This window comes from Mixophyes fleayi, chromosome 8 (genome assembly GCF_038048845.1).
Source record: "Mixophyes fleayi isolate aMixFle1 chromosome 8, aMixFle1.hap1, whole genome shotgun sequence".
Lineage (NCBI taxonomy): Eukaryota > Metazoa > Chordata > Amphibia > Anura > Limnodynastidae > Mixophyes > Mixophyes fleayi.
The window spans coordinates 55,399,234-55,543,412 of record NC_134409.1 but is presented as its reverse complement, the minus strand read 5'-3'; the positions used below and the strand labels follow the sequence as shown (position 1 = coordinate 55,543,412).

The window sequence follows — 144,179 nt, the reverse complement described above, 5'->3', positions numbered from 1 at the left end:
TGTATCGATGTTGGGGTGGTGCAATGATCTTCTCCAAGCTGCATGACATGCTGACAAACGCACGGCACACACATCACATGACTGGTACCCTGATAGCGCTGCCATGATGGATGAGGCTTTGGGTCTTCGGGAGCAGAATTTTTTTAATGCCAGCAACATCCTTGAATTCTTCTGAGCCTCAATAGATTAGTTACACTATTGGCAGTGAGACCTTGTAATGGGTCCCCCTGACATGACTGTCCCCCCAACATGTGTCCCTCACATGGGCAGATGCAGGAGAGCCGAAGCTATGGGACCAGAGGTGTGGAGGTCCCAGAGATGCCAGTCCATTTACTACTGAGTGCACAGTGGGTGCATCAGAAGGATTGGCCAATATCACCAACCCCCTCAAAGTTTGCTATAGGGCCCAGGGAATGTTATGCCCTTGCATGTGATAAATTAATATTTAATGTAAATTTCAAATAGTTTTGAAACGTCAACTGTTTAGGAGCTGCAGTGATGAGCTCTATAAACATATGTGGTTCAGTTCCTTATATAACACTAATATTTCTTTGTTATAATTGCTATATAAATATGTGATATATAAATGAGTAAAGATTTTAAAAAAGTCTGCGAGGTCTGTACAATGTTTAAATTCAGTGACTAGGGATAGGGGGTGGATTTTCACAGAAACGTGTAAGTACGCAACAATTAACTTCTGAATAAGTTTCTGATTAACCAGTGCTGTTCTGCTATTAAAGGAAATATTCTGTCAAAATATATATCATTTGCTTGCATCATTAGTTCAACTTGAATCACTAGACAAAAATCTCTTCTGCTGTTATGCTCAGATAAAAAGCTGAAAAACTAGAAGATTGGAGCCAATGAAACTTAAAAGAAAATGGAACAAAGTTCTTATTTCAACTAACTGTGGTATATCCTCTACATTTTATGTCATTTACATATTGGAACAAGGTCATGAATTGAGCTTTTGATTAGTAAACAAATGACACAGTATATATATATTTTTTATTTATTTATTTATTTTCAGTATACATCCGTTGCGCCTGATGCTGTCTGCTTGTACTTGTCCATCTTATATTAAATGTAATGGAAATGGATGACTATATATAACTAAAAAGTAAAATTCCTATAAAAATGTGTTTCGTCTTTCTTTCCAGTGCAGAATCAAACCGGTCTTGTAGTGCCCCATCCAGTTCCACAGGTAGCCTCTCATATGTTATGACAGCAAACAGCAGAGAGATGGGTGTATAAAAGGACTAGCATATTAGCAAGAGCAGTGGTCAGAGATCAGGACATCAGCAGTGAAGAATGGCCAGCCAGTCCCAGGGCATCCAGCAACTCCTCCAGGCAGAGAAAAGAGCAAAGGACAAACTTGAAGAAGCCAAAAAAAGTGAGTTTATTAGTAGTGTTAGTAAATGTATAATAGTTCATTATTTATTCATTTATCATGTTCATTAATACTATGATATTTGACTTTGTATTTTTGTGATTAATATAATCGTTGGTGTTACTAGTATTTAAAGTTTGTTGTTTACATTGCCTTTCTTAACTGAAAAATTGTTGTCATATCTGACACTGTATACTCCCTGTTCTGCAGAGTATGCATTTTTAATGTAACAATTTGCAAATAATTAGATTACTAATCAGTTACAAAATCTGCAGGATACTGTCTAGTTAAATTCAACACTTAACATATGAGAAAATATGCAAAAAAATGATTTATGCATGATTATATCTTATCCCTAACATCTGCAAATTTTGTTCCAGTAAATTATTTAATACTACTCATTTCATTTACTTGCTCAACCAGTGACACAGGGCTGCTGCACAAACGACCCACTGCCCTGAGGTGCGTTCAATTACTATTAGGTATAACTACTTTTCATTAGAAATGGCTATTCTGCAAACATAAGTAATAAAGCAGCACAGACCATGAAAACATGAACATCATTGTTTTGGTTGTGTTTCTGGTGACTGCCGTGTGTATTGTATACTGAATAGGGATCAGCAATCCCTATTTTTAGATTTCGTTTTATATGATAAAAATGAAAAAATAATCCTGCAAGCTGATTAGAGTGTAACTGAAAACTCTTCTCCTTGTGCAACACTTATTGCTTTCAATATATTACAATAAAATTAATTGTAAAAAGCTTGCACTGCGGCCGCCATATCCTGTGTACAACGCCATAGCGGGAAAGACCTTGAACTGCAGATTTCTGTTATTATGGCCTCCCTTGATGGTAAGAATACGTCTCCTTACCTATAGGAGACCTATCATTCTGTTAGTCCAATACACTACATAGATATCAACAATTACATCTCAGTATCCCTGGAGCAGTTTAATTCCAGACATGTGTTTCTACATTTCTATCCCCTTTTTCAGAAATACTTAGCTTGCAGCATCACAAACCCCCTTTTATCCACTCTTCCACTCTCACAAATATGTTAAGATAAATGCATCTGGAAATGATACACTAACAAAGGGAGGTAAAATCAAAGAGACCCAGCAATGATCACTGGCTTTGATCAAAATCTCACTTAAACTTTATAGGGTTTTCTGTAGGATCATAAACTCACTACAGCAAACAATATGTTCACCGCCTAACCCCAAAACAGATTTATTTCCAAGACTATTGCATAGACAGAAAACCTATGTGTCTATTCACAAATATATCTATGTATTTCTCCATTGTGTGAGGACACGTCTATTGCTCTTCACCCAGTTGTCTTTGAAGTCAAGGGTAAATCAAGGGCACTTTTTTCTATTTTTTCTTTCTTGTTTTTTTGTAACATCCGGTGCTTAAGCTTTAACAGTAAAATACAAAATATTATTTTACTTCCCTTACACATTGCACTACACCCTCTATTGGCAATGCAGAGGACAAATGCAAGTCGTTGACCTTTGCATACACCCTCTATAGTCAGGGACTGTCCTTGCTGTCCCAGTTTGATCAGGGTCCAGCTTGCTAACTCTGACAGGCTCTGTGTCACTACCACAAACATTCACTGCTATGAATGTACTATACACAGAAGCAGACTGGTACAGAACTCCTCCTCTGTTTACACACTCCACACAGCCAATGCATACTGAGGCAATTAACCCATTGTGGTTTATGTACAGTGTACACCAACACTTGTGTATACTTGTTTTCTTTAGTTGGACACTGCTTTAAAGAAATGATCATCTAAAATATCTATTTCACAATGTGCCAAATTCTAAAAGTGTTGTTATTATGCTCCCTGTCCTGTTGTAGCAACACAGCTCCCCAGTCGTAAGATCATTTTAACTTCCTGCTTGAGGTTTTAATACGTGTGTTCTGTTACAGTAAATGTGAGATGGTAAAGTAGCTAGATGTTTACAGAGGAAATACTTCATTTTTTAAAGTGTAATTTGTGTCTTTTTCTATTTTAATCCGCTTATTTGCATTTACTGATTAAGTGATATGATTTTTTTTATGTTCGTTCTTCCTAGTTACATTTGGATATACACAGTAGAATGACCATTGCTCAAACTGTGCTGAAAATATGTATAATGCTTGGCTACAATTAATAGACAGCAACCAGACATGGGAGTAAACTGCCTTTGTGCAAACTGTAGAAATCCTAACAAAATAATAATTGTTTTTAAAGATTTTTTCTTTATGTTCCCATCCTGCTTTTAATCTTGTGTTAGTTTAAAATGCACGTGTCACCTACACACAGTGGAGGCAGCCATTTTGTGGCTTGATCCAGCAGTACGTAGGAGATTGCACCCTATTCTATTTGAATCTTTGACATTATTGAAATGGTCCATGACCAAATATTCATGAGACACGGTGTCATGGTAAATTAATAGGCTACATTCTCACAAAATGGCTGCATCCACCGTCTATAGTTGACAACTTTAGTCCAAAATATTTAGTGATCCATCTTTCTTCAGAACTCATACATTCTTCTTTTTAAAATGTGTCATATAATGCATCTTTTCTGATCAATACAAGAATCTATTTGTTCTAAATTGTACTACAATAATGAACATAACATAGATTTAGGACCTCATTTAGAGTCAGAAGCAAAGTCCATTTTAGGTGCATTGAACAAAAAAAACACTACCACGCATGTGCAGCAAGCTTCATATCCACCTGCATCTTTGACGCAATTAACACTTGCGATAGCTTGCGGCTCGCTACGAGCGAAAGGGCGGAACGCGGAATTGTGAAGACGTAACCATGTAAGTAAATCCTAGACGCAGTGAGGCACAGACGCAACACACGTCAAAAAAGGGCTAAAACTGTGCGACAGGAATTAGGTGGCGCAAGCGTTAGCTAGCTGCAGGAACTGCTCACAGCTCGGTAGGGTATTACAAGTGGGACGTGACTGGGGTTGCTTGCCACTCCTAATACCCTACCAAACAGCGGCACACTCCCATTCCTACACTTCTTAGACAGACTTTGCGTCCGACTCTAAATGAGGTCCTTAATGTTCAAATGCCACCTGATTCAATTCATCTGATATATTATCAAAATCCAATTGTGTGCCAATTGCACGATAAAAATTATCCCCCAATAGGGGTTATTCCTTACTAGTGCACAATCGCATGGCTCAATTAGTAAGTGTCATGAGGTGAGCATTAAAACTATAGTGAACAAATGTAAATGTTTTAATCCCGAGAGTAATGTAACATTATAAATTGTTAGTTTTTACCTAAACATTTGTCTTATAACTGTAATGTGTATTTTTATAAATAAATAAGGATCTGTCTTCGTGTGTTACAGTAAATAAGCTCTGGAAATCTAATAACTAATTGTTATTTTACCATCAGAGTTCAGTGGCAAAGTCAATTCAAAGAAAAAAAATATTTTTTAAAATAGTATATTTTGGGATTTAGTAGTAAATGTGTGGATATGCAATAATGAACCGTTGATATATGTGTGATAGATCTTTGTTGCAAGTTTTTGGTCATAATTATGCGCTACTATTACACTGATTTTCTGCTCCTATTTAGCCATTTGAATTTTTTTGTTGTTTTTTTTGTTTAGGGAAAAATAAACGCTTAAGGCAAGCAAAAGAAGAGGCAATAGCAGAGATTGACCAGTACAAGCTTAAAAGAGAGAGTGACTTTCGGCGTATCCAGACCTCTGTGAGTGACATTACATAGCATTAGGCCGTTGGCTTTCCCATTTAAATATATTATAAAAGTCTGTATGGGGTTCACTACAAGGCACCATAAGTGTTAGCCCAGGGCACAAAGTTATTTGTGGGCCTTCAACCTATGTTCATGCCAATTCTTATTTAGCATGTTAACCAGGCTCCTGAAATTGAATTGTAAAAAACAATAGTTGTACATTTCCTTTTTAAAACAAAGGGTAAATGTGATAAAGTTTATTGTCCAAAAAAAGTTAAAGTGCGACTCATGCTACAAAGTAAATTAACTAAGTAACTAAGTTGCCTCCACTTCACAACTTGCATATAAATGGGCATCTAAAACCAGGGACCAGTCCAGTGCAGGAGATTCTGACCCCCACCAGCCTGCAATGCTTTTTGTCCAGGACTTGTCAATCAGGAGATTGGGAGGTTTATGCAAAGCTGTGCGAGTTTCTATGACATTCACTGAGTGAGCAGGGTTACGCCTGTTTGGATTTCAACTGTTTCCAATTGTCAGCTCCTGGGAAAGAAATGAAGCCTCATAAGTGGGACTGCAATGCTCCCTGGCATGATAAACTCACTTTCACCTAGAGTTACCCTTAAAAGTTAACATGGGATATATATTAGCCAATATTTCCATTTGTGGATCCTTGGGAATATCTTTACAAATGTCCATGTGTATGTACCTTATTTTATGTCACTTGCATATGTAATATTTTTATAGAGACTTTTTTTTGTACTATTTGTTTAATTACACATGTATGTGAGATTATACTTTATAGAAACTATTTAAGACAGGGAAAAAAAGCCTATCTCCAGCAAAAACTGATGTTTTCACCAGAGATATGGCTTCACCTTATACATCAGGGTCTCACCGCCAGCGGTAGCTATGCCGGTGGTGAGATTCACCAGGTCTCGTCACCAACAGCTTCCCCATCCATTACATGGGGAAGCCTGTCTAACAAGGATGATGGTGGTACAAGTACAGCTGCAAACTTTCTTCTTTTATCCAAATGAATGAAAACATGATTTATTCTTACAATACTTTTTAAATATTTTATTCTATCTTTTACCAATTAATGGTTTTTTTTGTAATTAGTGGAACTGAAAGTCCAAATCTGGGTGTTCCTGCGTATATCCCCAAAGACTGGCCCGGTGAAGCGGAAAGTTAACCCTTACTGCTCCGGGCCAGTCATACAGAGCTTGCTGAGAATCTTTGATTTAATAAATAGAATAATTAGAATCTCTAATTTTATATTTTTTTAATAATGTTTTATGGTGATAGAAAATCAGCTCTATCACCATATATTAATAACTAGACTGCTAAATTATTGATCACACTGTTTTATTTCCCCAGATAATGGGATCACAGGGTAATCTTGCAGTGAAGATTGAGGATCAGACCGGTGAGAAGATTCAAACGTATAATTCCAACTATCAGAAATACAAGGAGAAAGTGTTACAGGAACTCCTGAATATGGCATATGATGTTAAACCAGATCTTCATGCAAATTTTAAGTACACTTTGTAAATACATTCCTGGTTATCACTGTCTACAGCAAGCTGATAGAGAGCATTTATTTATCGTCAGTCATTGAAAAACCTTAATGGCACATTAACAATTGGACTAAAACAGTGTTTTGTCAGGACTATGCGTTGGAATATTAAATCAAATAATCTTAGCTATTTGAGAGTTGCTCTTTCTGTATGAATGATAGCAATGCATTACTCCATTATGATGTTTAAATGTAAACTGTATGCTGTAAATGGTTTATCCACTCACCATGTATAGTATTTAACCCTTCCAGAAGATCATTTTTCTCCTTAAATAATTAGGATATTAAATTAAAAAATTGTAATATCACTTATGTATTTAGAAATTTTAACTCCGCTTTTCCTAAAGTGCATTTTCCTTAGAACAGCATTGTGATATATGACTTTGTAAGTTAAAATATCCACTTAATATGTCACTATTTTTCATATACTGATATTAAATTACCTTGCACTGCAATATATGTCTGTAACATGTACAGTATAACTGTATCATAAACATTTTAGATTTAGAAGATTGGGAGGTTTATGCAAAGCTGTGTGTGTGATAGTATTTATCATTAGTATCTGACAGTCTCCTCCGGTAATGAGCGGGTTAAGTAAGATAAGCGGCTCAATTATTTTCCTGGCTCGTATCACCCACAATCATTTCCATATTCTCGTTAGATCCCTAACGAAGACGATACAAGTTGACACTGACCTGTTTTGCATATTCCTTCTCTGCTTGCTTTGATACTCTGCCACTAATTGCTCCATATGCCCATAAAAATTTTTGCATTCCGCTTGAAATAGCAAAAGGCTTTTAACTATGTCGGTATATACAGAGGATTTAAGTCTGCTAATTAACAACTGAGATTAATTGATAAATCAGGGCACACTTAGTTTTATGTTGACCAATCAGATCTCTGCATTGAAGGCATTGCTGAGAGGCACAGCCTATGAGGAACCAAACAATATAAAGGGGTATATTTACTAAACTGTGGGTTTGAAAAAGGGGAGATTTTGCCTATAGCAACCAATCAGATTCTAACTGTCATTTTGTAGAATGTACTAAATAAATGATAACTAGAATCTGATTGGCTGCCGTAGGCAAAATCTCCACTGTTTCAAATCCGCAGTTTAGTAAATATATATGTATGATTCATAAATAATGTGGCCTCTTAGTGGGCGTTAGGTTATTTCTAGAACTTACATATCAATCAGAACGCAAAGGTATACAGTACAAACTCGATCGGTTAATTAGTAATCTTGAAAAATAACAAACCAATTTATATAAAAATATATTACGGAAGAAACTACAATTTAATATATACTTAATATTAATGAAAAGTGCGCGGATGTGTGTAAATATATATATGGGCAGCACTATGGTACAGTGGTTAGCATTGTTGCTTCATAATACTGGGGCCATGGGTTCAGTTCCAACTATGGCCCTATATTTGTGGAGTTTGTATGTTCTCTCCATGTTTGCATGGGTTTGCTTCAGTTTGTTCCCACAATCCAAAAACAAGTGGTAGAATAATTGGTTCATTGGCTGCTGACAAAATAAACGTGTGTGTTTGTGGCAATGCATAATATGGTGACACAATATAAATAAATAGCAGTATTGTTCACTGTGCTTGTGACTTGGAAGTAATAGCTTAATAAATCCCAAAGGTGTACAAAAAGGTTCTAGGATCCAGGTGCTCACCCTCTTGTAGAGTTTCCATAGGAATGAATATCAGTTAAAATAATTAAGAGGAACACACTAGAGGTATTCTGGGTGTCGGTAGTAGTCAGCATATCGATGCTGACTACCCTGACAATGCTTACCCCGACGCGGCGACCCCGAACGGCTACTTCACGACCTGGCTCCAGGATGACTTCTGCGACCGGCGACTGCCAGGGATCGCGACCAATGAACAATCCGACCACTCTGCATGACGTCACTGCCAACCGTGACGTTCCTCTCCTTGCTGTTAAGGTGGAGATGTAAGTATGCGACCATAGACAATGTACAACGCTAAGCAAAGTACATTGTCTATCATCATCATTTATTTATATAGCGCCAATAATTCCACAGCGCTGTACAGAGAACTCACTTACATCAGTCCCTGTCCCCACTTGGGTTTACGGTCTAAATTCCTTAACACAAACACACACAGACAGGCACACAGACTAGGGTCAATTTGAAAGGAGCCAATTAACCTACTAGTATGTTTTTTGGAGTGTGGGAGGAAACCGGAGCACCCGGAGGAAACCCACGCAAACACAGAGAGAACATAAAAACTCCTCACAGATAAGGCCATGATTGGGAATTGAACTCATGACCCCAGGTGCTGTTAGGCAGAAGTGCTAACCACTTAGCCACCGTGCTGCCCACGACCTGGCTCCAGGACGACCGCCGACTGCCAGGGATCGCAATCAATGAACAATCCGGCCACTCAACGTCACTGCCGACCGCGATGCTCTTCTCCTTGCTGTTAAGGTGGAAATGTAAGTATGCGGATATAGACAATGTACAATGCTAAGCAAAGTACATGGATCCTTTTGCATCTATTTGAGATCCAATAGATCAAACCAACATTCAGATCTTTTTGCATCCATGAATAGTCACTAAAACAACTTCATACATGGCACTCTCAGCACTGTTTTCTTCTCCATATATTGAAAAGGAAGTCATGTGCAATACGCAATGCATCCAGATAATCTTACAGCCCAAAATATGCACTCAGGACACACAAAAAACTGGGATTCATCATGATACCTGTAGACAAGGGTGGGAGAATTGTCATTTTGAACTGGGAATATTACCTATCTAAGGCTCTAAGAATCTTTGGGGATAATATCACCTACAAGAAATTAAAAAAGAAACTCACCAACTCTTTTAAATTAGAGCTTGGGGAATTCCTTAGAAAAACATGAACAATGAACATCCTTGTATAGCCTGAATGTGATATTTTAGACACCACCCACCCTATTATGGCACTATTTTATTCTCTAGCCAACATACATAAAAATGTATTGAAGCCACCTGGCAGACCGATTATTTCTGAAATTGGCTCCCTAGCAATGAATCGTTCAGAATAAATAGATTTTCAGCTAAAACACCTTGTACTGAGACTCCCATCATACATAAGAGATCCAATACAATTGCTAGATAATCCTTACAGGATGAGGAATATATTCTAGTAGACAGTAATTGTAAGAGCCATTTACACTTGTATCAAAACACCAAAAAGAAGTGGAAACAATCAAAAATCATATAGAAAAATACAGTGGAATACTTGCAGTTCAGTCCGTGAAAGCGTCCTTTTCCTTTTAGCCCAGCATTAATTTTATTAATCTGTTTTATATCAAGCAGTGCAGGGCTATTATGGGGACTAAAGTTGCCCCTAGTTTTGCAAATACTTTAATGCGTGATTGGGAAGTAGATTACATCTATACCCAGCATTGGTGCCATAGCAATATCATCATATGGGGCTGCTTTATACATATTATATTCAATTAGAAATGCCTATAACTAATTCTAGACAAGTTTCTAGTTTACCAACAACAATCAGATGGGCCTGGTGTTCACACATCAAGCAAGCTCAGTATCTGTCCTGTTTTTCAATATAGAAATATATAAGGACTACAACAAATTCATAACCCACCTTTGCACACTTCGAACAGACTATAATGGGTAACTTCAAGCAAAATATGTCCACTACCCTATTTGTATTCAGACCATTTGTTGGACAATATCAGACACTGAGGAGCAACTATTCTACCCTTGAAGATTTTGAAAGTACTTTAGAAACTCTAAAACAACAGTTTATAGATACAAATATTGAAAACAACTTAATTTCATAAATACAGACAGTGAAGGAATTAAAATAAAGAAAATGTTACCCATAACTGTATTTATCAACAAATACAACACCACAGCCCCTTTAGTTAAACAAGTTCTATCAAGGCATTGGTACACAATGATCCATGGCTCTAAAACATTATTCCAGACTAAAGGGTCTATTTATGAAAGGAGATAAGATATAAATCCTGTGAAAGGGGATTTTTCACAGAATTTAGGGCTTCTCCCTATTTACCATAGACACCAGATGCTAAAGACTATCGCAGGGGGGTAGCCATTGCTGGGGCCTCCTGTGATGTTTTCCCATACGAAGAATGTGGAAGCCTTTTTACCAAGAACAACAGCGGGGATGCCCACATAAAAAATGTTTTAATTGTTTGTTTTTTATTAAAAAATTTTATTATTATTATTTTATTTTATTTTTTGCTTTTAAACTTTAATATCTATTTTTGTAGAATCTGGAACTGGAAGCCCAAGTCAAAGCTTTCATTCCCAGTTTGCATAACTAAGCCGGTATGCTGGCTCAAGCATGTGCACATGTTCCCAGGACTAGCTTGGCAAGCAGTAAAAGGTGTCTTAATGCTGTATTATTGGGGAGCTGAGCCTCGCTCGACTGCCCTGGTGACATTTTTAGAATAAATTGCATGTTGAAAGATTTTCTATGTCTTTTAAATATTTTTTTTTAAACCATGTGCAAGGTCCGTGCTGATGATTATTTGCACCATGTATTTACTGTACTTGGCCTACGTTGGAACGCCCCTTCTCTCCCCACTGCACCTAAGAGAAGAGAGTAGTAAGTGTAAGATGCGTCTGCATAGGTGCTTGTGCATTTTTGTGCACGTGCGCAGTAGGAAAATATGTCTTTAACGCAAATAAAACAAATCTTGCATCCAACTCTACATGAGGCCATCTATATTTACAAGGTGTGCAGGGAATATGACACCTGACAGGGCCCAAAACCCCCCAAAAGTCCAAACATGTAACTCCTTCCCTTCTTGTGCCATTATGCGCTGCTTTATACCATTGGACGCTTCTTAGGTGATTTCTAAGGGATTCACGCGATTTCATAGGTAATCATTGATGAAGTAATACTACCTTTCTTATCAAGTTCACTCCTTACCCTACTGTGATCTCCTATGTCATTATAATACTCTAAGTGATTGCAAGCGTTGAGTTGTCTGTTAGTTGTTTTACACCCCTGTGGTCCCTTACAAAGTGGAGGCCTGACAATTTTTGCCCTAAAGGTTTAGAACTAAGTGACTCATGGTACATAAATAGTTACATGTTTACAGTAACAGATGGGGAAGAAGTGTCATCTTGCAGGGTCATTTTCGAAAGCCTAATAGTAAACTCTATATATATATTATATATATATATATATATATACATATATATATATATACACACATGGCCCAGTGACATCCATTTATCAGTCACAAACCCACTCCTGTTGCTATAACTGTCACTGTGCATTCCTGAGTGGCAGTACTGAGGGAAGGCCCGTCACCCTCTTTGTGCCAGGCCTCATGTCTGAGGATACATGTCTGTCTGCCCCTCTTGTAAGCCATTTCCTGAACTGCATGTTGAAAATTTTGCACGGAGTCCCTGAAAAAAATAATTACATTAGTAGTAGATTAGGAGAAAATCTGATTCATCCTTTGTATTAGACTATAATTTGCAGAGTCATAGACTTTTTCCTGATGTAAGGCAACAAACATTTTGAAGAGTGGCAAATGGTTAAGTGTTTTGGGACAAGTTATTGCCAGGCCAAGGGAGGATAATGGTTTGAGCAGTTTCATAAAAATGTTCAAATAAATCTTAGATGTGAACACAAGATGGCGTTGTGTATACACTTTACACTTTGTATTTCCTCTGACATGTGATATGTGTATAATATATTATACATAATGTCAGAAATGTATACAATGTCAACATTATCTAGCTACACTTCAATAATCTATAATAAAAATAAAGCATGAATGTATTTCCAGGGATCTGTAAGAGATATACATCAGAGACAAGGGTTAAGGCTGTGGCTGATGGTAGTGAACACTTTCAATTTAAATCCCCCTGTTTAAGGGGGTTTATAGAAACCAAAAGAATAGCTACAGTTTAAAGTCAAGTAGTCTATACCCATCCCTCAACCCTGGCATGTTTCCCTGCTAAGATCCATTACTAGTATTATAAGCACGTACAGAATAACATTGGCATTGACCCAGATCAGCTAAAAAAGGTATTATCTATAACATATCTCTGCTGTGGATGATGTCAGATATATGAATAATGTTAACTGAGAAACTTAAATCAAGGTGCACATAGAGAAATAAAATGAATCCTAGACAATGTGCGAGTCCATTACTAGTATTGGGAACCTATGCAGTAGGTTAATGTTCATTGCTTCTGTGGTTTTACAGAAACTCAGAGTGAAGTGTACAGGATAAAGTAACCTGCACCCAGTTTCATACTGGTATATGTAGCAATTAATCTGGGATTAAAATACAAAAATTGCAAAAAAAAAAAAAAAAAAAAGGGTTAATCTCATGTGATAGGCTTTAAAATACAAAAAGAAGAAGTTTACTTGGACATCCACCAAACAACCTTATTTTCAGCTGCCAATGAAGGGGTTAATGCCCTGCACCATCACTTTGCTGCTAGCCTGAATGAACTAATTAGTATTCCGCCAGCATGTTTTGGGTGAGTGACGGCAGAGACACAGCCCTGTAGGTTGCCAGCGAGGGGTCGACTTGGCTGGCTTATTAATTAAGAATATCCAAATGCCTTGAATAAAAGATTGCTCTCTCTCTCTCGCTATATATATATATATATATATATATATATATATATATATATATATATATATAGCATGTGAATGACTCTCTTTTGCATTGTGCAACAGTGTCTTTTCTTCCTAAGGGTCTGCCCTCTGTCGCTCTGCACAGAGCAAAGGTTGCTCTTTAATATTACAAGATCTTTCATTAAACAAGCCTTATTCTGAAGCAAGCTATTTTTTTTCAAGAAAGATTAGCCATATTCCAGAACTGCCCCACTTTACTGGCACAATGAAAATAATGAGCATCTACTCCTTGATCAAAGCACCTAGTAGCCTCCTAACTCCTCCTATTCCCCAATTAACTGGCAAAGGCCTAGCAATTAATTCTTAATACCAAATAATGACTGGAATAAAGTGGAGTACATCCACATAAATGAAAATGAATACACTTTATTCTATATTTGCTTCTGTCTACAAGACACCTAATTTGCATATTTCTATTGGAGCAGCAATAGTGCTGGATGTGCAGCATTGACATAAAATATCATCCATAGATTCCAGTAGAACCTTCACCATATTATTGAGGGAATTTGTAAAATTATGTCAAAGTAACACTAACAGGCATATTCAATTGTTCCGAATCCCCGTGGCATTAAAACTATTACCGTTATGACGGTAATAGTAAGCTGGATTCCAGCTCGCGGCTCAGGGTGCTGCGAGCTGAAATCCAGCGAGAAAACTACCATAATAACGGTATTTACGTGCACTATCACTATTACCGTAATTACGGTAATCACTATTACCGTAATAAGGGTAATAGTGTGCGGAGCGCAAGATTTTTGGCGTTTCCCCCAACAATTGAATATGCCTCTAAGACCGAAATATAGGTTGGCCTATATGTTAAAACTACTAACAACATTTACAAATATAAGTATATATTTATATGTTTTAGGAGAGCCATTATTAAAAATATTTCAGATAAATTTGTGGGAGATATTTTACAACACACCAAAGACTTCTTGTCCAATGATCCCATTGAAAGACATTACAGTCAGCCTCTCCTCAGCCTGAAATAGCTGATAAAATAAAACAATAGATACACAGAAAATGTTAATATAATGTGAAATCGTCTAAGTACTATTACTTTTATTTATTCAGGAATTCTTACCACTGGTCAACACAAAATACTCTGTCATATCAATTTATTCAAATAAATTAATCAACTACTATACAGTTAAAAATATAAATATTCACCCCTCTTGCTAAGATACACTTAAACAAACCCGGATCTGTTGTCTCAAGGGTTAAATAATTGATTGGAGTCCACCTTTGTACCATTAACGTGTTTTACCTGATTTAACAATAAATATGCCTGTTTGGGAAAGGTTCCCTAGTTGGTTAGTTAATTTCCAAACAAGAGCTTCATCATGATCATCATCAGTAAATTTGAGAATAAGTTATTAAAAGCACAAATCAGGTGGAGAATATATGATTTAGATTATCCACCATAGCACTGACAGATATATCATATAGATATGGAAAGAATAAGGCACATATTAGCATCTAACCAAGAAAAGAACTTGATAGAAAGTACTATAGCAACTCTGACAGCCTTCCCTGGCGAAGATGGGAGAAACTGTCCATGTGACACCAATAGTACTTCACAAATCTGCACTTTATGGAAGGCTGTCAAAAAGAAAACTATTGTTGAGGAAAACTCAAGTGAAATCTCACCTAGAGGTTATCGTAAAGCTTGTGGATGACCGACATTTCAAGTGGAGGAAGATTCTTTGATTTGATAATGACATTGAACTTTTTTTGCTTTCAACACTGAGTGCTATGCTTTGCAAAAGCCTAACACCCGTGCATCACCCGAAAAACACTATCCCCCACCATGAGTCATGGTGGTGGGAAGTTATTGCTATGGTGATACCTAGCTTCAGGGACTTGCTAACTTCTCAAAATGACCCAAATAGACTCACAGTTCTCATTGCAACTTGGTGCTGCTACCAAGAAGAAGGTGAAAACGTCTGTAAATTAATTATTGTCTATATAATTAATTAAGAGAAAATATTAATGTGTTGTTGTGTCATAGAATATTTTGGGTTAATCATTGGTATGAAATAGCAAAAAAAAAATTGATTCCATGATGTAAGAAAATAAAATGTGAACAATTCCAGGGGAGTGGTTACTTTCCATATACATAATGGGCCTGATTAATTAAGGAAAGTAAGGTAAAAAAAATAGTAACTTTGAATCTTGGCAAAACCATATTGTATTGGAGGGGTAAGTACATTTAAAATGTGAGGACAGATATATAATTGGGGTACAGCATGTCCTAGTCCAATTTTTACTGTCAGTGTAAAAATAAAGCTATGAAGTATTTGCGTCCTTCATGAAAAAACAGCCAGTATTTTCCTTATGTGCAAAGTAATAACCTCAATTGCACCCCTTGCATTGCAACATGGTTTTGTCAAGGTTCAAAGTTACATATTGTTTTGCTTTCCCTTCCTTAATGAATCAGGCCCAGTTTGTCTGTGAATGCTATTAGTGGCTTCTGTATGTAAGTCAACTAGTGTTTTAACTTTAGTCCTTCAAAAGAAATCTGTTTTGTTGCAGTAGAAATTAAAAAACATTTTTTTAAAAATCATAGCTATTGTAGATCTTTAGTCTGAAATTGAACTAATATCTGACAGCTTTTTAAACATGACTAAACATCTGTCTCACTGACTAGCACAATGAAATTACTTCATAAGCAAGCACAAAATAACCACGTTCTGTTATATGCATAATAACAGTATCAACCTTAGATATCATTAAATGCAAATTATTGTTCAAAATTGTTGTATTTTTTTCCTTTTTGCCCTAATAATTAATATTTTATATATATATATATATATATATATATATATCAGACTTCCTTTGCTGCCTCTGGTCTGGTAAGAGAGCAGAAGTGGATCTTGTCTTCTCCACTTCAGCAAACGCAAGGTGTCTTTTGAGGCAGAAAGTTCTGCTTTGAGTATGTTCTATTCTTATTAATGCTTGGGGAAAAGAAATATCCATTCATTATTCATAACCATCCAGGGAAAGGACAGTGTATGACCAGATAAATCCTCACCTAGGTGACAGCAGGTGACAGAGGCTTCAGTTTTATGGCTTGTGTCCTGTCTCTTCATTGTGCTGTGGGCCAAGCTAGAAGAAAAGGATGCTCACTAATGACCATTGTGATATACGTGTAACTGCTGATTCTGTGACATGAAGAGGCCTCTGCTGAACATTGCGTTCTTTGGGAAGTATCATAAAAAGGGACATCGCATATGGCAGGAGCAGGATGACAACGGGAAAATTACATCACATTGGGATCTTCCTTAGATTGCTATAGGGACAAGTCCCAAGAACTTGCAGTCCATGTAGGGTGGATAAGGAGACGTTGTCATGGAGAGGTGCATTGGCTTACATAAAGTTAGAATAAAACAATGTGACTTACTCAATTTCTCTGTAGTAAAACTTGTAGAAAAGCAAGCAGTTGAGTTCACATAAGGTAAGTGTGAATATATTAACACTTATTATCAGTTAGAATTTTCTGTGCAAAAACATCTACATATAGATGGGACATGATTCTTTCATAGAAACATTGTTATCAAGCCATTCAACTCTAATTGCAACATGCATTCATCATCATACAATGGAATGAACAGAGTTGGCAGTCTAATTACCATTTATCAGGGCTTCTGAGCAACTTAACAATATTTGGATGCTAGGACAGGGCTGTCGAAAACAGGCTGTCCTGGTGAAGGACTTTCCTTCGAGTAAAATCTTTCACTGCTAGCTTAGTGCAGCGGTTAATTACTTCACTTCCTACTTAACCCTGCAGGTATCTGTTGCACATGCCCAGACGCAAGTCTGTACATGCACATATTGTATAGCTAATTTTCACTGCAGCTTTACCAATGGGCAATAGCTGCTAACGGTATCTGACATTGGAGGGCAAGCTCTGTAAAGCTAAGATTTTTGGAGTTTTATAACTTGGGTCATAACAATGTCTCATAGAGATCTCTGGGGATGGCCGTATTCTACGTTAACTATGTTAACATTGGAGAAATCAGTCATTTCTCTGGCCTTAATAAATAGTACATTTCTAATCGAATTAATGTTTGATCAATGATGGGCAACATGCAGCCCAAGGGCCGCATTAGGCCCTCCGAGCCTTGATTTGTGGCCCCCAGCTCCTTCCTGCTTTATTGTCAGATTTGATCGTCATATCTTGTAACACTTGTTTAAAATGCCTGCTTTTATTTTATTACAGAGACACGTCTCTTTCTTTGATTAAATGTATTGTTTTAACTTATTGCTGAGAATAAAGGTAATGTGCAGCCCTTTTCAATTTTAACGTGCTGCACTATGTGGCCCCCCAGAAGTGTATTGGGTTACACATCACTGGTTTAGATGTTTGTCTACAAATGAATACAGAAGAATTGGCTGAATTACATATTTGCCAACTGTCCCCTATTTCCAAGGACAGGCGCAAGTTTCAAAGATTTGTCCGTAAAAATTTGGCATGTCCCTGTTTTTCAGTATCAACCAAGCCCACAATAAAATATTATCTAGATGCAATTCTTACCATCTCTTCTTACTCTAAGATTGCCGGGTAACCAGATGCAAAGCTGGACAAGGAAGCAGGCAGCTGTCCCCGTGAGAGCGAAGAGGGACGGCACCTTACACAATGTAACGGTTTGACTGACAACAGGCAGTGGTGACTTATAACAGTGGTCTTGTGGGTGGTACCTTGGGGTCCAAAACTTTAAGGAGGCTCTTTCCTTTCCCATTCAAATTCATCTGTGCTAATATGACCTTCACAAGCGATACAGTACGCTTGGGATGAAAGAACTCCTGTATAGCCCAATGAAGATTTTTGTTTATTACAAAATTAATTTAACTGCTGTATAAAATCAAGTGCTCCTTGTTTTGTGGAGTGGCATATGCTCTAGAAAATTAGCATGGTGAAAACAGTAAAATGTCAAATCCAGCCTATCTCCACTTTAAGACCAGTCCTAGTCATTTATACTTGTGTTTTACTCCTAATTTTTTGGGCTTAAATTACATTTTTTAAGGCCTAAATTAATCATGAAGTGACGTCAGGATTGTATTTATTTCATGCATCACTTTTTGTTTGAAAGTTTTAATTAGATTGATCTTAAAGTGTGCCCAGAAATCCTGTGGTAGTCAGCATATGGATGCTGACTACCACGACACTACTTACCCCGACGTGGAGTGACCGAAGGGCACCTTCCCCGACCAGCATGCAGGACGATTTGTGTGGAAACCGGCTCTCCACGTTGGGGTAAGTAGTGTCGGAATACTGAGGATCATTATTTCGTATCCAACCGCAGAAATCTGCCCCTGGAACTGGAATGTGCGCAAAGCATCCCATTATAAATATGGGGATGAGACTTGATTTCCACCACCTCAGAGGTGCTGGAGAATGCATTCCCTCATTTAAAGCAGGAAAAACCCATGTTAATGCACTCTCTTCACCCCTTTAATCATAAAAAATGTGGAGTGAGGACCTATGTCTAGAACACCACCCAGGGTACATGGTAGTCTTGCTCCACCACTGGGTACAGGTTGGTTTAACACTGCCCCCTTCAGCTACTGCACATCTGCAATACAGTTTTAAATAATGCATAACAAAATAAGTCAAACAGAATTACAAAAGCAATATATAATATAATCCTATTAAAATGCAATGATTTTACAAGACAGCACATGATCATGTCTAGCATTTACACAGCAAAAATATATTAAATGCAATTAAACTTAATACTACTTTCAATAGCTAAACTTTTTTCCAGACCTTTATATTGTCTAACCTGACATCTTCATATTGCTGTCTGGTACATGTTGATGCTGTGTACAAAGTTATCATTGTGTCAAAAGGATATAACCGTACAGGACAATGTCTGAGATCATCATTGCTACCTATGTGAGAATCATCAAATCTACCCTCCAGCAAAAGTAGTTCTCACTAGTAGCTTGGGGCCAGGTCACAATACCTGTCTTTATTTTGTACAAGATAAAACATTTTGCTTGAGAAGAGTTAATTAAACACTTGTGGACTGTAACGATGCTGATGGTACAGTAACCCTTTGCAGCCAGCTCTATTTCAGCGGCCTTTTATCTAGTACAGTTGAGAAAATGAAAGCGCTTGGGTGAGCTGCTTGCAATGTATGTATGCATATAGTTATATATATATATATATATATATATATGTACATATGATGCTAGTGATGGCTGCTTTTCTACTTGCTAGTAATGCTATATAAATAATTAAAAATGTCATTGTTGGCTACTATCCTCCAAGCTACAGTAGCTGCCATGGAATTATTAGAGGCTCGGATTTCTGTAGTCCATAAAGAAGGCAAGGATAGGCACAGAGAAAGTTTTCGACAGGATCTCTTGGAGTTTTATGTCCCAAACTTTATTGGTATATCTGGAAGCTTTCTTACTGGTGTTAAAGTCCTCTACTCCCACCCCCCAATGAGTGTCATAATCAATGGTTTCTCCTTCTGATCCTATCTGCATCACTGATGGTACGCGCCAAGGTTTTCCTCTCTCATCTTTGCCCTCAACATAGAGCCCCTAGCTGCAACCATTGGAGCCTGCCTTGAAATAAAAAGAATGGGAATCTTGAAAGCAAGTAATCTCTTTTTGCTGATGACATCCTCTTAACCTTCAAAACAGCCAAGAACATCTCTCTCCCACCTCTTACGAATTCTGCATTAGTACTGTGGTCTCTTAGACTACAAAATTAACATTACCAAGTAAGAAACTATGCTACTTAATCTCCCCAGTCTGGATGGTCAAACCCTCACCTCCCAATTTACCTTTCCATGACAAAAAAAGAAAATTGCATATCTTGCTGTTTTTATTAAAAGTACTTATGAGTCCCTGTACCAGGAGAAATACCCAGGTCTTTTTACAAAAATCAAGCCAGAGCTCTTCTCGTGGAGCCCCTTAATTATCTTGTGGCTGGGAAGGGTCAATGCTGTAAGATGGATACCCCAAAACACCTTAGATCTCCCCTCTCCACCAAACTATGTCCCACCCTGGCATTTTTGACTAAGATCTGGGAGACCTGTCGGGCCAATCTATATAACCAGCTGTCCTCCCCTTCCATTTCACCTCTCAGGGGCAACTCTGACTTTCCTTCGAGTCTCTCCACTGCTTTTTCTAATGCTTGGCTTGCTTCTGGCATTCTATTTGTTGGTGACCTTTTACACGAAGGCACCTTTCTGTAACAATCAATCTCAGAACGTTTGGATTCCTAGTGTTCGCCAAGATTTATGCTGACTGGCCAAAAGCATGGAGTCTAAAAAGCCCCTGAGTGTCAGGAACTGGTACACAATATGGTGCAATACTGAATCTGAGTCCAAACGAAGGTCAGAAGTCAAGCTGGGGACTGTTAAACAAGGGGTTAGTATGTTTATATCCCAAAACACAGGAAAGGTTGCTGTGACATTGCTACAGTGTCAAAGCAAAGTTTAAATAGAGCCAGCAATTGAATTACCTGCCCCATGGCCCAGTCATGTGACCAGCCAAAACCTGGAAGTATCGGGCACCCGCTGTCACCGCAATACTTAAACTGGTAGAAGGTAAGGATTGTGACACATTATCTCCTGGGATGGTCTGTGATTCAAATTCTCATATCTTTGTCCAAAATTCTTTGAGTGCTTCCAATCTAGGCACTTTGTGGGGTGTCGCCAGATGGGTATCCGTCCCCTCCCACCTGTTTGAAACTCTGTGCCTCTCCTCACCCCACAAAGGCATGATCTCCTGCATCTACAGAATAGCCCTTGGCACCACATTACCTCCTGGATGCAGAAGCGAGTGGGAGGGCAAAAGAGATCTGGGCCCCTTCCTGAGGAGGACTATTGAGAAATTATTAGAGACGTGGTCACCAGTTCCATCTCCACACTGATTAATTGCCATGGATGGTAAAAAATGACTTGTAACTTACATGATAAGGAAGACAAGTTCCACCAAATCTGGGCTCCCTGGGTCTACCTGTAGCCTCCACTTTTACCCATGTTTCTCTTAGCCCCCACCTCACAGCTGGACCTTATCTGCCATACTTTACGAGTTGAGCACATTCCCGAGACTTTGCCCTCTATCTCTCTATATAGCATTGTCACTTATATACGACAACTGGACCCCCCCCCCCCTGCATTTTCCAAGTTCCTCTTCCATTTAAACCCTAAAACTACTGTGTCAATGCATGTATAAACTTTGAAATATTGTTGCTTTTTTTGTAGGTTTAGGCTCATATGTTTCGTATACTGTATTCTTATTCTGCCAATGTGATATTCCACATTTTGCTCATTGTTTATGTTTGTTACAATATTCCAAAATATTTTTTTTGTTTTAAAAAGTGTTATTGTTGTTTTTACTATGTTTAGATTTATCACTTCATTGGATTTTCATCTATTTCCAATATGGCAGGCAAAACAAGGAACACTTAGCATGTTTAAATCAAGAAGCTTTTAATATGTATAATATGCATAATAACAACCTTAAATTGTTTTTAGTTATATATGAAAATATTCAGACATATACAATTGAGTCAAGTCATCATAAGCAGTGCCTACAGCGAAGTATCTTCCTGTATAATTCAGAGAGTGATCAACAATTAATAAACTGAAGCAAATAATACAATACAATAATCCTGTAAATGGTGCTGCCTCTGTAAACAGAAAAAAATACATCAAAACAGGCCAAAAGATCTCTAGTAATGATCTTTTTCCTGTCCGTTCATAACCAGTTCCCTTTCACATTTATAATATTTCTTCTATGCTGCTCCCCTTCCGTGGAACTCTTCAGCTGGCCGGGTAGGGGTGAGTACATTGGTGGGTCTTTAGGGAAATACCATGGTTAATAATGAGGGGGGCAATACTATACATAATGAAATGGGGGTCTTTACTGTGTATACTTGCATGGTGGCAATGCAGTGTAATGTGTGATCTGGCATTTAGGTATAATGCATCCTGGCATTGGCAATATGTGTATGCTGCTGGGATAGGGTTATATTATAAAAACACATGGCATACTAGCATGGGGGGGTGACTATATATGGGAATTCTACTGTATATTGACCTGTACTAGATTAGATTTTCTAACACTTTTAATTAACAACACTTGACTGCTTTACTTAACTTATCAGTCTAATTTTCAGCTTATTTTCTTCTTTGTTTAAACGCCAATAAATACAGGCAGCTTTCAATATCCAATCAATTTGTTAAAGGACTCTGGGGTGCATTGTGACCACAATCATGTGACCATGATTTGAAGCACAATCATGTGACCATGGCTCCCTGCATTTCTACAGCCAGTTTACTGCTGGGGGATTCATGATGGCTAATGATACCAACAAACAGCAGTGAGCAGCTATGGGAGTCATAAAGAGAGAAGAGGCTACTCCAGGATGGGCCCTTGCCTCCCACTTAGGACAGATATTGGTAATATGATCCTGAGCGAAAATATCAATAAACAACAATGTATATTTGTTATGAATAATTCTCTCTGATACAGAAAGGGTGGAATTTAATTGGCTGTGTTACTGTAAAAAGTAACGTGGCCTGCGCACTATTAGCGACGTTATGGTAACAGAGCACGTAATTACCATTAATACAGTATTTTCAATGCCAACTCAGGGAGCCGTGAGCAGAAAGCAAGCTTAAAATTACTGTATTAACGGTAATCGATTTAGCGCCACATTGCTCGCGACAGAATTGAATTCCCAGCAAAGATTGAGAGATTGTCAACAAACCACAATAGAAAGAGGAAGTAAAGCAGTGAAACATAGTTTAACCTGAAGCAGTCTGAAAAAGACAGACACATTAAGTACTTGATTTAGTTATATTTTGTGTTATTTACAAGACGAATAAATAGATACGTAATAGACAGTCATTTAGGTTTCTACATGACAAATGTGCCTCCTCTAAGCTATTCCTACCAACATTACCACTACAGCCTTTCATCCACCAGAGGCATAACTTGATATTGCTCGGCAAACTAGAATTTTTTTTAATATGTTTGGATTGTTTGCTTCAGGTCATGTCACAACGTTTCAGCCACTCCAAAGTGCAATATTTCCTCTGCTTCATCCACTCTGTTTTAGAACTACTTGTTTGTTTCGATCTGTTGCTGCACTGCATGAGATACAGTCTTTTATGTGTTGGCTCACGGATAGTTACACTAACATCCTGCTGTACAATGTATTGGTACAATACAGAATTCATGATTAACTCAATGATTTCAAAAATTCAGGTATATTAAATTGGGAAGTAGCATTAACCCATGATATTATCACTGCCATACTTCCCAGTTGAGGTAATTTTATTTGGATGGAATGCAGCATTTTATTTTAATCATGAACCATCTTACTTATGCCAAAAAGTTTTATTTCTGTCTAATCTGTCCACAAAGTATTCTTACAATATTATTCAGCATCATACGGTTTTTTTGTTGATTGAAAACACAGGTTTCTTACCGGATTTCCCATGCACACTTACTACTCTTCTTCCGTGTTTATATATGATGGACTAATGTGCATTGATATTTAACTACATAAGAAAGGCCTTCAGATCATTAACCATGACCCTATGGATCTCTGTGACCTCACAGAGCAATATATACTTTTCTATTGAAGGGATCTTTACAGGATTAATTCTGTTGGAAAACTACAGTAAAATAGTGCTGACTTTTCTTCATCTGTTTAATGTTTGCTTTTTTTCATTATTATTATTAACACTTATGTATGTAGCGTTAGCATATTCCATAGCGCTTTATAATTGGCAACAAACTCAGTAATAAAACAAGACTGGGTAATACAAACAAAGAGGAGAGAGGACCCTACTCACAGGCTTACAATCTATAGGACAATGGGAGATACATGAGGTCAAGTGCTACATATTAAATATTGGTCCAGCCAGATAGCAAAGGCAAAAGTGTTTAGAAGTTGCAGCCCGAAAAAGTCCGGTAACTTGGAAAGGGAGCAGGTAATGAGTGTGGATGTCAGACGCAGATCTAGTGCCGAATGGAGGTGCGATATTTTAAGACAAGTAAAGAGATGTTTTTTGGTACAGTGTTGTTCATGGTCTTGTATGTTAGAAGACGAGATTCAGTAACGTTGGCCAACACAAACGGTGAGAGACCCGGAGAGGATGTATAAATCAACATCTGCATAGAGATAATGCTGTAATCCAAAGGAGCCTATTAGTTTTCCAAAAGAATTGTTATAGATAGAGAAGAGCAGAGGACCAGGAACTGAGTCTTGTAGTACTCCAAGTGATAGGAAGCTTAGAGGAGGTGGATCCAGAGAAACTAACACTGAAAGAGCGATTAGATAGGTAGGATAAGAACTAGGGGCCTGATTCATTAAGGATCTTAACTTAAGAAACTTCTTATTTCAGTCTCCTGGACAAAACCATGTTACAATGCAAGGGGTGCAAATTAGTATTCTGTTTTGCACATAAGTTAAATACTTTTGTATATTTCATGTAACACACAAATACTTGATAGCTTATTTGTACACTGAAATTTAAAGTTGATATTTGTGTGCTACATGAAAAAACAGTCAGTATTTAAATTATGTTAAATCAGCTGGAAATAAAGCTGGGTATACACTACAGAAAATTTATTTTGCTGCAATATCTTTAACGACTTAACCAACAACCGATCTGCATGCTGATTAATATGTACACACGGACACGATTTTACACAATTTACCTTCAGATCTCTGCTCTTCTTCTGTCATAAGTTCACAACTATCTGCCAAAAAGATTGTGTCTCTGTAAACTCTATGGAGATATACCTACACTGCTGGTCATAAGTGCATACACACTTCAGAATTTGTCTGACATCGTTCCATCGTTTATAGAGATTTTTAGTCCGGTTATAATGTCAAATAAAATGATACAATGTGCTTTGGTACAATAAAACATGATTGTAGGAGTGTACACACTAATGCAATATCGGACCTAACAGTCATTTACCGTATTATTGACACGATAATCAGATGAAAAACTTGTAGTATGTACCCAGCTACAGAAATGCTCAAACCTGATAATAATGATCTCTTAAGGAAACCTGATACTGTAGATTAGGAAAAGATCTGTAAGATAACAATTGTGTATTGTGACGTAACAGGCTTGCATGGTGGTACACACAGATCTTACATCATGCAATCTTTTAGCTTTACATTAAATTGTAAAGAAGTCTTTACTTGTGTAAGTCACGCAAATCAATTTTATTATAAATATAAGTCTGGATAATTGATGGAATTGCATCTGCTTATAAAACCAGAGATAAAACAAGCCTGCATTCAGTAAATCCCACATTATATATGGTACCAGCTGCTTGGCTAGAAGCCCGCGCTGGGTATATCTCATATGTATGTGGTACCTGCTGCATGCCAATATAAATGCCCATATATGTCTACAAAACAAAAAGACAGTTGTCAGCGCTTATCGTTTACACTGCATATCTGTGTGTGTCTAGTAAAATGAAAACATGAGGTATCATGTTCAAATTTTGATCAAAACATTTAAGCCTGCATCCCAGCGTCAAGGGCACCTCATTATATGCAGGTCCTACACTGACCTATATGCTTTAACCATTACGTTTGAAAATCTTACCCTTATTTACGCATTTCTACAAAATTCTTCAGCACATTCAGTAAACCTGTGCAATCAAAATGTTAATGTGCATTGAGGTAATTGTATGATCTTTAAGTTGGGATCCAATTAACTTTGTCACATTTTGGGAAAAAAAAATGTAACAATGGAAGATGACTTGATTGAAAACATACAGATTGTAGTGTGTGTGGGACCCTAATGTCTTAAGACGAAAGTGTGGCTCCAACATTTTACATAGTGGTATCAGTATATAAACTTTTTGCAATGCTACTAATGCAGAATCAGTTTCTTCAGATGCACAATGCTAACTCACAATATACAGATGGGATAGAAGATGTAGTTTTTAGGTGCATTTGTTAACATTAGGTTTATTGTAGTCAGTCTTTATCTCCTGTCATCCTGGATGTCTTCAGTTTTGAAGGGGGCAGGAATAGAATAACATGCAGCCAATGGAAGAACTTAGCGGCTGCTCTGGGGACCAGGTGATGCTGGTCCATCTGCTATGGGGGTCCCTGCTATGCTCTTCTGAGCATGTGGAGGGCTTGGCACATGCACAGTGGAGCCCTGCTCCAGAACTGAAAGCCCAAATGGGAATTCACTGCGTATGCCCAGGCTGTCCTGTGTATGCTCGGGACAGCAAAGCGTTGGCTTCCAAAGCAGATAGACCAGCATTGCAAGGTCCCACAAAATTTTGTAGCCAAATTAGATTTTCAAAATATTCCCAGTAGCAGGGAATGAATGTGATCTTGTGGGAGCCAGCACAGTGACTCTTCCAGGCAAGTGGGATGTCACAAACTGAGAAAGGGTAAGAAACAGGGTTCCCAACAGCACACAGTAATGACCTATGGGTCCTTTCCAAGTGGTGCAGGAAAACTGTAAAACACACTTCTGAAATGAAACTTCAATCAGAACCATACAAATAAAGCATTGTACAGCTAGTTGGACATCCCTTTCTACATGAAAGACTATCTTGTAACTTTGTATATTGTACTTGCTCAGTATTTGAAGTCTATGCCATTTGTAAAACAATGTGTGGTACAATTTAATTATGCATTCTGCACAAAGTATGATGAAACAGTTGCATTTGCTATGTGTGTGTGTGTGTGTGTGTGTGTGTGTGTAAAACATGTAATGTCATGCTTGTGTAATATAATAAATGTATATATGCAGAAAAGGCATATTCCATGTTTACAAAGACCTACAAAATATTTTAATTAACTTATTAAAATGAAGAGATATTGGAGGCCAGTAAAAATGCAGCACTGCAGCACATACCTTTATGCACAAATGTGCTAAACGACCTGGCGCATCTATTGAACCACGATCCCCTTACACTTTTAGATGTTCATCAAGGCAGACGCATAGCGCAATATTTTGAAGGCTTGTGGTCTGTGGCAGAAATTTGCATATGGACAGATTTAAAGTCCAGCCTTTGACCACTGCCATTTTTCTCCTAAAATACAGCGCACTGACGTCTCACATGTGTCTTAGATAAGGAAACATTGATGCTTCCTTTATTTGAAGCTAAGTTTAGTTATTTTATTTACATGTGTGTGAACATTAGTGCATTGCCATGATACCTTGAAAGTAATGCCTGAGGCCTGAATACATCTTGCACAACTAAAAAGGTCTTGTCTACTGTAACAGAAACACACCTAAAGTGTTCACTCTCCAGCGATTATATTTTGTTTTTCAAAATCTATTTCTTGCACTCTCCCCATGTGCATATAAGGAACAGAAATGTGTCAACCTCACAATCGATACCATACTGCAGTGCTAAATTAACATGACCCCCATTGTTCAATAGGTCTTCTCTAGAATATAAATTTAAATGCACTTTTCACTATATAAGGCATTATTAATCGCTCTCATCTTATAGCTGTCTTTTTCTGTTACAGAAATTTTAAAATTCCTAACACATACAAGTATTTTTCCCTAAAACCCTTCTGCTCAAACTTCTCTCTTATTGTAGTCCGGAATCAGCTCCTTGCAGCCTCTTCTCTCTGCAGGGACCTCTGAAAGCGATATTACCAGTTCTCGTGTATTTTTATTAGCCTGGTGGAACAATAAAGGCTCAAATCTTGGTAAATATGCATTGCGTGAATGGATTATGCTGACACTGTGCTTCCCTGGCCTTCGTGAAATGAATAACTTTACGGCATGAATAAATCGTAGTGCAAGGTCCAGTCCTCTCATTAAACCAGCCCCAGTGGGGAACACAACAGGCCGCAGTATATTGCTTCTTTGTTTATAGTATATATACTGGTTCCGCTGCAAGTCGCTCTCAAGTTAGCTAAATCCCACAACATTAAAACACATACATTTATGTGTTAATAGGTGTAAGCTGAATTGTAAATGTTAATAAGTGAACTGGTAACAAGGTTGTACAAAGATCTCACACAAGACACAACGTAACAGAAAAAAAAAATAAATAATATATATATATATATATATATATATATATATATATATATATATACACACATACACACACACACACACATACATACATACACGTTTTAATTTAAAAAAAATTTCATTACTCAGTAACTGATGATTATTTCCTATTTTCACTGGAGAACAATGCAATATACAAAAATGCTAAATAAATGTAGCATTTTGAAGTCATAGTTGGGCGTATGTTGGGTGTAATTTATGCTCAAAAACGTCACCCGTATAAATAGCATACTTACGCCCATATGCTGAGTCGTAGGCATCTCAAGATGTCCAATTCTGCACCAGTAGCATTGGTGCTAGATTTACATCGAACATACATACATGCATTCACCTACGTATGTATACATAGAACCACATCATAAACATTAGTTTTTTTTTATTAGGTTTGATATAATACAGCGTAATTTTTTTTTTAGCAGGTGCAAGAAAATACAGCATGCACAAGCGTGTCAGTGCTGGTCTGCCTCAGCCACATTTGCGTGAACATCCCTTTACTGTTTTCGACCGACATTAGACAGCCCCTACCCACCTCTCCAGTTGTAAGGAGGCACAAATATCAGATGTATGTATTGCATGTGCTCTATTTGTCCACATGTGAAATGCAAAGATTTCAAATTTATGCTACACAAACAGAAACAGGTATACATCAAACTCAGCAGCAGTTCCTTAATGTGTGGAGCATGATCTCTATCTTCTTGATGAATTAACTAAGACTTTGAATCTGTAAAAGGAGCAGCTTATCAAGTGAACGGATTATTGATCTTTAGTTCATCTCACTATTGTGTATAGTTTCATATATTAGCTAAACCGATGGTGGAGCACACAGCAATTGTTTTTGTTCATAAGATATAGGATGGATAGATAAAATAATTGCTAGTTGATAATCGGGCAACATGTAAGTATATTATAAGTTATATTAGTTACCCTGCTTTGGCCTATTTTGGTTGCGCAGTTTTAAGAAACCCATTATACCATGGCACTCTTACAACATATAAAGTGTACATCATTTGCCTCCTTGTGTTAAACTGTGCTATTTAATGATAAAGATATCACTTTATATTTTCCCTGCTTCTACAGTACAACCCTTGCTTCTCCACCAGGGCCATCTTCCATAAAGACCTATTGAACCTTGGTTTTGTAAAACCAATGATTATCCTTCCATACTGTTCAGATTTCTGCTTGCAGCCAGGGATCAGCATAGATCTTTCTTATCACTTGTGTGGCAGAAAGTATGTGTATGTGTTACACTGCAATCCTTCACTTTGCCTCTCATGTGTCTTTGCTGGAGTTGAAAGGACTAGTAACACAACCATAATGTCACAGAGTAGCATTATATATGAAATAGGCAACCTTGACGTCTTCAGTAATTTGTACCTAGTATCTACATTACACACAAAGCTAGAAGCACTGGGTCTGTCCGCCTGCCTTTATCTATTGTTGCCCTAACCTTGGATGTTTGTGGCATCTATCCAAATATTGCTAGAGCAAATACATCTCTACGAAACATAAAACAAATAAAGTAATTGTATGAAAATGATGGAATTCATTAGGTACATAATGCATCTACACAAGTCATTCTAGTTCCCAACTCTAATTTGTTTTCACAAGTAGCACATTTGAATAAGACACATTTTCAGGGGCAGAACTCTGCATCTCTCGGGTCACATAACTAAGTTTATGTAGTGGCCCAGCAACGCAGCTGTAAGCTCTTGGGCACCCTGCACTGAAAAGAGCAGAGGGCCCCTTTTGGGTATTCACAGCCAGTGTATGTGCCCACTGCCTATGAGCCGCTCAGGACTATGCTCTTTTCAGAGCAGAACGGTAGCCTCAGGGGGTATTATGTGGGGCCCCGGAGGTGCAGGGAATGTCACCAGCAGGGGGGCTCACAGGCATTGCAAGACCTCCCTTACCCTCAGGCCCCATTGCAGCCAGACCTCCTGAACCCATGGTAGTTCCATTGCTACATAGTCTCAAAATTTACCCAATTTAGCACATTAAATAATTTGTGTTAAATCATTGAACACTATACTGTCACTTATTCTAGCCTAAGAGAGATGGGACTGTGAGTGGGGCAGCACATCAACCAATAGGACATATACACAAGTTTGATGGGTAGTATCTCTAGATAGTCTCTCCTCCTGTTTCCACCACTTCTAACTCTGCTCTCCAGCTACTTAGCCCTCCTCCTCGAGGGTCCTCCACCCCACGTCCACTCTCGCTCCCTCCTCCCCCCTGGGGGTCTCCCTGTCTTCCGCGCCCTCCTTCTTGGGCCCCATCGTTTGCGGATCCTCCCTCCCCCTTCCCCGCCCTCTCTAGCTGTGCATTGAGCATACTGAGTTGCTGTGTTTACTGTACTGTGCTGTCTCCCATTGTATTGTGATTTTGTTTGTCTCTGTACGGCACTGCGGATGCCTTGTGGCGCCTTATAAATAAATATTAATAATAATAATAATAATAATAATAATAGTAAGTTCTATATGGTAGGACGTATATTGCATTCTTCTCAACATTGTAAAAGCACAATTGGGACAAATAAGCCCCCTATCATCTAGCCAAACCACAGCCCCAATTCATCCATACCCCCTACCAGAATTAACAAGCTACATCCACAATCTATCAAAAACTCACCCACTTTCTGCTATGTCATGTTGCCTTTGGGTTACAAGCAGTGAGAAAGGGGAAGTATTGAGTGGTAATTATGCATGCTGGTTTGACAAGCAATAAAATTAAAATAAACCACAATTTCACATTTGTGTTGAACTCATTTTGATATAATACACAACCTCCCTCTGGATCAATAAATCACTCTCAGGCTAGCTCAGGTCAGGCTCTGGTGGGCTTTAAAAATACTTAAATGTTTAAACCATCATAATTTGTTCAAGCATATTGGCATCCTAGCTACAGCTAGTGGGTAGGTGTGGCAAGATTTTTTTTAATATTACCACAAGACAGGTTTTAGTGAAAAAGGTAAAGAATCTCAATTAATCCTGCATGTAATCACCGAGCGCCTGCTCTATCAGGCATGTCTGTTGACATCTGCTCCTGCATAGGGGTGGGCATGTGCCCAAGTGATAGGTTGTAATTCTGGCCTAGAACAGGGGCATATAAGAAGTTTCCTAAAACCAAGCTTGGCAAAAATAAATTTCACACATTTACTCTTGGTTACATTAACATACCTAATAAATATTCAGAGAACAGTACTGACCATGAAACAAGATTCCATAAATGTTTTTGAAAGGTGAACAGGCAGTGTGGAGCCCAATGAAACTACAAGTAACAGAGAAGCCTTGAAGGGGCGTATTATTATGCAACACCAACTAATAATTAAATTAGCTGTGTCCTATCCTTTTTGGGAATAACTTACCCATCCTAGAAAACAAAGACCAACATTAGAAGTCATTTTCAGAAGTCCTATTAACTATAATGGAAGGATAGGGATGGCTGATATTTGCAAAATTCTGTTTTATTCTCCCAGGGGCTTGCCACTTACCAACAGCTGGTGGTAGTTTATGAAGATCAGCTGGTCTCCAATAATGTTTAACAAAAGATCAAAGGAAAAGACCAACATACTGCTTGCATGACCGAAGCTAAGGGAATTTCTACTGCTGCAGGTATCCTGGTTATAGTACTGCTAATGAAATGTCCATTGAATGGAGACATATCAATGGTAGGTCCAGAAAACTGCTGCTGTCTATATCCACCTTGTCCTAACTTGAATTGTCCTTTGGAGTTGCAGGTGTACCCTATGGCTGAAAAGGAGCACCCGACTTGTGAAAAGGGCATTTTGGAAGGCCCATTATGCCTTTTGATGGGATTTCACTTTCAGAATGAATTTAGCACCAACAGGTCTGAGTTCTGTAATATAGGGAAGTCTTAACTTAAGGGCTATGTCAACCAAACAAGATTTTGAGAGACATCTTTGCCTTCGGTTATTTTACACTATTTAATTGCTGACCAATAATAAAGAAATATCTAAGAGGGTAATATTAGAAGCTACTAGCTAGCTGAGAAAGGACAGGTACTTCCTTCTTTTTCTGCTGTATCTAGGACTTATAACAGAGGGCCAACTGCATCTACTACTTTATATTTGACTTCAAGTAAAATTCCAATTGGCATTGCTACTATATAGAGAAGAAAGTGCTAGATCAACCGCTGGAGTAAATAAACGTGAAATATCTGATAAACCTTTGTGGTTTATTAAAACCAGGTAAGGTGGAATGGAAGGATAGCTGGGCAAAATGAAAGCCCTCAATCATGGTTTAGCACTCAATGCAAACTGTTTAGCTTATTGGTGGAATGGCTACCTATAAGGCCTACTCTGATGACTCTACTTGCTTTTTTAAAGGGGCTGAGGACCTGGTAACTTTCTGAGCCCCAATCACCTCCTGAGATGGCTAGAACCATGTCCCCATTCGAGTGGAATCTGTGATTGCCACATAAAAAGGTATAGGTCAGTGGTCTTTGTGAGCCTTATTGACTTGTCCACGATGGACTGATGTCACAGTAGGAATTCTCAATATACCTGCTGTGGGTATCAAATGACTGCCAGCTCTTGGTAGAACCAGGGAAGTGTCAGCTATGGCTTGCACAAGTCTCTCTGCTGTGAGGAGATAGACTCGCCTTTTTTCCTGAACAGGGAGAACAAAGGGAATCCCTGTGACTGATGAAATTCTTGTCAGATAATGAAGAGGAAGAATTTAAGAGTCTTCTTGTGTTTACAATGAAAACATATTGGTGTTCCTTGTGTAACACTGACAAATCAGTCACTGTTAAAGAAGGGGGATAATCTGGCAACTGAGTGCACTGACTTTTTCCATCCCTGATATATTTACACACACCAATAGTTTCCAAGTATACTTAATTTTACAGATTTGTCCCTGAAAATGTCCCCATTTTTCAATATAAAAGCAATTCATCTTATTCTGCCAATTAACATAATTCTTACCATCTACTTAAGTATTCCTTATATTTCTAAGTTCTTTAAATACATATATTAAAAAATAAAGTTTGATAATACACATTATTATGGGGATTTTGGTGCATGAAGTGCAGAGATTAATAAAACAGAAATGCTAATGTGAGGAGTATATATTGGATCTATAAAGAGAATGGAGAAAAATGTTTTAAGCACATACATATCCTGCAGTACAACTAATACATTATATCAGTGCTCCAGAGAGTCTAGAGGATTGTAGATCAGTACTGAAAAATTGCATCTGTACCGGTAGTATCCATTTATATGCTGGGTATTTTACTTTACGTGTATGATTTACCCTAATCTAGCACAATATTTTATGTTGAGCATCTTGGAAACACACACATACAGCATTGACATAAGGGACATACAATGAATGTCTGCTTATTTCCTACACAGAAAATTCTTATTAAGTTTGCTTTTTTGCTAGCATTGGTCATAGGAAAATAAGGTGAGGGTTAACATTTGTAGGTGCTGCAAATAAGAAAATTACAAATAGTATAATTAAAGCAATCGCCTGTGAGAGTGGCATACCTCCCGACACTTCAAAATAATTTCAACACCATAAATAGGGATTTAATATCCGCCCATGTTCAACCCCCTCATGGCCACGTTGATTTTCCAATTCCAAAATGCACAACCAATGAGGGGTTGTGATTCATAGGAAATGTTATTTTCTCCTTCACAGCAAAAAGCCAACAGTGGTGAATGCAGATATCGTATTAATGGAGGTGGGGCTGGGGCTGGCTGACCCCATCATCCATCAATACACTGGTACCGTAAGAATGGTGGAAAAACCATCAAGCATTCAATAATGCTGTCCGCCAAAGGGCAGTGTGATAATAACGATCAAGGAGGATGTGTGGATCTCAAAAAATGTAAAGTCCTGGAATAAAAGAGGCTGAGAATCACTGCTCTAGTTTATATAAAAGCATTGGTGAAAAGGAGAGGCAGGAGTCAAAAAGATTTAATTTTTTAGGAACCTGCAGTATAAAATTTAGTATTGAATAAAAATTTGTATAAAAGGTGGAAAACCCCTTTATATCCCCAGACTGTTCTCTTGCTACTTGTTCTGCATATTGTTTCTGAAGCCCTGTTCCTTTGAGAGGGAGAGCAAACAGAGAGCAAACTAGGGTAAGGGGCAGATAAATTGCCCAGGCTGGGCCACTCCACACCAAATTTGCAGCGGAATGGGGGGGGGGGGGGGGGGGTTGGGGAGACAGGTGTCATATTAGTCAAGTAAATAATCTACTTCCCTCCCACATCCCATGTCAAACAATTGGCCGGATTTCAAGAGAGAAAGAAAATGTTTTTAACCTTAATAGAGGAGGAGGGGAGGGCTGGGACAGTTACCATTCTGAGTTTATTTTTCCACTCCTACTCTTTCGCCATGTTAAGCTTTGTATGTTACAAGTATTTTAAGCTGCAGACAAGCCACAATGGCTTGCGCATTAGCATCTAAAGGGATACTCACAATGCGACTGCAGCGCATGATACAACCTCTCATGGGTAGTACTATTCACAGCCATGAGTGGGCGAGTTGAAATCTATGTGGGTGGAAGGACACCCCCATTAATCCTGGGGCTGACATCTTGAGTGGCAATTTATGTAAATACTAACAGGGTCACCAGGTGTTGCGTGGGTACAATTTGTAATGTGTAGCAGTTTTTATACATTAGCAAATTATTTGGAAAAATAGTCAAAAATGCTATTTAGAAAATACGATTTGTTGCTTTGTCAATTGGCATTATGTCGTGTTGTGGCAAGATGACATTCTACTACTTTGTTCTTTATAGTGGAGAATGATGCTCTGGCTTTAGCACTTAAGACATGAATGCTATCTTAAGCAGGGCCATACACTGACCTAGCCTTGATAGCGAGAAAGGATTCCCAAAATGTCTGACACTTAAGGGTTAATATTTTGCAATAAAGACCTGAACTAGATGGATGTAGGGGAGCAGTACACATATCTAAAAATGTTTGGGTAGATCCTATAAACTGATATACGTAATAAAATTTAAAATGAGCATATGGAAACGAATTTAATTTCCGGCTGAGGAAACTAAAATGGTTAAAGAAAGGAATGATTGTTATTTAATATTAGTTCTCCTGTAACACTAAGGGTTAATTGTGACAGCTGAAACTAATTAAGCAATTTTGAATGACCAAGATTTCATATCTGTAGTTCACCAATAAACTGCAGAGCGCCTGTTGGCTAGATTTTAGCTTAAAGAGTTCAGTTATTATATTTTGCACAAGAAATATATTGACAAGGGCATGTAAGCATTGTATATGACAGGTACCCCATTGATCTCATATGAAAAGAATATGCATATATTTTTAAAAATATATGCATAGTTTTAATATTTCAAATACAATAAAATAATGGACAAACACACACACACACACACACACACACACACACACACACACACACACACACACACACACACACACTCTAGCCTCTGAACATCAACGATCTTTAAATCGGTTTCCTTTCCCATGTGTTTATTGTACACAGGAAAGAGCACCCCCTACTGTGAATTAAGGATATAGGACCACATAAAAGCACAAGGTTATAGACTTCTATTATCCTTATATTTCAAAGTAGGGGTTGAATTATTCCTTATAACATACCTCCCAACTTTGCAGTAGTTCAGATATACAGCAAATGGCATGACCACATCATGATGGTGGCATGTCTAGCACTTCAAAAGCACTAGGCTGCCCCTTACCTCCCTTCTCCCATAGAAAAAATAAAAACAATGTAATTGATGCATGTACCAGTGGCAAGAACCCACAGTACCTGTTTACCACTGTTCTGCTATAGAGAGCAGTAGTAGACAGGACATACAGTGCCACCCAACCTTCTGACCCATGGGAACAATGTGTATGTGTGTGGGACAGCAGGACAGAGCCCTAAATTGGAAAAATTGGGAGGTATGCTGTTATCCATGAGTAGTAGTTTTTGACAAATAATGAAACCAGTTTAATTACCATTCCATTAAATAATGTTTTGGATACTTTTTAATGTAAGATCTATAATGTACTTTTTATTAATGAGAAAAATAGAATGGTGTCTTGTGAGAATATTTTGTTTCTGGTAGGTTGAGAAAGAGGTGCAATGGGACCATGGACAAGTGATGCAGAAAAGGTTACATATTGTTTAAAAACAGTAGCACTCATTTACCAACATTGCATTTAGGGTGCAGCACTTGCACTGAATCACAGCAACAAATGGGCAATTACATTTTCTGTCTAGTGCAGGGGTCGGCAACCCTGGGCACGTGTGCCAGACATGGCATGCAGTGCCCTGTAGCCTAGCACACCGACTGGCTGTCAATGCTTCACATTGCTGAAACTGAACTGCTGTGCATGCACATCATTCCCCCCCCCCCTGGGATCCACTGTTGAACGCATCATTCCTATGTCGGAAAGAGGTAAGTCACTTACACAGGTGGCCAATGTGGTATCAAATTAATCGAGGGCACTTACGTGAGGCACAACATTAATTGGGGGCATTTAGGTCAAGCATAATATATATTGGGGGCATTACTGTGGCATAATAGGAACTATGGCAATAATGTGTGGCATAAAATGAACTGGGGGCACAACTATGTGGTATGTTATGAACTGGGGGCACAACTATCTGGCATAATATTAACTGGTGCTCTACAATGAGGCATAATATGAACTGGGGGCTCTACTGTATGGCATAATACAAATTGATTGGGGGCACTTGTGTGGCAGAACATGAATTGAGGGTACCATTATGTGGCATAATTTAAATGGCAGGCACTACTCTGTGGCATAATTCGTGTGTATATATATAATATATATATATATATATATATATATATATATATATATATACACATACATACATACATACATATACACAACTGGCACACCTAGGCTTGACTAGATTTTAGCCAACACAGATGGAAAAAGGTTGCCGACCCCTGGTCTAGTGCATGTTAGATATGGAAGCAATTGTCTAATATAGTGCGAATGTTGCACCTAAATGCAATGTAGAAAGGAAAAAAAAAAAGCCTAGTATATGAATAATTGAATTGTAAGTCACTCTCGGACTTGGATGAGGTATATCCAAAAATGGCCACAGTAATTAAAGACCTTATAGTCTTTGGTGTTTAGTGATGACAATGACCAGCAATATGTTTCACTGCCATTTACACCACTCATAGTAAATAAAGGGACAGCAGAAAATATGTTAACATATATGTTGACAACAACACTTGAATAAGCTCACATAATTCTGTTTCTTAAAATAATTAGGTCACAAACACAGGTAATATACATGGGTGAACTTAAAATAATGCAGAATGCTGCACTAAAATAAAATGGTGATAACTCCAGCTTTTAAGAAAGAAAACACAAAACAAACACAGACACACAAATGTAATAGGGTTTCCTGGAACATATCCTTTTTTTAATAGAACCCAAAAAAACCTGCAGCATCATGCAGTGGGTAAGTGGAGTATATAACAGACAGAGACGCCAATGGTAAATCATCTCTGAACAAGCTTGGCAAGAACCTTGCATGTTTCCATTAATATTGTGCTTCCTAAATTGTTCTCATGACTGACAGGCTATGTATAATCACACCTAATCACACATTAGTGTGTGTGCTATGAGAAATAATTTACTAACTTCTTTGTGCTGTTGTATGTGCCACGCATATATGGTATATACAGTGTTTTCCCTTATTTGAGATAGATATTGGTTAAACATACTGGCATTACCACCGAGTGATTATGTAGCAGATGATTATTAGTAGTTCCTCATTGAATTTCATAGGTCAGTGAGTGTGTATATGTATGTAAACGAATTGATTTTAATTCATACCTTTTTATGGATGTTTATGTTCTAAAAGTAAAAAATATGTAATGATCTTTTTTATATTTGCAGTGCCTGTTTTTACTCATAAGTTGGCTCCGATATAGACATGTTGAGCTTTAGATAATGTTGGGACATCGATGAGGAGATACTGAAGAACATTAAATATTTTCACACAGGCAATTGCTTAAACAAGCAAATATGACACACGGAAACCAGACCACTGAGCAAGCACACACTTGTCTACTTTTTCAATTTGTTTTTCAGGAGCAGATGGGTGTGTGGCTCAGAGAATCGCGCCACTAAGCCACACCCCCTAAGTGATCATCACCATTTTGCCTTATACAAGCGTGGGGCGGGGCTATAATGATGCATGAATCACATCACTAAGACCTGCCACCTCCATGTAACTTTTCAAACTGGACGGGACCTGGCAGGTTGCCCTAATCTTCCGGGAGGACTCCCAGAAATTCGGGAGTCTCCCGGACATTCCAGGAGAGTAGGCAACTATGAGTAAACAATGACTGCCAAGTCATGGTATGTCAGTAAAGTTTTTTTTCTTGGTCTGCAAGTTGAATTAATAAATCTGATATACACAAACACAGCATATCCATTAAGCCATCGTAGCTACTAAGTTTATCTATAGCTAAGATGGTAGTCAGTATAACAAAGTGGATACTGGTTCTAAAACTGAAGCTTTCATTGTATGTGAGCACACTTTCCACCACTAGATAGAAAAGCAGACTAAAGGGCAAAGGAAATGGGGTGGTCACAAACGGCTTAAAAAAAGGCATGAGTGGCCTCCAATGTACCTCCCACGTGCAAGTGTTCATTACATGTTTACCACAACACCAGTCTCTAAGGGACATTATAGAGGAACACTACACTAAAGGGTGTTGGCAATTTATGTTCAGTTATATAATGGTTACAAACAAACATTGTCACAGGGATTTCAGATCCATTTGATGTGGCAATTACCATCTATTGAGTATCTTGATAATCTTTGCAAAGTGGCATAACAAGTTTTTTTTTTTTTTTAATCTCTTTTACCTTTCCCTTTGCTGTTAATGCATTGTGTATTGCTCTAGGGTTTCTTATTTTAGTCTTAAAATAGTTACAACACTTTGGGTGTGATTTAGCAAATGGTGTTGTCCTAGTGATAGGGCTTTTAGTTCCTTTCTCCCTAAACAGCAATGTATTACGACCAGTGATAATCCTGCTAGCTCTAACGGTAACTCCCACACGCCTCACCATGCATTTACAGGCTTAAAACAAGTAATGCTGCAATACTTGTACATCCGCAATGACACCCCTTCCCCATCCCCATAACAGATGATTACCATAAAAAATATACTTTACTTGAATCTGAGGTTTTAGCTTTAATATCTGCACACTGTCCGACAATAAATTAATCCTTACCACTCTGGGTCAGTATCGCCAGGGCAGCCGATTATCACTCAAGGGCCCCAACAATATGTTTTGATAAGCGACTTCTCAGTGATATTAAAAATCAGTCTTATTCCCAGAGAAACAGGACAATTAATAAATAGACCCCTCTATTTGTAAAACAATACTAGTTATTTGCTTTTTATAAATATAAATAAAATTAATTACTACATTCTATATTCTGACAACCTAATATAATCAAATTGTGGGGTACAACATTAACTTTGTGAGAAATGCTTGAGACATTCATTAGCCAGGCTTGTACTATAACAGACTTCAAAATAATAATAATAGTGCAAAGAGATATTAGTGTTTTTCTGTTAAAAAACTTGGCATGGTCGCAGCATTTCTTAAACTTTAAATATAGACAGTTATTTCTACTAGATATTACAGCCATGGTAAGGTTGCACAGTATTTACAACATGTGTTGTTTACAATTTCAACAAGTTGTGCTTCAGAAACCCTCCGAGTCATTTATGAACAAGTAGCACATTCTGACCAGTTCTCTACTCTTTATGTATTCGCTGAAAACAAATTGTTATCATACTTAATCTTCAACAGTTTATATTTACATAGTTTTCCACCTTTATAAAAGTTACATTTGTATTTTGCAATTTCTGGAAGTGTAACTACTTGTAACCACACAATTAAATATTTCTATAACTCATTGTTACTGCTCCTTTTGCATTGTCTTCTTATCGGCTAGTCACAATTTTCTGTCTCAATATATATCCTTTCTCACATAATATAATACTTCTCTATAATGTCCTTATATAAAGCTCTATAATGTACAATCTAGCACTGCTCCTCCTATGGCTTCATTCAACACGCCTTATAGCAATTGTAACACACAATTCTACCTTTATAATGTTCAACTATCCCCTCCTCTCAGTGTAAATAAAATCAACAAGTTCTAGAATTGCCAGTTCAGCCTCACTTTGACTATTTGTTTTAAAATAACAGAACGGTTTTATTACAAAGATTAGGGTTGTTCAACTTGTAGCCCACCATCCCTGACAACTGCTACTGGACTACGACTTTATTTGTAAAGTATTTGGCAGTTTTAACATATGTGTGGCGCTCTTTATGTAAATGCTTGGACAGCATTGACATAGATGAAACGCTCTTTTGACCAAAAGCCATTGCAGATGTACTGCATCGACAGTGCTAGCTAGTATGTTAAAGATCATACAAATACAAAAAAACTGTCTTTAATCAAGCAAATCTCAGCAAATGTACGATTACAACAGCAATGCTTGCAGTCCAACAAAATGTATTTTGCAGATCACTGGAAGATTTCAAATTGACAAGTGCAGAAAACAGCAGGAACAAAAATATATATGTATATACACAGACACTGGTTCAGCAGCGTTATTTAGATGTTCGGAAGATACCAGAGATCCATTGCATGTAACATCAAAAGAGCAACATGAATAGTAATTGTTAGTGTGAAGAGAAGATTTAAATTCTATCAAACACACTTCCTGAGGTTGACCGCAGGGAAAAGCAAGATCTTCGAATCTTTGTCCTCTGAAGATCTTGTATTTTTATTCTGAAAACTGCTTGCAAATGAAATAACTCTGCAGTACGTAGAAAAAAAAAAAAAAAAATCAACTTTTCTCTTTTTTATAATCTGGCCTTTTATCCCTGGAGGAAAATAGAGAGCAGAGATAGAAGATATTGTGTCCAGCAGAACCTACGCAAGGTTTTGGATCAGTAGCTGTATCAGCGGGATTCCGCTTAATGAAGGTTTTTTCAACAGAGAGGCTTTTTTGCTAATAACAGTAGGTATTATGGATGGCCGTATGGAGCAAAACATCTGTAGGAAAGACAAAATAATTGCTTCGTTTTGCTTTAGAAAGGATTAGGAAGAATCTAAACCCACAGCAAACCGTTTTACTTTGAGGAAGTTTAAAGACAGCTTTTCACCATCCCCCCCCAATGTGTTTGTATTGAGGAAGATAAATCATTAATATCTCACCACCGGGTGAAGAGTCTACACAATGAGCTGTAGCTTCAGGTCAATGACACACAGTGCAGGGAGAGGTGTACAACAAGGATGTGTGACATGTGTTTTTGGTGTACAGATCAGTATTTTGTGCATAAATACATTATTACACACACATATACATACATACATTATATATATATATATATATATATATATATATATATATATATATATATATATATATATATATATATATATATATATATATATATATATATATATATATACACACACACACACACATATATACACACACAATGTTTGTGTGTGTATACACACACATATATATTATATATATATATATATATACACACACATACACACATGAAATATTATATATACATACATGAAATATTATATATACATGTACACCAGGGGTGGGCAAACCTGTCCTCAAGGGCCATATCCAGTTCATGTTTTTAGGATTTCTTTAATCATGTACAGCTGAGTTAATCTATTTGGCTGGGTCAGTAATTATCCCACCTGTTTCAACAGACAGAAATCCTAAAAACATGAACTGGATATGGCCCTTGAGGACAGGTTTGCCCACCCCTGATGTACACACACTAAACTACAGTTTATCGGTGAGAAAATTAACCACGGCACCATAACATAAAATTTAGGGTTATGGATAAACGTTGGGCTAAACTCATTCTGCATTTAACCTAAAAAAATGGGCTAAATTTCACAGTCAAAATGTATACCAGTCCCATGCTAACACCACACAGCACAATAAACCTACCAGCTCTATTTATAGACTATACATTCAGTGAAATGTGAATTTACAAATAATGTGTGGAATGCCAATGAAAAAGTGAAACTCAAGAATCACCGAAACTTCCCACCTCTGCAAAGCTGTCTGTTCTGCCCTAAAAAGTCGGTATGTTCTACATTTAGCTGCAACTTCGCTCAATGTTCATGGAGCAACTTACAGATGAAATAAAATTACATCAGCCCTGCAGTGCCCAAATGTGCCAACCAGGTCACCATTTCGAATTGTGCCAAACACATAAGAAAGCTATGAAATGGGCTGGGTGCGATGCTGGCGGCGAATGTCTACAATGTAGGTTAATACTGCTCTATATGTTCAATATTAAGATGTTAGAGAATCTTGGTTAAAATTATTTATTGATAATCACTTCGATTACTCCCAAAGCCATTTCTAATGTTCTGAGCAACTATTCTCTACAATTCCCCCTAATATTTTATTTTGAAACTCCTCCTATAGCTCTCCTAAAACTCTGCCTATACCAAATGTAGCCTGCTGTAAATAATTTGTATATGCATGGTTTAACATTTATTAGTCCTATTGGATATAGAGAAATTTGACTACAACCACATAAAACTTTTACTTTAGAAACTGATATTTTTTATTTATATGGATGTAAGATTGCAGAACACATTAAGCGATTATTCTCTCTTTAAGGCTGTATAACTGGACACAAGTTGGAAAAAAGTTTACAGTATGATTTAAACAGAAAGCACAAAAAGCAATTGCTGTACTATGCAGTGTTATAATCTCAGGATATTCATTGTACAAAGGAAGCACGGAATACAATAGTAAAAATAAATATGTGAGCAGTGATGTCCTTATTACTACTGTATGTACATACCAGTATTCGACCTTTATGCAATCAGTGTGGGACGGAGAAATGCTGCAGGTTCTTCTAGCAGTGAAACAGATAAGTATAGTACAAGCCCTCATCAAATACTATCTATATATAGGGGACGGGAGAGGGCTAGAACACACAAAATAATCTTAAATCCACACAATCTAGTTTTTAGTAAAATAATAAAGTTTGCATTTAGGGCCATGATCCATTTGCATTTTGAATTGTTACAATATTCAAGTTTAATAAAATTATACATAATAAGTAAATGGTGTGCAGACGGAGTACATTAGCACAGGAAAGCTTGTTCAGAAATAAATATTAGATGTACAAAAAGGTACATTGTCTCTACAATAGGGATAATAAAGAAAAAAAAGATTGTTCAGTCGAGCAGTGATAGAAATATTTCAGAATATTGCGGTGAAGTGGCATTACATGCCACTGACGTATGAGTATTTATCAGGAACATGAGTCCATGTATGGGTGCAACCATCACCATAAAGAGATTGTAACAAAAGGTTTACAAAATAAAACCCCTAAAATATCTTTGTTGCTAAAGGGTGATAAAAACAATGTGTTAAAATAAACATCAGAAGCATGCTGGATTCATTTGAAAGCCACCACTTTAAAGCAATGAATTAGTCTAATAGTATGAAAATAAATAAAATAGCTTTGTTTAACAGATTAAAAAATAAAATCAGTTAATCACATCTTTTAACACTTTAAAATGTCTTATTATTTCCACAAACGTCTAGGAATAATTTAAATTGCCAATTTTATAATGTATATGTTAAAAATATATATATATATATATATATATATATATATATATATATATTTTTTTTTTTTTTTTTTTAAAAAAAAAGGCACTTTGTGAAATTGCATATATGTTTTGTCTCAGGAACAAAACGCTGTATTTATGGCATTATGAAGGTACCTGTAAATGCTAAGCATAATGAAATATGTTCATCTATAGACGTTTGACAACCCCTGAAAGTTATTGCATACGTTATTTTGCAACAAGGTGACTTTACTGGCCAAATACACAATTACATGTGTTTTGAAGGCATGTTATGGTATTCCAGGCAACTTAATTTTGGTCCTATGTGCAATTTTATCTAAAAGTAAAATAAATTCTTAAGTTACAAAAGGTGAAGCAGGTATCCAGCATACATATGCGGAGTAGGGTAATTGTGTCACTTAAGAGATGTTGAAGACAGAACAGTTGGTACACAATACACAGGTGAATTGATATTATAGAAATCTGACTTTTGAAGAAATATTTTACTTTTACGGTAGAATACACCAAAATAATAATTTGATTATTTTACACACACACAAAAAGCAGAAAATACCTCTTCATTACCCTGAAGAGCCACAAATGAGCAGCCTAGCAATAATGAAAGGGATAAAGTGAAAGGCGCCATTAGCCCACCCAGGATTAAGTGACCAGTCCTGTTTCCAGGCAACATAAAGCTGTGATTTATGTGACTTGCCATAGCTTGCATTTTGAGAATGTAAATATACCTAGACTTTGCTGGTGTTCATAGCAATAACCTTCTCTAGTCTCAGGTGCTGAGGCAGCACTTTTAATCTCTGATCTTTAGGGCTATTTCCTGGTTGATTTGGTTATCCCCTTTCTCATACAGAACTTTCATTTGCTAATCTACATCAGGAGAAAAATAGACCAACTTCTCTCATTACATTTCTGAAAGCATGAGAGACAGGTTTTGTAAATGGATTAGAGATGCCCACCACTGGTCCACTGCAATCATATCGCTGACACCAAATATCGATTGCAGAATAAGTCTTGCAGTACAAGTACAAATGGTGCATTTAATCAGAGTTCTCCCCCAGTAGGCGACTTGAAAAGATCTGCATCCCATCCAAGACCTGATGGGGTCGTAAATGTACCACAGACCCTCTGAGCAGCTGAGGAGTGCCGAAAACTTGCCCACTTCTATTGGGTATACTGTAATAATTCTTGAAAATGATGGACGTGGGGTGGGAGAGTCCCGGAGCGACTTCTAATCTAGCTGGTGGCAGTCAAGGCATGCATACGCTTTGCAACCTCATACACATAGGTTACATCTGGTCTCTTCTCTGGGTCTGGATTTATGCAGGTATTCACCAACATACGTAGCTTTGTTGAAAAAGAGAGAGAAAAAGTTACTTTTTGGTATAAAGTTAACAAAAAAAATATAAAATAAATTACTCTTAATGCCAAATCACACAAATATATCTAACATCTAATTGCAATACTCTGTTATATTGCCATCTTTACTTCAGCTATTCTGATCACATTCTATACTAAATATACCAATATACTAAACATATTATGTTTAGTATATTGGCTATACCCAATATACTACACATGTGATGACCAGGGAGGAATTTCAAAGACTTACTTGACCTTTCATTTCTATTTTCTGCAGACTCTAGCCACCTCTGGTCCACTGCCTACCATAAATACATTTCCCATCATAATCTAAATAATTTAAATGGTGCTAAAGTATAAACCTGCACTCTAGGTATTAGCAGTGAAGGAGTTAACTAAGGTAAGTATTTTATCTAGTTTGGCTTTAAAAGTGAAAACTCTAAATGTTACAAAAAAGATATAACCCTCGCTATCTAACTGGGAGATCCTCTATAGGTCATTGTGTGTTTTTTTTGTTTTTTTTTATTTGTGCCCTTGGGCTGTGACTCTGGATTCACACTTAGCAGCAGAATCGCAGCCCTGCAGGCAGGACCGGCACAGCCGCTCCGCTGAGTGGTACCCTCATTATAATCCCCCTGCAGGTCGTCATAGCAACTGCCATCCTGGAGCATCCCTGTACCGTCCTAATAAGCTAGCATGTGAAATGCAAATGCGGACAGTCTGAAAATTAGTCAAGGAGAATAGGCGATGAGGATGCAGATATGTGAAATATTCATGTGCAAGGTAGGGGGGTAGAGAGAGAAAGAGAGAGAGAGAGAAGGGAAGGAGGAGACAATATGAGTGTCAGAACAAAAGGCTACCCCTGACATACCATTACTGTACAATAGTGCATAAGGAGAGACTGGAGCAAAATATTTTCTGTGTGCATGGCCACTATGTTTAGATGCTGGCAGCCCATGAGGTTTTAAAAGCGTGCAAAATAAATTGTATTCAGATGTTAGTGCATTTTTGTTTCTCAAGTAGAGGTGAAAAATAGTTAGACCAGTCTTTATACAAACAAGGGATTTTACAAATAGGTATGTGATCTACTGTCCAGGAGCCAATCATTCAGAAAGCAAGAAAGTAAGAAAGGACAGTAAATAATTGCTGCTGCTCTGTGAAAATGTCAGACTCCGACATCATGTGACTCCCCGTTGACAGTCACTGTACGGAGCACTGCCACTGTAATAAGAATATTTATCTATATTTATCTATAGCATAATTCAATCCTTTAACCAGTAGGGGTCTGTGGAAAAACTGTACCTCACCATACCTGTTTTCAAGACATGGGCATTATACTGAACAAAAACAAAGGATTCTGGGGGTTTTAAAGCAACTTTTCGTGGTTTGTCACTTAGTTGAAGTTATTTGAAGCTACAGATAAATTCCTAAAACTACTCTCTATTCACCTTATAAAGATTCTGTTAGAAAAACAAAACAAAACAAAAAAAACAAACAAACCTGAAAGCCTACGAGTGTTTTTCTTTAGGAAATGCCATATACAGACAAATAAGTTTTGCCTCATTTTCATACACCTAGATGTTGTGTGGTGAAAAAAAATGCCCAAAACATCCATCTGGTATAGCCTTAGCCAAAATAAAAACTGCATTTGGGCAAAATTAACCACCCCTCATGCAGACTCTTAAGGAGACAACTTTTGATCACGTCAACTCACATTTGACCAACATCAAATATGGGTTCCTGTGCATTAGAGAATGCTTTTTACAGAGCCCTGGAAAAAAATATAGCACATTTGCATTACACATTCCTCTATACATACCATATGTGAGAGTAATAACCTCTATTAGAAGTTCACCACACCAAATGCAATTTCATATTCTAGAATTTGCCTCCAAATCCTGCACTAGGGAGCATACCACAGGGCATTTATTCACACAACACAACGCTCCACCCACTTAAGAAACACACAGCAATCTGGTATCTCACAGGTAGTTCCACCAGAGAATTGTGTCTAAATCTCATATGTAAAGTATCTACATCTGTAAACCAGTGCTTGTCCTTATGTCACCACATTTATAGTTAAGACTTTACCACACTGCAGTGAACACAAATATCAAAAAACGTTATAAATATTTTGAAGTAAGCTCCCCTTGTGCCTCACCACCTTTACTGTGTAAAGCAGGATGTTCACTATTTGGCTTCTATAAAGTTACCTTCCAGCAGCAGCAAGCTGGTTGTGCATTTTCTTTAAATGTGACACGGAGAAAGGTACAGAGGGGGTTTTCATACTAAAGGGTTAAAGGGAAAAACTGACTGAAGATGTTACGTGACAATACAGACCTAAGAAAACCTTGGAGAAATATATTAAAATCTTAGTGGGTCATACAGGGAATCAACCAATAAAAAGTCACTCGGGAACAACCAAAGGAGAGAGCAAGACATTCATTGTTAGTGAATAACTGCTTGGCATACATGAGGATTAGCATTATAAAGAAGGACAAGTAGTAACATACCTCCTCTGAATAGTGGTCAGATGGCAGAGGAGGATAGTCACATTGCTCTATCTTCTTACACAAAGAGTACAGGTTCATTTTGTCTCCATAAAATGGACTTTGCAATGCCGCCATCTGAAATGAAACACACACATAATGTTAACCAATCTAAAAATGTGCAAACTGTCATTTTGCTTCCACAAGGTAAGAAAAACCATACTATACAAATAACAGCAACAATGTAAAATTATAATGATCATACAAGGACAGTAATTTATATTGATGTCCCTTTGCATCCACATGTGACAGCATTAACACTGCAATATTAAGTAACATGAATGCCAGTATGTAAAAGTTACAATATTATCAACTGAACCTTTGCTATGTAGTTTCAAACTTAATGGAGATTACATTAACCCAATTCAGGTATTTTTAAAACCAGGGATATTGGTAATTTACTGCATCGAATGTAAAAGCCTGCCATAGTGTAGTGTTCCCTTCGGTCTGTGGACATGTCACTTAATGTTATATACAGAACAATATAAAAGCATGTGTAGGTGTCCAACAGCACCTTTTCATATGGGTATTTGCTGTGAATTCACCAACCAACCAAAATAAATCCCCACCTTTGATGTAGTAATCTGAAATAAATGTTACTCTGGTGAAACACCAAGATGTAAGGGATTCAATTTCTTTAAAGATTATTTCTACCCTCTAACATTATAAAAAGAATATCAATTGGTCTACATAAGTAGATTTGTATTTGTTTCTTAAATCTCCCTGGATGCTCAAATTGCTGGGCAGGAAGCAGATAGACTGAGAACCAGACTCACCATGCTGCCAGTCTGCACTCAAACCAGTTCATATATAAGCTTACATAGAAACAACCGACCGGCTTTGACAATTTAGTGTGGCCCTTAAGGCTAGGTACACACTGAAGAATTTTAAAACCGACGTGTTATCTACAACGATTTTACTAAAGACTGAAGGTCCGAATGCTCAGGTGATTCATGCATACACGCGATTCACATTCAGATCTATGCTCAATATTCACTCATACATTCATTTGTCACACTGATTAAAACTGCCATGGTATAGCTATCCACATGTCCTTATGAATCTTGTTAGCTTCTGAAACAAAATTTTCAGTCTCAGAACAAACAAATTATTCCATCTAAAGCACTCTCCACATTTAAGTCACCAGGACATGTCCATTGCCGGCATCGGCTGAAAAGACCATGACTGTGTAAACCCTATGGAGATCGTGACTGTGAGTGCATACACACTACATAAACAGAAGGTGATTGGAACCAGATTATTAAACAGTTCGACCAATCAAATGAAACGACAATCGGCACTTTGAAACAATTGCCGCTCATTGTGTGATTATACACACTAAAGCGATATGTGGCCAAGCGGTCGTTTATCGGGTGATTGGCCCGATAACTGTCTGAAAAACCTGTAGTGTGTACCTAGCCTTAAATACCAACTCTGCATTTGTTTATTTAAAGGGGAAACACCTTACTAAATAATCTATCACCTTGTTTGTTTGATCTTTGCTTCCTACTATGAAAGCTTCCACGCATGACTACAAATATAGGGACCAAGTATGTTCTGTTTGTGCAGTTGTATTTCTTTGGTAGTAGAATATTCTGCAAGGAGGGTTTAATGTTTCCTAGCAGGTCAAATTAAATGTATTTCAGAAGGAAAGTTCCTCCATAAGGTCTTAAAACTTGATATGTGATACAGTTCACAAAGAATGCCAAAACATCAAGGGGTGCAGAGGGTATTTATCTTTCTTTAGCATCCATGCACTTTATTTGCTGAAGGTAAGCCAAGAACAACACTTACGTAATACAGAGGACTGGACATAGCTTTACTTCTATACAGTAGATGATTACTTCTATTAGCGGTGGATAAAAAGGTACATGGGGAACATGTACATTTAGTGGTGTTAAGTAAAGATCAGTTTTAACAATGTGTTACTAATGTATTAATGAGATTTATAAAGTGTCTTACACAATTTTATACATGTGGTTAGAGATTAAAAGTTTAGCATTCTTTTGTTCCTGATGCCTTTTAAAACACATCACAGTAGGCTGCATGGAAAACTTTATACTTGCTTCATGCCACTTGTTCTAGTTTAAATTTATAAGACTTTACAAAGTGGCAGATGTCACAGCATAAAATACCAACAAGACATTTTATTTAAATAAAAGCAGAAGTTGGAGGAAGACTAAAAGAAAAACAGAAAACCAGTCTGGTGCCTAAGTAGTTAGCACTTCTGCCTCACAGCGCTGGGGTCATGAGTTCAATTCCCGACCATGGCCTTATCTGTGTGGAGTTTGTATGTTCTCCCTGTGTTTGCGTGGGTTTCCTCCCACACTCCAAAAACACACTGGTAGGTAATTGGCTGCTATCAAAATTGACCCTAGAGACTGTGTGTGTATGTTAGGGATCTTAGACTGTAAGCTCCAATGGGGCAGGGACTGATGTGAGTGAGTTCTCTGTACAGCGCTGCGGAACCAGTGCGCTATATAAATAAATGGTGCTGATGAAACCAATTTTAACACTGAAAAACCATAAAAAATATCAAGACAACAAAAATGACATAGGAATTAAGGGATTCATTAATTTCACTTTAAATGCACTGGAAGTTTCCATAATTTACTTTGGCCCTTCTTTTTAATGTTAATATACTGTACACATAAGGACTTTCAAAGGAATTTAGTTAGAGGTCACAATAATGCTGTTGGAGGATTAAGATTAAATGTTACTAGAAAGCATACCATTTAGTGCCTATTCAAACCAGCATCTTTGGCATTGCTGTAGATGCATTTGCTTTTACTGGGATGCAAGATTGCGACCAAATTTAATGCAAGATTACCAATATAAATAAAACAACTAGTGCTGTGCATAAATATAAGCGATTCCCCCCCATTTTTGTTATTGTGATGTGAGGTGGCACTTATCTTCCTAGTCACTGTAAGCAGTTGGGATAGCTCAGCACTAGAGTGCATAGTAAATATCTAAGTTTTAATCTGTTTAATTGCGGCTGATCCTTAAATCTTAAAATTTTAAATATGTGATATTTGATGTATAGGATTGTTTTCTAATTTATACATACGCTGAAATGAAACTATCCAACAAAGTCATTTATCTACATTATGCTACAATGTACAAAAATAGAGAAACACTATACTTCACAGTATGAAAATCCCAATGACTGTCTACTGCGATTCCAGAGACTAAATATAATGTTCAGGTCACACAATGCGCAGACAAGCATCAGACTTAAGACAGTCATGCATTAGAGGAAATCCAAACAAGGGCCATAAAGGGTGTGCATATGCTGGTTCTGGCTAGGAAAGCAGTGGAATCTGCATAGCACAAGTTTACTAACAAATAATGCAAAGAAAAAAAAACTACTTTACAAATAATGTGGTTAAAAAAAAAAAAAAAGTTCCCTGTGTAGCTTGTCATACAGCCGGAAAGAAAACGAAATAACCAGGCAATCTTGAGTTGTGGTGTGGTCAAGAAAGGACAACTGCCCGATTCTTTATTGAAGGGTTAGTTTTAACTACAACTGTAAAAGATCAACCATACAAAACTAGCTTGAATCTGTTATCCCTGTATTATAGAAAAATCAACTTTAAATTAAAAAGAGACTCATTTCGCTGGCTATCTATTAGTACACTTTAAACTGCAGTCTTCTGGTAGCACTTCTTGAAATTCCTGAAATCCCTCTGCCAAGTAATGCCTCACAGGGCGCTTCTGTCAGTGAACAGGTTAATGTCACACGTTGTAGGTGGGAAGGGGAAAAAAATAAAAAATAAAATAACACGCAGAACGTCCCCTGGAGGAGCCAACCGCGACTAGTATATTTTCATGCATCTCCTGCTTTGACAGATGAAAAATGTCAACTGTCCTGTTTTTATTTTGAAGCTTTATGCACTATTCATCTGCTTCATTAGTGTATCTTCCCGACTTCTCTCTGACAGCTGCTCTCTCCCTCTATCTGCCCCCCTCCCTCCTCTCCACCTCATCCCCCCCCTTTTATTTCTCCTCTCGGCAGCTGAATTTTTCAGGCTAATTTGATCTTGCACACTGAGCCGATCTTGGGGAATGATTGACTTGCTCTCCTGACCTCGCGGCCTGATTAGTATTCCTGGGGTGTCTTGGAAGGACAGGATCCCACTGTCTTTAAGGCTGGTGGCAGTCTTTCTCCCTCTCTTTTCCTTTCTCTCCCCATGCTGTGTTGAAAAGCCACCAACTTACAACCTTGTCAAGAATCCAGTTGCTGTGCTTAACAATAAGACAAAGGGAAAAAATAGCATGTAATACCTATTTTGGCATGTAAAGGTCTGTGTATTAAGCGACTCTTCTTCATATTAATTGAGCTTACCTTGTCTGCATATCAATTAAAAACAAAGAATGACTAGGCCTAATTTATCCGCAAAGAAATCTCTTTGCAATTTCCATTCTGCGTTTTGATCCTCATTAATTCTATCTTTGCATGAAGTGAAAAATAAAAAACTGATTTTATTATATTTTAAGATGTATCATAATTTGCCAGAGTGCAAAGTGCAATTTTGGAAATTGTGACCTGGTTTGTACATTGAGTATTATGAATTATTAAATGAGAAGTAAAAAGATCAGGCATAGTGCGAATATGTTGTAATCTTAGCAAAACAATAACCTAAACTGCACTGAAGCCCTAATGCAAGAACAGGCAATTAAAGAAGATTAAAGTAAGCTTAAAAGCTGAGGCACTCCAGTACACAGGTCAATTATAGTACAATTGGGAAGTTAAATATTACCACGTTTGTAGATGGAATCACTTTTTAAGTGACCAGAAATGCATAAAAAGACCTCTCCATATCTCTATAGCAGGGCTGACTAACAGGTGCTCTAGGGACAGATACTGTCCTACAATGCTCCCAACCACCATACCTATCACCACAAACTTTAATGAGCAATATTCTTCAAAAGGTATCCAGAACGCAAATATGTGCATACACTATACATCAGCCATGAAATGTCTGACAATACGGATTGCTCATTGTAGGTCCAATGCTCTTTTCGCTCTGGGTAATTATAAGCTGATAATTAATTTGTTCATGAAGACTAAAAGGCCTAACTAATATACGGATACAGAAAGTACTTTGGAACTTATGGCACAGATCTGGGAGTAGTGTTTAGAACAATTCAGAATATTTGCTTAGCCTTATGTTAAACATCTAATGTGTTGGGGACAGATTTGTGTGTTAAAGTATCAGGCTGGGATTGTCATGAGAATTTAGAGGAAAATATATTGAAAAAGTAGAAGGATCATATTGCTACTAACTACAATTTGCTATTGTATAAATACACTTATACTTGCTCATGATCTTACAACAATGTTAAATCTTTCATTGTAGTATCACAATAAAACAAGAATCATATGGCAAGTTAGGTGGTAGGGTTGTCACAACACCGTGATGTTTGAGTAGAAGGCTATACCCCACCTATATTAAGCTCAGATGGCTTTGACAATTTCATGGAAACTGCACATATAGGGCCTGATTAAGGACCGTAAATGGCGATATACTGAATTTTTTGTGTATAAATACTCCATGCATGCCCAGAACCAGACCAAACGCCAGAAAACGCAGCAATTTCAAATTCAACTTCGAGTACAAAGGACCCTTACTACAGCCTACGATTTCAGGGGTGAAACGGGCAGGGGAATGGGCGTATGCACAAATTTAATGTACTATAAGGGCGTGCCGAGCTCAAGCGCACACAACAGCACCCGATTGAAGCTATGGGCATCAGTTATTACCAGCAAACCAGTCACATCACAAAGATATAGAAATGGATAGTTCTTGTATACACACTTAATAGGGTAACTTATAACAGTAAAGAAAGCAAACTCAATACGTTGTGTTATCTTCTAAAGTATATAAACAACAAATATTATGTATCACTAATATAGGTTCTGCAACCCAAAAACCTGCTATTCTGAAAGTTCCAAAAACCAGAAAGAATAAAAAATAGTGGCTTTTGATTATAAGTGTTGAATACACAAAAAATCTCCAGGAAATTTCTCTGACAGTCACTGTGAGCAGCACATTAAAATAATTTAACCTTAAAGAAACGGCAGGAGCTTTGTGGGGGAAAAAGAGAGTAATAAGTATATTTAGCAATATAATATATTTTAGGCTTGGCGCTCCAAATCATGTAAACACCCCTTATCTGGAAGGTCCAAGCATTACAATAGATACCGTATATGTATATTATACATAGCTGGCTCATTAATTAGATGCTAAGGTCAAACTGTTGCACTACATACTTTTACAATGTGTGCCCCAAGTAGTGACCTGCATTGTCCTTCCACAGGACTGATGTATGTCAAATATCTTTAGGTGAAACAAGTTACTAGACCTTTTGCCTTTACTGTATTATCAGGTGGAGAACTACAAGGCTTATTCTTTCCACAGGGCAATAGAACTGTCTACCAGACATCTCTATTTCTGTTGACCACAATAAACTCTACCGCTCAAACCCACTATATAAATGTCATCCTTGACCTAGACCTGTTCTAGACATTCAATCTTACATACATCTAAAGCAGTGGTTCCCAAACTTTTGCAGTTCGCGGCACCCTTAGAGTTTCCATAATTTTTTCAAGGCACCCCTCCAATATAATTACTGAGCAGTCCTGTTTTAGAAGTAGTTGGGTCAAAAAACTGTATTAAGTATTTAGGTCAGCACAGAAATACTTATTTAGTTGTATGCAAAAATGCCCCCTCTGCATCCAGACACTCTGCCCTCTCTCACGCTGTCCCCCTCCTCTGCCCTCTCTCACGCTGCCCCCCTCCTCTGTCACGCTGTCCCCCTCCACTGCCCCTCTCACGCTGTCCCCCTCCTCTGCCACGCTGTCCCCCTCCTCTGCCACGCTCCTCTGCCCTCTCTCACGCTGTCCCCCTCCACTGCCCCTCTCACGCTGTCCCCCTCCTCTCTCACACTGTCCTCCTCCTCTGCCCTCTCTCAAGCTGTCCTCCTCTGCCCCCTCTCACGCTGACCCCCTCTTCTGCCTTCTGTCACGCTGTCCCCCTCCTCGCTCACGCTGCCCCCCTCCTCTGCCCTCTCTCACGCTGTCCCCCCTCACGCTGTCCTCCTCCTCTGCCCCCTCTCACGCTGACCCCCTCTTCTGCCTTCTGTCACGCTGTCCCCCTCCTCTGCCCTCTCTCACGCTGTCCCCCCTCACGCTGTCCTCCTCCTCTGCCCTCTCTCACACTGTCCCCCTCCTCTGTCACACTGTCCCCCTCCACTGCCCCTCTCACGCTGTCCCCCTCCTCTGCTCTCTCTCACGCTGTCCCCCTCCTCTGCTCTCTCTCACGCTTTCCCCCTCCATTGCCCCTCTCACGCTGTCGTCCTTCTCTGCCCCTCTGTCACGCTGCCCACCTCCACTGCCCCTCTCCCTCCACTGCCCCCCTCCTCTCTCAAGCTGTCCCACTCCACTGCCCTCCTCCTCCTCGGTCACGCTGTCCCCCTCTGCCGTGCTCCAGCCATAGAAAAAACAAACAACACAGAAACTTGCCAATCCGTGCGGCGCCGTGACCCAGCATTCTGCTCTCTCACGCAGTGACAGCTGCGTGAGAGAGGAGGATGCTGGGTCCCGGCGCCGCGCGGATTAGTAAGTTTTTGTGTTGCTTGTTTTTTCTATGGCTGGCGCGCGGCACCCCTGTGACAGCGCTGCGGCACCCCTGGAAGCCGCAAAGCACACTTTGGGAACCGACAATCTAAAGTATACCTCAACAACTTCCATGAATCTCACGAGTTAAAATTCATGCATTTATTACCTTCCCATTGACTATTGGAATTCCTCTTTTTACTTATCATCCCTGACCCTGCATATGAATCTGCCAATCCACACACTGCAATTTTGCAGAGCAAGCATGTAAGCATGTTAGTCACAGTTTTACTGTTCAGTTAAAACAGTACTTTCAAAGTATTTACAAGGAGGCTGAATTATAAAAATATATTATCTACAAAAAAAAATAAAAAAATGGCTTTGCAGTTTGCTAGTTGGACAGAACAGAGTCACAGAAATCCCTTCCCTGGAATACTGTATCCTACTGTGGAAAGGTGAAAGAGCATAACAGACATATTTAGTTAAAAGTGTTGTCAGGTGGCTATTTTGACAAACTTCATTAAAAGATCATCAGCTCAGTTATTTCATATATTATTCAGCTCAGTACTACACAACCTTTGATATCTATTATTATACACAAATAGTGACTAGACTTTCTGTCTAGGGTTAATTACTTTTACAGTCATTAATAATAGAAAGGAAAAAGGACACAAAGAAATGAACAGTGTGAAACATTAAGTCACCCAATGGGCAAATTAGCATAGAACTAAACCCAAAAAGCTAAAATTGCATGAAAGCCACAAAACATGTAATAAAATAAGGTACCCATTGAAGATGCAAAGTCCGCACATGCTCAACTCTCACATGTGAAATAACTGTCTTTTTATTCCATTAACATTTTCCCATCTGTGTTTTAAAAGGTATTATGTGAATACTGGAGCTGTATGAAGGTAATAGCAACCCTTGAAGTATTCATATTTTTTTGTATAAATCGTCCATGTACAAATGAGTCAAAGCCTTGCAATATCAGCTGCGAGCACAAAATACCCTTGCACCAGGAATGGGATAACTTTTGTACAAATTAAAATAGAATGTAATTGTGCTACCAGTTCGTTTGCCCTCAACAGATTAAGACATAGTAATTAAATACTTAACAGTACTGACTAAAGTCTATCATTAGTGCTGCATGAAATTTTATCACAAAATACATTACTCTCATTTTAAAGCAACATTTTTCATTTAATTAAAAAAATGAACTCAATTTAAATAAGCAGAATACTTAACATTTTTTTTTTTACTGTATTTAAATGAATAAAAATCTTATTCTCATTAAAAAGTTAAAATAGAGAAACTGCATACATTGAATCTTGCACACAGACGTCATGAAAAACTCCTATGTTGCATACTTCTAAACCGTGTTAGCTACCTAGAAACATACAGTCATTTCTATTAGACAAACAACAATGTACAAGATAACTTAAGCTGGGCACAGGACTGGTATACCAAACCCACAGTAGCTCAGAAATAATGATAGTGTACTTCAGGGCAATTTACTTTTAAAATTAATTACATTGCTTAAACAAATTGAGAAAAAAAACAAAACTATCCAAACACTTGTGTTCAGCCATTTGCTTTAAAGCAACATAAAAAATAAGAAAAGTAGAATAAGAAGGCAGATGCAAGAACATGATGGATAAAAAAAAATTACAATAAAACATTGTTTTGGGACTACAGTTTTAGTAGAGCAAACCTTGGTGCCATCACCTCAGATTAGTGACCATTTCAGAACCAGCTGTAAAACAATAGGACTGCATGCAAGTTTATTTCATCCTGTTACCTCATAAAGTAGACATCCTAATGACCAAATATCAGACTTGAAGTTGTACCCGTTCTCATGTATCCTCTCTGGTGACATATAATAAGGGGTACCCACTGTAAACAAGAAATTAAATTAATTAATTAAAATATATTTTCTTTCAAACTTTCATTGCATTTATTTTGAAATGTAAACATAGTCAATGCACTGTATTATCCAAGATTTACCAACATTGTTTGAACTTGTACGATTTTTGAAAACCATTTCATTAGACCAAAAAAAAAAAAACAAACAAAAAAAAAAAAACAATTAAAATTTTCTTTTTCAAATCAATGAGTTTAAATGTATACTGAGAAATAATGACTAATGCTTTCAAAACAAGGTACCCAAAGTGTATTATTTTCTTGATCTTACAGTCACATTTAATCAATCTTGGTTATTGCTGCAGTGAAGTTTACGTCATTTTGATGCCACTAGGATACACTGTGCATTCAAATTCCTGTACAACAGATACTACATAGAAATCAATAATGGGTCTATGCTCCCTACATACATGTTTTTTGGATTAAAAATGTTTTAATTAGTGTATGGCAAGAAGATATCTTACAGGACTTTTTCTACTCACTCTCAAGGTCAGAGCACATGTGCTATATGAGAGGACATCACACAATATAAACTGTACTAGATTCTTAACAGTGCCTATATTATTATTAATATTTATTTATGTAGCACAACTTGACTGGGTATTAACAGACAGACAAAAGTGGTAAAAAGGGTCCAGCTCGCAAGTTTACAATCCATAATGTCAAAGCCAGTCATCTTTTTCATGGGTCTGTTCAGGGCTATTTCTGAATTGATTCAGGTCAATGCTCCGCCCATCACTTTGTTTGGATGCAGTTTGCATGATATCCGAGTGGTGGGTCAGAGCATCATGACACAAATTATGTCATTAAGCGCCACACGCCCCCAACTTCACAGATCTCCCATCTGCAAAAGCTGCCAGCTATACTTGGCATCACTAAAATGAAAAATATATTTAAAATATTGGTGGCTGAATAGCCATTCTTGAAAGTTTAAGACTATATTGTGGCCCAACTTCATTGAGAGTCACTGCAAAAAACTGGGCTCACTGATAAGGATGCTAAGCATCACTACAAATGGCTGTACTGTTTATTCGGGAGGACTGGATCCAGCCAGAACAATTTCATATTCATAGTATTGATTGCAGGAACAGGGTTTTTGTTTACTGGTGAATATGTTTAGTATGATTTACCAGTTAAATAGAGTCTACTAGTCAAATGTTGCAGCGTGAAAAAAAATCTAGGTAAGACTATTTATGTGGTTGTGGTCCTAGATGGGAATGAAAGAAATAAAAAATCATGACCTAATGAACCCACAGGTCTCCAGCTGACCCACTTGAACCCACCTCATCATTGCAAGGTGTTTTTTTTTTTTTTTGAGCAATAGTATGGGTATTCCCATTCGATAGAAATCATGTCTTTGATTGCCTGATGTACAAAAAATGTTCTCTCCTTCTTGAACCTTCAAATATTATTATTATTATCGTTTATTTGTAAGGCGCCACATGGTTTCCGCAGCGCCGTACACAGTACAAACAGTAGACCATATAGGGCAAAACAGTACAGAACATTAAACATAAAATACCAATACTTCATAAACTCCAGGCAGGCAAATACAGTAGAGACGGAGTGGAAGAACAGGTATGGAGACAGGAGGAAAGAGGGCCCTGCTCATACGAGCTTACATCCTAAGGGAGGGTGGACAGAATCAGGCACAGAAGGGAGCCAGTGAGGCAAAGGGGAGAACCGAAGAGATGAGAGGTTAAGTGGATGGTTGGTACGCCTTAAGAAACAGGTGAGTTTTAAGTGCCCGTTTGAAGGAGCACAGGTTGGGCGAGAGACGGATGGAGCGAGGGAGGTCGTTCCAGTGAAGGGGGGCAGCGCGGGAGAAGTCTTGGATTCTAGAGTGGGAAGAGATGATCAGAGTGGAGGAGAGTCGGCGATCATTGGCTGAGCGCAGGGAGCGGGCAGGAGTGTGAATGGAGAGGAGGTTAGAGATATAAGGGGCAGTAGACTGTGAGAGAGCCTTGTAAGTGGTGGTAAGGAGTTTGAAAAGGATTCTAAAGGGGAAGGGGAGCCAGTGTAAGGCAAGACAGAGAGGGGAGGCAGAGGAGGAGCGGCGTGAGAGGAAGATAAGTCTCGCAGCCGCATTGAGTATAGAGCGGAGGGGGGCGAGGTGGGAGCAGGGGAGGCCAGTTAGGAGGAGGTTGCAGTAGTCGAGGCGGGAGATGATGAGAGCATGGATGATAGTTTTGGTGGCCTCTTGAGAGAGGAAAGGACGGATGCGGGCATTGTTACGGAGTTGGAAGCGACAGGCTTGGGCGAGGGATTGGATGTGGGGGGCAAAAGAGAGAGAGGAGTCAAGAGTGACTCCCAGGCAGCGGAGTTGGGTGACAGAGGAGATAGTGGAGTTGTTAACAACAATGGAGAGGTCGTGGTGGGAAGGGAATCTGGGTGGGGGAAAGACAATGAGTTCAGTTTTGGAGATGTTAACTTTAAGAAAGTGTGAGAACATCCAGGAGGAGATGGCTGAGAGGCAGTCAGTTACACGAGAGAGGAGGGAGGAGGAAAGATTAGGAGAAGAGATGTATAGTTGAATATCATCAGCATATAGGTGATACTGAAGACCGAATGAGGAGATGAGAGCCCCAAGGGAGGAAGTATACAGTGAAAAGAGTAAAGGGCCAAGAACAGAGCCCTGAGGGACTCCTACAGGGAGAGGGGAGGGGGTGGAGGAAGAACCAGACGTGGATACAGAGAAGGAGCGGTTAGCAAGATATGAGGTGAACCAGGCATGGACAGGACCAGAGAGGCAGAGAGAGAGAAGAGTTTGCAGCAGGAGGGGGTGGTCCACAGTTTCGAAGGCCGCGGAGAGGTCAAGGAGGATAAGTATAGAGAAGTGACCCTTGGATTTGGCTGATAGGAGATCATTAGTGACTTTAGCCAGGGCTGTTTCAGTGGAGTGGAGGGGGCGGTAGCCGGATTGGAGAGGGTCAAGGAGGGAGTTGTCAGAGAGGTGCCTGGTGAGGTGGCAGCAGACAATCCGCTCAAGTAGTTTGGAGGCATATGGGAGAAGAGAGATAGGGCGGTAGTTTGCAAGAGAGGTGGGGTCAAGATTGGGTTTCTTGAGGATAGGGGAGATAAGAGCGTGTTTGAATGAGGATGGGACAACACCAGAGGAGAGTGATAGGTTGAAGAGGTGTGTGCGAGGTAAGAGCAGGCAGTAGGAGAGAGAGAGCGAAGGAGGTGGGAGGGGATGGGATCAAGAGGATAGGTAGAGGGTGGAGAGGAAAGAATAAGGGAGCGAACTTCTTCACCTGATGTAGGGATGAAGGAGCACCAGAGCCGGTTGATAGGGGGAGGTGAAGCGGTGAGGGTGGCGGGAGAGGGATGGGAGGAGGAGATGTTCTGTCTGATGGCTTCAATTTTGGAAGAGAAAAAGGAGGCGAAGTCAGACGCAGAGAAGGAAGGCGTGACAGTGGGAGGGGGGGGAGAGGAGGGAGTTGAATGTGGCAAAGAGGCGGCGGGGATTGGAGGACTGAGAAGAGATAAGGGACTTAAAGAAGGATTGTTTAGCAAGGGACAGGGCAGAGCAGAAGGAGGAGAGAATAAATTTGAAGTGAAGGAAGTCGGCTAGGGAACGAGATTTCCTCCAGAGGCGTTCGGCTGTGCGAGAGCACTTTTGGAGGGAGCGGGTGAGTCTGGAGTGCCAGGGTTGGGGAATAAGGCGACGACGGTGGATAGAAAAGGCCGGGGCAACGGTGTCCAGGGCAGTAGTGAGAGATTGGTTATAAAGAGAGGACGCCTGGTCAGGGCAGGCCAGAGAGGGGAGGGGTGGTAGGAGAGTTTCAAGAGAGGAGGAGAAGGAGATGGGGTCGATGGCATCAAGATTGCGCCTGGTGAGGGTGGCTTTAGGCAAGGTGGGAGCAGGGTAGGAGGACATAGTGAAGGAGAGGAGATGGTGGTCGGAGAGTGGGAAGGGAGAGTTGGAGAAGTCAGAGAGATCACAGAGGTGAGAGAAGACAAGGTCGAGGGAGTGACCAAGACAGTGGGTGGGGGAGGAGGTCCACTGAGTGAGGCCAAGGGAGGAGGAAAGGGTGAGAAGTTTGATGGTGGCAGGGTCAGAACAGTTGTCAATAGGGATGTTGAAGTCGCCCAGTATAATGGAGGGCAAGTCAGAGGAAAGATAGTGGGGGAGCCAGGCGGCAAAGTTGTCAAGAAAAATAGAGGTGGGGCCAGGGGGACGGTAGATGACAGAGACACGGAGGTGGATGGGGGAGAAGAGCCGAATGGAGTGGACTTCAAAAGAGGAGAAGGAGAGTGAAGGTAAAGTGGGTATGACCCGAAAAGTGCAGTTAGGGGATAGGAGGAGGCCCACTCCACCTCCTGGACGCTTGTCTGGTCTGGTGGAGTGGGTGAAAGAAAGGCCCCCATAGGAGAGAGCAGCAGGGGAGGCAGTATCAGAAGAAGTGAGCCAGGTTTCGGTTATGGCAAGGAGATTAAGAGAGTTGGAGATGAAGAGGTCATGGATGGAGGACCGTTTATTACGGACAGACCTGGAGTTCCAGAGGGCACACGAAAAAGGAAGGGAAGGAACAGGGGAGATATGGATGAGATTGTCAGGGTTGATGGAGCGTGGGGGGGGGGGGGTTAGAGCTGGGACAGAGAGATTTGGGCCCTTGACGGGGGCTGGGGGAGAGGATAGGTATAGGAAAGGAGCAAGGCGGCATGATGAGAGACAGGGGAAAAAGAAAACAGCCAGAGGAAGCAGGGGAGGTGTGAGGGCGTAACACAGAGGAGAGGGCAGCAATAGGGAGTCCGAAGTGGAGCAGAGCAAATTAGAAGTTAGGTTCTATACGGACTGTCGAACAGAGTGAAACAGTGAGTGGGACGGAAGAAGCTATAGGACCGAGTAGAACAGAAAGGCAGTGATAGAGACAGTATGGAGTCCAGTAGACATTCAAATAAAATTGAAGTAAAATAAAATAAAACACAATAAGATAAAATACAATAGAATAAGCTATTCAGGCAAGAATAAGCTATTCAGGCACGATGTGAGATCCGGAGAGACACAGAGAAAATGTAGGTCCCGAGTCCAGGAGACCAAAGGTCAGTGAGGCCAGAGGTGAGGAAGGTCCAGGGAGGAGAGCCAAGAGTTCAGGAGGGCCAAAAGGACAAAGGCGGGTCCAGATTTCAGGAGGGCCTGACGGACTAGGTGGGTCCAGAGTTCAGGAGAGCCAAAAGGACTAGGTGGGTCCAGAGTTCAGGAGGGCCAAAAAGGACTAGGTGGGTCTAGCGTTCAGGTGGGCCAGAGTACCGGTGGGCCAAAAAGGACTAGGTGGGTCAGAGAGCAGGTGGGCCAGAAGGATCAGAAGGATCCAGAGTACAGGTGGGGCCGAGTGGACTAGGTAGGGGCCTTACGTTTGGGAAACTAGTGGCGGCATGAGTGTCTATGTGTGGACCAAAGCCAGGGGGAAAGGGGTTGTGTACAGATGAAACCAGGGAGGGAGGGGTGGGAGGCTGTGAGAGGGCTAGTAGTGGGGGCAATGAGCAGAGTCCCAGTGGGAGAATGAGAGGAGACCCAGCAGAGGCTGACTAACTACCGACTAACCAGGGGAGAGAAGGCAACGTGGAGGCATCAGATCTGCAGCTGGAGATGGCCGCAGGGCAGGAGCAGAGCAGCGAGGAGAGCGGCTTCCATGGGGCGGCAGGAGACAGCAGGAGATGGCAGGAGACGGCAACTGGAGGTGCAGGCCACAGGCGGTGAGGGATGGCAGCATGGAGGCTGGAGACATCATCTGGAGCAGGAGGACACGCGCGGTGAGCGATGGCCGCATGGAGGCTGGAGACAGCGTGGAGACCAGAGACGGCGTCAGGACTGTAGCAGCGGGAGACAGCAGACGGGAGCAGTGGGACCACAGGCAGACCGGAGAGGAGACCAGACGGGGCAGCGTGGAGGTTACAGGCAGCATCAGCGCCAGGACCTGAGCCGGAGTCGCATGTGGGATCAGCAGCGTGTATGATGACGTCTGCAGGGAGAGACCATACTATAGTGCTGCTGCATGACGTCTGCAGGGAGAGACCATACTATAGTGCTGCTGCATCTGCATCGCCCTCAATTTCCATGTATTTTTTTTTTTTCCGGGAAGATGGGGAGAGGGTCAATGGGGAATACAAAATTTACATTTTGGAAGACAAAACATTTATTTACAAGACCAAAATGTAGATCTGACATACCTGTGAGCCATAAAAATAAATAAAAAAATATGTATTTCATGTCTGGTGGGCCAGAATTATTGCTCAGTCTTCGCCCTAATAAATTAATGATATTCTGAGGGGAAAAAGGTTGGGCTGCTCATTAAAAAGGTAAATGTAATTGATAAAGTGGCTACAATGAAACCGAGCACATTTCTGTTGACAATAGGTATACTATTGGCAGTAGTGACTTACTCATGATCTGTAGCGGTTGTAGAGAAAGTAGCTGCTGCTATACATTCTGAATTCAATATCTGTGAATTTAGCACAATGTAGCTCTACTCAACAAGCATGGGAAAGTGCACATGTTCCTTACAGGAGTTGTCATGAGGTGGGCATTTTATTATAAGAAAAAGAAAATTGCTGGGAATTCTGGTTGTTATTGACAACCAGTGTCTGGGTATGACGGGATCCTGATCCCCCTCCCTCTATCTCTAGAATGAAGATGTTAACTGTCCGTCCATGTCATGCTGCAAGAATTGAGGCCTTTAACTGGTAGCATGGTGTTGGTGGTTAAGTACATATAATACAGACAACATATAAATTACTTTGAATTTAATAGGGGTAGCTCTGTTTGCTGAATAAAATTAAGATACCAACACATCTGACAGATGCCTTGTACAAAAGTACTACAGATGAAGCACTTTGTTTTACTTGGTACTTATTTATTAGTATTGGTGCTTGATCTGGCACGTTCAATGCATTTCTAGGGGAGCTGGATCGTGCCATGTATTTAAAAGAAACTTGCTTGATTTACACTCATTTTAAAATCACATCCTAAGAATTTTGTGGTACCATCAGCAGAGCAAGTCATTTAGGCACCTACCACTGAAAAATAAAATGTGCCATATAACCTTTGAAAAATTAATTTACTACATATACAGATGTAGCAAGCATTAAACTAACATTTAACATGGCACAACGTAACTCATGCAACAGGCATTGACACTTTAAGGAAACACATTGCACATAGTGTTTCTCAAAGCGTAACATTGAAATTCCCTGCAATATATTTTGCTGCCACCAGATGACACCTTGACAATCATTTTACATGTCAGATGAAGGAAAAATATGCAGCACATGCGTATTGTTACTCAAATTACTATAACGTTTCAACTAAAATTAATGAATTGGCAGCAACTCTGCCTGAACGGAAGTAATGTAAAAAAATAAATAAACAAAAAAAATGAAAATACATGCAGCAGAGAACTACAGGTGATGTATAAGAAAAAATAAAATTAAGTTATGGGCATCATGTCTCGTCACAGCATTAGACAGCCTGGGCTGGTGTGCAATATACCCAGAAGAGTGTGGGTCCCCCTGCTATAGTAAAAACTAGTCAGTGCACCAAGTGGCAAGCACTGTGCATAGATAAGCTAAAGCTAAGCAGTACTGTATACACCAATATTGTCAACCTGTGGATGTGCAGCTGCTGTACATTACAAGTTATATCATGTCTGGCACAACAGTTAGACATTCAGTGTCAAATGAAACTGTAAGAGTGTTTTATTTGGCCAATTACTTGTTTGCTTTAGTTTCGTCTCATGAAGAACAGGTCATCCTATGTAGGTAAGGCCAATACTGGTAATAAAAATAAACTTATTTGGAGGTTCAGAACAAGCATATCTCCCGTGCGCTAAGGCTCTTCCAGAACTCCTCACTTTGGGGTTGGGGTAAGGAATAGGCAAAGGGTAGTAGAAAAGCAGAGTGAAGGTAATCCAGCTGAAGTATGGATAACATATTAGTGTACCAGCATACAAAAGAGATTCCTTTCTCCTGAATGAGATTATTGTAAAATAGTGGAGAGGATACAATTTCAGGGGTGATCTTGTTGTGTAGAGGGGCGTACGACCATTTAAACTCAATAGGACTTGCACTTTCCAATATTACTCTAAGCTAGTGGAGATGGTGTCTAGTTTTTATATTTTAAATGAAACAAAAACAAGCAGGTGCACTGTGTAATACAATGAATAAGGATTGTGCCTGCCCCATCTAGCCCTAAACAGCCTAGGCTGTTTTCCATTATAAAATAAAGTCGACAAACGTGGGGTCACTCTGCAATATTGAAAATGAGCCCCAAGCTGGTCAGTAAAGGGCTGGTGGCACTATGGGGGAGAAGGTGGAGGGGGAAAAAAGCCACACCTGCACTGAAAAGTGCTGGGGCTCTTCAACATTCCTGGGCTGTGGAGGCTCAGGTAATAAACAACAATGGGACACCTCTGGAGTGGCAACGTTGTTATCCTAGAAAGTCCAAACAGAACAAACTGGGGTCATCAAGACCCTTGCCCATTACACCTAAACAGGCTGATTTACACTATAGCATGGAAGCTCATATGCATTGTTTCCCTATTACAGTGGAACATTAGCTTTCGGGCTGGTTTATGATTTGGAGAGGGGCATGCTTCCATTTTTTTTCTTTGTATTACACAGTCTAGCATCTGGAAGCAACTATCAATCACTGGCAACTTATGATAGGATTGTTGTTTAATGTCAACACATGAAGAATTCACCATGTGAGTGGTGTGGTCTCTCTTTAAAGAGATTATGCACTGCAAGACAACACCCACATTTAGAAATAATTTTTCCTAACAAGAAGCAATTTCAATAAAAGAGGAGTACAGATTTCTCACAGTGTCCAGTTCCATGCCACTATAACTTCCACATTACATACAAAATTTAACATCTCTGCCTTGTTCCACAGTTCTGAAATCTGATTTCCATGTTGGGAAAAAAAGCAACTTCTGATCAGTTAACAGTGGTTGCCCTAGAAAAGGGAACAACTACATCACTAAGGGCTAGATTTACTAAGCTGCGGGTTTGAAAAAGTGAGGATGTTACCTATAGCAAACAATCAGATTCTAGCTTTCATTTATTTAGTATCTTCTACAAAATGATAGCTAGAATCTGATTGGTTGCTATAGGCAACATCCCCACTTTTGCAAACCCGCAGCTTAGTAAATCTAGCCCTAAGTAGTTGATTAAGAGCATTCCCCTCCCCCCAAAGTTGACAACCCGATAACGCTATTTTTTATTTTTTTTTAAGTTAAATCACGAGATTGCATTCCTATGAAAAAAGTTGGTAAAATCATGTCAAGTCAGGTATGACTTTTTACTTTTCGTAATGTTACCAAATTGAGAAGAGGTAAAAAAACACAAATAACTTTACATTAACTCAACATACAAGTTCAACGTGACTGCTATCTCAGAAGTGTGCACTTCCAATGCTCTATTTAATTAACCAAATTTTAAATAAGGGGATAACTTCCCCATAAAAGAACAACTACAACGTTCAAGACATAGGACAAGTTGAAAAAAAATATATAACTAGTCTGATTACTGCTGTCACATAGTTTGTGACCATATAAAAAGGTTGCTTTTATGAAGCACTTGTAATTCTTTTAGTGTAATGCTGGTAAAATGTTCTTCCTCCGTAGGCTAGTCCCATGAATTTCTTTCTCCTCTTTAAATTTTAACAACGCAGCCATAAAATAAATAATCGGTGGTTATTGTGGCAGCGGGTTCTTTTAATGTCAGTGGCAGGGTCAAAGGTCATCATAACAGGAAACTCCTGAAAGCTACGTGAAATTAATAGTGTGTGCCCCGACGCAGGTTAATAAGGCTTTCCGGAGGGGGCTGTGGGTTTCACAGCTGACACATGGCATCAGATGGGGCAGTAAAACACCCGCTCAGTACCTGTGCCTCTCAGGACGGCTTACCTAAAGAATGTGCAGCTGTGGTTTTTGAGCTGAAGAAGCGTCCCAAACCTAAATCTCCCAGCTTCACCACGCCTGTGGCTGTTATAAACACATTGGCCGGCTTAATATCTGGGGGACAAAAAAATTAAGAAGAGCGAGTTTAAAAAGTAAACTGCTTCAGTATACCACACTGTTAAATTCGTATTGCCATACTACAAATATAAATAATACATTGTTACACACCATGACTATGCACTGCTCAAATACAAATACTAATATTGTGTTCTGTACAAAACATGCACATTTTACATGTACAATTAAGAATGTTTGTTCATAATTTATAAAACTTGCCATTACTTATGTGAAATAGGACTATTTATCCACCATGTAAACAGCTTTTTATGCATTTTGTTTGGTTTTATTAAGTCTACATTTTTTAAACCACATTTTATATTAAGTATATCTTGATTACCTTTATCCTGTAATTAGTATGCAATAGGTCTCATGTTTCTTAAAAACAAAGACAACCTCTGAGGAAGTGGTCAAAGGACCATGAGACATTGGGACAGCTGCAGTGCGGGAAAGTAACTCCACCTGCTGCGTTGCATTATGGATTGATTTCAGCTCTCAATGCTAGTTTGATTACTCATTTTAAATATTGTTTTACATTATTACCACAGTATTAGCATTATATCCAGAGAAAAAGATTGGTTTAGCAGTTACCTCTGTGCATAACACGGCGGGAATGCATATGTTCCAGTGCACTGCAAAGCTGCACAAAATATTTCCAAACTGTCCTTTCAGGGATTAGCCGTTTTTGCTTCTTAAAGTGCTGAAAACAAAACAGAAACAGGTTTGTGTTAAGCAGTACTGTATGTGCATTTCATTTATTAGAGACATTACGGGGGAAATTCAATTGGCTGCGTTACTGTTAAAAGTAACGCGGCCTGCGCATTATTACAGTTATTACGGTAATAGGGTGCGTAATTACAGTTATTACGGCAGTCTCAACGCTGGCTTTTTGCTTGCAGCTGCCTGAGCTGCGAGCAGAAAACCGGGTTAATATTACTGTAATAACGGTAATATCTTTAACGCGGCGGTACTTCGGGGGGAATGGAATTCACCCCTGCATGTTTACAGTGACAATGTGGCAACACACATGATCAACAGTGATATACTTTTTCTTTGTATAGGTTGATGTGCTCTTTCCATCTTTTTAACAAAAACAAAACCCTCAATAAACAGGTTCATGTAAATCAATTCATGTGAAAGCTGTTTTGGGAGTGGCAGAGCAAAAGAAACAGAGTTCAGTAGCCACATTCAACACATTCTCCCAGATGCCTTTTTTGTTTTTGGAGAAAGTACAGTACAATGCTTAAAAACGACTCTGGTTCATCAATGACATGCCCACAATAATCTTTGTGTGTGCAATATGGCTTAATCACCTAAAACACATGTGCACTACTGGCAGTAGCAATAACGCATTTATACATGCAGAAAACTTTAAAACATGGACCTAATCCAGCCCAGTTCTATATATGATAAATGAGTTAAGGAGATCCTCTGTTGAAGCTCTTGACTGGTCCCAGCTCTAGGGGTAGACATATATCCTTTAGACTGTAAGCTTTAGCCTACAGACACAAGCTGCCTGCAGCGTGATAGAGCACATCAGCACTAGGGGTGATGAGGCCTCAGCTTTTACACTGCCAGCTATGTGCTGGCAAATACATTATGATAGTTGCAGGATCCCAGAGGTAAAATATGTGAGCACTCAAAGTGCCCATAACAAGCAGTGTACTCGCTCCTTTTGTTCCAATGTATTGGTCTATACTTTTTTCACGATATCTCTTTTTTCTTAGTTTTGATTCATATACTGCCAACATTAAGACAACTTATACAAGATAAAGAACATCTCAAAACAGAGATGTTCCATTCACCTTTCGCATATAGCACATGGTAATTATGATATATTAGAAAGCATAGTACACTTCTAATATAGGGAATCATGTATTGCACATTACAGGAACATCATAAGGAGATCCTTCGCCAAATAAATTACGAGATTACAGACCGAGTGTCATCTACCAGCAACAGGAACTGTGTGTGGACTTCGAACATTCTTTTAAACAGTATAATTTGCCATTATATAATACTAATACTTTGATTTACTATGTTGTGTATTTCAAAAATAAAGGCAACTGAATGTAGTATTAGTACAAAACAAAAAGACAGTTGTTGTCAGCGCTTATCCTTAACACTGCATATTTGTGTGTATCTAGCAAAATGGAAACATGAGGTATTAGTCCTTATTTTGATCAAAACATTTAAGCCTGCATCCCAGCATTAAGGGCACCTTATTATATGCAGGCTCTACAGTGACCTAAATGATTTAAAACACCATTAAAAGGCAGCTAAAATCAGATGCACTCACCTCCCAGGTATAGGGGCTTACATCTAGCAAGGGCTGGCTTGTAAGCCACACGCAAATGAGCTTTAAATATGTTTAATGGATTGTTGAATTAGTTACAATAAAGTTATTTAAAAAAATTGTAACTGCAAAGTATGAGAAAGTCATGTGAGGTGAAGAAGGAAGTATTGTGGGTAATACATTCTCAGTAAATGAGCCCTAGTGAATTCATAAACTAACATTGAAAGCATACATTTCATCTTTATTTTTTTGTATAATTCTAGCATTGATTTAATTAAATTAATTTTATTAAAGATTGCCTTTCATTTACAATTCTCCAACTACAATAAGCACCACCATATTAGATCTCATGTCAACCCCCCCCTTCCTGTTTATGCTCTGCCACCAACCTCCCTTGTAAGTCACCACTTTAAATGTATACCTGCTGTGTGCGCATAAATGATTGTTTTTCAAGCTCACAAAACTCACTCCCTCTCCCTAATCCCCCCACTAGCTAAACTTAAGGCATGTTCATTGTTCTTGTGAACATGGAGCAAGTTATTGTTCTCTTCTACCTTCCAACAAAGGCTACATCCAAGTAGCAGTAATCTGCTGAGTTTGCATTTGTATTAAAGAACTGTGAAATGTAATATTATATATTGAGGTATCGGCCTCATATTCTTCCTGTCCTCACAAGCTGGAATTAATTCTACTGCACTGTGCTGTAATCAATTCATTTGTAATGACCACAAAGCGTATTTACATGTATTTCATATTACTAAACACCCATTTCCTTAGCTCTAAATGTCCAGCACAGTTTTGCTTCGTTTTTTGTCTCCTATGTCTCTAATGTTTCCGATGCTGGTATATGAATCAAAGAATAAAGAGATACTATACGCACTTCTTGTTACAGTTTTACATAGCTTATAACTACTGGAACTAACATATAAATAGGATATGAACCAACAGTGAAAGTACCGACAATGACGATACTGGGTAAGTGTGGTTTGCATGTGAAAAAGAATAAAATAAGTTGTGTATTTTTTTCCAGTTGAGGACAAATAAATTTGACAAAAACAGAGTAATTTGTCAACGTCCCTTTCTTTTTTGTTTATTTTTGTGATATCTCTTGATATTTGCGGTCCTAATGGCCATGACATGTTGGTGTAAGTGAAGATCTTGGTTATGTAACACTATCATGAGTTAGCATCTTGAGTGAGGTGGGGTAAAGAGTGTGTAGGGTCACCTGGCTAGTACGTAGTGGAAATGAAAAAAAAAAAAATATATATATATTTTAAAAAAATAAAAATCACAGAACAGGTTATCTTAAAATAACTTCTACAGTTTTGAAGACAGACAGAAGGGTGGTGAATTCCATAAGCTGCAAAGTGTCTCGTGACAATCTGGAGACACTTCGTGTCATTTTTCCCTCAAACCTCTATGGGGTTCGAGTAAAAATGAGTGAGAATTCTACCACAGTAACTGAAAGAGTGCACAGCCATAATGTTGTGAGAAACATTGCAGCTATTTGAATCTGCCCATGAAATGTCAACCAAAATAAAAGTAGTGTCTGTGAGTCCCCATAATCTATACTAGCGATTCCCAAATACCATTAGGGTATATACCATATGGGACATAATGAAACAAGTTTTATAAAGGGAAGTACCAAAAAAGGTAATATCAACACAAATGTAAACTGTACTTTAACTGTAAATTAAAACAACTAGGTAAAACAATGGACAGCACAGTGGTTAGCACTGCTGCCCCATAGTGCTAGGACAAAGGCCCAATCTGTGTGGAGTTTGTGCATTCTCTCCAGATGACCTGGATTTCTCCCAGACTCCAAAAAACACAACGGCAGTTTAACTGGCTTCTGACATGTGCTTGTGTGGTAGGGAATATAAATTGTAAGCTCCACTGGAACAGGAACTAATGTAAATTATTGAAAATTACATGTAAAGCACTGTGTAATACGTAGTGTCATATAAAGGTTACTAAACAAATAGCTAAGCTCCTCAATGTATATATTTTTCCATTTTTGTCAGGCCAGCTCTGTTAGTAGTGCAATATAGAACAAAGATGTTGTTTTACTTTTCCTAACATATCTAGAATAACCCTCCCATATAGTTATTTATACAGGCTGTGATTTTTATTAAGCTCCATTTTGGAGATAGGATTTATAAAAAGTTTGGTTCAAAATAAGCTGGCGACAGGGCAAGGTAAAAATATATTCTATAGGTGATCGCTACCAGTCTAACTGCACAAACAGGCTGCTAGAAGCTTGGCCCGAGTGCTGAATAACTGGATCTATTTGGCACCATGATTGCCTGCATGTGTGGTCACTTTTAGTGACCCAGAGATGGAACTTATGGGGGGGCTGGGGGTTTCAATTTAACGCAAACCCGCATCTGAGGCTCAAGGGAAGTACGCCTGTGTGCACTTCTGGGTATTAAGGCTAGTAAAACATTGCAGATTTTAGCTTGCACCTCTATGAGATGAGCAAAAATCAGCAATATTTTACTGCCCTAACATCCCACAGAGCCTCATCATGCGAGGCTCCTAAGGGGCATTGCTAGGAACTGAATACCCCCCTCATAGTCGAATGAATACACAATTTGAGAGCAGAACCTGGAGCAAACAGCTGCATGTCATGTGAGGGAAAAAGTCTGAAGGACATTTTTATCTTTGTTCAAACAAAATGTCAACTAACAAATCAAAGCACTCATTGGTTGATATAAATTTCTTTTCATGTGCAAACTATCTGCTCCATGCTTTTCTACTAGTAAGTCAGAAAAACATGCCTGAAAGACATTTAAAAGTTGACCATCACTCATCTCTAGGAGAATAATTTTAAAGTTAGAACTACAAGGCTTAGCAAAGAAAAATGTTGATTGGGGTATAATTATAAAGGAGACCAAAATAAAAAATACATAGAAAGTCTCAGAAATTAAATCTTTCAAAGACTTCTGAGCCAAAATATATTCCTAGAAAATCTATGTGGTTCTATGCCGTGAATTATACCAACTTGTATTCCAGGCAAAATGTTTCTGTGCATGACATGAAAATGAAATAGATACATAACTTGTATTCTCTACATCATGGCCGCACAAGCCTGACTTTTTAAACCAGATTTACACATCAGAGGGTGTTTGATATCAATAAGATGGAGATCAGCTTGTTAACATATGCATGTATGAGAAATCAGCTCATTATAAAACCAGTCGATCACCTATAGAAGCACACATGCACAACAAGCATATACTTTTAAATACATATACAAATCCATTTCTTTTATTTTGTACCACATAAAGAAATGTATCTCTCCCTCAGAGAGATAGGGAATTTATAGAGGAAATTTACAACAACAAAAAGTTGTTTTGTCTTTTTTTTTTTTTTTTTAATTCGACAGCTTTATAAATTATCCTAAACGTGTTATAAACATTGTATAGAGGAGACGTTTCCATTTTAAAAGCCTTTTGTCTCCTAGCTGTCTATGACATGCTAACGTTATTTTTTTTCCAAGAATGTCCCCAGAAGAAGGTAAAAATGAAATATACAGTGCCCATAGGCAGTACATACAAAATAACAGTATTTGCCTCTGGCTCCTCCATAGTCCATTGAAACACCAATACCTCAGCATTCCTCCCTGTACCCTCACTGAGCTGAAGCAAGGAACAGTTTGAAATACAATTTGTTGCCCTGCTCTCTGTATAAAATGGGAGTAGTAACATTGTTTTTTTAAAAAAATGTTTTCCAATTAATGCCATCAAAATTTGCTTTCCTGCAATTAGAACAATGCAAGTACTTTTCTTGAGTATAGTTATATCATACATGGATATTATAGAACAGGCCTGTCCAACCTGCGGCCCTCCAGGTGTGTGAAACTACAAGTCCCAGCATGCTTTGCCAGTAGACAACCTGTTGATAGCTGGAAGGGCATGCTGGGACTTGTAGTTTCACAAACATCTGGAGGGCCGCAGGTTGGACAGGCCTGTTATAGAAGATCTAATGCAGATTGCATGATAAATAGATCTCTATCTATCATATTTAACCAAGGAACACCTTGAAGAGTCGCAGGACATGGACCCAGCTGCATTATATAGTAGACATTTAGAAGTGTCCCAAAAGTAACAAGAACCAGAAATCAGAAAAGGTGAAGCAGGATATGGCGGCAAGATTTGACATGTTCTCTAGTCCAGCATTAACAAATGTTGCATATATAATAAAACATTTGAGACTAAACATATTTACATTAAAACTAGCATTAAAAAATACTATATAAAACAGGTTTTGAAAACTATTATTGACAATTTTCTTGCCACACACCTTTATCATTCTAGATAGGTCCCCAGCATCTGCCAGTTCCAAGACTATGTTCAATTCGTTATCCTCAATGAACGAAGCATAATATTTAATAACATTTGGATGATTCAGTTGCTGGGGAGAAAAGAAAGAGAAAGTTATTCCTGCAAACCTAGAGTGGCATTGGTAATGGGATATTACAACAAAATAAGTAAAAAAAAAAAGGCTAAACTTAATTTCATTTTGCTTCTGAAGAGTAGCTGCTATAGTACATAGTGAACACATTACCTAGTAAGGTGGGTACACAGTAATATAAGCATCGCTGTACCTACTAATTTATGAGGGTATCACTTTTTAATGATAACAACTCCCACAATACCTTGCAGTGCACATAAAGATGTTCAATACATCAACTTACAATTAGCAATACTCTTCTCTACAAATGACAAATATTCAAGATTAAAATTGGACAAGTCCAGAAAAGTCAAATCTAAAACAAAATACAAATAACGCCAGCTTTTGTAAGATTCAAATAAAAGTTTACAGCAACAGATATTTCCCTCCATTATTTCCTGTGTATTTAGGCATTTCTTTAACGAAATTAAATTATGCAGCACAAAAATAAAAGAGGAGTATTCTTCCTGAATTGCACCTACTTTATCACCTGTATTTATGGTGCCTTTCCTAAAAATATACTGTAGTTATATAGTTATAATGACTTGAGGTCTAGTAAGTAAAAAAAGGGAAATTGAGTGCATGAGAAAGTTTATATATAAATCAACTAATTTCTTATATTATTACAATCCATATCAAACCAAATGTAAAAGAAACAAGCTATTGAAACTTTGAAAAATTACAGACAAATATCGTTCCCACCAATAAAGACAGCCGAACATTTATATTGGATGCAAAAAAAACAACCCAATACAATATGGCATAGAATAAAGGATTATATTAATGATCATCTCAAAACACATAACAATGGACTGTAAACCACTTTTAGTATAAGCCAAACTAAGATAAATTTACTTATATATATTTTTTTGTTTTTACATCAGAACCTAAGGTAGCAAGCCACACGCTAATTCCCAAAGCGGGGGTCAGAGAGCGTCAGCTCTGCGTGGATTCTAATGAATCCCAGAAGGGAAAGCACCACAGTCTCTGAAAGCAACACGTGACACCAGACTCCAGGGACAAAGAAGTTAGCTTGCATGGGAGACTTAAAGACAAAATCTCTCAGACTTAGGGAGAGATTCAATTGCTGGTGGTTTGGTGTGTGGACATTGCGCTGCTCACATTGCCGGCATTTACTGATGGAATCTGATCCCAGCGATAACATCGGCACGTGCTGTCCCCCGGACGTTTCAGGGACACCTCGTGCCAAATTGACTATTGGACATGCAGAGTAACATATGTATACGTAACAGTATGTGAGGAACTCTTTGCATTCATTAGGTGTGTACTTGCATAAGCGGTGCACTGCAGAAAAGTGAGGTTTATTATGACTAGGAACTATTATTAGAAGCAAGGAGGTGTTGGGATATCAGACTTGGTGGTTTAAGCCTATGCAGGAGAGCTTGCACAGCTCTCCTGCATAGGGACAGGTGAGGTCCCAGGAAGTCTGCAGAGGAAAGCTGTATACAGCGTTAATTCCCACAGAGACTTTCCCATAGCACAAAACACACAGGTGCATCATATGGGTGCTATTGATTTGTAGTCTGATTGGTTTGCTGTGTCTAAGTGGGGGTTAAAATATTGTGTTGTTCATGTTATGTTTGTGACTGATGCTGAACTAGTTGGCCAGTAATGAGAGAGCTGGAGAATATTTATTTAGCATTAGGGTCACCAGGAGGTGTAAGCAAACGGTATTGCTTGCTGGTGTCATCCTGACAAGAAGTGTTGCTGTTTATTGTGATGCAAACAATAAATTTACATTTGATTTACTACAAGAAGTTGTCAGTGTACTGATGTCTGCAGGGTGTCCGTGTCACAAGTAGGGTGCTCTTGCTACTATATATAGATATACACATATCTATCGATAGATATACATACACAAATTAAAACTTCCTAACTACCCAGATGGGGCTATACAATGTGTTTTGATTAATATAGCTTGTTTTCATATACTTTATTAGTAATAATTTATACTCATTTGTATATTGTACTCAACATATGTTTATAAATTAGCTAAAGAATAATCTATGCGTTTTGACACTGGGAAGTTATTATATTCTTGGTATTACTGTCTTTAGTCAGCGCCCATTGGTATCTTTTGTTGTATAGCCCTACCAAAAAGTGTATCCAACTGCTATTACCTATACGGTATAACATTTAACATTTATAATAATTTGTGCATTTCATCTTCATACGATGTAGATATTCTTTCAGGGCTAGGCTATTAATTTGAACAGCACAACGTATTGGGGATGATCTTGGTACACATATACACACCACAATTCCAGAAAAAAAAAATATTTAAGCAGCATAGCAGTGTACAAAAGGCAAAATTTTAATGTTCCACCAGCTCATTTCTAATGAAAAGAGGAGTGTCTTATGTTTTGTTTTTTGTTTTTAGAGGCAAGCCTGGTATTTCTAGTCCTTGCTTTACATTTTAGTTACCCCACCCCCTACAGATCACATGGGCTAGTCTACCTTACATGTTCCTGCAATCTCAGAAATAAGAAACATGATCCACTAGCTTCGATATGTTACAGTTTGGTTTACTTCTATCATAGCAGCTCTCTTGATAATTGTGCAAATAAATGCATCTCGGACATTGCAAGATTCTGATATACGCTCATGCAGACCAGCATCCGAGCATGTGTGCAGATGCACCTCCCAACCTTCATCATGGTGCTATGAAGGGTTTTAAAAGTTTTATTAGTTTATTTATTTTTTTTTTAAAGTGAGGTGTAAATGATAAGCACAGTCTAACCTACACTTCAAACCGACTTGTTAATTTATAATGTTATCACATTGTTTAAAATATTAGTTTGTTTTCTCAAATCAATGTCCCCATCAACGTATATTTTGTTATGATGTCACTTAATTTGCACAGTTTTCATTTTTATTTGGTTTATGGGTAATTGTGGCTGTATAAAGTTTGTTTACTTCATACGTGTCCTTGATGCCATAATCTATGGCTGGTAAAAGGCACACACGGAGAGGAAAAGTGTATTTTCAGTATAAACAATAAGAGTGGCGAATTGAAGCTCCTACCAACATATACTAAGAAAAATGACTAGAAATATTTATGAACTATTTAACTGCAGTTAAAAAAGTGACAAAGATCTTGCTGCATATAATTAGTGTCAATCGTTTCATTTGAAGATCTGACAAACTTTTGGTGGCAGTCATGAGAAACTGAATACAATGAAATAAGCAGCAACTTACAAGTACAGCCTAAAGCATATGGTGCCACAACCAAAAAAAGGAACTATGATGGAATAATTATTATTAAGTTATATTAACAATGACCTAGCAATATAAATATATTTTTTTCTTTTTAAGTTTTATTTTTGAAAGGTCAATAATAAACATCAGTCAAAGACAGTATCCATAACAATGAAGTCAAACAAGTTCAAGGACCTATACATTCAGTGTATATCATACATAACAAAATCATGATATTGACCAAATTTTAACTGTAGTTAGAGAAGAGAGAGGAAACAGAGAAAAGAGAAGAAGTTGGTCAGAGAGAGATAAACCAAATAGGCTAGGGGGGCGGTGTGGCAAAACTGCCAATAGAAGAAAAAGAGGGGCAAAGCAGGAGAAAGGAGAAACGAGGAAGGATATCAAGTGGAGTGTTGTAGGGGAGTCATATGGCAAAAGGAGTTTGAACTTGAAAAAATGACATTCACGGTGCCCAAATTTTGTTAAATGATTTAGAAGTATTACGCAGTATGCATGTCATAAACTCGATTTTGTATGAGTGCCAGACTTGATAATTGCCTGCAAAATAGACACGGTGGACTGTTTCCAATTAGTGGCAATTTGACACAGCGCTGCAGAAACTATGTGGCGGAACATTTTTGTTTGATGTGTAGTAGCGGATGGAATTCCAAGTGGGAGAAGGAAAAATCTGGGAGAGATTGGGATGTCAACCTACAGAATCTGAGACGCGAAGTCCCTTAGTTCCAACCAGAATGGGGCAAGCTTGGGGCACTGCCACCAGATATGGAGGAAGGACCCTTCCGACGAACATCCTCGCCAACAAGAGCTGGATGTGACCGGAATTTTTTTTTGTAATTTGGTTGGGACCAAGTACCATCGATAAAGAAGCTTATAGGCAATTTCTTTCAGCTTCACACAGATTGAGCTAGAGGCCGTGTTAGACTTTATTTCATCCCAATCCTCTCTATCCAAGGGGCCTCCCAAATCCTCCGCCCAGGCTTGCTCATGGGAATCTTGGATGTCTAAGTTGGGGACTCTCAGTTCCCAGTATAACTGAGATATAAGGCCATTTGTAGAGGATCGCCGGAGAAAAAGGGACTTGAATGAGGTCAACGGCCTGATTCTTAAAGTTAATTTAGTGGTGGAGTGAAAATTTCTTAGTTGTAGGTATTGAAAAAAAAAGGTGTTGGGAATATTAAATTTGGTTTTTAGGTCTGTGAATTTGGGAAAAGAAGTGTCTGTAGTGATATCATTAAGATAATAAACATCATTCCTTTTCCAAAATTCAAAGGATGAAGCTATACGACCTGGTGGAAAGTCTGGGTTGTCAAAGAGAGGGGCGATTGGACTAGGAGCCGGGGCGAGATTAAACTTTATGTTTGCTCGGTCCCAGATTGAAAGTAAATGCGATACAATTGGGTTATAAACAGCGGACCGAGGACATTTAGTCTGAGGGAGCCAGGGAGCCACAGGAGAGAGGAGGCGGAAGAAATATCCAGGCTCTCAGCCTCAATCGATACCCAAACTCTGGAGGAGCCTGAGGAATTCCACGAAATACATTGGGCAAGTTGCGCTGCCAAAAAATAGTTTCTAAAGTTGGGGACCCCCAAACCACCATCGCGTGTCGATCTTTGTAGAACAAGAAGCCGGACTCTTGGGCGTTTCCTACCCCAAATCAAATAAATTGTGAAGTGTAGTGTTGTAAGAATTTGAATACATACGGGGGGATGCGTATGGGAAGGGCTTGAAAAAGATATAGTAATAATATAATAATAATAATATTCATTTTGACTGAATTGATACGTCCTATCCAGGAAATTAGATTTTTACTCCAGGTTTCTAAGTCAGATTTAATTTGGGATAGTAGTTTTGGGTAATTAGCTCGGAAAAGCTGATTATATTGTTTAGTTATATAAATACCAAAGTATTTTATCTTTATTTGGTACCATTTAAAAGGGGAATTTTTGAGTAAGAGAAGATTTCGTTAGATAGAAATCAAGAGTTTCTGTTTTTTGTGGATTGATTTTGTATCCCGAAACGTAACTGTAGGTTTTGATGTCTGCGAGAAGGGGGGGGGGGGGGGAAACAGTGGGATCCGAGAGAGTCAAAAGAACGTTGTATAATGATATTGTGTGTTCGGATTTCCCTGTTTTAACTCCATGTATTGCCCCGTTAGATCGAATCTTTGCCGCTACCATATAAATATTTTTAGGAACAATTGGGTACTAAAATAAAGGTGCACCCAATGACAGCACTTTTTTTAAACCACTTACAGATATGATCAGTATAAAGGAGCTTCACACATTGAACTGGACTCTGTAAAATAAAGCATCTACAACAGTGTTGGCTAACCTGTGACACTCCTGGGGGTAAATGTATGAATGTCCGATTTCTGCAAGTCGCCGGAAATAGGCGACTTTTCAGTGAAAATTTAAAGGGGCGATGGCTTGTAAAGGCAAACTTGCCTTTTTACCCCCAGGTGTTGTGAAACTACAAGTCCCAGCATGCTTTGTCAATATATAGCAGCTTATTGCTGGAACTTGTAGTTTCACAACACCTGGAGCGTCACAGGTTAGCCAACACTGATCTACAACAATCAGGAGCAGCTAATGAATGTGATTATTAAAGCTCATCAAATCTATAGCTGCTGTACACTCCAAACACCACTGTATATTGGAGATTGGAAATTAGTGCTTGATTATAGTATAGGCTCTTAATAAATTAAAGTCCTATTTATATGGCTGAGAATTTACTATAATCACCTACCATAACCCTCTAGAAACTACCTACAGAGAGTTTCTTGGTATAAATTCTAGTTTAGCTTTGCATCATTATACCTTTACAATTCAACATTGAGTAGGATGACAGTAGTTGGGACTGTTCTCACAAGAAAATGTGGTGTCACATAATTAAACTATGAGATAGTGATTAGCCTCCTCAAAAATTGGGGATCAATCTTTCATTATTTACAGAACCATGAATGGCACAAGACACTCCCAACCGTAAACTTGAATATTAGAAGTCATCAAGGATTTCTCAGACATCTAAAAGGTACTTACTGTAGGTAGGTGTTTTTATACAGGTCACAAGATTTCAAGGTGACTTCTAAAAATCCATAATAAACTTATAGGGGTGGGGGATATTTCTAACTTCCAAGGAACTTATCCTATCCAGACCGTTATATAGAGGACTTTATAAATCTATTAATGTGTGTGTATTATTTATTGGTTAATGACTAACCAAGAGTAAACAATTGGGTGTGGAGAGGAGCTGTCTTTAGAGAAGGATCACTCAGACAGGGCCACCTTAAGAACTTTATGGGCCCCCGGGCAATGCAGTGTACCGGGCCCATATATATATATATATATATATATATATATATATATATATATATATATATATATATATATATATATATATATATATATATTTATTTATAGGGGCCCCCTTAACTTACCTTAAGTCCGATCCTCTCCTTTTTTCCGCGCCGCTGGGTCTCTTCTGCCCTCTTACGTGCTGTGGTTGCAGTGAATGCTGGGCGTGACATCACGCCCAGCATTCACTGCGAGCACAGCACGGAAGAGGGGACCAGGGAGGGAGCCGGATCACCGCTGATGTGACTGCAAGGTAAGTATTTAAAAGTTTTGTGGTTTTTTTTAGGATTCGGATGGGCCCCCCTTGCCTGCAGGGCCCCCGGGCACCTGCCCATCGTGCCCAATGGAAAAGATGGCCCTGCACTCTGAAGGATCTGAGTTAGAGACAAGAGAAAGAGGGGCAAAGGAGTCTCTAACACCAATACTTCTTTCCTGTGTATGTATCTCCCAAAATGAAATTCAGTTTTACTGAACCTCCTCTGTCAAAAAGCTTCAGGATCTCGTTTTCATTTCAGGGTGTTTTGGCAGCCACCAGTTTTTTCTTGTACTTTAATGTTTAATTTACTTCATAAGTCACAGGCTGAATTAGGATTTTGTATATCTAGTGTTTGTCTTTAAAATAAAACAGGGTGACTGATACACCCATTGATTTAGGATTCATAAGCCAAGCAAATTAATTTGAAAAGTTACTGCTTGCAACTGTGTGGTTATTATTGTTACTCCTTTAGGTAAATTGTGAAGGAAAGATATATTACCACTGTTATAACCTGTTTCAAATGACCAACCAGCACCTGAGTGGATACTTAACTTCCTAACAAAATAATCAGAGCAACATATAATCCATCTGAATATCTTGCAAGCAGAAAAGCAAAGTGACTTTAATGCAGTTTTATCCTAAGATGTAAACATCTTTATTTAATTATATAAAGACGACAAGTTCACAAGATATGTGAAAAATAAGTGGTTCAAAGCCTTCATGTGGCATACTGGATAAAGGGGCCTAGCTAGACGAAAGTAACAACAAAATCATCAAAGCAGCTTTCACACAGAAAGCAAACACTACAAACAAATCATATGGGTGTTTCAAAAAGTGTTTACCTTAAGGAGGTCAATCTCTTTGATACAGTCTGCTCTTGCCTTGGCATCCATCAAATCAAAAATCTGCACAGGATTAAATAAAGATGAACATGAGGTTATTTACAGAGACACCATTAATGGGAGAGCACAGCAGTGACTGAATTTGGCTACATGACTGATTATTATGGGACGTGTCTTGAAGTTGGGTAACCACTTATTCATTGACACCAACATTTAAAATCTCAGACAACTGTGTGAAATAAAAAGATAGCAGATAGAAAAGGCTTAGAAAGAGTTAAACAAATACATGTAATTTCTATCACATAGGCATTGTCCTATTGTGACCCTAATGCTCCAACGATTTATGCTGCTTAATCCTTTTCTCTGATGACAACGTGTGGTAAAATTCTTTGATTCTGGCTTTCTGCATTTCAGACATCACAAATTTGTGCTGGATACACGAAACAGCCACTATGGGCCTTTCAAAGAGATTAAGCTTGCAAGCTGCCCTTGGGGAGAGTTGCTCAGAGATGCAATCAAATCTCTTCTATACTGTGACAGCTCTCTGCCTAGCAGGATGCATTCTGAAATGTGAGGACACCCATGACTTGTCATTGTAGCCACTCACGCTGGCGATTTGCCTGGAACCTCTGCATGAAGCTGGAGATCAAATTCTTTACTGTTTCTTCCCACTTACTGCATCCACTCTACTTTTAAATATACCAGTAGTCTGAGGGGCCAATTCAATTAGCAGCGAGGCCACTATGTTACTGTGCACATACCCTGCAATTACTGTAATGAAAAGTTTGCTAATTTTTGCTAACACCCCTATGAGGTGCAAGCAAAAATGAGCAAAGATCATTACGACAGCACATGGCAACATAGCCGCAAGGTCATAATGGAACCACGCAGCTTATTGAATGGATTCCTAAGTCTGGCTCCGAGGCCTGTTTGACCGTTTTTGAGGTCTTCACCTCTCATAGATGCCTACAAAAATGATGCATGTATGACTTTTTTATCATAAGCTGGCAAGCATGCAGTTATAACATATGTGGTTTCTTATCATGTAAATATTTTGGGTTTATTGTCTTCATGCTTACAATATTATTTATATGTTCATAGTCATGCTATATGTCAGTACAAGACTGAGCCCTGCTAAAGGTTTCAAATGAAAATATAAGTTTATAGATATTTTCAGATATTTTAGAGTGAAAAAATTCATGTTCAGACATCAAAAATAACAAAAAGATATAGACTGCTTCAAAAGAAATAGTTCATCTTTGTAATGTACTGTATGTTTCCATCAAAATCAGCTCTAGGCTAAACATACGAAAACTATGTGACAGTTACAATTTTATATCAAAGACACCCCTGGATTTGCCAGCTCATAAGCCCACTGTAGTAGGAGAATGAATTTCTGTGTGAGGTTTTCTGCCGGTATCCTCTAGTTTCTTGGGATGTGTTACTAAAGGCATACAGTATTGTTATGTGCAGTAAAAGTTCCGGGTGATAAAGTGCCAGCTGCAAAACACAACACAGCATTCATTTAGCTCCACAGTGTTTTATACTTTTTCTGATAAAATAATAGACAAAATGGAAACAAAGTGTTTTAAAACTAAGTATACATGTGGAGGGGGCGACAAAAATAAACACTTTAATAAATGCCCTTCTGGTGGCAGAACAACTAATCCAGATGTCATCACTCCTAGGTCTTCCCCTCAGGCACCTCTGTGTGGAGATCTATCATCCGCGACAGCCAGCACCACAGAGGATATTGGCAAACCACCTTCCTTAAGTCATCACAAATGGCAATTCCAGCAGTCATAAAGTGCCCAAGCTCTGGGACTACCAAATGAGATAAAGTTAAGGAAAATGCCGACCTCTTCGTGTAGGAGTTTCACAACAGAGGTGCCTGTATTTGACAGTTTAGGAGAGGTAGCAGTCTGTGGGTGGATATTCAGCATGTAAGCATTTGATAACGACATTTGGTTTGTTTTGGGCAGACATCCTCTATACAACTCAGTTTGTTACAAATCAAAGGAGCACTAATGGCAGATTAATTGCAGTTTAAATGGAGATTGTTAATTCAAGAAGCACAAGGTAGCCTCTTACTTGTTCCATAGGTCAATATCTGCAACACAGTACATTAAAATAATCACAAAGGCAGCTTTGAAACCTCTCATTCATATGGCCGCAATCACCTGCGGAGTAGTTGAAACAAATCCACAGCTCTTTCAACAGTAAGCTTTGCATATTGTAATATCATTCAGAGAGCTGCTGGCAGCTGCCACTCATTGCAGGGCTCCCACAAACATATGCAGATGTTATGCAGATTAAGAAGGAAATGGGATTTAATGCCCAAAATGTTCTAGTAAATGAGACTGTTTGGCGTGGAGTGCTGGGGAGCAAATTTTAATATTCTGATACAGCCTAGGCAGTATGCAGATTAACCAAATGCTCTTTCCTATTCATACACTTCAAATTAGCTGCTTGTTTTCTGCACCCTAATGCTGTATTAAAAATATTCTTCTCTATGTCATAGTCCATTTTGAAAACATAGCTGTTAACTTAATAAATGTTGGAAATCAATGGTCGAGGCACCACACCAGTCCTAACAAAAGTGTACAGTTTGAATACAACAGCACATCACTAACATCAATCATGCTGATACTCCAGATTAGGTAGTTTGTTTAGATCATGCTAATCCGCACTGAAAATTCTAATAATGCTAAAGAAAATAATACACCAGTCCTACTTTTAACTTTGGTTGGTTTTAATGGCACTGCAGATATCAACAGGGGTTCACGTTTACTTTTCAACTCTGGAACCTCATGACAGCAATATTCAAAAAAGGGTTTTGGCTTTCTTAATTCAGATGCATTCATAATATCGATCTTTCACCTAGCTCAGCATACAGAAGTACACAAAAGTACTTAGTATAGTGGAAAAAGTATGTAGGTAGACAACTAGTTGAAGGATAGATGAAAAGAGTCCGTTATAAATTAAACACATTCAGACTGGGCTAAAGTCATCATCAGTAGAGTACCACATGGACTACTATTGAGGTCAGCATATTTGCTGACAATACAAAGCTGGATAACATCATGCTACAGAAAGATTATGCACTCAGTCCATGGTAAAACCTATGCTACTTACACATTAAACACAATACCAATTGGGGAAAACTGAGGTGGAAAAGGAGTTAGGAATGCTAGTTGATAGAAAAGCAGCACACAGAGCCAGGTAGCAGCTGCAAAGGTGAATAAAATACTGGGATACACAAAAAGGGGATAATTTCTAGTGACGTAAACATTGTCACTAGTTAGACCCCATATTAAAAACATTGAAACAGTGATATACCCTTTTACTTTAGAAAGTAAACCCAATTTTTTTTTTTATTCTTTCAACCCATCCTATTTCAATAGAAAAGGCCTCTGTCCAGTCCCCTTCTGTAGTCTCGAACTTAAAGCAAGAATTTTTACCCTAGCGCAACAGGGGACCCCTTATCTTTGGCTGTATAACAGAGCTGGCGAGCACACAATAAGCTACCAAGTCAGAATGCCTAGCACTCTTCCCAACTTTAGACCAGAATAGGGACTGTTGTGACTATTACAGTGCAGGACTGCTCCAAGAGTACTGCAGTATGACAACAGCTGCACATAAACACTGTGTTTAGCATGCGATTTATTTAAACACTGGAAAACAGGAAACAGTCAAGAGTTCTGAAATGTAGCAATCCCTATCCCTGATGCTCCCATTATGGTCTGAAGACTGGAAATATACCAGAGTTTCTAAGATGGTCTGCCTTGCATGCAGTTACAGAGTCTGTGGTTCTGTTGAAAATAGGGGGCCCCCATAGGACAACTTGTATCTTATGAGCTAAAGCTTGTTTTTTTGTTTAAGTAAACAGTTTTAATACTATAAATGCACTGCACAGTACATTATTGCCTCAGGGGTTTGGGGGGAGGGTGTTAAATTTGGAGGGTCTACTGGTCCTTTAACACAAGGAATTAACTTTTGCAATCACCTAACTTCTTTTAAAAATCTATAACAATAGGGGCCATTGTTCCTTCATAAATTAATTTTACACCTACTAAATTAGTCTCCCCTACTAGACATCTGAATGTGTGTACAATCTTGTGCAAAAACAATATAAAATAAGCTGTAGCAAAACAAACACATAACATTCAACAGGAAACCTTGCCCTGTCCCAAATTAACTTACCTGAACCTTTTTTAAAGCAACAGGCACTCGATCTAAAAGGCACGTGGCTCTGTATACTTCACTGAACTGGCCCCGTCCAATCTTCTTTTCAATCTGGAAATTGGCCAGCGTGTTATAACCCATGTCTGGCCGCAGTGTCTTCTGAACATGAGAGAAATTGAATAGAAGCGTAAATAGTAATTAATTAATAGTAGACTTTGTTCTTTTTATAGAAAAATACTTTATGGTATGCATAAAGTATTCAATTAAAATACCCAAAAACAAGGCATGGATTCTGATTTCAGTGTTAAACATATACTCATGCTTTTCTCATAACTTAAATGAATAAATTAATTCAATATTAAGATCAATGACATTGCTGCTGGCACAGCTCCTTAAGTAACATGCAAATAAAGACAAGCTTTGATTACAGAACAAGTATAAATAATCAAATATGAATTAGCTTAAAAAGAAAACAAAAAAAAACAAAGACATAACTTTTGTTTCAGTTATGTTCTAACCAACATAGTGAGCCGAGTACGAAGACTGCAGTTTGGCAAAGAGCAAGATAATTACAGTTGGTGTGCAGTGCATATAAAACAACTTGTTTTTTATGATGTTTGAGACCACAACAAATCAGTTAGCCACCAGAAATACTGAAGTATATTGTTTCAATGTACCAAAATGTAGATTTTCAGGATATCATCCCTTCAGATGCAGGATGGTGTAATGTAACAGTCTCAAGGTAAACATAACTGTCAGCTTCATGTTTTCTCTGGTTTACGGAACTGAACTCTAAGCTTAATAGTGAGCCCTTGATAGACAGGTTACTGCTACGAGTTCACCAAATTGTCTCTTTCAGAGGCAAAATTTAATACTACTTTGGATTAGGTTTTGTAGTGGTTAGTCAGTGTATGTGACATTCAGTAGTTTGAAAAGCTGTAACCTTTATTCTGACCCAAAAACTCCCAAATGTGTATAATATTTTGATGTACTTCGAAATTCTGTTGATAAATGTTATATAAGATACACACTGGTCTCTAGTTACATTCTTAAAACACATGCAGAAAAAGATGAAATGCAAACAAAAGTATAAACAATATTATAGAGATATGGTTAAAGATGTATCTGTGCTCAATGGCTATATGAAAATAGCATATATAAAATATACAAATGGAATAATATTTTTTTTCTTTAATTTATTAAATCTCAACATGTCCAAAACAGAGCTTATTATCTTCCCTCCTGCCAGAGTCACCAGCTGCCTTCAAATCTCTCTCACTGTCAGTAACACCACAATTTCCTCAGTCTCCCAAGCCCGCTGCCTTGGTGTCACACCTGACTCCGCCCTCTGCTTTAATACTCACATCAAGACTCTATCCCAAGACTGCCGACTCCACCTTAAAAACATTGCCAGAATACGCCCTTTTCTTACCAAACACGCTACCAAAACTCTTATCCATTCTGTCATCATTTCCCGTCTTGACTATTGCAACCTCCTGCTATATGGCATTGCTGACACCCATATAATCCACACTTCAATCTATCCTAAATGCTGCTGTAAGACTGATCTTCCTCTCGCACCGCTCCACATCTTCTGCACCACTTTGCAAATCCTTACACTGACTCAATGTGTCCTTCAGAATCAAATTCAAAATTACTCATCCTTACCTACAAAGCCCTCAACAACACTACCCCTGCATACATCTCAAATCTCATATCAAAATACTCTCCCTCCTGCCCTCTTAGATCTACATCTGACCTGCGCCTTGTCTTATCTCTGGTAACCACCTCTTACTCCCGCCTACAAGACTTCTCCTGTGTTGCTCCCCACTTATGGAATTCTCTACCACACTCAGACTTTCCCACAGCCTTCAAATCTTAAGATGCTCTTTGAAAGCCCATCTCTTTTTTTTTTAGGTGACCTTATCCTCTTTAACACTATTCACACTAATGCACCCTCATAACTATCCCAATCTCGACTCTGAAACACATTTACCCCTTGTTTCAGCTGTGCCCTCTTCCGCTTAGAAGCTCTCTAATGTGCAGGGTCCATCATACCCTTTGTTTTCATGTCTGCATTTATTTTGTCTACCTTGTATGTCCGTGTTTTATGTATGTAGTTTTCCCTACTGTACGGCGCTGCGAAGCACTGTGGCTCCTTACAAATCTACCATAATAATAATAATAATAATAATAAGTCAACAGATGTAACAGAAATAAAATAATAACATCATAATTAAACATCATTTTTGAAAGTTAACAAAAGTGCGAGTGAAATCAGTATATAAAACATTAACATAAAACATTCCTAGCTTTGGCTTTTTATTTATCCATAAGGTTAGATATTGAGGGATTGGGGTGGAAGATAGTGAGGTAAAGATAAAAGGATGGGGAGTAGGTACAGACATTTTATATGTCAATAAGAATGCTGATGAGTCTGGGTTGAGAAGAGGTCTTATACCCCTTTCACAAGGAGGCATGGATCCTGGAATAACCCATGTAGTGTGTTGGTGTGAATGGTTCAACCTGGGTTATACGACGCGGGTCCAAGACCCTTGTTGCAACCAGGGTTATCCCCGTGTTGAAGTGGATATGCTGCGGTATGAAAGGTGTTCCCGGGTTATTCTACCCGGGTTCTGTAAAAGGCAGCTCATTCGCCTCTGCCAAGTCATCTATGTGAGTTTCTGCTGTCCCCTTTTAATGACTCAAATTGATAATGCAGGGAAGACATGGGTCCAGTGTGAAAGGCGGCAACCCGGGACACAGTGATTGAAAAACAGTCTTCATTACCCCATGTCTGACCCGGGATTTGGTGAGAAAGGTGTATTAGTCACAAGGTACTAAATAGCAATGTTATTTCTTGTTTCATGGGCTTGGTGTGGTATTATTATTTATTTATATATCAACACCATATTACACAGAGCTGTACAAAGAACATTCACTTAAGGCCCAGCGCTATTGGAGCGTACAGTCCACAATCGCTACAATACAAACACACATAGTACTACCACGCCAAGCTTTGAGACGAGGTCTACCAAATTATGGCATGTAAAACTTAATATGCAGTGCTTGGCTGGGGTGGAATTGGGTCATTAAAACTATTAAACAATTTTATGTATGTTTAATTTGTTTAGAGGGTCCTTAAGGAAGAATATTTTTTTTGATTCTTTGAATGATCCTGTGCACTTATTGTAAAATCTTATTTCACTAAAAAGTTATTTTATTTAACCTTGTACTTTTTCAGTAAGGTGTTACATACCTCTTCTGGCATTACACAAAGATAGACAGTACATCTGCATGTGCAACCACAAAGGCATATGCAGTAAATAAGAAAAAAATGTGATTAGACAATACATAGCTCTTTTCCCCACTTTGAGAACGCATTTGAACTTGACAAAGATTAGCGTGAGTCTCTAAGACACAGTGACAGCCGCATGCCGAGTCCAAACTCTGGCTAATGTGTTTTGGCATGCGAGTTTGTAATCACACATTTACATATGCAATGACCTATATTTGCATGTCAGATCACACACTGTCTGGCTTGGTTAGGGCTAGGCACCTCCCTGAGAGAGGGGACCAGAGTGGCTGTCCAGGGCCAGAGGGCCCCGGGTTTGCTTTGTGAGATGGGGTAAAGCTGCCTTTGCTGATTAAGCTGACGAGCCCTGAACATTAGACACTTCATTAGAGGTAATCTGTTTAACAGTGGGCAGTGCATGCAAACTTCACAGTCCAATTGTAATTTTCCCATTTTTTGCCTCCCCCGCAACTCTTCCTTACAAAGGGCAGAAGGGTCACTGAATTAATAGTCTGTCGCATCTGCACTGTCACAAGATTTTTAGAGTCAGAGTTCGACATGGCTGAATGCCTTATTTTCTTGTAGGTGGATTGCAGTAATTTATATTGTCAAAAATTGACAGATGGCCATTGGACTATATTAAATGTTGTTAAAACACTAGTACTGATAATGTTATATTCAACTGTTCTCTAGGGAATATAAAAAAGGCAATTTATGCCCATAACGTTAAACCATAGTATCATCATCCTTTATTTATATAGCACCAGCAAATTCCGTTACGCTTTAAAATTGGAAACAATCAGTAATAAAACAATACTGGGTAATACAGACAGAGGTAAGAAAGCCCTGCCCGCAAGTTTACAATCTATGGGAATAAGAATTTGCTTTAGTTTATAGAATTTGATGGACTCAGTGTCTAAAAAAGACAAATTAAAACACACATTTATATAATCTGGCAACATTGAAAATATATTCTGTAAAGGAATGATCGCTACGTGGCATCCAAGACTCCGCAATGATCATCACTGGAGGTGTGGTCAAAGTTAGAAAGCTTAAACAAGAATCCCTCAGGGATTCTCACGTATAGAGGGCCCAATGGCCTGCACCTTAGCTGGTACATTCGTTCAATTATGTAGGACGCAACATTCACAAATGTGATTGTAAGCTTGCGAACAGGGTTCTCTTACCTCTATCTCTGTATTACCTAGTATTGTTTTATTACTGTGTTTGGTATAATTCTTAAGCACAACAGAATATGCTGGCGCTATATATTGATGAAATGTGACAACATTATTGCCACTAATGGCCTAAGGATGAACTGAATCACTCTGTTCCTGCCCCTCTGACTGTCAGCAAGCTCAATGTAAACACAGTGAGCTGAACACAAAAGTGTAAAGTCCAGCTGCAATCAGTAACAGTGCAATGTAACCAGGTGATGCTATGCAGTCCCCAGAAATTTCCTGTTTGGTGGGGGACCCAATGTTTTGTAGTGGAGGAGGTCCAGACAGAATCTCTTCTGCCACTTAACTATTAGCTCTAGTCTAACCTTGAACTAAAAGCAGCTTGAATGGTTCAGCTAGCACCAGATATGTTAGTGTCCATAGGAGATCTATCAGATTAAGCCTATCAAAATAATTAAAATAATAATAATAATAATAATAATAATTACCCCCCCCCTCTCCCAAGTTTTCTTGCCCAGGTATGTTACATTCTGTGTTAATGTAATACACTTGGGCAAGAATACCTAAACTCCTCAAATTGACGAGCTTCCAAAATGTGTCTTTCTACTTCCTTGCAATGAAAGCTTAAAAATGATGCATAATAACAGTGCATTGTTGCAAAAGTGTGCAAAATTAGGGAGAAACATAAATAGTTCAAATCTAGCTTGTTCCTGGACCCTATAACTAGGTCAGAACTTGTAAGTTTCAAATATTTGGAGTTGAAGTAATTGGGCGAGTGTACGAATGGAAGGAAATGTGGAATATATTCCTCTGTCCATATTTCTCATTATTTGCCCATAAAAAGCTAAAAAAAAAAAATACATAATCTAATATGTTTCCTCCTGTTTTCACCACTTTTAACTCTGCTCTCCAGCTAGCTTGCCCTCCTCCTCTAGGACCTTCTTCTCCCCGTTCCCTCTTGCTCCCTCCTCTCCACTCTGGGGGTTTCCCTGCCATCCGTGCCCTCTTGGGCTCCGCCGTATGCGGGACCTTCCCCTCTTCCCTCCCCCGCCCCTCTAGCTGTACTTTGAGCTCACTGAGTTACTGTGCGTTTTGTTTACTGTATCGTGCTGTCTCACCTTTGTATTGTAATTTTGTTTGTCCCTGTACGGCGCTACGGATACCTAGTGGCGCCCTATAAAAAAAAATTAATAATAATAACAAAAAGCCCTAGATGTGTAGACTAAGGCATAAAACATTATTGCAGGCGAGCATAGACTAAGTTTGGCCATCCTGTTTCTATCTGTTAATAACCAATCTTGTTTTATTACCATGCTTGTTCCCAACTGTAAAGTGCCGTATAACGCGTATACTGGCACTAAGTAAACGTTAATAAAAGATAACTAAAAAGGTTACAAATGATCTATTAGAGAGCGAAAAGCCACTGGATATGTAGGGGTTAAACACATATCTAAAAAGAAAACGAATAAACTTACATTTACAGTGTTAGTCATGTAGGTTTCTTCTGTATTCACCTTTTTTAGGTGTCTGCATGATGTTAGCCATCTTCTCAGCAGGTTTTAAATATTCATGAGTATTAATGAGAGAGTGAACATATTATTCACAAGGAGCATGCTCACTGTGCTTATTTCTATGAAACCAAACTATAGGAAGTCTGAAAAGCTTCTGTTTGGCATTGAATGATCACAAGAGATTAGGGTCAAAGAATGTTTTCACAAAACAGCCCACAGGAAGTAAGGGACAGAGAGGAAAGGGAAGAGTTCTATAACCCAAAGAACAGTATGTTTACATTAACAAATGTAAAACCATTTACTCTGGCTAAAATATTAAAATGATAATTGAACCCAAAACTGAAGACACAATTTTGTATGTAAAGACATAACCTGCTACCAGTCTGAAAGGGATGGATGGATAGATGGATGAATGGATAGATACACATAAGTAAAACAACCCTCAGGGGTATAAACTACTATGCATTTTAACATCCATCTACTAACAGCTTGACAATTATATGACCATCTGCGGATAGATAAAACTTCCATGAGAATATTAACTGTTGTGAAAACAATCAGATAAGCATCACAACAATGTGAAAATATATCTAGTGAAGAAGGGGTAAAAACTAACTAACTGTCTCCGGTCCTACAACATAACCCCTTTCACTTAGTACAAAACGCTCTCCTCTTGAATATTCACTACCTTATTGACTATTGCAGCTTATCAGCAAATATTGTATCCAGTCCAGGTATTTGCAATAGAGACGTAAATATAAAAATAAAAAATAGGAACAAGACATTTCGTATCAGATGAAAGGGGTTAAGTTTGAGAGCCGGTGGTTGTTACGAGGTTCGGAACTATTAAAGTTAAAAAAAAAATACAATCATTTAAAAAAAAAAAAAAAAATAGATCTTGCAATTTAATTGTGAGTGACAAGTTAATGTAGGGGTTATGCTCAACATTACACATTGGCCTTAGGCCCTATATTTTGTTGAGCAGCCCCTGCTTAACAGCAGTATGTCTCTGTAAATACCATAAACATTATGTTAATCATATGGAGCAGTGTGCCTTGTGCTGGCGTTACAGTGGCTTTTCTGAACCTTACATTTTTTTCAGCTAGAAAAACAGGGTATTTAAAAACAAACAGTCACACCATCATTTAGTGATGCAGAACCATTAATGGGAACACTCCAGTGCTTGACACCCTTGAATAGGTACAGCCACCAGTGTATCCATAACAGCAATTGGATGGTTGGTGTGCAGCGAGAGTATTCTACTAAAAAAAAAAAAAAAACACAACACACACATACACACTATAGAAGCATTCTTCCTGGATACATTAATTCATGTTATTCAGCTGCTGGGCCCACTGAGCTCAACTGTCAGTGTCCTGGACCATGTGTCCAAACAATGGATGTTTTCTGCACCATTATTTCAGCCAGAAGGACGACAAAGGAGATCCCACCATCTCAATGCACAACACTAACTGTTCTTCTCAGTCTCTCAATAACTGCACCAACTAATTCACAGTCATACTTCACATCATTCCACCATGCACCTATTCAATTCAACATCTCTATTTATCATACTCACTTTCACCACACTTCTCTTCAAATGTCATTCTCCTTCCAGCATTTAGTCAAACTGTTCTGCAACCAAACTTCACAAGCAGAAGTAAATCTCACAGCCCCAAATCCTCCTTTCATGTCCTCTTTCTTCCCATGCTTCTTCTCATGGTTGGTGACATGTCACCTGCCACAGAGTCCCATTATCTGATAACTCTTCAACTTTCACCTCAAAACTTTCCATTCAACTTATATCCCTCCAACCATATCCACAACTCTCTACTAATCTCCATCCTGTTATCCTGTATACTCTACAACAAGAGATCTTCCTAGCCATTACATAAACCTTCCTTACAATGTCCAATGCAGTTCTCTTCTATGGAGAAATCTCATCCACATTCCCAGCTCCGGAGGACTCGGCATCTTACGATGTCACATCTGATTCCGCCCTCTGTTGTACTCCTCACTTCCAATTTACCTAGCAATCCTGTATGTGAAATATTGGCCTTTTCTAATCCAAGTTGCAATCAAATAGATTATCCATTTTCTCATCCCCAACTTTGACTACTACAACCTTCTTATATCAGGCATTCTCCTCACACATCTGCTTCAAACCAACCTAAATGCCATGGCAAGACTGATTGTCCTCTCTCGCCGCTCCATTTCTATAAATCCCTACGGTGACTCACAATATCCTCCACAAATCCTCAACAATCAAACTCAAAGAACTCGCCATCAACCATAAAGCCCTGAACATCACCAATCCGTCATACAACTCCATCTCATCTCAAAATCTCTCATGCCTTTGACCAGCGCCTCACATCCTCTATGATTACCACCTCTTACGCCCGCCTATGATATGCCACTACCCAACTATCAAATCACCTACCAAGCCTAATCAGACTCGCCCTCAACCCTCTAATTTTTAGATGCTATCTAAAAACCCACATTTTTACTAGAGTCTAACAACACTCCCACATTCTCCAATTCAACACACCACTGATAAACCACACTACTATACTAAACTCCACTATGAGCCACATTAGCTTCTTGTCTCCGGTCTCCCCTTTTCCCACTGGACTGTAATCTTTCTTATTAGTAGGGCCCTCCAAATTGTTATTATGTCTGCATTTATTCTGCCTAACTTTCTTGTCCCCATTTTATGTATGCTCTGTTTTCTTCACTGTCCTGGCACTGTGAAGCGCTGTGGCATCTTAGAAATCAACAACCATAATAAAAATCTATGTGTCTGACAAATCTTTCACCTAGCTAAATCTCTAGTATGCATTAAATAACATTTCCTTTAGGAGGACTGAACCATTCTTACTACTGCATATCTAAATATAAAAGTATACATATACAAGGTACTGCAAGCACTCCATACCTGCGGCTGGAACGGAGGGGCAGGTGGTCCCTGCATTGCCTGGCACTGCTCCTCCATTGAGTTAGATACGCAGGCACCTCACAGTTCTGCAAGAGACAGTAAACAATTAGCCTAAGGCAATATGATGCTGAACAGATACAATGAATTAAAAAAAAAAAAAAATGATCACACATATTGTTTTACGTTGTGAAAATGACAAATAAATAAAGCAAAAAACACTTCAAATCACGCACTTTTATATCTATAGTCAATAACTGTATCAAGAGTAGGATTTTGAAAGACTCCTAAACAAGTTTTTCTCTTTTTAGTTAAATCTGATCAACCAAACACCTTCTGGTTCTGAGCAGGTTAGTCATTTTATGGCTTGTTTCAGCAGGATAATCCAGACTGCAAGACTTCCAATCTCAGGTAAGAAACATGTTTTATATCTATTTATAAAATGTAAGTAGTAAAAGATTTGTATGTTTTCGTTAACAAAAAAAATGACAAAAAAAGTTATATACTCTGTCTACTTTACATGAATACTTGCTTTAATCCACAGTAAAAGAAAAAGGGGGTTATAACATAATTTACTAGTTATTTTACGGGATAATTCCATATTTAAACTGCTCATCAAAATTGTCAATTCTTGGGAGATTACATGTATCCTTTCATTGACTATTCAGGGTAAAAAATACTCATTCCCAGGTCTTTGTATTTCACTATCGAAGGGGCTTATGTGACGGAAAGGGAATACCAACAAACAAATAATTTGAACCTCTTCACTGAACTATATACAGATGTCCCAGGCTGAAAGAAACAAAGTTAAAACAGGACAACTTTTATTTTAAATACAAAAAACAGCCGGCATTCAATATTTTAGACCCTAGTCAACCAAGAAATACTCTTGAACATCTGTAATCATCTCTGAATGCAGGGAGGATCCAATGCATGTCTACAAAAGCCAGCTAGCTGACTAGATGGCCATAACGCTCATCAAGTCAGTAGGCATCTATCATTTCTAGCCCTATATTGGATGACTCCCTCCTCCAGCACCAAGATTGTGGAGACTGACCACAGCTACTCGGTACTTTTAAATACAAGGATCTGATGGGAGAGAACACGCAAAAAGGCTAGTGTGGGAGAAGGGAGTGATTATGTCTTTTTGCTTGTGTGTAGAAATCAGTAGGACACACAGAATGTAAAGCTGACCCCTAACACAAGGATAACTGGGAGACTGGCTAAGAATGATATTTCAAAGTTTGAAATCAGTAGTTTTAAATAGTATGGAACAACATATAAAGAATCAGAATACAATAAGCTGGATGTATAAACTAGAGATGCTCAGGCTCGGTTCTTTGAGAACCGATTACACTCGCACTTAGCAGATGCCCTCGGAATTGAAACCGTGGCAAAACGTCATTGTTAAGTTGTTGGATCTCGCGAGTTTTGGATTCTATAAGTACCGCCCTCCACAGCGATCCAGCGCCATTTCACAGGGGGACACAGAAGAGGTAGCAAGGTTCCTGGCAGTCTCTAGTGCAGTTGGGCAGCATCATAGGTAGAAAAGAAAGAGGAGAGGTAGCAGTGTTCTTCAAAGTCTCCAGTGACATTCAGGAGAGCTCCATTGCCAGTTGTCACTGCTGACAAATAATAGGGCTGGAAGTGTTCTTCAAAATCTGCAGTTACATTTTACTGTGCCATAGCTCATACAGAAACAGGAGAGGTGGCATTGTTCTTGTCACTCTCCAGTCTCAGTCATGATGATACGAATCCCTCTAACTCATGTGCTAAAGCCTATCTTCAAGTGCATAGTGGTTTTAAGTCAGGGAAACAAATATGTAAATAAAAAGCGTGTACCTTATTAAAGAAAAAAAACACCTCTCTTCTAAAGGTGAATGTTTACTGTAGAAAAACATAAAATTGCCAACATGCCATTCTACCCAAGATATTACTAAGCATACCAGCATCGGCTAGCTCCCTACTCTCAGCTAGATCTCAGCACCTGCAATCTACACTGTCATCATATTCACCCTCATCAGTGTGTACATCATCCTCAAACAATACTAATTCATCCCGGCTGGAATTTACCATCACAGAAATCTGTGTACTTTGATGTAATTGCCGGTAATGTCCTCTCATGGAATTTGTAGTTCATTTTACGGAAGAGCTGTCACGATTTTTGGGCAATTCTTTTAGACCAGACCAAATGTCAAAATGTTGTGAAGACTCATCTGCATCACCACTGGGTGTCTTGGGAAAGCCAAGTTTTTTCCTAGCAGCAGTTTCCAGAGAAACTGAAGGAGGAGACGTCATTGTGTCATGTACCACTTGAGCTGTCAGCTTGCTGACCAGAAGCTCATTGCATCTCTTGAGATCTGAATCAGTTGGAAAAAAAGAAAAGACAAAGCTCTTAAACCTAGGATCAAGCACAGTTGCCAAAATGTAATGATCCGATTTCAAGATGTTAATAACTCTTGGATCCTGGCAAAGCGAATAAAGTACTTTATCTACAAGTCGAACATAATTAGCGGAATTGATTTGTTTCATTTCCTCCTTCAATTTCTCTTGCTGCCTTTCAAAAAGTCTAATTAGGGGAATCACTCGACTCAAGCTAACAGTGTCTGCACTCTCTTCACAGGTGAATACCTCGAGTGGTTACAGCACCTTGCACAACATGGAAAATATTCTCCACTGCGCTGGACTAAAGTACGTTTCCCCTAAATTCTATTCTTCTTGCAGCTGCTACATTCTCCTACATACTGTTGCAGAATCCCGAAAATGACCCTATAGATTTCAGGACAAAGACAGCATCTCCTGCATGTCATTGTCATTTTTTAAAAAGTTCTGTACCACCAAGTTGATTGTGTGTGCAAAACGGAATGTGATTGAATTACCCCCACTGTAATGCTCTAACAATATTGGTGGCATTATCAGAAATCACATATCCTCAGGAGAGTCCAAGCAGGATAAGCCATGTTGCAATGACACCTCTTGTCAGCGGTATTACCTCTGACCAGCACCTTGTCTCGACTCTGATAACCACTTCTCACTCCCGCCTTCAAGACTTCTCCAGTGCTGCTCCCCACTTATGGAATACCCTAACACGCTCAATCAGACTTTCCCACAGCCTTCAAATCTTTAGATGCTCTTTGAAACCCATCTCTTTTTTTAGAGGTGACCTTATCCTTGATAACACTATTCACACTAATGCACCCTCACAACTATACCAATCTCCACTCTGAGCCACACTAGCTACTCTTGTTATAGCTGTGCCCTCTTCCCTTTAGAATGTAAGCTATATAATGAGCAGGGTCCTCCATAACCTGTTTTCATGTCTCCATTCATTTTGTCTGTCTTGTCTGTTCTTGTTTTCTGTATGTCCTGTTTTCTGTATGTCATTGTCTTCCCTACTGTACGGCGCTGTGGAGCACTGTGGTGCCCTACAAATCTATGATAATAATAATAATAATAATAAGCCTCTTAGTGAAGCAGATGATACACAGAGTAGCCTGCATCTGAAAAATGTGACATTATTGTGTACGTGCTGCTGCTGTTCCTGCTGCTGAAGGCAAATCACCAACCCAGTGGGCTGTCACAGTCATATAATCTTTAGTTTGCCCAATTCCGCTTGTCCACATATCTGTGGTTAGGTGTACAGTGGGTAGAATGGCATTTTGAAGCCAATAATTACATTTTTACGAACCTTCTGGTAGAGATGAGGAATAGCTTTTCCAGTAAAATGGTGTCGTGATGGAATTTGATAACGAGGACAGAAGACCAAGTAACTGTCTAAAATCAGCTGTATTAATAGTGGAGACTGGACACATATCTAATGCTAACATAGTCGCCATAACCTCTGTGATACGCTTTGCGACTGAGTGACAGCTATCATACTTGCTTCCTCTTAAAAAAAAATTTCAACAGTCAAATGTTGTAAACTATTAGAAGTCTTCTTCTAGGTCTACTTCTGGCTTTAAGATCCATCCCCAGCAGCAGGAGCATCAGTAGTGGGCCTAACGCTCAAGGATTCTTCTGAGGAGTCCTGGATAGGGGAGGAGTCATCTCGCCTTAGAAACTTGGATGCAGGACTAACTCCAATCACTTGCGAGGATATTGATGATGAAGGTGTTGGGGGTGTAGATTGCAGGTGCTGAGATCTAGCGGAGAGAAGGGAGGCAGCTGATTGCTGGACTGCTTGTTATTTTTTAGCATAAAGTTTCTGATTTTCACAAAAGCTTTCCATGAACTCGCTTCAAATGGCGTAACAAGAATGAGGTTCCTAGATGGTTAAGGTCCCTACCCCTACTGACTGTGGCTTTATAATGCTACAAATGGCTAGACAAATGTTGTCAGGATTTGTCTAAAAATAATTCCACATAAGAGGTGGATTTTTTTGGTGTTATGCCCAGGCATGACAATGGCCTTCTTCTCATCACTGGCAAGAACTGCATCCACTGGTGCATGACTTGCCACAGCAGAGTTCATTAACACCACTGTTTGCTTAGGTGCCTTAAGCCCATTGTTAGCTTGTTTTGTGGAGGCCCAAACAAACCAAGCCCTTCAGCCACAAAGTGGCACTGCTTGTCGCTGGAGTGCTTGCTTTGTTAAACTGTACATGTCCTTTTCAATATCTTACATAATGGTGGGTGGGAGGACACAAGGACAATTCCATCTTGCGCCACTTTTATTTTCTGACACTGCTCTGTGGCAATGTTTCCTAGATGTGCTATCTCACATGATGGCACTGAACCTGTCACATGTATTCCTGTCCTCGCCAACAAACACACATGGAAAAAAGTGACTGCCTCATACAAAACCAACACTCCGTTCCTGAAATAATCTGCACTGCTGAGTATTCTGATTACGACATTTAGGAGAAATCTGACTTTATTCAAACACACACAAAATATTCGTATGGCTTTGAATCAACATACTATTTAGCTATTGTGTGACTAAATACAAAGGAGTTAAACCAAAAAAATACACAAATGTAAAGAAGTGCATTATCTAAATATGTAAGTAAATATGCAAATTACCTTACCATTTTCTTTTATTCTCTGCACCCATTTTAACATTTAATTTAGAAATGGTCTCAAATCTAAATGTAACCTTTTTATCTCATGTAGTCTTTGATTTGTAAGCGTTTAAAAATGTCAAATCAGAAAAAGGTCGGCATTTGTGAGTACACAACTCTAGTTCTCTCAGATCATCACCGATATATTTCAATAAAATAAAAAGGCATTTAATTCACAACTAGGTTTCAGGAAGTTACCATTTCAAGGCCATGGTTTCAACAATTTTAAAAAAAATTCCCCCAAAAAATAGGACTTTCATTTATTCCTTTAAGATTATCCATAACAAATTTATATTTTGATCTTAATGGGATCTTATATATTGAGGAGTGAGGTAATAGGCTGAACGAGACTAAACTAATTACATATGGGCTGACAGGGAGTTAAACATGGAGAAAAGGGGTTAACAATGATGATGCAGGTATGGCCAATGAGGACACAGGGAGGAGCAGAGATTGTAGTGATATCCTCTTCCTGTGGGCGGCCCGATCTCTTGTTCCTGCATCGTTTGTCACCCTCCCGCCCGGCTATTGAAATTAGGTTTACAGTTTGATCATGTCGGTAGGAGAGCAGGCAGTCAGCGGTAAATGAGCAGATGGTGCTACTAGTATGACTGGGGTCATTGCCCCCTCCCAAAAATCATGACTCATGGTCCTCCTGATTGAAGGACCCCTTGGAAGGCTTTGAGCGGGCGCAATTGTCGAGTCTAGGAGGGGCGCAGCCGCCTCGTTAGCCCAAATTTAACTCCAGGTCAATCGTAAAGAAGTTTACTCCTGGGACCAGTGGGCAAGGATATGACACACATATATATATATATATACATATATATATATATATATATATATATATATATATATATATATATATATATATATATATATATATATATATATATATATATATATATATATATAACAAAATAAGTAGGAGGGGGCGCCACATAGTATAATACTGTATTCAACAATACAGATAGGTGTACCACAAGCCAGAATTTAAATCACCAAGTGGATATAGGCACTCAGGTGTTAAGAGTGAATCAGTAAGGATAAAAACACACAAAAGAGGAAATATTTCCAAGACCACCAACACCATACCAATATGCGTACCAGATAAAAGAACTTTGAAGCTTATCTGTAGGTATAGTTGGTCCCTTCATAGATTAGAGTAACTTTGATTCCCCTTCAGGTTGGTGGAGTGTTATTACTCAACACTTACAGGATCATAAACAGGCACTTCATATATCCTCAGTGATAACCACGTTTATATAAAGAAAAAAGGAAGGGCTCTCATAGTGTAATACCATATGGTTACACATTTATTGGAGAGTAAAATACAGATGTACACTTACATTAAAAAATTAAAATATATGCTTATCTGGGTATCTTTGAGCTGGAACAGGACAGCAGGATCCAGTAACTATCACGCTACCACGTTGCCAGAGATACAGATCATTGAGTCCTTTAAGAAATAATCCTCAGCAAGGTTCAACACAGAACACGCTGCCACGCTGTTAGATATATATCAGCAGGCTCTTAAACATCAATCCTCAACGCGTTTCGTCTCATTAAGCAGAGACTTCATCAGGAGGAATCATACCTTGCTGAGGATTATTTCTTAAAGGACTCAATGATCTGTATCTCTGGCAACGTGGTAGCGTGATAGTTACTGGATCCTGCTGTCCTGTTCCAGCTCAAAGATACCCAGATAAGCATATATTTTAATTTTTTAATGTAAGTGTACATCTGTATTTTACTCTGCAATAAATGTGTAACCATATGGTATTACACTATGAGAGCCCTTCCTTTTTTCTTTATATAAACGTGGTTATCACTGAGGATATATGAAGTGCCTGTTTATGATCCTGTAAGTGTTGAGTAATAACACTCCACCAACCTGAAGGGGAATCAAAGTTACTCTAATCTATGAAGGGACCAACTATACCTACAGATAAGCTTCAAAGTTCTTTTATCTGGTACGCATATTGGTATGGTGTTGGTGGTCTTGGAAATATTTCCTCTTTTGTGTGTTTTTATCCTTACTGATTCACTCTTAACACCTGAGTGCCTATATCCACTTGGTGATTTAAATTCTGGCTTGTGGTACACCTATCTGTATTGTTGAATACAGTATTATACTATGTGGCGCCCCCTCCTACTTATTTTGTTTTAGATTATTCCAGTCCACCAACTGGCTTCGTGGGAATTTTGGCAGCCTCCTGAACATAGGATATCTACTTCTTCCAAAGGACAATATTTGAATTGGAACTTGTTTATCTTCTCAGAGTTACGCGCTGCACTATCTATTGTATTTGTTTATATATATATATATATATATATATATATATATATATATATATATATATATATATATATATATATATATATATATATATATATATATATACACACACACACACTGAGAAAAATGTTTATGTGTTCAATACTTATTTCACCCGCTGTATATATGACGTGATTATCCAAATTAAAAAAAATATATATAAAAAAAAAAAAAAAAAACTTTGATTGCCTAGTACATGAAAGTAAGATGATGCCAGAGTTAAAGGAGAAAAAAGGCAAACAAAAAAAATGTAAAATGCCCAAGTATAATTGAAGAATATAAAAAAAAAATATCCATAATATTTATTAAAAAATACAGCATATAAAAAAAGAAATATTCTTGTTAAATATATCTTGTAGGAGTCAGTAACGATCACAATCATAGCAAATGGTCTGTAATCATACGAATACATAAAGGAGCTCATTTCAATGTACTCAGTAATGGAACAACATATAGGACAGATTTTGAGCCATTAAGCTTGAGGATAAAACCACTCAAAGTTTAGGTTTTAGATTGTCTATGTGTACAAAGTGTCTTATGAACAGTTTGTGAAAAGAACTTTCTATTAAAATTAATTGCATCAATAGGTCACGTGATGGGAGGCAAGGGTACAGAAAAGGAGCTCCATATGAGACCTTGACAGCTTCCTAGTAAAACTTAATCTGCCGACTCAGGCAGTAAATAAGAACGTACTGAATGCTGAGCTTGGGAAGAGGGAACACTACCTGCATTTATGTCCGAATCATGCATTACTGTATTCCCTAATAAAGGCAAAGATCCTAAAGAATGTGAGCCTTCTTGCCAGACATCCCTCATGAACATGGATGCCACAACATTAACCAAAACAATAAGTATAAGACTACACAAGGCAATTAACACAATAATACAAATGCCACACAGGTTTTATGCCAGACAAAATCAACTTTCATACCTAATCATTGCCTGAAAATGCATTTACATCCTTCACACTCACTCAGGCTACCAGATTTTGGTGTCTGGATGCAGCAAAAGCATATGACTGATTATTTCTAAGAATAAACATGATGACTATTATTATCTATTCAAATCTGAACAAAATTGTTTAGACCAGTCTGAATTGGTTGGATTTAGATTCTCTATATATGGCCTGCAGCTAGAGGGGTCATATTGGCACATTTTTCATTAAGAAGGGGGACCAGACAGGGTTGACCCACTCTCTCATTCTTTCCACTATTGCATTTGAATACATTGCAATAACAATCAGAAAAAAAGGACACCATCCTTGAGTTAGGCTTTGCTGCAAGCACAAACGCCACCTTTTCCTTAGCAAGCTCCATACCTCATTAGGCAGCCCTTCATACAACTGAGCACTTTTGTTTATTAAAAGTCATGCCTAAGTCATTCCTCCATAACACCACAAGAATAAACTAGCTGTTTAAGAAGTTGCAGATGTGCATGCGGTTGTCTGCACGTGGTGGAAAGTCTCCAAATACCCCACTGCAGTTCAACAACACTCTCCCGGAGCTATATGGTTTTGACGAGGTGGAGTTTTGGGAAAAATGGGGAGTGTGCACACACACACACACACACACACACACACACACACACACACACACACACACACACACACACACACACACACACTCTGTCAACACTTTTTCTGAAATGTTGCAATAGTGCCACCAGAAACTATAGTCCTTAGTGTACCACTGCCGAAATTAATCTCTCTACCGAACAAACACTCTTGCTCTAACTAGCCCCCAAAGCCGACAGCCCACCTGCAGAAATGGCAGAATGATATAGAGAAAAGTGGTGAGGCAGACTGGCTAGAGACACTGGCTGCTCCTCTCTAAAGTATCAGTGCTAGAAATACTTTAATCCAAGTGATACAATAACAGAAACCATACGTCTCCCCCAACTGCAAACACTCATGGCCTAAGTACCAATTCTAGATGCCCTAAATTTCATCAAGAGAGCGCAACTGGTTACCTTTATCTGAGCACGTGTTTAGAAATATTGGATGTCATCTGGGAATTCCCACTACTGCTCCTTTCTATTCTATATTTTAGGGGTAGTGGTCCGCCCTGCATCGCCATTTTATAATAGACCATTCATCGAGGGAGTATTTCTGTTCATACGAAAAAAACATTTCCATGTTCTAGATGTCACCCAAATCCCCCTCATACTGTAGGTATTTAAGGCTTTAATTGATAACATGCTCCTGCATTTTTTATATGTAGGCACTCAAAGAGGCACAATAGCGAAACATGAGACAGTGTGGAGTAACAGGATTTCTTTCAATCACCCCCAAGCTCATTCATAACAAACTATCCCATGCACTTTACTGTATCGACAACCAGCATGATGATGCTATTTTATGGTGTTAGTGGGAAATATGGATCCCCCCCCACTTACCTTTTGTCTCATCCCTCCTCATTGGCCCTCATACGGGCAGGTTTATTGATAAGCCAAAGAAAATGAAGCAATAAAGAGTGTTTTAAATGACGGAGAAGGGTCTGTGCTCATATGTCCCCCAGTGACACCTGACTTCTCCATTCCTGGATACGGTTGCTACTACCCTGGCTCCGATTTGAATCCCCACAACCATACTAATTCTAAACACCCCAATACGCACTTACTACTTTATAATCAATGTTTTGTAGTTAAATACTTATTGTTTTGTCTGCACCCACTATGCACTGTTTGCACACTCTTTCTGTACCCCCTCTCCCCATACTTTTAATAAAAACTATTGATGTTAAAAATTATAATATCTATATCTATATATGTATATATATTTATTTGTGTGGGTACTTTAAGCAAGCTTGATTTGCTAAACTTTGATTAGCTGTGGCTACTGAGCAGTTAATGTGATACATGAAACATTAGATCTTAATGTTGTAAGTAAAGCTGGGTACACGTTACAGAAAATTTCTCATTATCAGCTATCTAACGATTTTACCAAAAATTAAAAGCCACGATGAGCATGCCGATTTATGTGTACATATGTAAGCAATTTACCTTCAGATCGTCCTCCTCAGTCATAACCATCTGCTAAAAATATCTTGCGACTCTGTAAACTCTATGGAGATCTGCCTACACTGAGGGTCAGGAGTGCATGCACACTTCCATATTTGTCCAACATTGTTCCAACTACGATAGTGATTTTTAGTCAGTTTATCAAAACAATTTATATAATACGATGTGCTTTAGTATGATAAAACACGATCGTGGGAGCGATATCGGACCTTACAATCGCTTATCGTGTGATAATCGGCACGATAATTGGGTGAAAAACCAGCTTAAGAATCGGTCAACTTGAGCCACTTAATATATTGATAACTTTTGTTTGCATTACAGCTTTATTAACCATTTGCAATGGATCATGAAATGCTTATCTCTATATAAATGCACATACAATCTCTAGTGCGGTAAACAGAGAAGAACTTAACAATTTACCACTGGCAAAAAGTACTAAGCATTTATTTTTAAACAAGTACATTGACATGATAAATAACCACTATGCTTTAAATATTTTTTGTCCACGTCTGTTTTAGTAATAATAAAATATTAATTAGTTTAGTACAAAAACATAATGGCTACCAGTATTCAACAAACAATGTTTTGCTTACTAAAGTAGCTGTGCTTCCATCATACATAGCTTCTTCATTGCAGTAACACCAGCACAGATGCAGTTACTTGAGACAATTAGTTAATTGCCATTTAATGTTACCCGCACAGTGGAATAGAGAGCACTTGTCATAACATTGAAACACAATGGAGAAGCAGCTTCTAAGTGTACCATCTCCTCCCTATATTTTTAGGCAGCAGTCTAAATCAGATATATGAAGTTCCTACTAACCACTATTCTACAATTATAAGTGCTACTTTCTACATACACCGATCAGCCACAACATTAAAGCCACCTGCCTAATACTGTGTAGGTCCCCTTCCTGCCATCAGAAAAGCTGTGACCTGTTGAGGCATTGACTCCACAAGACCTCTGAAGGTGTCCTATGGTATCTGGCACCAAGACGCGTAGCAGTAGATCCTATAAGGCCTGTAAGATGCAAGGTGGAGCCTTCAAGGCTTGGACTTGTTTTTTCAGCACATCCCACAGATGCGCAATAGGAATCTGGGGAATTTGGAGGATTTTTGAACTGTGGTAGGGCACATTATCCTGCTGAATGAAACCACTGCCATCAGGCAATACTGTTGCCATGAAGGAGTGTACTTGGTCTGCAACAATGTTTAGATAAGTGGCCAAAGTAACATTCACATGAATGCCAGGACCCAAGGTTTCCCAGCAGAACATTTCCCAGTGCACCACAATGCGTCCACTGGCTTACCTTCTTCCCATAGTGCATTCTGGTGCCATCTCTTCCCCAGGTAAACGAGGCACACGCACCTGGCTGCCCCTATGATGTAAAAGAAAACATGATTCATCAGACCAGAACACCTTCTTCCACTGCTCCAGGCTCCACTTCTGGTGCTCATGCGCCCATTGCAGGCGCTTTCGGCATTGGAGAGGGGTCAACATGGGCACTCTGACTGGACTGCGGCTACACCGCAAGCTGCGATGCACTGTGTGTTTGGACACCTATCAGTAACTTTTTCAGCAATTTGTGCTACAGTAGCTCTTCTGTGGGATTGCACCAGACAGGCAAGCGTTCACTCCTCAAGCGCAGCAATGAGCCTTGGGCGCCCATGACCCTGTCAACCAGTTCATCAGTTGTCCTTCCATGGACAACTTTTGTCAGTTACTAAAATCTGCATACCGGGAACACCCCATAAGACCTGCCGTATTGGAGATGCTCTTATCCACTCATCTAGTTATCACAATGTGGCCCTTGTCAAAGTCGCTGAGATCCTTACGCTTGCCCATTTTTCCTGTTTCCTATACATCAACTTCAAAGAGAGACTGTTCACTTGTTGCCTAATATATCCCACCCCATGACATGTGCCATTGTATAGAGATAAACACGTCATTTGTCGTTGTTTTTAATGTTGTGGCTGATCTTTGCATACCCCATCTCTATTTCCAGTCATGTTACTTTTGTAAAAAACAAATATAATAAAACACTGCTCCATATGTCAGTTTCTTTGCCAAACAAAATTGTCCAGTATTGATTACACATGGTTTATTTTTCTTTCATAAAATATATATTGACTTTTAAGTAAACTTTCAGTCACAGCCTACTACTATCTACAGCCTTGCAGCATTCCTATACTATATGACATCTAAGCCACTTTCCATTGTAATTTCTGTATACACAACACACAAAATGTCATAGTTTTGTACCTACGACACCTAGCAACTAGCACTCCCTGCCAGTATACAATAAGATGTCAATGCATCAAAAGTTTACGGGTGAATTTACATTGCAGCAAGGCTGGAATGAGATAAAATAATTACATTAAATTTATAATGTTGCTAAAGTTTTAAAACTTAACTTTGAAATATGAGGTAGAAGTATCAAGATAACCATACAAAAAATAAATGAAAACCCAAGAACATTTCAATAAAAAAAAAAAGAATGTTATAATGAAAACATATATGAGATATATGAAAGTAAAAATGAGGTAATGAACTTGTACACACAATCCAATGATTTGAGACAAGGCATTGGGGTACTTCTGTCAATACGTTTGCTGCTTTAATATGTAGTATAATTAGCTAGCTACATGCACCCATTTTTCCAGCCTAGTGCTTTCTTATGAAACAGTTTGTGGCACCCATTTTTCCAGCCTAGTGCTTTCTTATGAAACAGTTTGTGTAGGTGGTAGTGCAGCTTTAAAACTAGGGAGATCGCAATGTCAAATACAAACATTTTTTTATTTAAAAAAAAAAATATATATATATATATATATATATATATATATATATATATATATATATATATATATATATATATATATATATATTACAGCTGTGCTGTTGCAGAAGCTAACATCTTGAAACTGGGGTCATCACTGTATTTTGTTGTGTTCCTAAACTCTGCAGACCCAGATTTACATTCTCATTACTAAAAACTACATCAGTCACAATGCACTAGTTGCTGTGTATTATGTCCTCCTGATGGTTATGCTTGCCAATTGTTTGCTTGGTATCATCCCTTAGAACTTCAATGTGCACTCAATGAATATATATTCATTGAGTCACTTGCTATACAGGAAAGACAAAATAACAACGTACTCCACATATGTTGGTGGAACAGAACACAAAATCTATCACTACACAGAGTTAGACATTATGATGTCAATTGTCAAAGCAATCTAATGTCAATATTCCTCCATTAATTAAACAATAACAATGCATCAAATATTAACTACATGAGTATCCCACCTCCAGGCAGAAATGTGAATATGCAAAATGCGGGAGCTTGAATAGCCTTGCAAATACAAGAGATTTCAACAGCATACCACAAATAAGGAAACTGCCCACCTGCTACAGGCTTGCTATCAGATACAGTGTGCTGCTAATGTGATCTGGGTGCATGAAAGATAAAAGTTAACATATCGACACTAGCTACATAGCTTTTTTTTAAAAAAAGGTGTTTAAAAGGTGTGATCTATAAATATTATACATATCTACAGGATTGACTTGTCAAAAGTTAACATCAAGAAACATGTTCCTAAGTTTATATTTATCTCACTGCATTCCACCAAAAACAAATTAGGCTAAGAATCATGAAGTGTCAGAGCTTACCGTTGTATGACCCCAGCTAGTGAACAGCACTTTTCCTAGGGTAGTGCAGACACTCTAGGCAGCTCACCCCCCCCCCCCCCCCCCCTTTCCTTCCTTGGAATCTCCAACCCCTTTCTCTAGCACTCCACCACCCCTGCACTTCTTACTTTGGGTGTAGTTGGGCATAGGGATGGTGGGTATGGGGCAACATCTTCTCTTAGCTGTGAAAGCATATCAGCGGCTGGCCTTCAATGTGGGGGCACTACAAGGTAAATAAAAACACTAAATGGGTGATATTATAGCACTCATCCAGTGCTTTAGGCACCTCCTAATCCCCGACATATTAGATGATTATTTAGGTTTGTGTAGTGGCCCTGCCATCTCCATATAGAACTTCAGTGAGGTAAACTCACATACCAATCCCCACTGTTATCAGATTGCAACAGTTCACTTCCATCTATGACAGCTAGCAAAGGTAAGAGCTGCCTGTTGGCAATGACAAATGGTTGTGAGAGTTACATTTTCTCTCAGTATATAAATGATTAACACTTCTCTATAACGTACCAGAGCCATTGCCTATCTAATGAGAAGCTCTGTTCCAGACCAAAACCATTATTCAAGCTTAATGTCACAGTACAGTCTTTTCCTCTAATTGAATTTTGGACAAGTTAATATTTGTTTTTGCTTTTTTAGGTCTAACCAACATGCATTACATGGGTTGTAAGCTTGAGTTTGCACAGTAAGGTGATAACAATATTTATATAGTCAATAAACAACTGCTAATAACAAATATATATGTAAAAGGTGCCACCCCTTTAGAAGTTTTACATTTTCTAAGAAGTGAGTAGCACATTGTTGTACTCTCATGTAAACAATTTACTAAAAAGAGTGGCTAAAAGTCTGCCTGCAGTGTATTTCAGTGGGGAAAGGCCACCTTGTATTTTAAGTTAAGTGGCTCATTAACATCTCTGAGATAGCTTTTGCTTGCATGATGGAGATCTGTTAATGTGATTAGAAGATGACTGTACAAACACCATCATTGTAGTCATTGCCCAACCAAATGTACCAACATGCCCAATAATAATCAGATCAATCTGGATAGGATCATCAGGCACGGTGGTCATTTTTGGGTCACACAAACTGTGACACCAGGCCAAATGTCCAGTTTCAGTTGCTCTTAGATTTGATTCACTGGTTCTACAATATTTTTTCCCAAGTGGAAAAAAAAAAGACCACAAAGGTGTTCGGCCTGCACTATCTTGTGTGGTGGGAGAGAGAGTCCACAGTGTCCAGAATTTTGTTAGACACAGGAAGTAAAAGCTTGTCCATATCAAAACCTAAAAATAACTGAAGTTGTTGAAATGACAAGGCTTGCAATACATTATCATTGTATACACTTATTTATAACTCCTCTGGAGAATTTCAATATAAAGAAAATGTGGTTAGAAAGCCTTTCTATCAGTGCTGAGGTCATTCCTAGAAGTCCTGTAATCAGGGAGATGCTTAATCAATACCTCATTCCCAATACTTCCATCGACCATGTTCTATCTAAGGGTATCCACTGAAACTTATTGGACAGCTGACGCAGCTTATTCAGCCTGCTCAAACCAAGGCTCAATCTCACCAAGATTTAAAATTCTTTAGTCAATTATGCCAGGAGAATACAGTCTTAGGAGCAGACATCTTCCAATTATTATGGGTTGCAGGGCGAGCAGCCTTCAAAGCTACAAGTTAAGAGACACACAACTTTTCGGCCTTCTGCGATAAAAATTAAAAGCAACCCATCTACCTTGACAGTCAGTCTTTTTAGTACAATTAAATATTCTGATCCATTTTACTATAGGCATCAATGCACAAATGGTCCAAAATAAAGAGTTTTAGTACTCTTATATAGAGGAGCACCCCCTTGTTTCTATTCAGCTTGCTGTACATACAGAAGTTCCAACTAGAGGTGGGAGCACCAGAATGTTAAATTGAGAGAAAGAGCTGCCTCAAATAAAAGAAGAGAAGTGCATCTTGGCCAGCAGTCTATAAAAAGTATAGTTTATGTGTACAGGAATTTTCTCAGAGAACAGAAAATCAATAGTACTCTACCACCATCTCCAGCCTCTATCTGCTGCCATGGGGTTGGTGAAATTAGATGATTATTGTGCATCATAAATGTTCTGAATGAATACCATGAAAACAGTGACTCTCCCAAATCTTTACCCTGTGTGGAGCGGTCAGTATTAACCCCTGCCTTATCTACAATACGTAGATCTGATTAAAAATAACTGACAGGGCTCAGGAAATGGAGCTCACACAAAGAAAGTAATATCTCCATCAGTGCGGCCTGAAGAGAACATATAGGAACCACAAAGGCAGAGTATTCCACTGCATAGGTGAGGTCAGTTCTATCACCTGTCCATTTAGTAACATGAACTGAAAAGAATAGGTTTAGCCTATTTATTGTTTTATTGCTGTAAATAAAAAACAGTTCTAAAAAATGAGTCACCAGTCTACTTATTACTTATGCATGCTGATGTACCATAGTGTAGCCCCAGACACATGTAACCAAACATGCCAAAGAGTAACAGAGGCAAAAACTACAGGGCTCTTATGGTAGTAAATTATGCATAATTTACATTCCACAAGGATTTTCTTCAAATGATCATGCTTCAATCTAAAGCTTTCCATATGCACACATACCAAGCGTTTCGTCCCATCCTCTATAGAATACCAACGTCTTCCTATTAGTCTTGTTCACCAAGTAACAGATAGGTAATATGTGTAACTGTAAGCTGGTTCTAGCATTACACTTACACCAGACGTGTTAGGTGCTTTAAATTTCACAATAGGGATCACATTTCACACTTAATCCTAATAGACTTCAATAGCATTGAGTGGAATGTTTTATAACATTCACAATACAGAACATAATAGATATAAATCATTCCAAATTAATTAGATGTGAATTATGCCATTTAAATATAGTAACCAATTTTCATGCAAATAAAAACGCTGACAAATCATATATAAAGTTGCCGAGATGCGAATGAGCCCTAAGAGTTAGATTTATAAAAATGTAGCAATGATACCTGAACATTTATTTCAGACACCTGCCGTGTTGAGAGCAATCTGAGAATGTTTCTTCAATAGCTCTTTAAAAATAAATAAATAAAAACAATAATAATTTGCTAACAAAAAAAAAATCATAATTAAAAAGTTCATTCAATTGTATAATCCTTGTGCACCAAAGGTATGCAGACCACATCTTTTTAAGCTTTCCAATTTGGTTTATATAATGGTGTAATGTGCCCATTTGAAAGCACCCTCATTGTTCCTGTTGATTTTCCAGATAAAACTTCCCCACACCTTACAACATTCCCTATAGCAAGAAATTGGACCGCACCTTTGATGAGACCAAACTACACCTGACTCTCTCATAACTCAGCCACTTTGGGTGAAGTCACATCCCCTACAGGAGGTAGAAGAACTTTACTTTCTTATCAGATATTTAAAATGTATTAATTTGCAGATACCCAACATATTTATTTTTAAAATTGGCATTACATTGGTTAAACATGTCTCCACCAATACGTCAGCCATAATCCTAGTTCCTAGCATTTCATATTCACCCCATTTATATCTTTACCAGAATAGTTTAAATATCACACAGTCAACCTCATAAGACAACTGGTTTGTACAGAGTATTTATAGTTGTGACAAGTAATGAGATGCTGAAATCTTATATGTTCTTATTAAAGCATCGGGAAATATCACAAAAAGAAGTAACTGGTATGTAGAAAAAGAAAAAACATTGAGATGATTTTCTTGGGCTTTGTAGCCTTTCAGATATGTAAATACAATAGATTTTTATGTTCTATGCAATAATTTTTTTTAGGGCTCATTCAGGCTTGTTATTTGCCTTCATGCACCTAGGTTCATGAAAAGTAGAGTTAAAAAAAGAAGGTAAAAAACCAACACAATAGATTTTTACATGCAGCCAATTGAATGTATTCTGGGTTAATAAATGGAAAATGCACAAGCTGTTTTTCCTGCATTTTTGTTTGTCACAGAATAAACCAAAGAAAAGAAAAAACAATGAATTGAGAAAAAGCAAAAAATTACAGATTGTCCACAAAATATCCAACAGGCTGTACTGCCAGCAACATACCGTTTAATTCAGTTTCCAAAAACTAAAAAAAAAAATGGAGCAATTTTTATTACCCTCCACTAACTAGATAATCATTAGTATTTAATTTGCATAATGCTACCATATTCCACAGCAATTTCCAGAGAATGTTTAATCGTTCACATAGCTCCCTGCTCCTTGGGAGATTACAGTTTAAATCAATGGTGGGCAATGGGCAGCCTGCAGATTGCCAGAGGCCTGACAAGACATTACATGCAGCACTCAGCTCTGTGCTCCCTCTCTGACTTATTATCCGCTTTCTTATAAAGCAAGGTCACGCAGCACATCCATTTGGAAGATGAGAAGGAAAGTGTGCAGGGCATTCTTTACCACATGCTCTCCCTCCATCCACTGTGAGTGCCAGACTAAAAGAATTTTGACTAAAGATTAGCTGTGTTGGTGGTCTTTCTGGCACGCAGGGAGCCCCAAGTGATGCCTGGGTGGCACGCAGAGAGGTCTGGGGAACAAGTTGGGTCCATGAAGTATGTCAGGTTGCCCATCACTGGTCTAAATTACGTATTTTCCTCAAGAGCAACATAGAGGAAACAAACACAAACATAGGGAGAACATACAAACACCAGACAGAGTGTCCTGGTTGAAATCGAACTCATGGCACCAGCGCTGAGAGACAGCAATACTAACCACTTTGCCATTGTGCTGCCCAAGATTAATACTCCGAAAGTGAGTCATTAAGGCATGCATACTGAGCGCATCATGAAGTTGTTTTCAACAGCACGTAAATCGGCTCTACATACTCCCGGAGTCAACAAGCAACGGATTTCACCGTTTATCATTCTCGCAGCTCCCGCTGCCAGAACGCAGACTTGCCATGTCAGCACGGGAGCCGGAGAGGAGAAAGACTGAACACCTGGGACACATATCATTATGCGCATGTGCGGATCCTCAAAGAAGCCGCGGCGGTCTCACCGCAAGTTCTATTTCATCATTGCCCCCCGTCTAACAGAGGGGAGGAAAGGAACCAGGTCACGCTGAGGTCTACTATATGTAACACAGTGGCCTAGTGGTTAGCACTTCTGCCTCACAGCACTGGGGTCATGAGTTTGATTCCCGACCATGACTTTACCTGTGTGGAGTTTGTATGTTCTCCCTGTGTTTGCATGGGTTTCCTCCCACACTCCAAAAACATACTGGTAGGTAAATTGACCATAGTCTCTCTCTGTCTGTCTGTCTCTCTGTCTGTCTGTGTTTGTGTGTGTCTATATTAGGGAATTTAGACTGTAAGCTCCAATGGGGCAGGGACTGATGTGAATGAGTTCTCTGTACAGCGCTGCGGAATTAGTGGCGCTATATAAATAAATTATGATGATGCAAGTCCTTTTCTCATTCAAATTCTTTACTTCAAGATACGTGTGGTGTTGACTATGGGTGTAGGATCACTCTGCTGTACTAGACCACACACTGCAGGATGCGTACAATACGTATGTGGAATATGAAATCTCAAAGGAACGCACAGACAAAATATAGTAATCAATTAATGTTACCTGTCAATAATAGTCATTTATGATTAGAAATGGAAATTGTATAAAAAGTTTGATACAATTTTTTTTCTCCGTTCAAAAACATTTATTAGGTTGTCCTTAATGTCTACTGTACATAAAATACATTTTACAGTTGCTCTTGATTGCAGACACGTTATAGCATGCATACAATACCGACTCAGGGTTTGGACTAGCCCCTTAGCTGGTGCAAGAGATACGGCAGAAAAACAAGAAACTTTCACACACGCAGGGCTTCATTTCGATGTGGCTGAATTCGCTTGAGTTTGTCACGCCGACTTTGTGCATTGAGTACGAGCACAAGCCCATTCCCTACCCAGTTCTCTCCCCGAAATCGTAGACCGTCGTAAATGTCATTTGCATTGGCATACGCAACGGACTTGCTTTCGTTGACGGCATAAGCAGAAGGGAATAGCGTAAGATATGCACGAAAAACAGAGATACGTTCCTTAATGACTCAGGCCCTCCATATTTAACTGAACTGCTATAAGTGATAAGGTCTGTTTTCTGATATGCCCTAAGAATCCAACAAATATTTGTTCAAACCCCAAATGCTAACAAGATATGAAGAACAATTCACCAGCCATAACTGTTCCCTCTTTCATAAACAGGAAGGAACTTTCCCACAGAACCTGGCAGGAAAAACAAAAACAAATGTCCTGTGTTTGGACCACAACTTTAACAACTGACAAAATGGGATTGTAAATAAGAGTGCGACAGCGAAAGGAATGAAGTTTAAAGAGAAGTTTCCATAAAAATATGACGATATGATCGATTCTAAGCGAACATACATCCCCCTAGAGAAGAAATTAATACTAGAATGCCCAATACGACTCCCTTAGGTCCCCTAATAGATTCAAATAGACCCCCATAATACTTGCCTAAAATAATTATATTATTTTATTGGGTTATATGAAATGATAGCGCAAAACATATTAAACATATTATAATAAATACTGCAATACTAAATATCTTACATTTCTGTACAATTCTTGCAATATCTTTCAATTTTACTTGTGCAAGTGCCACATACAGAATGTTTGCAGGTAATACATGTTCCCACTGTTCTGCTTTTATTTACACTGTACCTTGACAGTATTTAGTCATCTGTGTAAGTTCCTAACTGGATTCTTGATTAGACTCTGGAGAAGGGAAGCAAATTTCTAGACCTCATATTCGGTTCTGAAAGTTCTTCAGCTAACCGGTGCAGGAAAACTCTACAGGAAATTCTCTCTGATGCAACGTCCTTGTATATGATACAGGCGTTTATAACCACTAAATCAATAATGTTTTGAAAAGAGTGAATAGGCCATTGCCTAGTGCTTGCCATATGATCAATAATGAATATCAACTCCATACTTCGTATCATTATATAATTTTACACTTTTCTTTTTGTTTTCTTTGCATTATCACATCTGATGAAGAGTACTCAGAATAACAACAATTTTCCTCGCTTTACCCTGATAGTCGGTCAGTGTTGTCTTCATTTTTATATACTTTTGTACAGTATAAGGGTTCTTTCATAGATTGTATTTGTGTAGACAGATGTGAAATAATTGTGACAGATGTGAAATAATCAGTAGCTACGTTTCGAACTCTGTTGCGATACGGTGTCACAAGTCGCAATACTATGCGGTCCGACACTCGCTCATCAATTGAGTGTGAATCATCTTTCCTGGTGTAAGGAAAGCCATTTATTAAATATTTATTTCATTGATTACTACTAGCCAGTACTTTTGACCGTAGTTATCGGATTTTAAGGCTATAAATTGAGTAAAAGGGCATCTTGCCTTACTAGGAAATAACTGCTTATCAACAGTGATGTGTTCTCTCTGCCTAGAACATGCAATACAGTTTTAAATGAATTTATTCTGTACTGTTGAAAATAAAGAATATTTGGTAGTCTGTAACCGTTCGGAGTGACTAAAACTAGATTGGAAAAAGGAAGCGCAATATTTTACAGAAACTATTTCTTGACATTGCTTTTTTACACAATGGCACACCCCAGTTACCAGTCCATAAGCTATGAACAGGCAGATCATCAGTTCCTGCAACTCCTCGTGCTACATTACTCCAATGAATGCTTCAAGTTCTTCATCGCTAAGCATAAAATATCATTCTCAGTCTGTCTTCGTACTTCAGTAATAGTTCATTTCCTTATATGACTTAGCATAAATTTAAGTACGAATAAACGCCACGCACTTGCCGGGCTGCCTGCGATGATGTCTTTCATTTCATACCCTGTACGCCCGGTATTTCCTTGTGCACGCCTGCCTGACACACCATCTCCAGGCATAACCAATGTCCATATCGCACCATCAGCAGCAACAAAAGTTGAATCTTCACCTTCATCACAAGCCAAGGATATGTCTTTATTTTACCAATATTACGACAAAGTTACGTTTTTTTATTTGTTGGTTTGTGTATGTTTGACAATGTACACTGACATAAGTCATCCGAATTACAAAGATATAGGGCAGCACAGTGGCCTAGTGGTTAGCACTTCTGACTGACAGCGCTGGAGTCATGAGTTCAATTCACGACCATGGCTTTATCTGTGTGGAGTTTATATGTTCTCCCTGTGTTTGCGTGGGTTTCCTCCGGGTGCTCCGGTTTCCTCCCACACTCCAAAAACCTACTAGTAGGTTAATTGGCTGCTATGAAAAAAATTAACCCAAGTCTCTCTCTGTGTGTATGTTAGGTAATTTAGACTGTAAGCGTCAATGGGGCAGGGACTGATGTGAAGAAGTTCTCTGTACAGCGCTGCGGAATCAGTGACGCTATGTAAATGATGATGATGATGATATGCATGACAATATAACAAATATTCAAAGGCAACTCCTTTGGGTATTGAAGGTGGTAATGAAAAATATAGCATTAACTTTGACAAACACTAATTTCAGTGCTTTCGTTCTGTTAAGTTATACAAATAAATAAAAGTCGCCAGAGGTTATTTCGCAAAATGAATTAGAAAATAAATTAGATGACAAAAAAGGTTTGCGCGAACTCATAAAAACTCCAGACATTGTAGTGTAAAAGAGGTAAAAAATAAAATAAAAAGGTATGCAGAAAGCTGATAAGGAGTCAACATCTGAATGATTTGCTGTTTTTAGAAAAACTAAGTGATCTACACTATTCATTTATAAACTGGTCAACAGGCCCACTGTTCCACTGCAACCTAACTATGCAGCTCTGGATACAGTGTTTCTAAACATTGGTTTATAATTTCTCATTAAATCTGTAATTATTAATTAATTATTTATTGCTGTTATTTAGTTATTGTTTTTATTTTTAGTGTTATGTCATTGCTAATTATTAATAATTATTTTTTTCATGCAGTTGGGAGCCCTTTGTGTATTATTCTGCCATATCATATTTGTTCATTGGCGCTTCTTGTTTGCCCATTTTCATATTTATCCAACTGCAGGTGCCTGGAGAATAAATGGGGAGGAAATTTAAGACAATGTATAAACTACCCGAATTAATGAAACGAATGATACAAAAAAACAAATCAACCCGATGTCACTTCACAAAACACAATGGTTATTTTACAGATTTTTCCCTATTCTACAGTATCATGTATCAGGTTTCCTTAAGAGATCATTACAGATTCCACTGGTACAAATTAAACGGTATGAGCATTTCTTACGCTGGGTACACACTACAGGTTTTGTGGCCAGTTACCGGGCCAATCACATGATAAACGACCATTCGGTCCCATATCGCATTAGTGTATACACTTCCACGATCAAAGATTATTGTTCCAAAGCATTTAGTATTGTTTGATTTGATTTTATAAACTCACCAATAATCTCATTCAATGATGGAACTGTGTCGTTCCAATTCTGTAGTGTGCATGCACTCGATCACCAGTGTAGGCAGATCACAATCTTTCAGCGGGGGGTTGTGATAGATGAAGAGCATAGATCTAAAGGTAAATCTTGGAAAATGAGTAGAGTGTATACATAAATCGTCACGCTGATCGGGACTTTGTTGCTGGTAAAATCATTAACGATATTGCAGTGAGAAATTTTCTGTAGTGTGTACCCAGCCTAGCCATTAAAAAAATGAAACAAGTACAAGAGTGATATTTTACACCAGAAAATCCTACTTAAAATATACCACTACAGTTAATATTAACCAACAAAAATTAAAAACTATATGCAGATACCAGTACTGTATACAGTAACCCAGCCTCTGGATAAGGTCATCCTTGACCCGATGTCCCCAGAGAACCTCAGGACAGAATATATTTGCCAAGCTTACCTAGCTTTTCATGTTATTTTAGGAGAGCTCCTTATTAAGACACCTGATCATCACAAGAACTTTAGGTGGTGCTGGTATCAGTTACTTTATTCTCCTGTACAGCGTCAAAAAACAATAACTAAATTATGGGGGGTATTCAATTGTCGGCGGGATTGCCGAAAATCCCGCGGCCCGCGCAGGATTACCGTTATTACCGTAATCCTGCATGGAAAAAACGTTAATACGGTAATTTACTCGCTGTATTTCAGTTCGCAGCTCATGGGGTTGCGAGCTGAAATCCAGCGAGAGATTACCGTATTAACGGTAATATTTTTTGAGCGCGGGATTTTCGGCAGTCCCGTCATCAATTGAATATGCCCCTATATCTTATAAATTAACTTAGCATAAAGTAATTCAAGTGCCATTACATAAAAGGGTTGTCCACTTTAAACAATCCCATGTTAAGTAATCCTGCACCCATCATATAAGTAAATAGTTGTTCTCCAAAACTCCTTTGAATTCAGAGGGTTCTCTGATAATAATCCATAGCATTTATAGAGCACTATGGAAAGCAGTGTGCTCATTTTGCACAAAATTAGCAAGCTAGCTCTCCAATAAGATTAACAAACAGAGTTCCTGGTGTGGAGATCTCCCACATGATACACATGGACTGCAGTATTGATTAAAGAGTTAACAAAGTGGACAACCCCATTTAACATACTGTAAAGAGATCCTGTTGACATTCTTAATTAAAGGTGACAGACACTTTTAAAGCTAAAACAGTATAGAGGCTTGTTGTCAATTTGGTGCGAGGTGACACGATGTGTCTCCGGAATAGTCCGTTGTGACATTGTGTTACAGAAATTTCTGCTCTTTTCCCTCTCGTCCCATAAAGGAGAGCAGAAAAATGAGCGGAGATTTCTAACCATAACAGTTGATAATTTAAGCACCATGCGATGAATCGAATGTACCCCAAAGAGATCATGCAAATCATTTAGATTTGATGATCAGATCTCACTTTCATTATTTGATAAATCCCATGTGTAGTAGTTTGTTAGATAAACACTGTGGGCCAGGTATATACAATCCTCTGTTTATGCTGTGCCCTAACTGGCACGCTACAAATCCAACTACAGAGTTTGACGTAAGTAGCTGCACTATCTTTTTGTGCTACTCAGGTACTGCTGATGTTGGTCAAGTGAGGCAGCGGTGAAGGCTGGGCATAGACGGATACAGTTCTGCAAATTATTTCAATTCATATATTTAATTTCATATATCCATGACGACAACCTTAAACAAAACATTTATGTTGTTGACTGCTGCACTTGACTCACTGCTGACAATCTGATGTTTTTTTGAAACATGCACTGCGTTGTCTACCAACAACATGCTGCCAGCGGAGGCATGAAGAGCAAGTAAAGCAAAGACGTAGATGCAGAAGCCATTGGGGGGCTTACTGAGGGCAGGAACCCAGGATCCCATGTAAGTAGCGTTTGGAGACCAGATTGTAAGTTAGGATAACTCTAAATTCAGATTTGGGTGAAATTATCCCTTAAGGGACAATTCTTGTCAGTAATATAACAATAAAAGCTTTACACACCAAAAAAAATAAATTGTGAGATGTGTGGTTCCTGGAGTGTGATATTTCCTCAAATAGAAATTCAGTTAAGTAGACTTCACAAAATGTATCCAAAAGCTGAAGCCATCAACTTTGTAATTAAAAAATCTATGAACATTGCCAGGCATCAGACTCACATCTAAAAATGACAAGCAGATCATTGCTGTAAATATTATATAATACATTGCCCAAATGGCCAGGCTAATATACACCACCTGTGCCCAACCCATTATACAACACTGTAAGCACAAACTAAAAATTACAGTACCAATATGTGCTCCCACCAGCCTGTCATGATTAAACAAACCCTTGTAACTCCACAAAACACAGATCTGCCTGTGCTCCAGAAACAACACTGCACCACAAAATATATATTATGTATTCATATTTGACACAGGAGCAGGCAGCAACAAGCACACCCTTGTGTGCAAACCATTAAATACTTTCATTTAGGCTCATTTTCTAAGATTGCATTTAGGTGCAACGTTTGTGCAACGCCATAGCAACCAATGGACATGCATGGAGAAGAAAATGTAACAAGGATCATCCTATGGAACTGTAGAGTTTTTACATGATATATCTAATTCTTATAAACATTCATATCAACAGGGAGAACGCTCTCCAAAGCCATAAAGTACTATTTCAACTGCAGTGTATCCACAACATGCTCAAGCAGGTTGAATTCAAACAGTATACTGGTAAAAGTCTATCACTACAAAATGTAAACACAAGACATGACATTGTTGCCTATGTATTAAAACAGACAAGGTAATTGTAACTCTACCAAAGAAAACAGTAATGTCTCCGATTTTGTCAACTACATGTCTCTCAAAGCCACAAGATTAGAGATTGTTGTCGTTACAAAGTAGGATCCTAGTTTTTAGTTCTCGTTTAAAAGCCTATTTTGGGACAAAGTTAACTTGATTTGTATTACGTCACTATTAATTCCACTTATCTCCCTAAAACACTTCTGAAACAGCCCCAGCTCACGTAAGTAACAACGCAACAAATACTAAAACGCTATTAGCTTTACTTCCATGTCTTTTTATTTTAGAGTACATATGTATTAGTAGAGCCTGTAGACAAGTTACATAGTAACACATCAGAATTACATGCCCTCCTAAAAAAAAAAATAAGTTCAATTATGTGGGGCTGTACACCCACAATATTGCTGCCAACATGGGTACAGTAGATTAGTTGATCTCTTGTCTTCCTCACAAATATAAAAACTACCAGCTAGCTACCATATTTTATAATAACATCCAAGCTCATTAACGTGAAAAGCTAGAACCACAATAAATGCACCTAGTAACATTGCTGCAAGTTCCATCCTGAGTAACACAGTGCCCAGAAAACTCAGCACAGTATGCGTAACAACAGTGGCAGCAGCAAGTTACAGGAAGACTCCCGCTACTGACGTACGGGTGGTTAGAACGTAGAAGACATAACACTTATAAACACAGAGCGGGTGTCTCACCCCTCGTCAGGCCGTTCCGTGCGCAGCGTCACAGCCGTGATACAGGAGACAGGTACACACCGCTCCGGCCCGCGCGGCCTCTAACTGACAGGCAATAAGTTTCCCGGCATGCACAGCGCCAAGGGGAGGCACCTAGAGGCAGTCGGTGATGAAATTACCACTAGCAATAAGTCTGGAAGAAAGGCGTCCAGGGTGGAGAGATGGTATAGAATGAACAGAGTCCGACAAATAAGCAGCTCTAGAAAACATATTATAATAAAATATCACTCTGTAAGACTAGGAACCATGTAAATCGTAATGCTTTATTTTGGTCTTCGGAAAAATGGCTTTCGATGCTGTGCACATAATTGAAGACATATGTAGTATTAAACTCGCAATGCTTTAAATGGCTGTCACTCTTAGATCTGAAGAAGCGATCTCGCCTGTGTTTACGGGTCTAAGGAAATGGTTGTTTTTGGTGACCAGTGATGCAGTACTAGAAATTACGTCATGCGCATGCGCTCTGACAGAGTGAGGCGCTCCGGCAGATAAGCGTCAGACGTGTATGGGAGGGTTCATGTGTTACTTATCGGACAGACACTCGTGTTATACTTATGAGTGCAGGTGTTTGAGTGATCTTTCAGTTTGTTGTTGTAATAATATCACAGCTGCGTAAATATTGCTGAATCAGGTGATCTGCAAATCGCGAATATGGTGACCTTAAAATACAAACACTCATTTTTCCACACTTCACCAAAACTTAATGAGTAAACATGCCAACATTGTAATGAGGAGAAGTTGGTTAGTAGGTGAATTAAGCTAGGGGACTGTGGGGTGAAAATGAGCATAGGTGGATATAGTCCAGGGGTCAGGGAACTTTTTTACCTTTTACCTCCAAATATATTTAGATACGCCGACGTTACCCCCTTGATTTGAAAGGAAGGAAATCATATATTATTAATTATTGGAATTCAAATTTTTATTGAATCTATTCAAAATTTCTTTGAAAGCTTCAACTTCAAAACTTCAGGTTTTGGAGAAATGATGTTGCTTCATTTTTGATACGAGAGCATCAATATTGTGCTAGTCGGTGTAACCAATTCCTCTAGGCAAAATATTGCCCTGGAGAACACTGTATAATATATTGCTCAATGTGTTATGGCCAAGTAGAGCCCAGTTTCTACTGGTCCAGTGTACAATGCTTAGACCATTCCCAGGTGACTAACAATTTACTTCACTCTATCCATGCTCTACTGCCTACCGAGCTACTTGTAGCTCCATTTCTACTCCTTTACTGAATTCCAGCATCCAACTGGAGGTCAGTGTAGGACTTGAAACCCGAACAATAGAACAGGCTTGTAGCATTCAGCTTCCTGTCCTGTACTGAACACCTCTGTCGAATAGGCTGGAGGCAACTCTGAGAACAGGCATTTGGGAACACTACTTCTTTATATAATGCTCAGTCACTCAGCCAGGTCCATGATATTGGGGAAGGGGGACTCTGAGATGGACTCTGTTCAGATTTAAGATGCCGGTTGGAGGCTGGAGATAGGCATAAAATGCAGAAATTTCACATACAAATTAGAAGGGTTGGCATGTGTGTGCAAGAACCATTAATAGAAACACCTAAATTATTTTTTATATATGAAAATATAATAGTAATACTAACGGGGAATCTTGAGAGAGAATTTTGTATTGAATTTTGGCCCAAAAGCACATTGATGGTGGGAAACGCATTCAGCCTTATGTATCATCATCATTTATTTATATAGCGCCACTAATTACGCAGCGCTGTACAGAGAACGTATTCACATCAGTCCCTGCCCCATTGGAGCTTACAGTCTAAATTCCCTAATATAGACACACACTCACAGACAGGCAGACAGAGAGGGAAAGACTATGATCAATTTTGATAGCAGCCAATTAACCTACCAGTATGTTTTTGGAGTGTGGGAGGAAACCGGAGCACCCGGAGGAAACCCACGCAAACACAGGGATGATGCTGATTACTTTTGTTTTGAGATGGAAAATTGCTTTAACAATATATAAACCTGGCAATGGTCAAGCCCTTCTAACTAACCACTTGGTGACCAATTTTCACAAACAAATTTGTCTCTAATGCAGAAGCCACAGTGGGTGAGCTATAGCCCTCAGTGCATTTTAGTCTCCAGAAAATTGGCTGACATTTTTATAACTCAGTAATAGAGACACACTGAAAGATATAAGCTAATTCAGCTGAAACTAATGTTCTGGTAAAACTTTATTTAAAAATAACAGTGGCTGAACTGGAAATTTAAAAGTGGTGGTTTGGAAGATATAATGGGAATGTAAGGGAACCAAATTTGACAGATTCACAATCAAAGCAGCAGGAAAAGTGGCTACGAGCCCACTTCCACTACAGGGTAGAATATAAGAATATATATATATATATATATATATATATATATATATAGCGGAGTGTAGCTACAAGATCTTGGATCTTGAGTTAGAGCGACATGAATGGAGGAAGAGGGAATAATAGGTTGCGGGTCAGGAGGCTGAGGATGGCATGCCATGAAACTTCGGGACAAAGAATCAGCTTTGGTGTTCTTTAAACCTTGACGAAAAGTGATGATGAAATTAAACCGGGTAAAGAACAATGCTGTGTAAGCACCTTCCCGGGTGAGGGTGTCACTCACCGGACCGTGAGTGCCTCTTCCCGGACATTTAGGAACCGTGGCCGTCCACCATCCTGAGGGTCTGCGCATGCGCAGCCCTTTTCTATACTTCAGTGTATACTCCTTTAACTTAATTGGCAGATCAGGCAACCTCCCTATATTAAGCACCTGTGGTCACCACCACGTTGCCTGATCTTGGAGTCTCATTCCTCATGAGTCTCTGAAGGTGTTCCTGTATTACTCGTGTTTTCAGCGCTGCTGATTCCTGTGGTTTCCAAACCACTTCTACTTCTGTGGTTCCATACCACTTCTACCATCAACTGTATCATCATTACTGTTTGCTCATTGCTATCCGCTGCCTCCGTGCACTCCAGCTTTTACCTCACTCACCTGCTTCTCATCAAGTCTGTTTGCTGATTTCTATCCGCTGCCTCCGTGCACTACAGTCTTCTGCTTGCAACTCGCCTGTGTTCAACATCGTGACTGCCAGCTGACTACTATCCGCTGCCTCTGTGCACTACAGTCTCCTGCTTGCAACTTGCCTGTGTTCAACATCGTGACTGCCAGCTGATTACTATCCGCTGCCTCTGTGCACTACAGTCTCCTGCTTGCAACTCGCCTGTGTTTATCATCGTGACTGCCAGCTGGCTACTACCCGCTGCCTCCGTGCACTACTGGCTCCTGCTTGCAACTCGCCTGTGTTCAACATCGTGACTGCCAGCTGATTACTACCCGCTGCCTCCGTGCACTACACTCTCATCTCATCTTTGCTGTGACTTCCTCGAGTCTGCCGCTTTTCATTACCATCTGCTACACTTCGTGATCTACAGCTCCTGCCCTGCGCTGCACTCCTGTTTCCCATCGCTGTTGGTTCCTGTGGTTGCTACTGGTTACCTCCGTGTGCCGCTGAGTCCTGCCGCTGTGGTCAGCGCTATCGTCCATCTCCTGCTGATCCACTCTCCACGCCTTCACGTGTTCCACTGGTCTCTACCCTCCTGTCAGCATTGGATTTGTATCTCTTCTACTACCCTCTGCTGGATCATCTCCATTCTCCTGGGTTTCCTATAAGTCCAGTTCCACCTGTTGCTGACTCCTGTGGATTCGTGTCCCTGTCGGTCTACTCACCTGTGCGCTGCACCTGCTAGACCGCTGCTTCACCTATCCAGGGACTTCCTATCCAGTCGGCCTCCAGCCGCTCAGGTACCGCTGCAATCCCATCTGACTGCTACTGCTGAACCACGGTATGCATACTTCTCATTGACTGTGCTGTGTATTGCATATCTTGCTGGACTGTGTTTGGTTCTCTCTGGAGTCTGCTATCCGCTGAGTCTATTGCCATCATTGACTGTGTTATCATTGTGCTGGACTACTTCAAGAGACTTTCTAGATTGCAGACCTGCTCAGTCATTTATATCCATATATATATCTATATTGTGCATATCACTGTGGATCGTGTATAAGGTGCCTGTGTATATCCTGTGTTGCAGTCTTCCCCTGTGCACATCCTCACATATATATTCAGTGGTACAACTTGCTGATGTCAGACCACTGATCCCTGTTTCCGGTATCACCTGTTCCATTATCCTCTCACATAGCAGTGGTACAACTTGCTACCGCAGACCACTGACTACCTGGATACCTCCACTTGGATTCCATTCCTTCACTCAGACAGCGGTACAACTTGCTACCCGCAGACCGCTGACTCTCATCACCTCCTTGTTTCTGTTGGACATTCCTCCTCACTATAGCAGTGGTACAACTTGCTATCGCAGACCACTGACTACCTTCACGTGTCCTTGTCCATACAGTTCCTTGTGTATCATTACCTCATTTCCAGTGTTGCTAGTCATAGACTTTCCTGAGCATCTCATCGGCCATCATTTCATGTTCCGTGATCACCCAGCTACCAGAGTACCCTATTACCATCTACATTGCTCTGGTAAGCCTACCATCTGGTGATCCCTGGGTAAAGACTCCTAGTGCCCGTGACAGAGGGCAGTGATAGGAGCCACTAAGGAACAGAACGACCGTATAAATCTTCGATAGTAATTGATGAAGCCAAGGAATCTCTGAATTGCCTTCAAGTTAGGAGGAAGGACCCAGTCCTGAATTGCCTGAACCTCCTGGGGTCCATAGAGAAACCAGATGAAGAGATAATGTACCCTAGGAAGGCCACTCTGGAGACCTCGAACTCACACTTCTCAAATTTTGCATAGAGATGATGTTGGAGTAATTTTTGGAGAACCTCACAAACATGTTGGCGGTGCTGAAACAAGGATTGAGAGTAAATTAAAATGTCATCCAGATAAACCATAACTGTTTTTCCAAGGAGTTCTCGTAAAACGTCATTGATGATCTTGTAATACTGACGGAGCATTGCAAAATACCAAACGGCATAACTAGATACTCATAATGTTCGGAGTGAGTGTTGAAGGCCGTCTTCCACTTGTCTCCCTTTCTTATATGTATAAGATTGTAGGCACTTCAGAGGTCAATCTTCGAGAAAATGGTGGCGGATTTAAGCTGGTCAAATAGGACGGAAATTAAAGGCAAAGGATACGTGTTCTTGAACGTGATTTTATTCAGGCCACGATAATCTATGCAGGGTCTCAGGCTGCCATCTTTGTTGGCCATGAAAAAGCAACCAGCTCCTACTGGAGATTTGGAAGGGTGGATGAATCCTTCTTGCAGGTTCTCCTCCACGTATTGCTCCATAGCTTGGGTCTCAGGGATAGATAAAAAATACAGATGCCCTTTGGGCAAGTTAGATCCAGGTACAAGATCAATTGCACAGTCATAATTCCGATGAGGCGGGAGAGAGTTAGCTTTCTTCTTACAGAACACATCACTAAAGTCCTCGTAGGGTACAGGTAACAATTCCGGACTAGGCTGAAGAACTCTGAGAGGTAGGGTCAAACATGTAGAAGAACACTCTGGACTCCAACGGATTATCTCCCTTTTTTTCCAATCAATAAGGGGATTATGGCTCTGAAGCCAAGAATATCCCAGAATTAATGGAGCAGAGGGACAAGCGATCAGGAAGAATGAGAGCTCCTCCGTATGGAGGACTCCTACAGATAAGAGAACCAATGGAGTCTTAGTGGGTATTCTACCCCCAACCAAGGGGTTGCCATCCAAGCCGAAGACAGTAACACTCAAACCCAATTTGATGTTAGGAATACCAAGCGTCTGAGCCAAGTGGATATCTAGAAAGTTACCTGCTGCACCACTATCGAGGAACGCTGACACATTTGTAGGATGATCTCAGAAGATTAAGCGTGCAGGGACTAACAAAGAATTTTCTGAAGAGATTATTTGGAGACCTAAGCGCACCCCTTTACCAGCGTTTAGGTTTAGGTGTTTCCCGACTTCATAGGGCAGATACGAACTAGGTGGCCCGATTGACCACAATACATACAGAGACCCAGGGAGCGCCGTCTGGAACGGTCTTCAGGATGCAGACGGTAAGCGCCCAACTGCATGGGTTCAGTGGTGTCAAGAAAGGTAGAACATGACTTCGGTGGTGAGCAAGGAGGTATAGATGACTCTCTCTTGGCTTTCCTCTTTTTGATTCTGCGATCAATTTTGATAACAATTTGCATCAAACTTTCAAGTGAGAATTGCGTAGGATACTGTACTACGGAGTCCTTGATTTGTTCCGTAAGGCCTAAGCAGAACTGACTCCGAAGCGCAGGATCATTCCACTCACTATCGGTCGACCACGGTCTGAATTCTGCTCAATACTGCTCAATGCGCCATCCTTGTCTCAAAGCCCGGATATGAGTCTCAGCTGAGGCCACTCTGTCTGGGTAATCATATAGTAAGCCTAAGGCCTGGAAGAAAGCATCCACGGTTTGTAAGGAGGGACTTGCTGGTGGGAGAGTGAAGGTCCAGGACTGGGGATCGCCCTGGAGTAAGGAGATTACAATACCAACTTTTTGCTTCTCAGAGCCAGTTCAGCATGGTCTCAGGCAAAAATATAGTTTGCAATTCTCCTTGAAGTTGCGGAAGGAGGATCTGCTTCCAGAAAATCAATCGGGAACTTCAATTTAGGCTCTGTAATACTGCCAGAGGAGGCCTGTTGGACCTGCAGATTTCTGGAGGACTTTTCTTGTATTGACAAGCAATGAAACAAACTCTGTATTGCCTGTGACAAGGTCTGGATCTGATTCGCCAGGTCCTGGGCTGGGGAAAGATTCGTCTCGTTGACCTCCATGACAGAATTTACCTCCAATCTTCACTAACTGGTTATAATGTTATGGCCACCAGTGCGTCATAAACTTGTAGAACTAGCGGAAGAGGTCTTCACCCATAGCAACAGCCTTTCCCATAGAGACTGGTTATGCTCACAGGTACTCGAATGCCCCCAGGTCTTATGCTCAGTGGTCATACAGAAGCACTCAGGAGTGAGAGGTAATACACGGAGTAGGAACATGCCAGATGTCTGCTTACTGGAACAGAGATGGTAAAGTCTGACTGGCCTAACAGAACACAGGCAGAAACGTCAGATTCAAGCAGGATCAGGGCCACAGACAATGATGCAAATCCGGTAATGGGCAGAAGGTCAGGGCAACTAGCGATGGTTCAGAGTCCAGGTAAGATGCAGAGGTCATACCCAGAAAGCAATCCATACGTATTCACCAAACAGCACAGGAGCAGGTAAGCAAACTGGGTATCAGAACGCTATAACCGTCAGTGAGGCTCAGTCCTCACTGCCTTAAATAGTACTGGGGGCCAATGAATACACAGGATTGCCAGCTGCCATAATCAGCCAGGTGGCTGTAATCTCAGACCCAATCAGCCATGAAAGGCTGAGCTTATACAGCCCTGTGCGCGCGGCTGTTTGACAGTTGGTCGGGCGCGATGGCAGGGAGCACCGAGCATCCCAGTTGTTGCGTAGGCAACCGGGACGAAGAAGCCAGTAGTAACGTACCGGTCATCATGGTGACTGCCGAGACACCCACAGCATAGAGAGGCGAGCCGCAGCAGCCAGTTATGGAGCCACGGCTCGTGACAGCGTCTAACTTTCCGCTCAGTAAACCTCCAGTAAAATAAACTATAATGGCAGATGAAGAGATTGCAGCATTCGTCATTGATAAAGGCTCTGGTATGTGCAAAGCTAGCTTTGCTGGAGATGGTGCTCCCCATGCTGTTTTCCCCTCAATTGTTGGATGCTCTAGACATTAGGGTGTTATGGTTCGAAAGGGCCAGAAACACAATTATGTAGGTGAGAGAGAGCTAGAGAGGTATTCGGACTCTAAAATACCCCATTGAACACAGCATTGTGATCAGCTGGGATGATATGGAGAAGATCTGGCATCACTCTTTCTACAATGAGATATGTGTGGCCCATGAGGAACACCCAGTCCTGCTCACAGAAGCACCTCTGACTCCAAAGCAAACAGAAAAGATTACACAGATCATGTTTGAGACCTACAATACCCCCGCCATGTATGTTGCCATCCAGACTGTGTTGTCTCTGTATGCCTCTGGTCATGCCACTGGTATCGTGATGGACTACGAAGGTTATGCCCTGCCTCACACTGTCCTGCATCTGGACTTGACTGGTTGTGACCTGACAGACTACCTTATGAAGATCTTAACTGAGAGGGCCTACAGGTTCACCACAACAACAGAGAGGGAAATTGTGCATGACATCAAGGAGAAGCTCTGCTATGTAGCTTTGGACTTTGAGCAGGAAATAGCAATTGCTGCTTCCTCTTAATTTCTGGAAAAGAGCTTTGATATGCCTGATGGCCAGGTCATCACTATTGGAAATGAGAGTTTCAGGTGTCCAGAAGCACTCTTCCAGCTCTCTTTCTTGGGAATGGAATCTTGTGGCATCCATGAAACCACATTCAACTCAATTACGAAGTGTGATGTAGATATCCATAAGGATTTGTATACCAATACTGTCCTGTCTGGAGGTACCACAATGTATCCTGGAATTGCTGAGAGAATACAGAACAAAATCACTGCCCTTGCCCCTAGCACAATGAAAATTAAGATTATTGCACCACCTGAGAGCAAGTACTCTGTCTGGATTGATGGCTCCATCTTGGCTTCCCTCTCCACTTTTCAACAGATGTGGATCAGCAAGTAGGAATATGATAAATCCGGCTCATCCATAATTCACTGCAAATGCTTCTAAATGAACTGCTAGCAGATGTGTTGCATTTGATGCGCATGTTCTTCAAAGTATTAATTTGTCTCGGCAGATGTGTGCACCTCATGCTAGCCTTGTTTTTAAGCCACATCTTGTTGAGATATTTTCGTAATGCAAGACTTGGATCTGGAAACCATTCCTATGGTCAGTGCTAGCATATTATACCCTGTACACACCTCTCATACAATCCCTGGTTGGCATTCAGTCTGGTTGTCCATTGAGTCTTGTGTAGTCTAGTGCAGTTACTACTCCTGTAAATTTATTCATCCAAATTAAGTTATGTAATTGTTTTGTATGTTGCCTTAATGTTCTCACATGACAGTAGAAAACCAAAATTTATAAGTCATCTTGAGGTTGAAAAATTATAACTTCCGGAAATACTTCATTGTGTAACAAATAAAGCACTGTAGTAAAAATAAAAAATAAAGAATAGTACCAAAACATTAATACAAAATGCGTAGATACATATAATATACATATGCCAAGTGAGCTTAACCTTTATTTGCAATAGCACTCTGCTCTGAACTCTCTGATATACAGGGACTGCTATAGCTCCAGATGTTAACTCAACATTTATATATGTTTTGGAAAATAAAGATATAATAGCTGTTTCTATAGACAACTCATTTTTAAACAAAAATACACATGATGGGCCTTATTCAACAAGGAGTGTATCTGAAAAAATATGTCTGTTGATGTATACGGGTCTAGGTCCACTCTGCTGTAACAGGCAAGACAGTGCAGGACACATCCAATACATACAGCAGGTGAAATAAGTCTTGAACACATCAAAATTTTTCTCAGTAAATATGTATTTAATGTAGCTATTGTAATGAAATGTACATCAAATTTCAGCAACAACCCTTGCAATCCACAAATGCAAAGAAATCAAACCATAGATGTCCATAAATTAAGTTTTGTGTTATAATGTAAAATGACACAGGGGAAAAAGTATTGAACACATGAAGAAAGGAAGGTGCAAAAAGGCATGGAAAGCCAAGAGACCAGCTGAAATCTATCAGTAATTAGAAAGCAATCCTGCCAGCTGGTTCAGCCACAACTGATGGCCTATAAAAAGGTGTCTCATTACGAAGGTGTCACACAAGAAGCATCTCATGATGGGTAAAAGCAAAGAGCTCTCTCAAGACCTTTGCTACATTATTGTTGCAAAACATACTGATGGCATTGGTTACAGCAGAATCTCTAAACTGCTGAATGTTCCAGTCAGCACTGTTGGGGCCATTATCCGGAAGTGGAAAGTACATAATTTCATCATAAACCGGCCACGACCAGGTGCACCTCGCAAGATTTCTGACAGAAGAGTGAAAAAAATTATCAGAAGAGTTGTCCAAGAACCAAGTACTATTTGTGGAGAGCTTCAGAAAAACCTGGAATTAGCAGGTACAATTGTTTCAAAGAAAACAATAAGTAATGCACTCAACCGCCATGGCCTGTATGCACACACACCACTCAAGACTACTTAGCTGAAGAAAAAACATGTTGAAGCTCATTTAAAGTTTACTGCACAACATTTGGACACGGTACTGACATACTGCATATAATTGAAGGAAGGATGAATGCAAAAATGTACCGAGAAAAGAAAATAAAGCTGCTAGAATAGCCCATCCAATCACCTGACTTGAATCCAATTGAAAATCAATGGCAAGAACTAATGATCAGAGTTCATAGAAGAAGCCCACAGAACCTTCAAGATTTGAAGACTATTTGCGTTGAAGAGTGGGGCAAAATCACACCTGAGCAAGGCATGTGACTAGTTTCTCCATACAGGAGGCGTCTTGAAGCTGTCATTACCAACAAAAGCTTTTGTACAAAGTATTAAATAAATTTCAGTAAGCTTGTTCAATACCTTTTCCCTGTTTCATTTCACATTATTACACAAAACTTAATTTATGGACATCTATGGTTTGATTTCTTTGCATGTGTGGATTGCAAAGGTTGTTGCTGACATTTTGTGTAAATTTCATTACAATAGCCACATTAAATATATATTTACCGAGAAAAATGTTAATGTGTTCAATACTTATTTCACCAGCTGTATGTGGATTATTAATGATATAGTCAATAATGAGAAAACATTAAAAAATATTTTTTTTAATCTCCCCCATAAAGTACATTTATTATGATGTTATGAATGTCTACTGTACATATAGTTGTTCCTGATTGCAAACACATGTTCTAGCTTGCAAACACAGCCATCATAACTATTAATTGGCACTTGCTATCTGGTGCAATTCATAAATCACGTACTATTGAGATGCTCAAAGCTTGAATCGGACACTGCGCACGCATGAGCTTGGCATGAAGGCACTGGCACGGGCACGCCCCCAGCTGGTCGCAGTTAGAAGCACCGCCACTGGTCTAAAGGGGGCAGTTACTATCACAGACAGGAGGCCTGACAGCTAATGCTGTTAGCTGCCTTTCAGTTCGGCGGCTGTACTTAGTCTGGTCTCATGAGATTACCACATCTCACGAGACTGGATTAAGTCCACACTAACAGGCAACTAATAGAAGTCGAACTTGCTGCCAGGCTGCCTGTCTCTGTCGAAGAATATTTCTGCAGTCCTAGAGAAGAGGAAGAATCTGGCCTGAAGTTTGCTGCTGGAGAGGAAGGTAAGTTACATGTGCTCTTGGGAGGGAGGGGATGATTAAATTGCTGGGGAGAGGGGGGTCATGAAATGGCCACTGGGGGTTAAAAGACATTTATACATACATTCTACCATTTCAAATGGCATTCGACAGGGATGACCTTTGTCGCCATTGATCTTCATGTTATGTATGGAAGCACTGACCAGAACAATCTGTCAAAACCAAAATATAAACCATCATCACCATTTATTTATATATCCTTGACTTCACCTCTGTCTCAACCTTTTCCATTGATCTGCATGCTGTGTAAAGAACCTGGCTGTCTCTGATTCTAGTGAACCATTATTCTAGTGAACCTAATCAGTCTGCCAATGAACTCCAACTCTGATTCCAAACTATAACACCTTAAATGAGTCTGTCCCAGAAAATGTATTCATAGATTACAGGTAGCCATTTATTTTACTTGCCAATATTCTCATATTCACTACTTGGAGATCACTTTGGCCAAAACATTGTACATTTGTTTACTCTGAACTATACCCCCCAAAATCCATAATGGTTTGAGAGCATGAGCATCTGTACATACTCCAAACAGCTTCAATAAAAGTTCCTCCTGCTTTTTTTTGTTGAGCTTCAAAAGGCTGCCAGAGAATTTGTCTGGGGGGCAAGAGATTTGCGCATAAAGTCATGAATCGGTGTCTTAGCCATGTTTACGCCACTCTGCAGTATCATATCACTGTGCATCTCCCTCCTATCAGAATGCAGCATTCTAAATCCTGGGACAAAGAATGACTTCTGTCTGCTGTACTGGAGGCTGTCATTTTGGGTGAGACATTTTGCTATATCCTGGTTATTCTGAGCACCTGACTTCATCCACCAATTAGCTCTATTTGCATACTATAAAAGTCACCTCCTACACTCAGCTACTTGCCAGTGCAACACTTTCCTAGTTCCAGCTTACCACTGTTGCTGTTTATTTGCGGCTTCATTCTGCCTGCTGCTGTACAGATTTCAGCCATTAACCCTTCATGTGAATTCAGCTTCATTCTACCTGCTGCTGTACAGATTGCAGCCATTAACCCTTCGTGTGAATTCAACTTCATTCTGCCTGTTGCTGTACAGATTTCAGCCATTAACCCATCGTGTGCATTCAACTTCATTCTGCCTGCTTCCGTACAGATTTCAGCTATTAACCCTCGTGTGAATTCAGCTTTATTCTGTCTGTCTGTTGCTGTAAGTCTTTGACCATTAACCCTTCATGTGGATTCAGCTTCATTCTCTCTTCATTCTCTCTGCTGCTGTACAGATTCCAGCTTTCACCTCTCGTGTGGATCCAGCTCTCTTCAGCCTATTCATCTGGCTCACCTACTGGCTATTTGGGGTAGTATATTACTGCTCTGAGTCTTCTAACTTCTGGAGCCATCTCGGTGTTTCTGGGTACCGGCTTCCAGTTCGAGGATTGACTCAGGTTCTGAGTTGCTCGGGGGCCAGTTCCAGGCTTATACAGTTCAGGAGGTAGCCATCCTTGATAATCTGCTGCCTGAGGTCTGAGCCCCAGTTTTGGTACTATAATCGACTGAGTTTCTGGATTTTTGGGGGTACTGAGTCTCTAGCCGTGGGTTCAGTCCCTCTGTTCCTGCGTCCATGTTTCTCCTGGCATACAGGAATAGAGCATATCCTCCCTCTATGAGCAAGATCTTCATCCGGCCTTCTAGTTTCCACTTCATCCCTGCCACAGCTACTCCAAGGGTCCCAAGACAGATCCCAGAAACCCTATTGCCATGACAAGGTGCAAACATGGGGACGGATTGCAGATTTCCCTGTTCATAAGTTATCATCATGCAATATTGTTGAGCAGAGTCTTGGACTGAACTAGGAAATAAAGTACAAAGCAATGGGTAGAGGTGGAGAACTTAAATCTGGCAGTCCATTTGAGCGTAGTTCTTTCTTTACAAAAGATTTGAAGGATAGATCATCCAACAGATGCATATCTTCACAGATATCCCCCTTAACACCATTCATATTTAATCCAGACTTCTGTCCTGGATGTCAGCTAGTGATGTTCAAAGGATGGACTTAGGTGGTTGTAAGTTGTTTCGGTCAGTTGGTGGTCGATGGTTGAGTCTGCCCACTCACGGACCTACAGGAGAGATTATATCTCCTATCTTTCGAGATCTGGGGTTACATCCAACTAAAACATTGTTTGTGGACATTGAAGGACACTGGGTATGCTGCCAGACCTTATGCTGTCTAACGGCAGTCCCCACACATACTATCCACACATAATGGGCCTGATTCAGCAAGGAACGCAAAATTAATGGAATGTGTGGGTTTTTTTTGCCCAAATGCACAGACATTGGGCATACGCATTTCTGTATTCAAGGTCAAGCGTATGCAGGCGATAAGTTCCTTGATAAATATGAGAGCAACTCACTTACATGACATAAATTTGAATACACATAGTACTACCAGACATACATTTTGCACTGCATGCAGTTACATTACTTATTGACAGAGGAACACACAGGCGTGCAATTCTTCATTAGCCTTATTGCTTTATACACTCTTGCTTCATGACATAAAAAGTATATCATTTGTATATCACGGCATATTAACCCTTAGTATCATATATATGTTACACAAACCTGTACTGTTACAATGTGTTAATTACATGATAGTGCATAATATCAAAAACCCATACCTCTAGTACATCACTTATATGTTTGCTTATTAAAAAACATAACACACACATAAATGTTTCATTTAGCTCAACAATTTTTTTTATAAATACCAAAAATAAAATTATTTTTTTGTCATCCAAAAATAAAATAAAATTGAAAATTAAAAATAAATAAAAATCCATTTGCCACTTCTCAGGATATAAAGTTAACGCGGACAAGACAGAAGTCTTAGACTTTTATGTCTCCTCAGCTGACAAGGTGTCTTTAGAAAGCTCCTTCCCGTTCAACTGGCGCCCTCAAAAACTCAAGTACCTTGGGGTATATCTAACTAAACAACCTCATCAGCTTTTTCAGGCCAACTTCCCCCATACTCTTGCTCAAGTTAAGCTAGACCTTGTTTCATGGTCGCAACTATACATCTCCTGGATAGGTCGTATTAATGCGGTCAAGATGAACATACTCCCTAGACTCCTCTACCTTTTTCAAACCCTCCCCATCCGAGTCCCCCCCTACGTTTTTAAATTTCTCCATTTCCATGTATCTAAATTCATTTGGGCGGGTAAGCGCCCCCGAGTCCGTTTCAAGCTACTACAGAGAGCCCCGCGGGGAGGGGGACTGGGAATCCCTGATTTTCGACGCTATTATCTCTCCGCTCAGCTTGCTCAATGCGTTCTGTGGTGTAGCTTGACTCCCTCCAGGGTCTGGGTCGAGATTGAGGCTGAAAGTCTGGGTATGCTATCCCCATCTACTCTCCTATGGCTTCCACGAGCTCGTCGACCAAAACGTGTCTCACTTTATCCGGTTATTACACATTCCCTAGCGGTTTGGGACTCTTGCCTTTAGAAATTTGGCCTTTCCCCCCCATCCTTCTCCCCTAATTCCTTTGTTTAACTCCTCAGACTTCGCTCCAGGCCTTACCCCTAAAGCATTCTCCTCGTGGACCTCACAAGGGGTCCGTTTCTTAAACGATCTCACCTCTACAGCTGTGTTCCCCTCGTTTTCTGACATCCAATCGCAAATAAATATTCCCACTAAATTATTTTACCAATTCCTTTAGCTCCGCCACTTTCACCACACTGTCAAATCTCGCCTCTCCTCCCGCCCCCTTACCCCATTTGAACGTCTCTGTCTCCGTCAGTCCTCCACGAAAGGCCTTATTTCAACATTATATTATGAACTTGCCCCACCTTCCTCAAATACTAGAGTCTCGCATGAACTGGCCTGGGAACATGACCTGGGTGAAGTTCTTTTGAGCGAGGAATGGTCGGAGATATATAAGAAAGCTGCCTCCAGCTCAATCTGCGTTAAAATAAAAGAGAATGCCTATAAGGTATTGTACCGCTGGTACTACGTTCCCTCCCGGATACATAAATTCCTCCCAGACTCTTCTGATCGCTGTTGGCGTGGGTGCTCCCATGAGGGTAACTTTATCCATATATGGTGGACTTGTCCCAAACTCTCAAACTTCTGGGCCGAGATCAAACACCTGATCCAATCGATTATTCAGGTAACGATTCCATTTAAGCCTAAATTTTTCCTCTTGCCCCTGGGAGCGCCAGCGGCAACTCGGCATGAGAATAAGTTAGCTAGGCATATCTTATCGGCAGCTACCTGCCAAATAGCAGCAGACTGGAGGCAGCAAACTCCACCTTCGCTTCAAGCCGTTATCAATAGAGTCTGGCAGGTTCACCGCCTGGAATATATGACCAGCATCATCAATAGGACATCAAGATTGTTCACTAAGGTATGGAGCCCATGGCTCTCATTTTTTCAGATTTATCCCCCTTTCACTTGACTCTACTTTTACCCGTGTCCGTCCTCCTCCTGTAAACCCCTCTCTTTCTCTTTTCTTCTCTCTTTCCTTTCCTGTTCTCTACTGTACTAGTCTCCCTCCTTTTTTCCTCCTGCGTCATGCCACTCTCTGTTGAGGCATTTCGCCCCCTCCCTTATTTCTTTAAAAATCATTGGTCAACTGCCATACACGCATATTGTTGCACTGATTATTTATATCTTTATACTGATTTTATACTTTGTTACCTGTGATGTGCTTCTATTGCTTGTTTTTTTTCTTACTGACAGTGCATGTCGGTTCTGTTTGTTACTTGACCATTCAAAAATAAAAATTATAAAAAAAAATAAAAAAAATAAAAATCCATTTATATATTTCATTTTTTTTCTATTTTATTTCAACAATCATTACGCGGTGGAATCTGTGCCATCTGAATTGTTTTTTATAATGACAATACTATTGGACGCTGTAAACATATCTTAGCTTTATCACTGTAGTTTTTTTTCCACATTCTTCTACCACTGCAGAGTTCAGGAGTGCTACATTAAGAGACATTCTCTGCAAGGTTCATGTTATTCTGAACACAGTACTAGCCAGAGGCCTGCGTTTTGGAGGCACATGCAGATATATTGAGTGGAAGACTTTGTTGTACCTAAGGGCAAACACTTATTAGGTCAAGAAGTCAGACACCTGGGAATAGCATTCTTTGCCTAGGACTAGGCAAAGACAAGTGCTAGGACTACATATTTATGCTGCAAAAAAAGTAATTAATATAATTCTAGATTTTTTAATCAAGATAGTTACATTCTTCTTTAGAGGGCTTGAATTGGCTTCCTGTTACATTTACTTGGGCTTCCTCCACCTCAACCTCCTGAGCCTCCTACATATTGTCATCCATTACAACAAGGATTCAATCCCAGTATTTAGCCAGGTTTTGGGAAAGGGTCTCCTCCTACTTACATGGTGGGGAAAAATCTTGGGAAAGTGCCTTTTCCTCACATGATGTGGAAAGGGATTGGGAAAGGGCCTCCTCACATGGTGTCACGTAGCCAAACTTTGGAGAAGCCCCGCTCTAGCCCTCAGAGAGGCGCGGAGTCTAATGGTAGAGAGGTATTCACCAGGAATCCCCGCAAGGGAATATGGACTTAGCTGCTATCTAGCCACAGGTCGCGGTCCTCTAAGGGGGATTAGAGCAGGGTGAGATGGAACCCTGCAGTGGATCAGGACTGCTGGACGATAAATGCAGGGTTAGGTGAACGGCAGTGAACCAAAGCATTGAGGTCTTTAGAAAGCGAATAGCTGAGAATAGGATTGATTATGAGGCGTGAGGTTCCTGTAACAATACCGCAGGTAACACAGGATACTAACTGAGAAGTGGTGAACTGCAGAGAACTGATGCACTGAGATCCCTGGAAAGAGAATAGCTTGAGGACGGGACTGATGATGAGGTACCAGGTTCTTGCAATAATACAACAGGTCTTGATCGTGGAACAAGTAATGCAGGATACCGATGTTCAGACGGGAGTCAGAGAAAACAGCGTCCTAACAGGTAAGGAGACCTGAAGATCTGGCAACATAGTAGAGAAACAGGTGCTTTAAATGGACAGAGCTGACAGGCAATTAGCCAATCAAGAGAATGCAGGAAGTTTTGAAAAGACCAGGGGCCTGATTCATTAAGGATCTTAAATGAAGAGGTATCTTATTTCAGTCTCCTTGACAAAACCATGTTACATTGCAAGGAGTGCAAACTATTTTTCTGTTTTGCACATGAGTTTAATACTGACTGTTTTTTCATGTAGGGTAAGAGATACTATCCAATTCTTAATAATTTTTGGTTTTAATGGTGTTATTTTAAATATATATAGTAAGGTCCAAAAAATTAACTTGAGTGGAGCTTGTCTGTGCAGTAAATTCTAGGTTGATTATATTCTGATTGATATATTCTGACTGATTGAAATGGTTTTAGTTCTTCTTGATCTCATTGCAGTTCCTGTGGTCTGGATGTAAAATTATTCCCCATACCAAAAATAATTGTGCTGGAGGATGAATTCTATCCCACTCATAATGAAGTTATTTTTTTCATTCTTTAAATCGGTCTCTTTACACAAATAATAATATGTGTGTGAGCACCTGTCCGCATGGCGAATGCAAATATAAAGTGATTGAACATCACAGGTCTTAATATAAACGTGTCTTTCAATTCCATTTCATCCAGAGTTTGTAGAACTGCCGTAGTATCTTTAAGGTGACATTTCTGTTTACTAGGTCTTGGAAAAAGAAATCAATATACCCTAAAAAGGTTTGAAGTGATGGAGTTTTTTCCTGAGACAATATGGCATCTTGGAGGATTGTTTACATCCGTATGTATCTTCGGCAAGTGGTAGAAAACCGGTATTCTCGGGTTCTCAATATAAAGTTAGTCAAATTCCTTCTTCGTTAAAATTCCTATATGAAGACCTTCTTCTAATAGGTCACGAAGTTCATTCTGGAACCATACAGTTGGATCTTGTTCCAGTTTTTGATACGTTGAGATGTGTGACAGTAATTGTTTGGACTCTTCCATATATTTCAATTTGTCTATAATGATAATTCCTCCCCCTTTGTCAGCATAGAAGCCCTGGAAAGTAGTATAAAAAGACACTGGCACATTTTAGGGTTGGATAACGAAGTTAAGGAATTCCTCCCTGAAAAACCACAGATCATTTATAAAAAGAGCAAACAATATACGCAACATCCTAACCAAGAGCAACATATCACCTTCCAAAACCAAAATGAACATTGAAATAACAAAAGGATTCCACTTTTGTCTCAATTGTAGAGCTAATAAGCACTCAGATTACAATGAAACCGGTCATTAGGTTCAAATCGAACGTAAATGGAAAAGAATTTGAGATTAAACAGACCATAACCTGCAACACAGAGGGGGTTATCTATATGCTGGAGTGCACACATGAGGCAGCATTTGCTCCTCCACCACATGAGACAGCATCTGCTCCTCCACCACCTGTGGCAGCATCTGCTCTTGCACCACCTATGGAATCAACAGCATGGGTGACCCGAAGCAAGACCAAGTTGAGCATAACAAATGTAGGGCCAGGGGGCAAGCAAGGTGGCAAATATAAATAGTTAGGTATCTTTTTACCATCGGTTTTGTGTCTCATTTGTTGATATTTGTTTCACATAATACACAGTTTATGAAAAAAAATGTCCTTGGTTATTTGTTCATTTACTGTAAACATTACATTTGAAACCAAGCCTAAAAGGTACTTACAAATATGATGAAATAACATATTATTTATACTCAGAACAGTCTTGGGAATTTGGAGGACTGGAATCAACATCATCCACCTGCTGACCAGCAACCTCAGCCTCTTTCACCCATGGAACCCACCCTCTGGATTGCAGTGCTATGGAATACCACACACAGAGCAATTATGTTGCACATAATACTGGGCGCATATATATGAGCTTCACCAGACTGGTAACGACAGTGGAAACTGGCCTTTTAAAGGCCAAAACTCCACTCTATAATGGACATATGTAGCAAATTGAATTTGTCTTCTTGCTCTGTGTATGGATTTAAAATGGGAGTGAGGCGCCAAGGGTGGGAAGAATATACATTTTCTCCTATAAAGAGTAAAAAGAAAGAAAAAACAAAGAAACAAACATATGATTAATGTGAAGCAAATCATAGAAACATTTAGGGAGATCTTTTTACATGATATGGCACTATTGTAATGCTACAATTGTCGACAATTAATTATATAGTTATCATCATCATCATCAACATTTATTTATATAGCGCCAGCAGATTCCGTAGTGCTTTACAATTGGGAACAAACAGTAATAATACAATACTGGGTAATACATACACACAGAGAGGTAAGAGGGCCCTGCTCGCAAGCTTACAATCTATGGGAAAGTTTTGCTAGACAAGGGTAAGTGCTACATCATATTAAATATTTATCCAGCAAAGGTTACAAAGTATTTAGTGGCTGTCACACAACTATGTTGGTCAGATGGTTGTTGTCTTGTGTTATTTGTGTAGAGGGTGATAATAGGGTAACCTAGGGAGATTAAGAGGGTGGTAGAGCAATATTATAAGCTTGTCTCAAGAGGTGGGTTTTCAGAGAACGCTTGAGGTTTTGAAGACTACAGGAAAGTCTTGTGGTGCGATGGAGTGAATTCCATAAAGCAGGTGTAGCCCGAAATAAGTCCTATAACCGAGAATGGGAGGAAATGACAGTGGAAGAGAGACAAAGATCTTGTGCATAATGGAGGTGTCAAGTTGGGAGATATTTTGAGACAAATGAGGAAATGTATGTCGGTGCAATTTTGTTGATGGCCTTGTATGTTAGTAGAAGAATTTTATATTGGATTCCTTGAAAAACAGGCAACCAATGTAGAGACTGACAGAGTGACACAGCAGGCGAAAAATGATTTGCAAGGAAAATCAATCTAGCTACTACGTGCAAAATAGATTGTAGAGGCTCGAGTCTGATTTTGGGAAGACCAGTAAGAAGGGAATTGCAATAGTCGATGCGGGAGATGATGAGTGCATGAATTAAAGTTTTTGCAGTGTCTTGTATGAGATATGTATGCTGGAAATGTTTTATAGATGTATGCAGCAACAGCGCTGCAGAATCAGTGGCGCTATATAAATAAATGATGAAGATGATGTGTATATATAGAGTTGATGTGGAGAACAAAGAATAGTTGCAAGTCAAGGATTACACCTAGGCAGCGAGCTTGCGGGTTGGGATTTATGGTTATGTCAATAGAAATGTCAGGCAGGAAGCTTCTATTGTTGGGTGGGAATATTATTAATTCTGTTTTTGAAAGATTGAGTTGGTGAGAGGACATACAAGATGAAATGGCGGAAAGACAGTCAGTAAAGGGAGTCAACACAGATGGTGAGAGATCAGGAGAGGATAGATAAATTTGTATATCATCCGCATAAAGATGATACTGAAATCCAAAAGGAGCTTATTAGTTTTCCAAGAGAAGTGGTTCCAGAGAAACGAACACTGAAAGAGCGATTAGATAGGAAGGATGAGAACCAGGATAGGACAGTGTCTTGAAGACCTAGGGATTGTAGCATCTGTATGAGGAGAGAGTATAAATACACCATAATGTAAAGAGTGTTAATATTTTGCAAAGGTCCTAGACCTACCATTGATAACTACTACAAAGGCCTAATGTAAATAATGATGTGATAGAAAATAGTACCTAATAGCCACGCGTCGCCATGTGACTGTTGCAATCTGTGCCACATGTCTGATTGTCTGCTTGCAAAGGAGTCATGGGTGCTCCCCAGCCATCTAGCAACCAGGCATCAAATCCAGAGAGATGCATCACATATATCCTGGACATTGATCGAGTCAAAATGGTTTCTATTTGAATATCTATTTGAATATTCCCACCAGATGGGATCAGGTATACATGTTGTCAAACTGCTGCTTTATTGGCACAAGGGACTTCTCATCAAGTGGCAGATGCACGACAGGAAAGCAGGAAATCCTGCCACAACACCCACTGTGGTCTTTAAAGATCCAGACACACAGAAGTGCAATACTGCCAAGAGTTTGGTCATCATCAATTTTGCTGTTGGGATGTTGCAAAAGGGTATAGGTCATTCTGCACAATGTGCAGAGTGTCCATGATAACATAAGGTAAAAGCTAGCAGTGTGGACCACCTCAGTATCTGATGTCCCAAAGAGGTTGACGCATGGCCTGAAGACACAATCCCTGGCCCGGCCATGATGTACCAGTTGTTGATTTTGAAGTGGGCGACGCCGGGTAAATAATGGCTATATATGAGAAAGATACTTAAAAAACAAAAAGAGATATTACCTAATGCCATGCAGATTTTTGGGTCTCCTTGGACATTATATATCATATAGTCATGGCCAAAAGTTTTGAGAATGGCACAAGTATTGGTTTTCACAACTTTGCTGCTTGTGTGTTTTTAGACCTTTTTTTAGATGTTGCTATGGTATACTGAAGTAAAATTACAAGCATTTTATAGGTGTAAAAGGCTTTTATTGATAATTACATTAAGTTTATA

General features: G+C 39.2%; 2 protein-coding genes and 1 pseudogene across 2 annotated transcripts; 2 read left to right on the top strand and 1 right to left on the bottom strand.

The window, feature by feature from the left end:
• The first annotated feature begins 1,259 nt into the window (after positions 1-1,259).
• Positions 1,260-7,193, top strand: ATP6V1G3 (ATPase H+ transporting V1 subunit G3). The gene is made up of 3 exons (XM_075184072.1): positions 1,260-1,393; positions 5,022-5,122; positions 6,485-7,193. Exons 1-3 carry the CDS (start codon positions 1,312-1,314, stop codon positions 6,656-6,658), a joined length of 357 nt encoding a protein of 118 aa, XP_075040173.1. The 5' UTR covers positions 1,260-1,311; the 3' UTR covers positions 6,659-7,193.
• Positions 7,194-44,659: 37,466 nt separating this feature from the next.
• On the bottom strand, positions 44,660-122,359 carry NEK7 (NIMA related kinase 7). The gene is made up of 10 exons (XM_075182591.1): positions 122,234-122,359; positions 95,145-95,230; positions 86,241-86,381; positions 82,038-82,100; positions 74,197-74,307; positions 68,187-68,295; positions 67,485-67,592; positions 57,455-57,549; positions 48,000-48,113; positions 44,660-45,471 (listed from the first exon to the last, which is right to left on the bottom strand). Exons 2-10 carry the CDS (start codon positions 95,199-95,201, stop codon positions 45,361-45,363), a joined length of 909 nt encoding a protein of 302 aa, XP_075038692.1. The 5' UTR covers positions 95,202-95,230; positions 122,234-122,359; the 3' UTR covers positions 44,660-45,360.
• Positions 122,360-130,109: 7,750 nt separating this feature from the next.
• LOC142100079 (actin, cytoplasmic 2-like) lies at positions 130,110-131,020 on the top strand (annotated as a pseudogene).
• The last annotated feature ends 13,159 nt before the right edge of the window (positions 131,021-144,179 follow it).

Coding starts and splice junctions, on each gene's coding strand:
- NEK7 (XM_075182591.1), bottom strand. CDS start 95,201: ATGGAGGAGCAGTGCCAGGCAATGCAGGGACCACCTGCCCCTCCGTTC. Junction 82,101..86,240: donor TTGCTTTAAAAAAGGTTCAG/GTAAGTTAATTT, acceptor AATCCTGTGCAG/ATTTTTGATTTGATGGATGC. Junction 68,296..74,196: donor ACCTATCTAGAATGATAAAG/GTGTGTGGCAAG, acceptor TTTTGTTTTCAG/CACTTTAAGAAGCAAAAACG.
- ATP6V1G3 (XM_075184072.1), top strand. CDS start 1,312: ATGGCCAGCCAGTCCCAGGGCATCCAGCAACTCCTCCAGGCAGAGAAA. Junction 1,394..5,021: donor ACTTGAAGAAGCCAAAAAAA/GTGAGTTTATTA, acceptor TTTTTTGTTTAG/GGAAAAATAAACGCTTAAGG. Junction 5,123..6,484: donor TTCGGCGTATCCAGACCTCT/GTGAGTGACATT, acceptor TTATTTCCCCAG/ATAATGGGATCACAGGGTAA.